The sequence below is a fragment of the Microcaecilia unicolor genome, chromosome 4 (assembly GCF_901765095.1).
Source record: "Microcaecilia unicolor chromosome 4, aMicUni1.1, whole genome shotgun sequence".
In the NCBI taxonomy this organism is placed as follows: Eukaryota; Metazoa; Chordata; class Amphibia; order Gymnophiona; family Siphonopidae; genus Microcaecilia; species Microcaecilia unicolor.
In genome coordinates, this window is record NC_044034.1 from 36,745,868 (window position 1) to 36,870,331 (window position 124,464).

At 44.2% G+C, this 124,464-nt stretch overlaps 1 protein-coding gene across 1 annotated transcript; it reads left to right on the plus strand.

Annotated features, from left to right (window-relative positions):
• The first annotated feature begins 20,050 nt into the window (after positions 1–20,050).
• EED (embryonic ectoderm development) lies at positions 20,051–120,379 on the plus strand. The gene is made up of 12 exons (XM_030200145.1): positions 20,051–20,275; positions 24,766–24,918; positions 32,664–32,756; positions 40,919–40,984; positions 46,213–46,338; positions 51,364–51,445; positions 57,253–57,344; positions 72,669–72,802; positions 76,273–76,378; positions 92,466–92,624; positions 105,388–105,461; positions 119,414–120,379. Exons 1-12 carry the CDS (start codon positions 20,174–20,176, stop codon positions 119,538–119,540), a joined length of 1,314 nt encoding a protein of 437 aa, XP_030056005.1. The 5' UTR covers positions 20,051–20,173; the 3' UTR covers positions 119,541–120,379.
• The last annotated feature ends 4,085 nt before the right edge of the window (positions 120,380–124,464 follow it).

Below are 124,464 nucleotides of genomic sequence, written 5' to 3' on the forward strand. Positions count from 1 at the left end.
TCGTGTCTGCTGCCTGCCTACTGACTTTGCCTGTACCTGGATTCAGGGTCGTAGCCAGACACACAATTTTGAGTGGGCCTGGGCCCAAGATGGGTAGACAGAAGAACCCTTACCCCATCCCACAGGTGATTTTCACCTGCATGCCATATGGTCTCTCAAACATCCCCCCTCTCCTGCATACCTTTTAAATAATATTTTTCCACTTGCAGCGAGCAGCAACTAATATGCACTGCTCATGTTGGCCACACAGCCTTCCAACTGATGCAACTTCCTGTTTCCGCATAGGTGGGAACACGTCAGAGAGAAGGCTGCGGGGCCTGTTCGAGCAGTATGTATCAGCTGCTGCTTGCTGCAGGCGAAGATCTGCTATTTACAAGGTATGCAGTAGGGACAGTTGTTGGGAGTTTCCAGCTGTTGAGACTTGGGAATCCCTGCCAGCCACATCATAGGTGTGCTGCTACTGGGTGGGCCTGAACTCAAAGTGGGTGGGCCTGGGCCCACCCTTGGATACGCCACTGACCTGGATTACTCTTGTGTCTGCTGCCTGCCTCCTGACCTTGCCTGTACCTGGATTACTCTCGTGTCTGCTGCCTGCCTACTGACTCTGCCTGTACCTGGATTACTCTCTTGACCTGCTGCCTGCCTCTTGACCTTGCCTGTACCTGGATTACTCTCGTGTCTGCTGCCTGCCTACTGACTCTGCCTGTACCTGGATCACTCTCTTGTCTGCTGCCTGTCTGGCGTCACGTTCATCACCCCGCTTCCTGCTGCATCTCGTAAGCCCTGCAGGCCGCCCGCACCTAGGGGCTCAATCTCTGGGGAACGGTGGTCAGCGCAGGTGAAACCTGGGGTTGTTCGGCCGCCAAGCAGAACCTGGTCCGAGTACCAGGTTCAGCAGCGCTCTACTTGATACAAGAACTCACAGGTCTGACAGGTGCACAATACAGTGACTTGCATTGTTGGGGGCACTGAAAGCTTTGATCATGTATCCCTGATGGTAAAGGCTTTACACTGGTTATCTGTAGACAATAGGGTACAATTTAAGTTAATTGGTCATGACCTTTAAGAAAGAACACTTAGCTCAGCCAACCAAGGATCATAGGCGCCCGGTATAAGAGGCTTGGGGAGGCCACGCCTGCTGCTTTCTTCCTTATATTGCCCCTCTTTCCCCCCCGCCCCACCTCCTGCCTTATGCTGTAGATGTTTTCCTTCCGTCTCCTGTTTCAACCTCTGCCGTTCGTACAGTACTAATTATAAAGCAATGCTGCGCGGGACCCTGATTCTGCACGCTGCTGCCTCATCTTCCGGCTGTCCTCCTCTGAAACAGGAAGTTATAGCAGAGGAGCGGGGTCAGCTAGAAGTGGTAGCTGCAGCGTGCAGAGACCCGCAGTCCCACAGAGCTTTGCTCTATAATTAGCGAGGCAGAAATGGCAACAGGAGGGAGGGAGCCTCTGCTTTCATAGGCACGGCTGCCGGCTCTGCTGGTCACACTCCCTCTGACATAAACTTCCTGTTCCAGAGGGGGGAAGGACTGGCAGAGAGCTGGCAGCCACACCTATGAAAGCAGAGGTTCCGCAGTTTTTTTTGTTTTCTAAATTGCTGCTGCAGTGCCGCTCTTTTGAGGAGAAGCAGAAGGGTCAGCAGGAAGGGGAAGGGAGTTCAGAGAGAGTAGAGGTGCTGGTTGAAAGAGGGCAAAGAGAAAGGAGAGAGATTCTGTGTGTGTGTAGGGGGGGAGTTGGAGAAAGAAGAGGCTAGCTACAAGGGGATACAGAGAAGAGGGACATTGTGGCTGAAAAGGTAGGTGGGGGGGGGGGGGGAGAAAGGTGGGAGAAACACTGGATATAAAAGGTGGAGAAAAAAAGGGATATGCTGCATGAAAAGGAGGAAATAGAGGGGAGTTGCTGGATGAAAGATGGAAGAGAGGAGACATTTTGTCAGGAAAGGGGTAGAGAGAGAGGAAGGCACTGGCTGGAAAGGGTGGGGGAAATGCTGAATGGGTGGAGAAAGAGGGGAAGATGCTGCATTGAAATGAGGAGAATGGAGGGATGCTGGAGGGAAGAGAGGAGAAATACTGGCTGAAAGGAATGGAGAAGATGGGGAGATGCCAGATGGAAAATGGTAGAGAGGAGAGATATTGAATGGGAGGGGGAGAGGACAGAATTAGTGAGACTGGAGAATACGAGGAATGGGAATAGAAGAACTTGGCTGAGGGAGTTAGAAAGCTGTAGGTAGATGCAGTAAAAGAGAGAAATTGAATAGTAAGAATAAAAGAAATTTGGACAGAGAGGTGGAAAATTAAATAGAATAAAGCTGATAGGAAAAAAAAAATCAATGTTGGAGACAGATCTAGTAGAGGAAATGAAGATGACAGGAGGAGAGAGAGAAATGACAAACAGAGAGAAAACCCTGTGAAGAGAGCTGAGAAGACAAAGGAAAGTAGAAACTAAGAACTGGGACTGATACAATGAGAAAAATTGGCCGGACAACAAAAGGTAAATAAAAAGAAATTTATTTTTATTTTAGAATACATCACTGTTCACATGGCCAATAGGAGTAAGCTAGACTGAGGAGCTAGGCCTGACCAAGAGCCAAGTGTTAGACTACCTCCACACAATACTGCACATACTATTCTCTTTAGTATATTGTATTATTTTAAATTTTTTGGTACATAAGTCCCTAGAGTGTACTCAGTGTGCATGATACCATCAGTTACAGAGGTACTTGGGGGGAGCAGCTGGTAGGGGTTCTTCTGTACTGTGCTTAAAAATGCATTTGCTGTCCCTTTCCTGTTGATATAGGTGTTGACCCTAAGGTTTTTAACTTGACCCCGCCTACCTTAGCCCCACCCACCTTAGCCTCCTCAAACAGTTGAGTCACCGACCGCCTATGCCAAGGATTGTTTATTCTTCCAGGGTTAAAGCAGGTTTGACATAGTTATTTCAGAGAGAGCCTTTTCATTAGTATTTATGTTTACCACAATACTGAACATACCACCATATGAAAGCAGTTTACAAAAGCTCCTCCCCCAATATTGCAAAAGAAAACAGAGAAAGGCAGGATTGCTATTATCCATCAATGTCACTCACCCAGTGCTAACTTGGAGACATTTTAGTGCACAAATATTTTGGGACTGAATTCCATAACAATGGACTGTAGCCTTCTCTCTCCCTCTCTCAGGGCTGCTCCCTTGAGGTTTTTGGTCTCAGGCCTCTCTCGCTACTCCCTTGGAAATCTCCTGCCTTGGAGCTTCCCTGATTTGTTCTACCCCAAGACATTTAACCCAGCCAGGTACTACCCATTCCCTCACAGAAGGGTAAAAGCAGCCTGGGACAAGAGAGAAAGAGAGGCTGTGCTGTGGGCTTGCAAAAGTATCAGGGACCTAATAGTTGGCACAGTCAAACTTGATAGCAAATTAAACAGTTTCTTTCAAGGGCTACCACACGATTTGATTTATTTATTTATTGCATTTGTATCCCACCTTTTCCCATCTATTTACAGGCTCAAAGTGGCTTACATAATTTTGTTCATACAATTAGTCCTGGATGTCAGGTACAGTTATTGTTATAGCGAGATTAGTTAAGGGAAGAAGTAGAGAGTAGAAGGAAGGCATTTACTAGGTATAATAGACGGTAGGTTTTCAGCAGTGGATTAGTAAGGTTCTGGGTTTACACTGTATGCTTTGTTGAAAAGATATGTCTTGAGGGATTTGCGAAAGATAGTAGTTTCGCTGATTGTTTTTAGGTTTCTGGGTAATGCGTTCCATAACTTCGTGCTCAGAGGTGATGAGGTGTCTATTGAACTAGTTACCTTACATCACCCTGTCCAGTAATACCTCATATTTCATGAAAAGAAACAATTTTACCATACATGTCCAATGAATTTTCATGCCTTCTTTCACTAGATAATAGACTTTGTAAAGTGAAACAGTTTGTTCTTAAAGTTAAAATGTGTTCTTGTATTCTGTTTACTGCCAACATAATTCCAAATACAAATCCACTATCCAAGTAACTTGTCAGAAAAAGTAACCAGCAGATTTCAAAAGTCTTATAATAGCTATAGTGAAAATATATGCACATGTATAGTTTTTCCATCAAAATTCTTCTGGACACTTACATACTTCTTTAGAAATATATGAACCCAAACTTCAAAGTCAATCAGGCTCAGTTATAATAATAAGCACATTAGTGTGTGGAATTCTCTGTAGACCAAGGCAGTTCACATTTACAGGAAGGATCCAGATGTAAAAATATTCTGTGGTTTGGCTAGACTTCACTCTGAATCTTTGGATGAGGCATAATATGACAGGGACCTGGAATTTAGGTTCTTTCTACAAGTGAATCTGAATTCCCAGTAAGCATATTTCAATAGTTTAGTTTTCTGGTATGTATCTTCTCTTTCAAACAGTACAGTTGGCCATAAATCTGTTTTTAAACGTTAACTATTGTCACACCCAGGGTGGTGTGGAATAAGAAGAAAGAGAGAGGGTTAAGAAGAGCAGTGTCCACCAGTGCAAAAAAATTAAAAAAAAATTATAAAACACAGCAAGGATGTCAGCAGGTGGATTTACACTGCAGGATTCCCAGCAAGGATTCAGCAGAGTTGCAGTAGCTCAGGGCCCCACCCCATAAGACAAGCTCCACAATCTCAGTTCACAGTGTTCACATTTATTGCAGGGAAGGCATCCAAGGCAAAATAGAAAAAGAAAAACTATATACAGATATGTAAGTTCAGGGTCAAGCTACCTGTGCTGGGCAGCAACCAACTCAGTCCACACAAACAAAAAATGTCCCTTTTAATTACAGTTTCCAGGGCATGGATTCTTTCAGCTCCAGGACAAAACCATCCCTTTCCCCAGCAAGCTATAGAGGTCTCATACTTGTAAGTGCTCAGTTAGGCCTGGGTAGAACAATCATCACATTTTAGTGCAGAATAATTAAAAAAAAAAAAAAAAAGAAAGAAAAAAAATCAAGTTCAATTCACTTTTCAATGATTGAAGCATAAAGTGTTTACAGTTCCAATATGGCATAAGAGCATAAGAACATAAGTGCTGCCATACTGGGACAGACCGTAGGTCCATCAAGCCTAGTCTTTTAGAAAGGTATCCAAACATTTTTTAAACCCCACTAAGCTAACTGCTTTTACTACATTATCTGGCAAAGAATTCCAGAGTTTAATTACACATTATAAAGAAATATTTTCTCTGATTTGTTTTAAATTTACTACTTAGTAGCTTAATTGAGTGCCCCTTAGTCCTTGTATTTTTGGAAAAAGTAAACAAGCAATTTACATCTACTCATTCCATTCCACTCAGTATTTTATAGACCTCTATCATATCTCCCCTCAGCTGTCTTTTCTCCAAGCTGAACAGCCCTAGCCGCTTTAGCCTTTCCTCATAGGGAAGTGATCCCATCCCCTTTATCATTTTTGTCGCCCTTTTCTGTACCTTTTCTAGTTTCACTATATCTTTTTTGAGATGCGGTGACCAGCATTGCACACAGTATTCGAGGTGCAGTCACACTATGGAGCGATACAAAGGCATTACAACGTCCTCATTTTTGTTTTCCATTCCTTTCCTAATACCTAACATTCTATTTGCTTTCTTAGCCGCCACTGTACACTGAGCAGAGGGTTTCAAGGTATCTTCAACGTTGACACCTAGATCCCTTTCCCGGTTGCTGACTCCTAACGTGGAGCCTTGCATCACGTAACTGTAGCTTAGGTTCCTCTTTCCCACATGCATCACTTTGCACTTGCTCACATTAAACATTATCTCCATTTGGATGCCCAGTCTCCCAGTCTTGTAAGGTCCTCTTGTAATTTTTCACAATCCTCTTGCAATTTAACAACTTTGAATAACTTTGTGTCTTCAGCATATTTAATTACCTTACTAGTTACTCCCATCTCTAGATCATTTATAAATATGTTAAAAAGCAGCGGTCCCAGCATAGACCCCTGGGGACCCCACTATCTACCCTCTTCCATTGAGATTACTATTTAACCGTACTCTCTGTTTTCTATTTTTTAACCAGGTTTTAATCCACAATAGAACACTACCTCCTATCCCATGATTCTCCAATTTCCTCTGGAGTCTTTCATGAGGTACTCTGTCAAATGGTTTTTGAAAATTCAGATACACAATATCAACCAGCTCAACATTACCCACATGTTTGTTCTCCCCTTCAAAGAAATGTGGTAGATTGGTGAGGCAATTCATGTTGGCTTTGTCTGATTAATCCATGCTTATGAATATGTAGCTTTGTTCTTTATAATAGTCTCTACAATTTTGCCTGGCACCAACGGTCTATAATTTCCCGGATCTCCTCTGGAACCTTTTAAAAAAAGATTGCCATTACATTGGTCACCTTCCAGTCTTCTAGTTCCATGCTTGATTTTAAAGATCAATTACATATTATTAACAATAGTTCTGCAAGTACATTTTTTTATTCTATCAGTACTCTGGGATAAATACCATCCGGTCCAGGCGATTTACTACTCTTCAATTTGTCAAATTGCACCATTACATCTTCCAGGTTTATAGAGATTTCATTCAGTTTCTCTGACTCTTCAGCTTTGAATACCATTTCTGGCACTGGTACCTCTCCCAAATCTTCCTCGGTGAAGACTGAAGCAAAGAATTAAATTTTTTTTTAAAGTGTAAAGAAGTCTTTATTAAACAAATAGAGAAATGACAAAATCAAAAAAGAGATCAAGTACAACAACAAATGCAAATATCCCACAAATCTCTAAAGTCTTTGATAGAACACAGTTCAAGAACTTCTATAATTTATCTTTCCTGATTGCCCTTTTTACCTTTCGGTCATCTAGCGGTCCAATTGATTCTTTTGCCAGCTTCTTGCTTCTAATATACCTAAAAATATTTACTATGTGTTTTTGCCTCCAACACAATTGTTTTTTCAAAGTCCCTCTTTGCCTTCCTTATCAGCGCTTTGCATTTGACTTGCCATTCCTTATGCTGTTTCTTATTACTTTCAGTTGGATCCTTCTTCCATTTTCTGAAGGATTTTCTTTTAGCTCTAATAGCTTCCTTCACCTCACTTTTTAACCGTGTCGGCTGTCATTTGGCCTGCCTTCCTCATTTTTCAATACATGAAATATAACTAGCCTGTGCTTCCAGGATGGTATTTTTGAACAGCATCCATGCCTGATGTACATTTTTGATCTTTGCAGCTGCTCCAAGTTTTTTTTTCACCGTTCTTTTCATTTTATCATAGCCTCCTTTTTGAAAGTTAAATGCTAACATATTAGATTTCCTGCGTGTACTTACTCCAGAGCCGATATGAAATCTGATCATATTATGATCACTGTTATCAAACGCCCCAGCACCATTACATCCTGCACCAGATCATGTGATCCACTAAAGACTCCTTCCCAATGAGCTTAAATCTCTTTCCCCATGGTGCAACCCACCTCACCCACCTACAGATTTATCTCTCTTAGCTGTAAACGCCAGCCAAGAAATTTGCCCCAGTGGGGTGCACAGAGTCTCGTAGCTCCTTATACATCCCAAAAGGCCAACAAAAGAAAAAAGGTACCTTCCTCAGGAAGTGTCCGTTTCTTCTTCAGGCCCTGTTCTGAACTCAGTTATGCAGAGCGAACCATGCCCTGTTCTAAACTTGGCTGTGAAGAAGGAACCCACTCCATTTCCTCCTCTGCAGGGGGACCTGACCTTTTGGAGAACTCTAGGTCACTGTTGAGTGTACCTTGGAATCTGTCAGAATTCCAGGAGCAGAGCGTATATTGATTGTGTTCCCAGGGAAACTGGCTGCAACTTTCTTCCCCACCCCCCGGATCCTGGAAATCCAGCCCATACCTTTGGCTTAGCCTGCACTGGTGTCTGAACTTTCCCCTTCCCCACCCAAGGGCAAGCAAGGTTCCTTTCCTGACCTCTGGGACGGGAATACGCTGCCTTGGGAATCTGCTTTCCAGAGTGGGTATGGCGGCCACAGGACAAATTCAACAGATTCCCAGTATCTCTGTCATACAATGATATCTGTTCTGAGGGTTTTACTAATCAAACATATAAAAGGCGAGTGTCGTACTCACTCGCAAATGCGCAGTAGAGACTTCCCTCTCTGCCCCGCCCCTGCATCAATACATGATGAGGGAGGCCGCAGACGTACTCGCAACCGCTCCGCCCTCCCCCTCACCCCCCTGAGGTCACTGCTACCGCTCCCCCCACCCGGAGTCGCCGCCACCGCTGCCCTCCACCCGGCCCCAGCACTGTCTTTCTTATTGAACTTACATCGCACCACGCAGACGTAGCAGGCACATCAGCAAAGCTGCCGTCGGGACGGGCTTCCTTCTCTGCCTGTGTCCCGCCCTCGCCACGTTACGTCACACAAGGGCCTGACACAGGCAGAGAAGGAAGGCCGTCCCGATGGCAGCTTTGCTGATGTGCCTGCTGCGTCTGCGTGGTGCGATGTAAGTTCAATAACAGACAGTGCTCGGGCCGGGGGGGGGGGCCGGAGCAGCGGCGACCTCGGGGGGGCCTCGGAACCCCCCCCCCCCCATTCCAAAACTAGCCCATTTACACGGGCTCAACGGCTAGTGAGTATATAAAAACTAACACAGGATTTACAAACACTGGCAGATTCCATGTGAGAAACAATTGTGCTAATAAATTAGACCAAGAACGTCTAGATTAAATGTGTCAAATTCATTAGCACAAGCATACATCCAGTTCTTTTTCTCGCAATTGTGTGACATTAACAGATAAACTGCAGCTGTTTTAAGTGACTCATATTAGCAAATACAAGGCCAGATGTGCTAAAGGATTTTTCCTGTTGTGTCCATGGGAAAAATTCTTAGGGCATCTGACTCACAGTTTGGAATTCACATGTGGATTAAAAATGAAGAATGAAATATTGCAATCTTATGTAAGCGACATCAAAATGTACAGCACTATCTTCTCATATGAGTTGGGCATAAGTACTGATACAAATGCAATAGAATATAGTAAACAAAGAGGGGCGTTTTTGATATGACGTCTAAGTTATACTTTGGACATTTTATGCTAAACTTTCCAAATCCAAATAGCAAATGTAACCATTTTCGAAAAAAAGAAAAATGTCTTATCTTTTTTTAAAATAACATTTCGAACACGGTTTTGTGCTTTGTGCATTTATCTTTTTAGGCCATTATTGAACAAAATGCAGAAGTTAAAAATAAACAAAATCAAGCCATTGGAATGTAGGAGGGGCTAGCATTTTTAGAAGACTGGTCCCACAGACCAGGAGAGCAATAGGGCACCCTAGGGGGCACTGCTGTGGACTTCATATAAATGCTCCCAGGTTGTCATGCCGCTACGGGTGATCCGGAGTAGTGAGCCCTTGGGCTGCTGCCAGAGACCAGCAATAGCGGGAGAACCACCCAAACTACTGGAATGGACTTGGCTTGGCCGGACTGGAACCAAATGCTGGAACAGACGTGGCTTGGCAGGACTGGAACCAAATGCTGGAACAGACTTGGCTTGGCAGGGCTGGAACCAAATGCTGGAACAGACTTGGCTTGGGAGGACTAGAACCAAATGCTGGAACAGACTTGGCTTGGCAGGACTGGAACCAAATGGCTTGGCCAGACTGGAACCAAATGCTGGAATGGACTTGGCTTGACCGGACTAGAACCAAATGCTGGAACAGACTTGGCTTGGCCGGACTGAAACCAAATGCTGGAACAGACTTGGCTTGGCAGGACTGGAACCAAATGCTGCAACAGACTTGGCTTGGCTGGAGTGGAACAGACTTGGCTTGGCTGAACAGGATTCAGGATTTTCAGACAAGGCAGACACAAGCAGGGTAGGGCAGAAGTTAAGGACAAACAGGGTGGTACAAGCAGGCGGGGAACTAAAGCTGAAGACAGACAGACAGGGCAGAGACTCACAGTAAGGAACTGAAGCTAAAGACACGCAGGGCAGATACAACAGTAAGGAAGCTAGGACTGAAGACAAACAAGGCAGACACAAACAGTAAGGAACTAAAAAGCTAAAGACACACAGGGCAGATACAACAGTAAGGAAGCTAGGACTGAAGACAAACAAGGCAGGTACAAACAGTAAGGAACTAAAAAACTAAAGACACACAGGGCAGATACAACAGTAAGGAAGCTAGGACTGAAGACGAACAAGGCAGACACAAACAGTAAGGAACTAAAGCTAAAGACACACAAGACAAGAACTAGCAGAGCTAGAACAGCAACAAGCACTCACAGACGAAAGCACATCTGAAGATCTTTGTTGCAAAGGCAAGTCTGACAATTCTCAGGAGCTTAATAAAGGCAATTACAGATGAGGTCGCAGGTGAGGCTTGGCAGCAGAAACACTGGGGCGAGTCTGGAGTGCTGGAACATCAGGACCGGAATGGAACCTGGAAGGTATCTGGGAAACAGGAAAAGACAGTCCACAGCAACCCGGTCACCCGGAGGCAAGGTGAGTGTAGGCATGGAATACGGTCACAATCGTGACACAGGTACACATCTCATCGTTGCTCCCTTGTCTGCTGAGCCCTCCAAAACCCATGACCCCCAACTGTACACCACTACAATAGCCCTTATGAGTGAAGGGGGTATCTATATGTGCGTACAGTGGGTTTCTGGTGAGTTTTGGAGGGCTCACACTTTCCACTACAAGTGTAGCAGGAAGAGGGAGGTATAGGTCTGGGTCCACCTGTCTACACTGCTCTGCACCCACCACTACACTACTCCGGGGACCTGCATGCTGCTCTAATGGACCTGGTTATAACATCTGAGGCTGTCATAGAGGTTGGTGAGTATTATTTTTATTCACATTTTTGGGGGGTGGGGGGGGGGTCACTGACCACTGGAGAAGTAAGGGGGTCATTCCTGATTCCCTTCAGTGGTCATCTGGTCATCTAGGGCATCTTTTCGTGTCTTATTCATTAGAAAAATGTCTACACCACAGATCTTGGGAAGTCTCTTACCCCACAGATAAATATATTAAATCAGGAAATGAGAAAACAAGGGGAAAAAATAAAGACTATAGAGGCAAGAATAGGTAAACTTGAACAGGCAGAAGAAAAGAAAGATCTTGATATGAAGAGAATCCAATCCCAACAGGAGGTTATGATTAAAGACCTGACCTCATTAAGAAGAAAGACTGAGTCTCTTGAAAATACTGTTAGAAGTAACAATTTACGACTGTTGAATTTTCCCAGACAGACTATTAAACCTCCCCGGGAAATGTTGAAAAAATATATAATGGAGATCTTGGGAGTAAAAGAGGAATTAATTCCTCCTTTTACCCAAGTGTACTATCTTCCGGTTAAGGAGAGAAGTGAACAAAAAATTGAAGCACAAGAACAACCACTCAATGTTACTGAATTGCTTGAATTAACAGATTCTGATTATGTGATTCCTACAACTTTGATCGTAACATTGGCATTGGCACCAGATAAACAATGGTTAATGTCTATGTACTTCAAGAATAAACATAAAACATTTCTCGGTCAGAAAATTCAAAATTTTCCAGATATCTCCAGAGACACTCAAAAGCGTCGGAAATCATTCCTTTTAATGAAACCAGCTGTAATTCAACTGGGTGCAACATTTTACTTGCGATATCCATGCAAGTGTGTGGTGAGATACCAATCAAATAAATATGTATTTTTTGATCCGGCTCAATTAACAGCATTCCTTACCTCAAGGCAAAATCGGGGATCTTAGAACATCTTTACCCTTGAAATATAGTTAACACTGCATAATGCTGGCTGTTACCATTTGTTGCTCTATCATTGATAATTTTTGTTATAATATATATTCCATTTCTTAACATCTTGCCCCAAAAATGTGGACTTGAGCAAGAAATTTCAGTATCTTTCTGTTTTTTTTTCTTTCTTCAAATATGTTGAAATGTATTGCTTTACAACTAAGTGTATTGCTTGATTTAAATGTTAAAAACTTAATAAAATAAAATAAAAAGAAAAATGTCTACACCAAAATGTTGAAGTTTTCACCCTAGACATTTTGGGTTTGTTCCATTATGGCTGTAAAACATCCAGGTGTTAGGAATGCCCTATTCCCGCCTTCAAAACATCTGCAAAATAACTTTAAAAAATACCGATTTGGACGTTTTGAGAAGAAATTCATCCAAATGCTGCTTTGACGCTTTTTGGACATTTTTCTCTTTCGAAAATGAGCTCCAGAGTGGCAGATGGTAAGTTTAATTGCTGCTGTAATTTTAATGAGTAATTGACATAAACAGCACTGCAGTTTCTTTTGTAGTTGACATTATGAGGAGTCCTAGTTCTTGAAGAAGGGCATCTTTTCCATCTCAGAGACCAAGAGAAGAATATACTCCCATAATGCAAACTCTGAAAAGATCAGTCATATGGTTAATTCTGTTCAATATTTCTGTAAGTGATATTGCAGGGGGGTTATCAAGAAAAGTATGTCATTTTCCAGATGAGCATCAGATATGAAAAGCATGTTGTGGAAGTCTACCTCCTGAGTGGAGCAGATGGCTAAAGTGGACAGCCGGGAACAGGGATGTATCTATTGACGTTAAAGAGAATTCTGAAGTATCTCTAAACCAGTTGTTTATATGCCTCATCGTACACGCAACCGTAAGAGATCTAATACTCAACAGGCCCATCCCCCCCACTCTCCCTTGGTGTATAAAGCAAAGTTAGAGGAAGTCTAGGATGCTTACCTCGCCATAAGTAAGACTGTATTAACCTACCTAACATCTTCTCATCTCTCCTTGATAAGAATAAGGGCAGTTGCTGAAATATCTATAGCCACTTGGGGACCAAGATCATATTAAACAACGCAATCTGGCCCCACAGTGACAAAGGTAAAGCCTGCCACAATGCTAGCTTCCGCTTAGTCATCTCAAGTAGGGGATTCACGTTAGTCATGTATAGCGAAGTTAAATCACTAATAATAGATACTCCCAAATACTTCAAAACTGTATCCTCCCACCGAAGCGGAAACTTGCCCCTCCAGGAGTGCCGCAAATCTAGGTCAAGAGCTAGTGCACAAGATTTTTGCAAATTTAAAGAGAATCCCCACAAAGCACCATACTGACATGTAAGTTCCAGAGCTTTCTGAAGAGAACGCTTCGGATCAGAGATAATGCCATCCGCATATGCCAAAGCCACAACCTCCTCTGCCCCTACCGGGATCCCCCGAATTCCAGACGTGCTATTCAACAAGCAAATCAGAGGTTCCAAGGAGATATTAAAGAGAAAGGGGGCAAAGGGCACCCCTGCCGTGTTCTCCACCACACCCCGAAACAATCTTACTCCCATTAACCACTATTTGCGCTTCCATCCCCGAGTAAAGTGCCCTCAAAGCACAAAGAAACCACTCTGGTAAGCCCACCCAGTCAAGAACTTGAAATAGGTAGCCCCAGTCCACCTGTTAAAATGTTTTAGCCGCATCTAAGCTCACTAACATTGCAGAGCTATCCATATACCTACTCTGCGCCATAGATAAAAGAATTCTTTGAACATGCCGAACGGGGTGTGGCTTAGGAATGAACCCCACCTGAGCAGGACTAATCAAATCGGCAATATGAGGTAGCAGCCTATTGACCAGAATCTTCGCAAGTAATTTAATGTCCACATTAATCAAGGCGATAGGGCGATATGACTCAGGGTCTTGCGACGGTTTGCCCGGCTTAAGCAAAAGAGATAGCAATGCAGTGTTCTCATACTCGGGAAACTTACCCCCTTGAATAAGTGATTGGTGGTAATCAAACAAAGCCCCCCCCCACCGCCAAAGAGAATTGTAAGATTTTATAAAACTCATCCGCGCAACCATCCACCCATGGTGCAGAAAAAGACTTCAGCCCTTTAATCACATGCTACAACTCCTTAATCTGTAAAGGGGACTCAAGTTCCACTATCACCGCCTCCAACAGCCTGGGCATCCCTGCCCTGGTCAGAAAATCTTCCACAGCTTTCCGAGGCGGTGACTCCCCTTTCTTATATAAATTGTGATAATGGTCCCACAGTATCTGAGACATCACCAAGTCTGGGCGGTTTGTTATGTTACCCTGTCTATCCCGCAGTGCCGAGATAGTACAGCTCCCCTCATTTGGTTTCACCAATCACGCCAAAAGACCCCCAGGTCAATTCCCAAACCTATGCAATCGAAATTTTTGATACACCATGTGATGCTGCGTCTGCTCATGCAGCAGAGAATTGACAGACACTTGCAACGACACACATACATCCCTATTGGCCTTTGTCAGAGCATTTAAATATGCATGCTTTGCCCCCCCGTAAACTCCGCTGTAAATTTAAAATGCTGGCCGCAATCCACTTACGCCTTGCCACAACATAAGAAATGATCTCCCCGTGTAACACCACCTTCGCAGTGCACCAAAAAAGCTGGGGGTTGGAACGATGTTGTTCATTATGAGACACATAACTCTCCCATTTTTCTTTTAGAAAACCTTGAAAGTCTTTATCCTTAGCCAGATAACTCAGCAACCTCCAGCACACTATCGGACAAAACCCACTCGGGGCCTCCAACTCTATCCAAACTGGGGTGTGATCAGATACCACCACCTGATCCAACTGCGCATCCTTGACCCAGGGGAAAAGGGAAGTAGACACAAAAATATAATCCGACCGTGCCCAAGTCTCATGAGCATGCGATCTATGAGAAAACTCCCGCTCCCCCGGGTGTAAATGCTTCCAAAAGTCAACTACCGAGAGGGAAGTGGAAAAAAAAGCAACATACCCCTATCGGGCCCTCCCGGGAGCCTACTGCTTCTATTACCCGTACAATCGACCTCTGGGTCCAGTAGAGTATTCATGTCCCCTGCTATAATAAGGTTAGTTCCCTGGTAAGGCATAAGTGTCGTCAGCAACTCAGGAAAAAATTTCCAGTCATAAGGCGTGGGAGCATATACTGTTAATAGATAGATTTCCCGCCCCTGCATCCACAGTTTAAGTAACACATACTGTAACAACACTTTGGGTCTTGCAAAAGTACTTTCAAGGTATATACTAACTTTTTATGAAACAGAATTGCCACTCCTCCCCTTCGGGCCCCCGAGGAAACAGAATGAACCTGACCCACCCAAGCCCGCTTCAACTTACTGTGCTCAAGGGCGGATAGTCTAGTAGTTTCCTGAAGACACACAATGTCAGCCTTTAGAAGCCCCAAGTGAGACAATATCTTTTTCCGCTTAATCGGGGAGGAAATCCCTCCCACATTCCATGAAATTAGTCTACAAGCGGACAATTCTCATAGCAAGTTGAGAACGCCAAATATACCTTAGTGACTCGTCCCAGACCTTCCCCCAGAACTCAAATTCTCGCCAACCAGAAGCATATACCTCAGGCTCACTTCCCTCTACACACTGAGAAACAAAATCACAACCCCCCACAGAAACATCGCACCACACATGCTTGCTGGCCCAAACCCCCTCCCCTGTCCCTCCCAACCCTCCTCCTCCCCAGCCCCACAAGCCAAACTAACTCCCCCCTCCCTTCCCCTACCCTACTTACCCCCCCCCCGAACTCATCCAGCTCCCCTACCCTCCCCCATTGCCCTCCCCACAGAAACCCACCAAGCCTCGAGGAGACAACCCCCATCAAGGTAAAATCACAACATGCTGAGATCCCCGCTCCCCCATCACCCACCCAGCACCCCTCATGAACACACCCTAACACAGATTCAAATGTCCTCCACAGCTCAGTGCCCCTTGAAAAAGCAAGACCCTAGACACACCGCAATTGCAATACCACTGTCCCCACCAAGAGGAAAGCGCTTAAATTGTATTTCAGGTCGGAGAGTGGGACCACTTCATCTCCCGATTAAGAAACTGCATAGCTGCTTGATCTGACTCAAAGGAGGACCACTTCCCCTCGTGTTGCACCTTCAGAATAGCAGGATATAACAACATGAAGCGCACTTGCTTTCCCACCAGTGAAGTGCAAATCAGGTGGAATCTTCTCCGCTTCTCCTGTACACTGACGGAATAATCCTGAAATATATGGATCTGAGCCCCTGCATAAGTCAGAGTCTCTCTTTTTAACCGGTATCCCTGCAGAATCTCCTCTTTATGAATGTAATTGTGTACTTTAATGATACCCACTCTTGGACGCTGGCTGTTCAGTTGTGGCCTTCCAATCCTGTGTGCCCTCTCGATACAAAAGGGCCCCCTGCTATCAGAGAGCGCGAATTCCTTAGAGAGCCATTGCTATAATAACGAGCCCAAGTTCTTAACTGGGAGCGTTTCAGGGAGCCCCACCAACCTTAAATTGCTCCGCCGGGCCCTATTGTCCAAATCTTCTATTTTCTCTTGCTGAGCGTTTAACTTCTTTAAATTTGACAACTCCGGTTCACATCGTTGCCATGTGTCCTCCATATCCGACACTCTCTTCTCCACCTCCGCGGTCAGTGTCATAATATCTGTCAACAAACCGTCCAGCTTCCCAAATTGCCCCTCAAGCGAAACAAATCGGGGTTCAAGCGCGGCTCCCACTGCCGTCGCAAGCTGCTTACATACATAGTAACATAGTAGATGACGGCAGAAAAAGACCTGCATGGTCCATCCAGTCTGCCCAAGACAAACTCATATGTGTATACCTTACCTTGAATTTGTACCTGTCCTTTTCAGGGCACAGACCATATAAGTCTGCCCAGCAGTATTTCCCGCCTCCCAACCACCAGTCCCACCTCCCATCACCGGCTCTGGTACAGACCGTATAAGTCTGCCCTCCCCTATCCTCGCCTCCCAACCACCACCCCCTCTTCCCCCCAACTGCTCCGCCACCCAATTTCAGCTAAGCTTCTGAGGATCCATTCCTTCTGCACAGGATTCCTCTATGCATATCTTCTCTGTGAACTCTGCATCGACGCCCGGAAAGCCAGCCGCCATCTTGGAGTCTCCCTTGGCCGAGATCGCTTTCTCTTTTTCGGCTTTTGTTCCCTTCTTTGCAGTCCCGGACGGCATTGGGACAAGAAACTGTTCCATGCACACCATATCAGCTCGCTAGGAGGTCAAATTCGTTGCTATGGAGGATTAACTGAGCGCTCGATGGCAAAAAGACGAGTGGGGACCTCGGAGCAGCACTAAGACACAGCTACTGCTCCCACCGCATCATGTGACAATCAAATGTAGACTTTATAAAGTTACTTAATTTAATTCTAGAAAGATGGGATTAACAAGTACTGAACGCATGATCTTAAATATTGATGTGTGTTCACTGATAGAGCTGATTTTCTGCATATTGAGCTAGATTCTATAAAAGGAGCCTAAAAAATTGGCACTGAAAAAATAGCGCTTAAAGTTAGGACCAGTTTATAGAATTGTGCCGGGAACCGTGACATTTAGGCATGACCATTTATACCAACGAAAATCTGATGTAAATCTCTGCATGTAAATCAGGCACGGACCCCCCCCCCAAACTCTCTAATAATGTGCATAAATTGCAAGAATAACCCGACCCACCCATGTTTCTCCCATGGCCACGCCCCCATTTCAGGTCTGCACACTAGAATTTACGTGCACCTCTTTCTAGAATATGCCTAAAATGATGTGTGTGTAAATTCTTATTGCCCAATAATTGCTTGTTATTGTCCAGTTTTATCAGAGCACATTAGCTTGTTATTCAGTTAAATTGGGTGCACGCTCAAATTTACAAGTGCAATTCAAAGCGCCATATATGGAATCCGAGGGATTATAGGATAACATGAAAGAGGCACCTGAAAATCACATAGAAAATCTAATCAATATATTTCTAAGGTGAAATTCATCCTTATTAAAAAGCGCTAATATATATTTGCTTCTCAATAAACCCTCTATAGACTAGGCAAGCTGTAAAGATCACTTTCCTGATGAGACACAACTACTCTTGGAAGACTTAACTAAGGGGGTCTTCGTTTTTTTTTACTAAAGCTTAGCTCGAGTTATCTGCAGCAGGGCCCATTTTATTCCTATGAGTCCTGCTGCACAGTGGCGTACCAAGGGGGGGCGGTGGGGGCGGTCCGTCCCGGGTGCCAGTGGGTGGGGGGTGCTCCGCTCCCGCCATCTCCCGTGGCCGTTCCCGTGGCGCCGCACATTTAAAAAACCGGCGAAGCAGCGTCGCAGGCAGCGCCTCGTGCCCTGCTTGTAAAAAAAAATAAATAAAATTTCCTTCCTCCTTCTCCTCCTCGTCTTGACGTCTTGACGTCGACTTGGGCCTTCCGATTGGAAGGCCCGAGTCGACGTCAAGACGTCAAGATGAGGAGAAGGAAGGAGATTTGATTTTTTTTTTTTTTACAAGCAGGGCACGAGGCGCTGCCTGCAACGCTGCTTCGCCGGTTTTAACGGGACTGAGGTGGGGAAGGAGAGGGGCGAAAGGGACTCGGGTGGGGGTGTTCAGAGGGGAGAAGGGGACTGGGGTGGGGGTGTTCAGAGGGGAGAAGGGGACTGGGGTGGGGGTCTCAGAGGGGAAAAGGGGAGGGGAGAAGGGGACTGGGGTGGGGATCTCAGACGGGAGGGGGAGGGGAGAAGGGGACTGGGGTGGGGATCTCAGAGGGGAGAAGGGGACTGGGATGGGGGTGTTCAGAGGAGAGAAGGGGACTGGGATGGGGGTCTCAGAGGGGAAAAGGGGAGGGGAGAAGGGGACTGGGGTGGGGATCTCAGACAGGGGAGGGGAGAAGGGGACTGGGGTGGGGATCTCAGAGGGGAGAAGGGAAGGGGAGGGGAGAAGGGGACTGGGATGGGGGTGTTCAGAGGAGAGAAGGGGACTGGGGTGGGGGTCTCAGACAGGGGAGGGGAGAAGGGGACTGTGGTGGGGGTCTCAGACAGGAGAAGGGGAGGGGAAAAGGGGACTGGGGTGGGGGTGTTCAGAGGAGAGAAGGGGGCTGGAACTGGGGGCTGAAAAAAGGGGCAGAGAGAGAGAGAGGGGATAGATCCTAGATGGAAGGGGGAGCGAGAGGGAGGGCAGACCCTGGATGGATGGGAGAGGGAGGGCAAATGGTGGATTGAAGGGGCAGAGAGAAAGGGCAGGCAGTGGATGGAAGGGATGGCAGAGAGGGCAGACACTGGATGGCAGAGAGAGAGAGTGAAGATAGATGCTGGATGGAAGGAAGACGGTGAAAAGAAGATGAGGAAAGCAGAAACCAGAGACAACAAACTGTAAATAAAATTTATTTTTTTATTTTTTTTTGCTTTAGGATAAAGTATTGTAGATGTGTTAAATGTTTATAATAGAACATGTAAATAAGGTAATCTTTTTATTGGACTAATTTTAATACATTTTGACTAACTTTCGGAGAACAAAACCCCCTTCCTCAGGTCAGGATAGGATACTGTAACAGCACTATACTGTACTGACCCGAGGACGGAGGTTTTGGCCTCTGAAAGCTAAATGTATTAGTCCAATAAAATGGTATTATTTTACTTTCTATATTTGTTTTATTTCTATTTGTTAATTTGTAAAGTGGTGATTGGTACTTGTTAGGTTTTTTTTTTCAAATTTACATCTGCTGTCTTTATATTTAGCACAGTACTAGGGGACATTTTCTGTTTCTGTGGTGTTGCATTGTATGCAGAGTCTGGCATTGGGGGTTCAGTTTAATTTTTGTCTAAATAGAAAGTTTATGATTACTTATTCTATAGTGGATTAGGGTGTATCTGTGTTTGTGAAAAAGACATGGCTTTCAGATGGCATTGACTGTGCAGGATCTACGATCTGTACTATTCTGTCTGGTTTCGTTTTACAATAGGTGAATTGATGTTCTAGTGCTCACTGTGCTTTCCTTTTCCTTGTGTGACTGGTAGAAATGACTGCTTATGGTATGGTAGAATTGCTCTATAGGTCCTGAGTGTTTTGTATTCTCGGCATGCCTAGTACTGGATTTTGGGGGGGGGGGGGGTGTTAAAAAATGACCGGCCCCGGGTGTCAACTACCCTAGGTACGCCACTGCTGCTGCAGATAACTCGAGCTAAGCTTTTAGTAAAAGTCCCCCAAAGTTCAAAGCTGCCGCAATTCTCCATTTCCAGACTTTCCTTAGAAGTACAAAAAACCCCACGCCTGCCTTAGTCACAACTCAGTCTCACATCCTAAACTGGACCTGCCACCCACATTGCGGCCGGCTAACCGGGGACTCGTCCTCCTCAGCATCTTTTTTTTTTGCCGCAGTTTTACGTCGGCCGTTTGTGGGTCTTGCTTTACGGTGGCTTTTAGGGAAGATGTCTGAGAGTGGAGCCGGGGCGGGAAACGAGATGCCGGCGAAAAAGCAGAAGCTGAGTAGCGACGAGAACAGTAACCCGGACCTTTCTGGGGATGAGAATGTAAGTGGCGGGCTACGGGGGAGTCCGGTTTCTCGCTAGTGAGGCTGAAGAGGGTTAGTGTAGTGAAGGATACACGCTTTTTTTTCGGGGGAAGAGTGTGGGGGTGCTGTTACAGAGGAAAGTGGATGAGGCCCTCGTTACTAGCGCTCATGTGAGATCCTGGGACCCGGCTCTATCCCCTAGCTCGTTTCTTGCACGATATCAAACTTTGCCTTTTATGTATGCATGCATGTCTTTTTCTTTTTTTTTTTTTTTTTGTAATTCTGATCTTATTGATGGTAGGACATGGTAATCAGGAGCCAAGGTTTAAAAACGAGTGGGAGTGCTCAACTCAGCACGCATTTACCATGTCTGTAAAAAGGAAAACAAAGTAGGCAGAACTGCCTAGGCCATATTTAGATTATGGTCTGAATTTCCACCTCTCACAATTACCAATGCCAAATTTTTGTAAAAATAAAAAATTGGCCATATTTAATTCCCTATTGGACAGTTGTCCAGCTTATCTTATAGCTGATCCTCCAGATTTGATAATAGAATGGCTTATTTCTTTTCAGAAGGGTTTCTTCCAAGCAGGTCTTTTCCATCTACTTTAGATGGTATTATTTGTAAGCCAGTCAGCTAGTTGTAAACCTGTAGCAAGCATTCTTTTAGTTGCTAACTTTCTTGACGCTTATGTTGCAGAGTTATTATCAGATTATTTGACTACATTTGTTTACATCCTTTATAGTCTAGATTTAGGTTTTTTTCATTCTACTGAATCAGTGTTGCTGGCAGTCACTGCAGAAGTCAAGACATTTGTGTGTGGTAAGGCAGTGATTCTTTTGCAGTTTGGTCTTACAGATGCATTCAGTACAGTTGATCATAATGTATTTGCTATAATTTTATAAGGTTAAAATGGCAAATAAGCTTTCTACAGATTTGGAACCACCCTGTGGAGTTCCCCAGGGTTCGCTACTTTCTCCTGTACTGTTTAGTATTTATATGACTTCATTCTGTTATTTATTTATTACATTTGTATCCCACATTTTCCCACTTATTTGCAGGCTCAATGGTTTTTCCTCTGTTGGGGCTATTTTTTTTTCATATGCAGATGACATATTTGTATTAATATTGATTGAGGAAGATTTATCTTTTATTCTACTTTGTATTACTTTATGCATAAAAAGAATTGAAGAGCACAGTGTTGCAAATGGATTTAAATTGAACAAAGATAAATCAAAATTTATTTGGCTAAATCGCATTGATAATTCCATCTCTACAGAATTAGTGTTATCAGATGGTCTAACTTTGAAGGTGGAAAAAGTCTCTAAGATAAGTGGAGGTGCATTTTCAAAGCACTTAGATTTACAAAGTTGCAGAGTAACCTATGGAACTTTGTAAGTCTAAGTGATTTGAAAATGAGCCCCATAGAAACCTGTGGAGCTTTTAAAGTCTAAGTGCTTTGACCAGTCTTATTGAGCAGTTAAAGGAACGTTGTTGACATAGCCCAGGCTACAGGAAAGCAAAAATAATTTCAGTAATCACCTTGTTCACAGAAACTGGGTGATGTGAGCCCCTAGGCATCCGCCTACACTGTGAGCTCTTCGTGCAACTAACCCACAGCGTCTATGGCCTGCCAGCTAGACAGCCTCTACTACAAGCTCTCAGCTACAGCCTAACCTGCCTTCCCAATATGGGTCATGAGGCATCCCACTGTATGCTCTTCACTGTTTGCAGTCTATACTGTCTCTCCACAGCTATTACAGTTCTTTAAGTTTCCTAGAGATATGTGCAGATAACACTCAGACATTTAATATAGGTAAAATAACTTTTATTTGCATACTGTAGATCGATGTATCTCACAGGATTAAGATGAGCACAGTTGTGAGGAATCAGGAACACAGCATACAAGTCAGAAGCCAGGAACATATAGAAACAGCAAACTCCAAAAATCCTGCCTATCTCTATTTGGAGCTCTGCCTAGCTGTAGAGCTTCCTTTGCATGAAAAAAGGCCAACAATCCTATCAAAAGAGATGAAAAGGCAGAGAGTCAAGGAAAAAGGTGGAGAGGAAAAACATGTGCCCTAGGTAAAGACACTCAAGGATATACCTCAGCCCTGACCCACCCCAGGCTGGCTATCAGCCAATAGGGAAATCCTTGAACATGTAGAAAAAAAACTGTTTTCTGGTTGAGGTCTCTTTCCTTATCAGATGGGAAGGAATGTGAGGAATGTGGCTTTTACTCTGATTTAGCTCAGAATGCAGTTTACTAATATTAGCTAAAATAATGTAACACATAGGAATGTAGTGCCATGCCTAGGTTATTGCCTGGGCATCAGCTAAACTAGGTTACTGGACTAATAACATTACAAACTAAGATACATGTGTATATCTATATATGCAGGTCAGAAACAGGTAATTTGGTATTACTTAGGCAATTACCTAACTTCCACATAGTTTTTTTTTTTTTTTTTTGTGGTTCCCATCACTGAGTCTTCATGTTCAGGCCCAATTTACCCTTGGCACCTGTTAGGTCCCTCAAACCACAATAGCAGTCTCATTTTATTATTCTAGACAGCATGACTCTGTAAAACCCAAGGAAAGGGTATAAGAAACCCTTCCTTAAGCGTAACGTCACCTGGGTGTTACCTTGAGCAGTTCATGCTGGAGCTGCTGTCTGTGGCACAGATGACAATCCTGGTCTGAGCTAGCCACATGAAGGAAAACGTGTCAGGTTCATGAGATATGTCTACTGCCTGCCTCAGTGAGAGAGCCCACCTGCTGACTGACAGTCCCAGAGGAAGAGACCACCTGCCAACTACCAGCTGCGGTTCCTATGTTTCCCAAGAAATTCTACAGCCTGACTGCCTCCATATACAACATTCTTGAATGAGAGAGCTGTCTGCCTTCAAGTCAGGTTGCATCTGTTTCTTCTCTTAGTTCCTTGCGGAGTTAGAAGTCTAATCAGTTCAGGACTAGTGCATATGTGTGTGGTCTGTACCTTGCCTTGACAGGTACATAAACACTGAGTACTTTAACATCATTTAGGGTATATTAGCATAAGTTCATTGTCTCTGATTTATACTGTTTTATTGCTACCAAATATTAAATTAGCTTTTATTTTTCTATGACATAGTAACATAGTAAATGATGGCAGATAAAGATCTGCACGGTCCATCCAGTCTGCCCAACAAGATAAACTCATTTTATCTTGTTGGGCAGACAGGGCAACAATGCTCATGACATCTGAGTATTGTGTCCTTTTCTTTCGGTGGGTTCCTGGGTATAAAGAACTCTGCTCTGTAAGTGAGGGAAGTCTGTGACCAATCTAATTCTAGACTGCTAAATTACTAATTCTGTCACCTTTTATATGTTCCCTCACTACCTGCCCTCTACACTAAGCCAATTGAGTGTGTATACGCCCCACAACATGTATGATTATCTTCCAGTTGGTGAGAGGCTATATGTGTGTACTCAGTGCAGAGAGCTCCTAGCTCTCGGAGAACGAGTCTGTTCTCTTGATACTAGAGTAGCGGACTTGGAGGAGCTGAGGGAGACGGAAAGGTTGTAGAGAAGATACAAGTCCAGGATTTTTCTACCTCTGCATTATTAACATTTCTAAATCTTTTGGAGGAAGTATCTTGAGTCTAGATCCCCACTAACCCTCTTTCATTCTTCTTGTGGGACATCTGTTGATGACTGTATATAGATCAAGTTGGGTCTGAGTCTGCCTCTGTCATAATGGCACAAGTCCCATCTACTGTGAATCGACATAGGTAATCTCTGTTTAACTTATGGACCTTAAGACAGTTTTTGAAAACAGAGCCAATTAGGGTTTGATATGACAAAGGATACAAATATATATATGCAATCAAAGCATTTTAGTTTTCATACATTTCTTTTGATGGTGAAGATGCAGAGTATCTTGGTTCACTGATTTGTTCAAACATCTGCATTATTGCATTTTCAATTCTCTTTTTTTTATGTAGTAGAAATGGTGCAAAGATTCTACACTGTGTACAGAAAATAAGCCTTTACAGTTTAATAATGCTGCCTCATGGAACTATAAGTTAAAAGTCTGGTAAAGGGTTTCAAGTGTTTGCTCCTGTGCAGTTGAAAAGGAGTAGTTTTATTTTTTTACACCACTTAAAGGCTATATATTTTTTTAAACTTTACAGCTTCTATTCTGAAACCCTGACCCTGCCTTTCTTTGGGAATTACAGTTTCTTAGGCTTTTTCTCCCTCCCCTCCTCTTTGTGTAAATTAGCTTAGGAAAGACTGGACAAGGGGAGAGACAGCTCATTAAATCTCTCTACTCATGTGCCAGTGGACCTCATTTTTGTGCATGATTGGCATCTTTCTTTCTGAGGTTAAAGAACACACTTATGCAGCAGATTCTATGTGATTTGAATCCCATGTTTCTAAGGGTACAAGACCATACTGTAACAGAGCTGCAGTTATAAGTTTAGTGTCCATCCCCAGCTTAATGGCTGTGATTTGTTTGTTTGCAGGATGATGCTGTTAGCATTGAAAGTGGTACTAACACTGAACGCCCAGATACTCCTACAAATGCCACTAATGCTCCTGGGCGCAAAGGCTGGGGCAAGGGAAAATGGAAATCAAAGAAATGCAAATATTCCTTCAAATGTGTGAACAGCCTCAAGGTATGTGCAAAATACCTTGTGTGATGAAGAATGTTTCCCTTCTGAGTTGTGGAGCTGATTATTGCACGCATATATCTTTCAACTTCCTATGTTATCATTGTGAACATAACACTCAGTTGATAGCAGAGTAGTGACTTACACTTCCCTTGACTCTGTATTCTCCTAGAGATGGGGGTAACTAGTGAGGTAATCAAATTTGCTGATGACACAAAGTTATTCAAAGTTGTCAAAGGAAGATTTTGAAAAATTACAAGAGGACCTTACGAGACTGGGAGACTGGGCATCTAAATGGCAGATGACGTTTAATGTGAACAAGTGCAAAGTGATGCATGTGGGAAAGAGGAACCCAAACTATAACTACGTCATGCAGGGTTCAGCGTTAGGAGTCACGGTCCAAGAAAGGGATCTAGGTGTCATCGTTGATACGTTGAAACCTTCTGCTCAATGTTCTACTGCTGCTAGGAAAGCAAATAGAATGTTGGGTATTATTAGGAAAGGGATGGAAAAAAAATAAGGATATTATTCTGCCGTTGTATCGCTCCATGGTGCGACCGCACCTCGAGTATTGTGTTCAATTCTGGTCACCGCACCTCAAAAAAGATATAGTGGAATTAGAAAAGGTGCAGAGAAGGGCGACAAAGATGATACAGGGGATGGGACAACTTCCCTATGAGGAAAAGCTAAAGAGGCTGGGGCTCTTCAGCTTGGAGAAAAGGCGGCTGAGGGGAGATTTGATAGAGGTCTATAAGATAATGAGTGGAATGGAACAGGTCGATGTGGAGCGTCTGTTTACGCTTTCCAAAAATACTAGGACAAGGGGGCATGCGATGAAGCTGCAGTGTAGTAAATTTAAAACGAATCGGAGGAAATCTTTCTTCACTCAATGCGTAGTTAGAATCTGGAATTTGTTGCTGGAAAAAGTGGTTAAGGCGGTTGACTTAGCGAACTTTAAAAAAGGTTTGGACGGCTTCCTGGAGGAAAAGGCCATAGAATGTTATTGAATGGACGTAGGAATAATCCACTGTTTCTGGGATGAGCGGGACAAATTGTTTGTTCTTTTGGCCGCTGTCGGAGAGAGAGGGTGCTGGGCTTGATGGACCCTTGGTCTGTCCCAGCATGGCGATGCTTATTATGTACTTAACGCAATATGTACTAGAACATACTGAGTCTACATGTCGAGTGAATATAAGAAAAATATTTGCAAAAGCTACAGATTTAACCACTGGTTCACCAAGCAGTGCCCCAGAGATATGTGGGTTCTGTTGGATGCTTTGCAGTGTTGCAGGAATTACCACTATTGTTAGCAGAATCTGTGGTACTTCAGGAGTCAAACACCACACACCAGAATGAGAGAGAAGTCTTCTTTATTTGCCAGCAAACAAAGTAGGACATCAGCACTAGGTCTCTTCTTCTCTTTCTCAGCTCTCTGGGTCCTGCGTCTCCTGTCTGTCCTCTCTCAGCTCCTTCTCTTCTTCTTACGTAAGCTGTTTCTGCTCTCAGTTATATAGGGTCCTAAGCCCTTCTGGCCCCCCTTTCTCACCAGATGGTAAAGAATAGATTAATTACCCTGTCTTGAACTAATTATCTCTATACATTTACTCCAAAATATCAGTTACATAGGTTTGAGATATTTCCTAAACTGACCTATGACCTGGGGCCTCTCACACTAGACAATGTGGCACCTATCTCTTGCATTTTATTATTATTAAATTCTTAGGTTCCCAGCTAACTTCATACTAACTGCTAACTGGACTCTGGCATTCATTAAGGGGTCAAGGGGCCAATCTTGCTTAATGGCACACATACATTTATTACTTTCAGAATACCAGTCCTATACTTAGCTATAATTAATCAAGACTTTCCCTGACCTCTTTCACCTATTAGCTTCCTACACAGAACTCGCTAGGACTGTGGATAATTCAAACCAGATGATGACCTCTTAAACTGCAGACAAAGCTTCACTTGAAAAGTCAGCCACTGATGTAACACTGAATTGAAAAGATATTCTACATAGAAATAGAAGTTATTAATTAAACAGAATAAAACATATTCTAAAATAAGCAGAAATCAGAATTCCTTATAAGACAAAATCTAAATTATCAAGAATATCTATATCTAAACTATCTTCTTCTAACCAGCATTAGCCTAATCCTTTAAACTGCCTGCAATATGCCTTGCTTAAATGGTATCCAGATGTGGTAAATAATACCTATCCTTAACAGTCCGTCACTCAAAAAAGGGACAAAGAAAGTTTCATTTCTCTCTGACCTTTCTAACCTCTAGTCTAGCAAAAGCTAGACTTATGAGCAATTAAACCCAGATGGCATTCCTCCACTTTACAGGACTGAAAAGTTAAACACCAAATTAATATGATTTCTTTGCCCAGGCTGCCTCAACAGTAAGGGCTGTAAAAAAAAAGAGTGAATAAAAGGAGAGAAAGGGGACATCCCTGTTGGGTGCACCTACCTATAGGAAAGGGTGCTGACATCACTCAGTTGACCAATACTACTGCCCCTGGGTCTCCATACAAAGTATGCACTGCATGTAGATGATAATCAGTGAAACCAAATTGCTCTAGAAAACAAAGCAAAAAAGGCCATGATACTAAATCAAAAGCCTTTTCTGTATCTCAATTAAGAGCCAAGGCCTAAATGTGATGCAAGTTACAATATATCCATGCAGTCAAAATTTTACATGTGCATTAAATACAGTACACCTACCTTTCACAAAGCTTTAAAATCCACATTAAATAGAGAGGTCAGCCAGTGAGAGGTAACATAATGATAATCTTTGCCTGGTTTATAGATGAAGGTTATCAAAGCCCTATTCGCCCCATCCGGGAAAGTACCCACAGTTAAAACCTGAGTGAAATATCATTCAAGCAAAAGTGCCAATTGAGACAACAATCGATAAAATTCACCAGATTATCCATCGGGACCTTTGTCTTAGGAAAAATTATGCTAAAAATAGGAAAAAAAGAAAAAAAATTGTATATAATCCTAAATTAGTCCACTATTGCAAAGCAGGAGCAAGTCACAATACTCAAGGAAAATAAAGATTATCAATCAATAATACACAATTAAAGACAAGAAAGGAGAATCGCAGGAACATATTAAGTCAGATTATGGTGTAGATGTCAATAACACTTCTGAATTTGGGGGTGGTGTTATTATCTTCTTAGATTCTAAAAGAGCTTAAATGTACAGGATCAAAGAAAATATATTTCACTGAAGAAATGTTCACTACGCATTTACATGGAAAATTCATGTAAACAAACCGCCTAGCTGTAAAACAGACTGGCGTAATCTAAGAAAACTTTTGCTCCTCTTTTGGGTTATTCTAGATACATGAGGAAATATTCTGATTTTGTAACTCAAAAAAGTCTCTTCCCTATGTCGAAAGAATTGTTTGAGTATCCAGACCCTAGCCAGCTGCAATACAAAAGTCACAATAAGCGTTGCTGGTTTTAAGCTCATATTATCATCCTCAAGTATTTGCATTAGATTTAGAGGAGCATAATCGAACGGAAACGCCTATCTCCATGGGCGTTTATCTCCGAGAGCGGGTCAGTGAAGGGGCGGGCTGAACCGTATTTTCGAAAAAATGGACGTTTTTGAGCTGGGTGTTTGGTTTTTTTTTTTAGCGATAATGGAAACTAAAAACGCCCTGCTCAAAAACGTCCTAATCCGAGCCATTTGGTCGTGGGAGGGGCCACGATTCGTAGTACACTCGCCCCCCTGATATGCCAGGACACCAACTGGGCACCCTAAGTCAGTGCGGTGGACTTCAGAAAAAGCTCCCACATGCATAGCTCCCTTACCAAGGGTGCTGAACACCCAACCCCCCTCCCCCAAAACCCACAAATGTACAACACTACCATAGCTCTTAGGGGTGAAGGGGGCACCTACATGTGGGTACAGTGGGTTTTGGAGGCCTCCCATTTACCAGCACAAGTGTTACAGGTGGGGGGGGGGGATGGGCCTTGGGCCACCTGGCTGAAGTGCACTGCGGTACCCACTAAAAGTGCTCCAGGGACCTGCATACATGCAGGCCTCTAGGACTGGTTGCTGCTATATAACCTTGGCACACCAGTTGACACCTGAAGACTAATCTCTACGAAAACGTCCTTTATTGGAATAACCACCTTTACTCACAGTTAACTGCAGATCAGAGGTTGTGCCCCACTGGCAACGAGTCTCCCTGGTACTGAGATGAGCAGTAGGTCAGAACTGGCAGAATGCTGTACAATGCCCTCATTCAGCCACATTCAAGGGAAGAACTAAGTTGTCTAACATTGCTAACACAGGAAAGGGAACTAAAACTGGCCACTACCGCATGGACTACAACAGGAAACATAACAGGGCACACTCTGACCTAGTAGGCAGGGGGAAAAGCACCATGGGAGAAGAGCCTACCAACTACCAACATTGTGAGACTGTAACACAAGCTAATGAAATCATGGAGCCCAATACCCTTGACCCACCACAACTCAATGCTGATGTGACCCTGTACTGCACCCGAGAGCTACATCTGACCCAGGGAAAGGCTGTGACAGGATCGAACACATTCTGCTGTCATGGAGGTGGGTACGGCATTTGAGGCTAGCATACAGGCTGGAAAAAAAGTTTTCAAAGTGGGTTTTTTTTTGGTGGGAGGGGGTTAGTGACCACTGGGGGAGTCCGGGGAGGTCATCCCCGATTCCCTCCAGTGGTCATCTGGGCAGTTGGGGCACTTTTTTGGGACTTGTTCGTGAAAAAAAAGGGTCCAAAAAAAGTGACCTAAAATCACGGTAAAAACGCCTTTTTTTTTTTTTCGATTGTCAGCTAAAGACGCCCATCTCTCCTCTGCTGATAACCACGCCCCAGTTCCGCCTCCGACACGCCTCCGTCAACTTTATTCGTTTCTGCGATGGAGTGCAGTTGGAAACGCCCAAAATCGGCTTTCGATTATACCGATTTGGGTGCCTTTGCGAGACAAACGTCTATCTCCCGATTTAGGTCGCACTATAGGCGTTTTTCTCTTTCGAAAATAAGCTGGTTAGTGTCTCAAAAACAGCTTCAGTTCCCTCAATCGCAGGTTGATCAGTCAATTCCTTTTTATAAGGCTGTAAATAGTACATTTTTTAAATTGGAGGATAAGCGTGTTCTGGTATTTTTAATATTTCAGACAAATATTTTCTAAAAGTTATTAAAGGTGCTACAGACACCTGTCTTGGAAAATTTATTAGTCATAATGTTTTTGATCTTTGGGTTCTCTAAAATATTTCAATTTTACTCTGCAGCCACTTGTTTTCCTTAATAATATTTGTTTGAATTTGTTGAGAGGATTTTAAATCTTTACTATTAGTTTCAATTTTTTCCTTCAATCACAGTGATTTTCTTTTCCAAAATAGAGACGCTCTCATGAGGAGTTTGAAGTTGTTGTATAACCGAGACCAACTTTTGTGAGAGAGATGTTTCTAACCCCTGTAGGGCTTCCCATATAGCTTCCAATGTTATGACTGAGGATTTAGATGGTAAAAAAGACTTACTTAATGACAGTAATTCAGTCGAGGAAACTCCAAGAGGTTCTAACTCCTTCCCCAGCGTTGTTACAACAGAAGCGCTGCTGCCAGGCTGTGTCACACCCAAATCCGTGGGAGTGATCGGCATGGCCTCTTCGGACCGTGGGGAACCCTGTTCCAGACAATCCTTGTTGGTTGCAGACATTGACGGTGGCTTCCTAATCTCTTTGCTGAAAGAGATGCCCCTTCAAGCTGTGGGAGCGGTTCACCTCCTGCCGCTCCCACCCGCAGCGATGAATCGCAGCGTCCAAAAGTTCCCGGTGTAGCGAAGTGGTCCATGGGCCCCCACTATCGGCAAGGCAGGTGCTGCGGGGCTAGAACATAGTAACATAGTAGATGACGGCAGAAAAAGACCTGCAGGGTCCATCTAGTCTGCCCACGATAAACTCATATGTGTATACCTTACCTTGATTTGTACCTGTCTTTTTCATGGCACAGACTGTATAAGTCTGTCCAGCAGTATTTCCCGCCTCCCAACCACCAGTCCCGCCTCCCATCACCGGCTCTGGCACAGACCCCGTATAAGTCTGCCCTCCCCTATCCTAGCCTCTCAACCACCAACCCCTCTTCCCCCCCGCCACCTAATTTCAGCTAAGCTTCTGTGGATCCATTCCTTCTGCACAGGATTCCTGTCCGCCTCTCCGTTTAGGCATAGAGTAAGCTGGAAAGTATTTCAAATTTGATATGGAGTTAGCGCGAGTCCAGGAGCAGCTTCATAGTTCTCTGTTCATGCTGCCATCTTGCCAAATGGTTTCAATATTATCATCATCTAAAAAAAATCCTGGGGTGCAGATTACAGCTGATGGTTTTAAGCTATACCAACTACTGCAAATTTTAAACCCCTATTGCATAGACTGCATTTAACAGGTTTGGAGAGATATAATTTTCCTTAGACAGAATGGGACACTCTTTTTTTTTTTTTTTTTAGTTCAGATAAATTTTCAGTGCATTTGATTAAAAAACAAAAACATTTCAGCTATTGAGACAATCATATTTGTCTTGCTATTGACTGATTATTTAAACATAACATATTTTTTTTCAAAAATCTTGTAAATTAATTCATTATAAAATTGTTTAATCATTTAAGTTCTTGCCTAAAGTTTAAGAAAGAACAAATTATATTGTTCTTAACTTATGTCCATTTTGCATTGGTATTATAAGTGTTACAAGGATATTCCATGACTGTGGTACTTTGAGGTCTTTTTCACTGATGTATATTGCAAATTGCCCCATAACATGTTGCTTCTTGCCTGGTTGCATTTTGTTAGGAAATTGGTGTGCCCTTGTGTTAATAATCAACTTAAGGTGATTTAGTGAGTGTTAAGGAGAAAACTGCAATAAGTATCCAGATTTAGCAGCAACGTTTGCCAAAATTATTGGATTATATGAGGGTTTAATGAAGAGTAATGCCTCCACCTTCATAATTTGTCAACAGATGACAACTCTGATGAGCTACAAGTGCTCTCTTGTTTTTTTTTTTTTATCTCTTCCTGTTGGAGAAATTTCTCCAATTGAAATTCACCACCGCATGCATTGTCCTTTCTGTTTGTCAACCTTTCTTGTGTAAAAATTGTCCATTGCTGTCACGTGTTGTCCAGTTTGTTTTTGAACTCACAAAGCAGCCCTTCCCGGTCCACAATCTTTTTACATGGCTACACCCCTGCACTGCATGCTTCCATTTTACAAGCAATAGCAAAGTGGCCTTTTCATACAGACAGTTCTTGTCAACTGAGGTGAAGGAAGGGATTTCAAAGAACAAGTGAACATGTGTAGCATGTTAGTGCTGCCATCTGTTGATAAATTACAGAGGTGGAGGCATTACTTTTCATTCAACCCTTGCACAAGTTTTGTGAGGAGTTCTACAGAGGCAAAGAAAATCTCAGCCATTGTGCAACAGTGACACTACTTGACACAGGTATGTTCTTCCCTGTTCCGTAGTGAACCGCTAGCTGTGCTTCTCAACTGAGATTTCAGTGGGAGATGTGGGAGCATAAAATATGGGAAAATCTCATGGAGCTGGCTCATGATACCTAAACCCAGTTGAAGCAGCTTCCAGTTGATTTGAAAGTTAAAAAATGCATGAAAACAGATGAAGGGGTTGTAAAATAAAGAACATATTCCACTGTAGAATTGACAATCAAACTGAGTAGTATTTTTCTTTTGTTTTGTTTTTCTTCTGCAGGAAGACCATGGTCAACCACTTTTTGGTGTCCAGTTTAACTGGCACAGTAAGGAAGGAGATCCATTAGTTTTTGCCACAGTTGGCAGCAATAGAGTGAGTACTGCTCTAGAATTTCCTACTTTGATAGCATTCTGCATGTAACAGAATGAAGTAAGCATGACCACTTTTGATTCCAGCTGAAAAAAGTTTCTTTAAAAGAAGACATTTGGAAGTTCCCATATTCTTAAAATGACCTGGGTTTTTTTTTTTTGTGTGTTTTGCTAAAATGATATTGCACCCAAAAGCACCATTTTGTTCTTCGTGGAACTGTAAGGTTTCTATTAAAATACCAGGTGGTAACATAATCCTTTAATGTATTATGTTTATGCAAGAATTAATAGCTGTTTAGTGTATGATGTGATATGACTTTAGATGTAGGGGTAATTTACCTTCTGGTATGTTTAGTCATTTGAATTGACAAAGCTATAACCCTTTTATGTATAAGCTGACAATAGTTTAATGATTAGGTAGACTTTTTAAAGCAGACATGCCTCCCATGTAAGCAGAGCATGTAAACTTACTATGAGTGCGAGACTAATACTAATATAAGAAGAGAGTGTTGCAACTCCTATTTAATGCAGTCTGAAAGGCTTCCTCATTAATGGGACTTATATGCATCCATCCTTCTCCTTCACTGAGACACAGCTATTAGGACCAATAATGTATATACATTCTTTACTTTGCTTATTTCACATTTATTTACATGTTTTATATCTGTATTTATGATTTAGGAAAAATTGAAAACATTTTTATTTGGCCAGGCTTTCTCCTGCCAAATAAGTACCTGAATATATGTAAACCGCTTTGAATGTAGTTGCAAAAACCTCAGAAAGGCGGTATATCAAGCCCCATTTCCCTTCCCTCTGTGTATTGATCCCTTTAGCCAGTGATTCACTGTATTTTTGAAGTGGAAACCAAATTAGTAAAAAGGTGAACTTGAGAGCCAGGACCTGTACTGGATAAAGTGAATGGTACCCAGGGCCCTGAGTGATAAAAAAGGGGGTCCCTAATTAATGATATAGTCAGTCCAACTGCTCATAGTACTCAGAACAATATGTATAAATAAAAAATACTTTCCTTCAACCCTATTCCAATTCAAGCTAGGTCTCCCCACCCCTCTTTTTTTGTTTTTTTTTGTTAATACCCCCAGATCTTTCCCAGAGTCTCGTTGTTGGAGCCAACTGGCAGTGAGGAACAGCCTCTATCTAATCGTGCTCAGAGCACAGCCACCATTTTACAGCCTCAGGGCCCAACAGAGCATTCATCTGCATCAGGATCGTTTTCTCCAGAGTTTATGTTGCTCTTACACCAGACCTATTTACTGAAGCATACCTCTATTCAGGAATTCTAGACTGCCCAAACCTGACATTTCGTCCTTTAGATTGTAAGCTCCTTTGAGCAGGGACTGGCCTTCTTTGTTAAACTGTACAACGCTACGTAACCCTAGTAGCGCTCTAGAAATGTTAAGTAGTAGTAGTAGTAAGCAGGAATAGTCAGAGTCGCTTCAGTTTCTCGCCCTGTTGCTCCTCGGACTCCTAAGAGATCTCGTTTAGACCTCCAGATGAGGCTATCTCTGCTCCTTATCTGTTGTGGCTTTGGTCTATTCAGAGAAGCCATCGTTGAAGGAACTGTTAGAGGAGTGAGAGTTCCCTCCTGAGGAGGGGGGTGATCCAAAATTACTGAGTTTGTAGGAGCTCAGTACTCTTATTTTTGAGGCATTGGTAATGCTTTCCTTTGAGGAGCCTTCTGCTTCGGCATCAGGAGTTCCATCTTCATTGATCATGAGTGCTTAGAGGTCATTCTAAGGACTTCCCAATGCATCCAGACATTCAGGACCTGATTATAGCAGAATGGGTCTCACTGGACGTGGGGCTGAGAGAGGGAAGAACCATGACTTACTACTACTACTACTACTACTTAACATTTCTAGAGCGCTACTAGGGTTACGCAGCGCTGTACAATTTAACAAAGAGAGACAGTCCCTGCTCAAAGAGCTTACAATCTAATAGACAAGTGAACGGTCGGTCCGATCGGGGCAGTCAAATTGGGGCAGTCTGGATTCACTGAACGGTAAGGGTTAGGTGCCGAACGCAGCATTGAAGAGGTGGGCTTTAAGCAAAGACTTGAAGATGGGCAGGGAGGGGGCTTGGCGTAAGGGTTCAGGAAGGTTGTTCCAAGCATAGGGTGAGGCGAGGCAGAATGAGCGGAGCCTGGAGTTGGCGGTGGTGGAGAAGGGTACTGAGAGGAGGGATTTATCCTGTGAACGGAGGTTACGGGCGGGAACGTAAGGGGAGATGAGGGTAGAGAGGTAGTGAGGGGCAGCAGACTGAGTGCATTTGTAGGTAAGAAGGAGAAGCTTGAATTGAATGCGGTATCTGATCGGAAGCCAGTGAAGTGACCTGAGGAGAGGGGTGATATGAGTATATCGGTTCTGGCGGAATATGAGACGTGCAGCAGAGTTCTGAACAGACCGAAGGGGGGATAGATGGCTAAGTGGGAGGCCGGTGAGGAGTAAGTTGCAGTAGTCCAGGCGAGAGGTAATGAGAGCGTGGACGAGAGTTCGGGTGGTGTGTTCAGAGAGGAAAGGGCGAATTTTGCTGATGTTAAAGAGGAAGAAGCGACAGGTCTTGGCTATCTGCTGGATATGCGCAGAGAAGGAAAGAGAGGAGTCAAAGATGACTCCGAGGTTGCGGGCAGATGAGACGGGGAGGATGAGGGTGTTATCAACTGAGATAGAAAGTGGAGGAAGAGGAGAAGTGGGTTTTGGTGGAAAGACGATAAGCTCGGTCTTGGACATGTTCAGTTTCAGGTGGCGGTTGGACATCCAGGCAGCAATGTCGGATAAGCAGGCCGATACCTTTGCCTGGGTCTCCGCGGTGATGTCTGGTGTGGAGAGATACAGTTGGGTGTCATCAGCATAGAGATGATACTGGAAACCATGAGATGAGATCAGGGAGCCCAGGGAAGAGGTGTAGATTGAGAAGAGAAGGGGTCCAAGGACCGATCCCTGGGGAACACCAACAGATAAGGGGATGGGGGTGGAGGAAGATCCATGAGAGTGAACTTTGAAGGTGCGGTGGGAGAGATAGGAGGAGAACCAGGAGAGGACAGAGCCCTGGAACCCAAATGAGGACAGTGTGGCAAGAAGTAAGTCATGATTGACAGTGTCAAAAGCAGCGGATAGATCCAGGAGGATGAGGATGGAGTAGTGGCCTCTGGATTTGGCAAGGAACAGGTCATTACAGACTTTAGAAAGTGCTGTTTCTGTCGAGTGAAGAGGGCGAAAACCGGATTGAAGCGGATCAAGGATGGCATGAGAGGAGAGAAAATCAAGGCAGCGGCTGTGGACTGCGCGCTCAAGTGTCTTGGAGAGGAAGGGTAGGAGGGAGATGGGGCGGTAGTTGGAGGGACAGGTAGGGTCTAGTGATGGTTTTTTGAGGAGTGGCGTGACTACAGCATGCTTGAAGGTGTCGGGGACAGTTGCAGTGGAGAGAGAGAGGTTGAGGATATGACAGATGGAGGAGGTGATAGTAGGAGAGATGGTGTTAAGTAAGTTGGTGGGGATGGGATCAGAGGAACAAGTGGTGCATCTTGAGGAGGAAAGAAGGCGGGCGGTTTCCTCCTCGGAGATATCAGGAAAGGAGGAGAAAGAGGTCTGGGTTGGTTGGTTGAGGGAGAGGGTTGAAGGGTGAAGAGGAGGAGGTGGCTTGGTAGTGAACTCAAGGTTGATCTTTTGCACCTTGTCGCGGAAGTAGTCAGCCAGTGATTGAGGAGAGAGTGACGGGGGGGTGGGAGCGGAGGGCACTTTGAGGAGGGAGTTAAGGGTGGCGAAGAGACGACGAGGGTTAGAGCTGAGAGAATTAGTCAATTGGGTGTAATAGTCCTGTTTGGCAAGGAATAGTGAGGACTGGAAGGAGGATAGCATGAATTTGTAGTGAAGGAAATCTGAATGGGTGCGAGATTTCCTCCAGAGGCGTTCAGCAGATCGGGCGCAGGAGCGAAGGTAACGGATGCAAGGGGTCAGCCAGGGCTGGGGATTAGTACGCCTTGTGGGACGGGAGGTGGATGGTGCAAGGGTGTCCAGAGCAGAGGAGAGAGTGGCATTGTAAGCGGAGACAGCCTCGTCAACAGACTCGGAGGACATGATGGAGGGGAGGAGATTAGAAATACTAGATGATAAGGTGGGAGGGTCAATAATCTGGAGATTCCTGGAAGTAGTGGTTAATGTTGGGCGGGGCTGAGGGGGAGGGTGAAGAAGTGTGAAGGTGATCAGGTGATGATCAGAGACAGGAAGAGCTGAGGTGTGGAAATTGGAGGGTGAGCCGGAAGAGGAGAGGACGAGGTCAAGGCAATGGCCATCACGGTGAGTAGGGGTGGTGGAACAAAGCTGGAGGTTGAAGGATGATGTTAGAGTGAGGAACTGAGAAGCGTGAGAGTTGGACAGGTCATCAACGTGTATGTTGAAGTCTCCGAGAATGAGGGATGGAGATGAGGGTTCAAGAAAAACAGAAAGCCAGGCATCGAAGTCGGTGAGGAAGGAAGGGAGGGATTTATCAGGGGGGGCGGTAAATGACTGCCACTCTGAGTGGCAACGGGTAGAATAGACGGATGGAGTGGACTTCAAAGGATGAGAAGCAGTGAGACTGTGGTAGGAGGAGGGGTTGGAAGCTACAGGAGGGCGAGAGTAGTAACCCGACGCCTCCTCCACGGCCAACTAGGCGGGGAGTATGGGAGAAGAGATAGCCTCCATGGCATAGAGCCGCAACTGAGGCAGAGTCGTCAGGGGAGAGCCAGGTTTCAGTTAGGGCAAGCAGGTGAAGGGAATGAGAGATGAAGAGATCGTGGGTGAAGGGAAGTTTGTTGCAGACCGAGTGGGCATTCCACAGTGCACATGAGAAGGGGAGGGAAGAGGGGGGGAGGAGGGGAATAGATATGAGATTGGAGACATCCCGGAAACGTTTGCATGGATAGGACGAAGACAGGTGTGGGGGACCTGGATTGGGATTGATGTCTCCTGCGGATAGCAGGAGGAGGAGCAAGAGAGTGCGGAGGAGGGTGGGGGAGGTAGGGCGACGAAGGCGACGAAGACGGGATGCGCTTAGGAGGAATGGGGATGGGTTAATGGCAGGAAGGAAGTGTTGAAGGTTGAGAGCTAGGAAGGAGGAGGGGGACAGGAGAGATGGTGAGGTGGTGAGGGACGGGGGTGAGTAGGGTATTGCAGTAGTGAGCAAGATGGGAGAGGACATGGGTGGGCAGTGAGTTCCAGTGGTAGACAGCGGTAGGGGGAGGGGAAAAAGATTAGGAAGGGACAGGGCAAGGAAGAGAATGTGTAAAGGGGCCATAAGTAGTAACTGAGGTGTTATGGGTATATATGTAGTGACTGAGGTGTTAAGCGATAGATAGAACGGCAGAGCTGGATTAGAGGCTTAAAACTGGAATGGTAGGCATCTACCCGTTGGTTCCAGAGAAGAAAGATAAATTGCAGCTTCTCAGGATGGACTCCCTTGTTATGGCAGTGACTAAGAAGACAGCCTTGCTGGTAGAATGGGGCATTGCCCTAAAATATTTACAGGATAGGAAGCTAGAGGACTCGCTGAAACAAGCCTTTGGAGTGGCCTCTTTGGGCCTTCCAGTGACAGTGTGTAGCTCGTTTGTGGTAAGAGCACACCTAAAGTGCCATCAGCAGTCTGCAACACAAAATGGATGCCATAACGCCCTGCTGGAAGCAGGGTTGGCCTACTTAGCCTACTTGGCAGATGCTATTGATGATATGTTACAGCCTACAGTTTGTCTTTGTCTGTAATGGCACATCGGTAATTCTGGTTGCAGCATTGGGTAGTGAATGCAGCATCTGTCACTACCCTTTCGGGACAAGTGGCTATTTGGAGAAGATCTCAGTAACTTGGTGAAAGAACTGGGAGAAACTAAGCCATAGTGGTTGCTGTAGGATAAGCCGAAAGCCTCTGGTCGTCTGTCTTCGGGGCGATCTTGATTTCAAGACAGCAGACAATACTGGCCTGGTTGTCGGCAATATGGTCAGAAGTCCTGCTTTTAGGCATGCCAGTCTTCCTTTTGTACAGGCAGGAAATCCTTCTCTGTCAGCTAGCGTTCCCAATGGCTCCCACTTCACAATAATTTATTTATTATTACATTTGTACTCCCCGCTTTCCCGCTCATAGCAGATTCAATGCGGCTCACATAGTAATAGGGATTGCAGAGTATTGATAGAGAAAATATAAGTATAGCAGAATAATAAAAGAGGAGATGAGTAGGTGGAGATGGGCAAGGGAGTAGGAGAAGGTGTGAGCAAGGGGCAGGTGAGCATAGGAGAAGGGTAGTGGAGGTGGGAGGGGGGATGGTACATGGGATACGTATAAGGGAATTTAGTGGGAAATGTAGTTTGGGTTATAAGCAAACTCTAGGGACGTTCCTAGGCCCAGACGTTTAGTGTGTGTGTGGGGGGGGGGGGGGGGGGGGCGGGCTATGTCACATGTGTTCAGGAGGCTAGGATTGCCAATTGCTTGGATTGCTTTTAGGTTTCTAAAAGTTTGTAAACTACCTGTCTCAAAGACAGAAGGATGGCTAAATGTGTGAATGGGTGGTGGTGGGTTTTTTTTTTGTTTTTGAGTTTGGCCCACTACAACTCTCCAGTGCTCCCCCCACTTCCAGTGCAGAGGCTGTGGTAGGATCCAGCCTATGCGAACTGTGGGGGAAGCCCAACACTGCACAGGGACTTTGGAGAGAATCAGTGGAACTAGTGAGTGTTCGGTGGGGGGGGGGGGGGGGGGGGGGAAGATCTTGTTGAAACGGAATAGGACTGAAGAATGGGGAAAATTGTGCAGGGTGTGCTGTCAGCTGAGGAAAGGTACTGGCAACAAATACCAGAATTTTACATGATGGTGGGGGGGGGGGGGGGGGGGGGCTGTGTCTGAATGAGCACATGAGCAGCAGGGTAGGACTAGAAAAGAGAGCTAATGAAAGAGTTAATGCATTGTACTTGTGAATGTTACTCTGTCCCTGGTGAGGATAGTGTCATATAGCTAAAGCTTCCCTTTGAAAATCTGGGTTGGAGTGGAGAAGTTAACTTGTACAAATGTACCTGTGCACATATTAAGTGAAGGGAAGCTTCACATAAGTATTGCCATACTGGGACAGATCAAAGGTCCATCAAGCCCAGCATCCTGTTTCCAACAGTGGCCAATCCAAGTCACAAGTACCTGGCAAGATCCCAAAACAGTACAATACATTTTTTGCTGCTTATCCTAGAAATACTATTTACTAGCAATGGCACTCTTCTACTGTAACTTGGTATGTATACCTCACAAAACTCAGTAGAAGTCATAAACATATACAGTCAGCATAGTATCGCTTTAAGTAGGGAAGTCCCATAGGTTGCAGGGGTTCAGTAGCAATTTCTTATATGCCCCTGTTTCGCGACTATTATAATCATCGACTTCCCCTACCACCCTCCTTATTTACTACTTTGTCTATTTTATTTTTTGTTTTTTATGTTTATTTTTTCTACGAATACCACAGGTATGTCTATGCTTGATGTTGCATACCCAACGGGAGCTTCGTAATCAAACAGTTTAACAATCTGAGAAGGCTGTAATTAGGCTTATGAAAAAAAGCTCAACTGGGGGAGGTGGAGAGGCTGGGTTCTTATGCTCATGCACTTTGGGCTTAGGGCAGGCCTATAAAAAATTGGGTGTCTGGCATTGGGTGTCTGGCTATGCCCCTGCCCCTTATACTGGTAATGTCACTGTAAACTTCAGCTTTCCTGCATCCATCTGCTTATAAGATGGCATTACCTATTATTTTCGGTTAGTCTAGCAAGATTCAAGAATAGGAAATTATCAGATAAGAAAAGATTTCATCATCCCTTCCCTTCCCTTCCCTCCTCCTTTATATTGCATGTAGCAATATGATATCTTCAGGGAGTTCTGGTAAGTGAAGAGAGAAGTCTCTCTTCACTCAGGTCACCGAGTCTTCCCTGATCCTCCTGTACAGTCTGCCTAACTTGAAAGTTCTGCTGCTACAACCCTGTAAGAGAAAACATGAGGATCATCTCTCCTTTTTATCTTTTTAAACATCTATCAACTAGAGCAAAACTACTGTCTTGAAATATGTTAGGAAAATGCAGCATAGTCAATTTTCAGTGAACCAAGGGTATAACATTTGAGTTTAACAAGATTGTTAATTTTCCTCATTTACAGGTGACATTATATGAATGCCATTCACAAGGAGAGGTTCGCTTATTGCAGTCCTATGTGGATGCTGATGTATCCTTCTAAGATTACTTATGCAAAGAAAAAAAAAGTCTGTCCTGTGCTTACAATGGTGAGGAGCTAAGAATGTGATTCCTCCTTTGTTTGAGAGCAAGAGATCAAACACACATTATTTGTGGGATACATCTGACAATGGTATTTATTTGTTGGTATTTATTAACCGCCTTTATGAAGAGGTTCACCCAAGGCAGTGTACAGCAGGCATGCCATTTTACCCTTGAGGATTTGTGTAACTTAGAAGTATTAAACTAAAAGGATGTGCTTCAGTAAATCTCTTGCTTAGACTAAACAAACGAGCACAGAATACATGTCTGATACATATTTTATATATGTTAGTGTGAACAGAACTAGTGTAGAAACAGTCAATGGCTACAGGTAAGAGAGCTTTAAAATTTAGTTCTGAAGTAAAAAAGGAGAGGTACCCTCTAGATTTGTTTAAAGCTTATTATAGAAGGGAGTTTGAAAACTGGATGTAGTTTGCTGTGTGGAGTGACAAAGAGCAGTAAGGTAGAACAAGACTGTGAATGCATTTAAAAATAGAATTAATAGCTTAATCTATTACTGAGGGAGAATATGAAACAAAGGTGTGACATAGGAGGGAATAGAGGAGACACATGGGCAGGCCAGTGAGAAGGCTATTCCAGATGTTCAGCCTGGGGGAATAAAGAAGCATGAAGGCAGGTATGGAAAGCACTGAAGGAAAGAAGGTCTAATTTTTACATATTGATTAAATACATGAAATTCACACCTAGTGTTTTGATGTCAGCTTATTTTTTATCCTAAACAAAGTCTTAATAAACACAAATGTTGTAAGCAACAATTCCTAAACTCTTTACTGAAAATAGGGTGCCAGGTACAGTTTGCTTATATCTTGCCACTGTGTTTCCAGGATGTAGAGGAGCAGATCTGAAAATGGTTTTCTGGAGGCAGTTTCTCCAAAAAGATATATAAATAGAAACAAAACATAGAAAAGAAAATAAGATGATACCTTTTTTATTTGACTAACTTAATACATTTTTTAATTAGCTTTCGAAGGTAATTCTTCAGAATATTTATTGTGAAAGCACCACATACGTTCTTGGAAGACCTGAGAATGAATTTGTTGCTTTCGCAATGCATATTTTTAATGGACTATACTTTTGGCATCCAGATTCAGTTGTGAAGGATCATTGTCCATCCTTACTTCTTCTTGCATTATGTTACTATGTAAGTACATCTGCTATAACTCTTCCAAAACAGTGTTAAAATCAGCTGAAGAAACCTTTTTAAGATTGAATTGGATTTATTAATTTGATACAACGCTTAGCACATTCAAGTTTTTAAGCGAATTACAATGCTAGCACATTTTTTGAAGCTAGGGGAAAACGTTTGTTTAAATCTGTCATCACTTGTTTATGTCAGCCGCATAACTGGGCTGCAGAAGTGATTCATCTACCTGTTACCCCCCCCCCCCCCCCCCCCCTCAGTTTCAGTCATGGGCTGCATCTTTACAGGTTGGATAAAGTAGTTTTGTCATGTTAGTCTACTTAAATACATAAATATTGCTATACTAGGACAGACCAAATGTCCATCAAGCCCAGCATTCTGTTTTCAACAGTGGCCAATCCAGGTCACAAATACCTGGCAAGATCCCCAGAAAATTACAAAACATTTTATGTTGCTTATCCCAGAAATATTTTCCCAAAGTCCAATTTAATAATGGTCTATGGACTTTTCCTTTAGGAAGCCGTCCAAACCTTTTTAAAACTCTGCTAAGCTAACAGCCTTTACCACATTTTCTGGCAACGAATTCCAGAGTTGAATTACACGTTGCGTGAAGAAACATTTTCTCCGACTCATTTTAAATTTACTACTTTGTAGCTTCATCGCATGCCCCCCACCCCCTAGTCCTAGTATTTTTGGAAAGCATAAACAGATGCTTCATGTCTACCCGTTCCACTCCACTCATTATTTTATAGATCTCTATCATATCTCCCCTCAGCCATCTTTTCTCCAAGCTGAAGAGCCCCAGCCACTTTAGCCTTTCCTCATAGGGAAGTCGTCCCATCCCCTTTATCATTTTTGTCGCCCTTCTCTGCACCTTTTCTAATTCCACTATATCCTTTTTGAAATGCGGCAACCAGAATTGAACACGATATTTGAGGTGCGGTTGTATCATGAAGCGATACAAAGGCATTATAACAACCTCATTTTTGTTTTCCATTCCTTTCCTAATAATACCTAACATTCTGTTTGCTTTCTTAGCCACTGCAGCACACTGAGTAGAAGGTTTCAACGTATCATCATTGACGACACCTAGATCTTTCTTGGTCGGTGACTCCTAACGTTGAACCTTGCATAATGTAGCTATAATTCGGGTTCCTCTTTCCAACATGCATCACTTTGCACTTGCTCACATTAAACATCATTTGCCATTTAGACTCTGTCTCATAAGGACCTCTTGTAATTTTTCACAATCCTCCCGCGATTTAACTACTTTGAATAACTTTGTGTCATCAGCAAATTTAATTACCTCGCTAGTTACCCCCATCTCTAGGTCATTTATAAATATGTTAAAAAGCAGCGATCCCAGCACAGACCCCTGGGGCACCCCACTAACTACCCTTCTCCATTGAGAATAATGACCATTTAACCCTACTGTCTGTGTTCTATCTTTTAATCAGTTTTTAATCCACCATAGGACACTACCTCCTATCCCATGACTCTCCAATTTCCTCTGAAGTGAAAAAAACAAACAAACAAAAAAAACTTAGAGGAGTGGCTTTGAAAGATACCTTATCCCGAACCATGTGCTTTTGAAAGGGGGAAATACTACTACTACTTATCATTTCTGAAGCGCTGTACACTTGAACATGAAGAGACGGTCCCTGCTCGACAGAGCTTACAATCTAATTAGGTCAGACAAACAGGTACAGTCTGTGCCAGAGCCGGTGGTTGGGAGGCGGGGATAGTGCTGGGCAGACTTATACAGTCTGTGCCCTGAAGAGCATAGGTACAAATCAAAGTAGGGTATACACAAAAAGTAGCACACATGAGTTGTCTTGTTGGGCAGACTGGATGGACCGTGTGTCAGCTATCGCCAGGTCTTTTTCTGCCGTCATCTACTATGTTACTATGTAAACAAGAGATAAGGGAATATTAAAGTGAGGATGATAAAATAAGGGTTCTGAACAAGTGAATAAGGGTTAGGAGTTAAAAGCAGCATCAAAAAGGTGGGCTTTTAGCTTAGATTTGAAGACGGCCAGAGATGGAGCTTGACATACCGGCTCAGGAAGTCTATTCCAGGCATATGGTGCAGCAAGATAAAAGGAATGGAGTCTGGAGTTAGCGGTGGAGGAGAAGGGTGCAGATAAGAGAGATTTACCCAGTGAACGGAGTTCCCGGGGAGGAATGTAGGGAGAGATGAGAGTGGAGAGGTACTGAGGAGCTGCAGAGTGAATGCACTTATAGGTCAATAAGAGGAGTTTCAACTGCATGCAGAAACGGGTAGGAAGCCAGTGAAGTGACATGAGGAGAGGGCTAATATGAGCATAACGACACTGGCGGAATATTAGTCGTGCAGCAGAATTTTGAACAGATTGAAAAGGAGAGAGATGGCTAAGTGGGAGACCTGTGAGAAGCAAGTTGCAATAGTCTAAGTGAGAGGTGATAAGAGTGTGGATGAGGGTTCTGGTAGTGTGCTCAGAAAGGAAAGGGCGAATTTTGGTGATATTATAGAGAAAGAAACGACAGGTTTTAGCAGTCTGCTGAATATGTGTAGAGAAGGAGAGCAAGGAGTCGAAGATGACCCCAAGGTTACGAGCTGATGAGAAAGGAAGGATGAGAGTGTTATCCACAGAAATAGAGAATGGGGGAGGAGGAAAAGTTGGTTGAGGGGGAAAGATGAGAAGTTTAGTTTTAGATGGCGCTGAGACATCCAGGCAGCAATGTCAGACAGGCAGGCTGATACTTTGGCCTGGATTTCGGCTAAGATTTCTGGTGTGGAGAGATAGATCTGGCGGGAGTCAGCGTAAAGATGATACTGAAAACCATGGGATGAGATCAGAGTATCAAGGGAAGAAGTATAGATGGAGAAAAGAAGAAGTCCCAGGACAGATCCCTGAGGTACACCAAAGGACAGTGGGATAGAAGTAGAGGAGGATTCACTAGAGTATACACTAAAGGTACGCTGAGAGAGATAAGAAGAAAACCAGGAAAGAACAGAGCCCTGAAATCCAAGTGAGGACAGCGTATCAAGTAGGCTGTGATCAACCATGTCAAAAGCAGCAGATAGATCGAGAAGGATGAGGATAGAATAGAGACCTTTGGATCTGGCCAGGAACAGATCATTGGAGACTTTAGCAAGCGCTGTTGGCCTAACAATACATTTTTTGGCAAGTTTTCAAAGGCAGAACCTTTTTCCTCAAGTCGGAGATAAGCAAAGGAAGACAATACCAAAATATATAAGTACAACATGAATGCACTCCATTGACAGTACAATGACATACCATATCTTTTTCGTAACTTTTATTGTGAAACGGTAACCCAGATCAGTAACATTAAGTTATGACAGCCAGGAGTTGCCTACAAAACCTCCCACACTGGAGAAACGCTGCAACTGAGTATGATGCATCATTCCTTGAGTCCCAGTGCTGAAGGGTTTTTTTTGTTTTTTTTGTTACATTTGTACCCCGCGCTTTCCCACTCATGGCAGGCTCAATGCGGCTTACATGGGGCAATGGAGGGTTAAGTAACTTGCCCAGAGTCACGAGCTGCCTGTGCCTGAAGTGGGAATCGAACTCAGTTCCCCAGGACCAAAGTCCACCACCCTAACCACTAGGCCACTCCTCGGCATGTTTTTTTGATATTGCCATCTTTTGCTCATCCATGACCTGAGGAAGAAAGTTCTGTTTTTTGAAAACTTGTCAAAAAATGTATTGTTAGTCCTATAAATAGGTATTGCTTATATTCCTCTTTTCTTATTGTTTTTGTTCCTTCTTATTAGCTGTACAGATTAATAGCAGGTATGACATTTTAGGCACCTGGATTTTTCTAGTTCTAACTACAACATAATCAGTTTGAAAAACTGTTGAAAAGTTAAATAAGATCATTGTGCACAAGCCTGAATAGTGCAGCACTGGCATTATATTTCACGTTCAAGTTTCTTGCAGTTCTTGTGTCGACTTGAGCTGTGTAATGCATATTTTAAAGGTAATTGTATTTATCCTTAATAGTGAATGTAGGCAGATGAAAATTTCTACACCTGTGCATGGACATATGATAGCAACACAAGTCACCCTCTCCTGGCAGTAGCAGGATCAAGGGGAATCATTAGAATAATCAATCCAATTACAATGCAGTGCATAAAGGTGAGTGTCTATACCATACAAAGGTTGATTGTGATTATACCTAGTTAATCCGTAGCAGTGTGTTGTGGCTCCTGGTGATGGTACAGGACCGAGATCTTGCAGGCTGGTCCAGTGGTGAGGAAGAAGTGGTGTGGAGAAGTTGGAGGTGGATTCCTGTAAGGACTCTGGGATGAAAAGACAGCTGCCTGGGGACTCTGGAAATGCTGCTGGCCTCTCAGTCTTAAAGCGGTAGTATCCTGAGATGTGCCATATCCTTGGCAAGTTTGATTGCAAAATAGATCAGTAACTTTAGATTATGACGGCAAGAGAGTGCCTACAAAACCTATCCAAACTGGAGAAAAGCTGCTTTCAATAGTCTGGTGGTTATGTCACTGGTGGAACATAGAGCACAGTATACCATTTCTTGGGTTCCAGTGCTGGCTGTTGTCTTCAAATGCAGTTCAAATATAAATGCTTGAAGAGCACTAAATATAAATACAGAAGTGCACTAAAAAAGCAAGCAAAGATAAATACTTGCTTGCTTTATTAGTGCTCTTCTGTCTTAGGAACAGAGGGATCTGGCAAATCCTGTAAGTTGCCCCCCTCCTTCTGTTTAGAGCACCAGCAAAAAGGGGAAGGGGGGGGGGGGGGGACACTGCAGGCCTTTTCTCCAGTGTTACTTGACTGCTTACACAGCTGGGTTAATTAATGCAGAGCAGCCCTCTCAATCAGCCTTGGATTGCTCACTATGGCATAACAACTCTCTGCCCTTCTTTTTCTTACATTCCATTCTTTAGTTCAAACCTAACTATACTTTCGTTTATTTGTTCAATGATCACCGCTTTGGTTCTCTTTTAAGAAAGGCGGTATATCAAGCCTTATGAAACATTAATGGAGAATATCTTCAGCCCAACAAACACAAAACACAGTAGAAGAAAAGTGTGTGAATCAGGCTCACCCATACTGCTCTCTGAGATTTCTGGGCTGTCTCTTACTTTTTGCCCTTTGGCTTTTATAACTTCAGAGTCTGCTGCCCTGGAGATTTCAACCTGTTGTTTTTGATGGCTTGGCAGGTTATGCAGGGACCTCCTAATCCTGGATCATGCACTGCCTTTCTTTAGGGTTCTCAGGGTTTTCAGCCCATTCAATCCTGCCTGTCGTGAACCCAACTGGGAAGTATAACGCATGTCAAAGTTCCTTGCCTCCCACCCTTTTGCCCTAGTTCTGGAATCAGGTCGGAGGTACTCAGCTTCCTCATTGGTGGCCAGACCAGGAGCTACCTTTCCCATGATTCAAGGTTCCTCCTCCCTTTGGGCTGTGCTTGTCTGCATTATCAGACAAATCAGTGTCTGTGACTTCCCTGAGCCTTCCAGTATCCAGCTCCTGTTACCTGTCTCACCAAAAGGCTTCTCCTAGTGCAGATGGGTTGTTAACGCAATCCTCTTGACACACCTAGCCAGTCAGGTGTGTCAATTTGCACACCATGGAGATACATTTGCATGCCCATCTCTATGGTGTGCATATTTATCTCATGCACATTCATTGTGGGTTTCCTGAGAACCTTACTGGCTAGATGTGTCCCAAGGACTGGGTTGAGAACCCCTGTCCTAGTGAGATGTTTCATGTAGGGCAAGGGTGGGCAACCGCGGTCCTCGAAGGTCAAAACCCAGTTGAGTTTTGAAATGAATATATATAAGATTGATTTGCATGTACTGCTTCCATTGTAGTCAAATAGATCTCGCACATATTCATTGTGGAAATCTTGAAAACCTGAGTTGTGGCCTTCAGGACCGTGATTGCTCACCCCTGCTGTAGAGATAGAGGTATGTACATCTCTGCCCTACTTGGCTCCTGGCTTTCCTAAGCCCTGCCCCTGGGCTGGCTTTCTTTGCTTGGTACAGTTCTTTTAGCTTACCTAAAGGAGAATGGTACTAAGGACAACGTTTTCCACTATTCCCTGGGGTTTGTTCCCCTCAGAGTTGGATCTGTCTGCTTCCTAGAGTCCTTGCAACTACTCTTTCCATGGGTCACAACAATGCTTTTCCTCAGACTCTTCCCTGTGACTTGGCTGCTGCTTCTGCAGATAAGTAGGCCTATCCCAGTTTTTTTACAATCTTCCTTACTTACAAAATCAGGATTTCTCCCTGCACTGGGCTTGTGACCAAGGCATTCGGTCATAGTATGTATAGATACGTTATTTATATATATATTTATATATACAGGGCTTAATTTGTGCCAGAACGGGGTGGAACGCCATTCAGCACTTCTAGCAACTCCTGCAACGACATCACCACCACCCTGTATTCTCCCCACCGGTGGACTCTCCCTGTGGAATGGCTTCTCTCTTCTTCCTTTCCTCTCTCCATCCCTCATTCTGGCATCTCTCTTGGCCTCTAACCACCCCCCCCCCCCCATGCATGTACCTTTTAAATGTTGTCTTCCTTGTAGAGGCTGACGGCAGTGAGCAACAATGGATAGGCGCTGCTCACGCTTTTCCACCTCCTTCACTGATGCAACTTACTGTTCCTGCATAGGCAGGAAATGTCGGAGTGAAGCTGTAGAGAAGGTGTGAACAATGCTTATGCATTGCTGCTTATTGCTGTCAGCCTCTACAAGGAAAATATCACTTGAAAAGGTACACGGGGGGTGGGGGGGTGGGGGAGAAGGAATCACTGGCTGGCTAAGAGACAGCAAGGAGAAATGCTGGACCTTGGGATAGGATGGAGGCATGCTGGACCATTTGGGGGGGGGAGAAACAAGGTGAAATGCTAGAACATTGGAGCGGGTAGGAGAAGGAGAAATGCTGTATAGGGAAGATGGGAGGAAATTGGAGACAAGGGGAAGGAAGAGATGGGTGGCCTTCTGGATGTGAAGTGGGGAACAGTGGGGGGATGCTGACTAAGGAGGGAGAAGAAGGAAGGGATAGAAAGTGGATGCTGACTGGGAAGGAAAGAGAGTAAGGGATATAGGTGATGCTGACTGGGAGGGAAAGAAAAAGGGATAGTGTTGGGATTCTAACTATGGGTGCAAGGAGAGAAAAGAGGGGAAAGCTGCACTGTAGGTGGGAAGAGACAGATGCTAGCCTACAAATTTGGGGGGGGGGGGGGGAGAGGGAAGGGACATAAATGTTAGGGGTTGGAAAGGATATGCTGGGAGAGAGAGAGGAGATGCTGAGCTACAGAGTGTAGGGAGGTGAGATACTAAACATTATGGAACTATATGGGAGAAGCCACGTAGGGTTGTCAGGAAGATGAGTAAGAGGAGGATGGTGAGTGTAGAGGGTAAAAATGGATTGGATAGTGGGTGATAGAAGGAAATAGGACACTGGGGAAGGAGTGAGAGCAGAAATGGGAGAGCTAAGGATTGAGAGAAGGAGATGGAAAGTTGATAGTTGAAAAATAAAAAGGAGGTGGGGAACTGGAGGGTGAGAGAGAGAGGGTGAAATTTGAGTGGACAGAGACAGAAAAGAAAGGGAGGAAAGAGCTAAAAAGGAAAGGCCCACTATGTTGGAGACAGATGTGAGGGAATAGAAGAAGAGGAGAAGCACGGAGTAAGGACAAATGGACAGCAGCTACTGGAGAATGTTAGTAGAAGACAGACAGGAAAGCAGAAGAGAGAAACTCACTGGCACCAACGTGATTGGAAAAATAAAATGCCCAGACTGCAAAGGTTTTCAAAAAAAATGTTTTTATTCTGAATTTATATTAGTTTTCGGAAATGTATTGTGCTCAGTACAAGAGGAAATACATTTTTTTCTTCCCAGTGCTGTGGTAAACCAGTTAAATTGTTCTTATATTTTTATTCTAATTTGTGATTTGTATTTGGTGAGGGGTCTATCTGTGCATAGATGCCAACAATTCAAAATGATTGGGGGTATCGGACACAGGTATTGGACACAATACAAATAACACCTCCCTGGCCACAATGAAGTTGCTTGCTCAATATTTGGGGTGCTCAGCATCCACTGGATTTACAGAGCTGGCTCCTATGTGGATGTTTGCGAGTGACCAAGTTGTGGCATTCTTTTTGCATGTACTTTATAAAAAAAACTATGGCAGTCCCACTCATTCTGTTTTACCAGTAGTAGGTGTATTGGTATTCTATGGCCTATTGTAATATTTGTAGTAGTTCTTATTCATAGGTAATATTCTTGCTGTTTGAATCATAGGAATTAATGCTACTTTGAGGCATATTTTCAAAGCACTTAGCCTTCCAAAGTTCCATAGAAACCTATGGAACTTTGGAAGGCTAAGTGCTTTGAAAATATGCTTCTTTGTGTGTCAGGTTTGCTATATGTATGTATGTTAGAATTTTTTTTCAGGTTTTGTATTTCACATTGTGCCTGGTAGTGGAGAAATTTATATTGCTCTTGCTCAGATGACACAAGAATCAGAATGTGTGGTTTTGTTTTTTTTTGTATGGTGACTTCCAAGGGGAAATAGCCTACCTGATTACATTTAACTCATAAGAACTGCTATACTGTGTCAGACCAAAGGTCCTTGAAACATTTAAGTTATGTTTATAGTATAAAACATATTTCTTGTTGTTTTCATTTTTCATGTATGTTGATATCATCATTAAATCAGTTCATCATAAATCACACAATTTTTGCCTGGATTATGCATTTACTTTAAATGTCTGTTTACAGAGCTAGAGTGATTGTAAATTGTAAAAAGTTTTCTAATACTGTGCAGTATTCCTCCGTTCCCACCAAGCTACTCCTTTATGCCAGGCTGCCAAAACTTTCTGAGGAGAACACTGTGATATAAAATGTGTAAATGTTGAGAAAAACATTGATTAATCAAAGGATTTGTTCATAATGTTGCACAATTGTACTGCTGTTGGTGATATTTTTGAATTAAATATGAGTTTTCCCAGTTTATGTACATAACAGCTTCCTTTTATCCACAAATGAAGTATTTTTTGTGTGTGTTCAGGAGTACATTCACTCCCAGTCCTGGCCCCACCCCCAGTTCCACTTTCTCTTTGTCTACAAATTAAGTCCTGTAAAGTAAAAAGTATTAATGGCATCTATATTTATTTTAGCACTATGTTGGCCATGGAAATGCTATTAATGAACTTAAGTTCCACCCAAGAGATCCAAACCTTCTCCTCTCTGTGAGCAAAGGTAAGAATTAGATTGGGCGGTTGTTGTGGGGGAAAATATTGACTCATATTTTCTGTCTTTTTTTTTTTTTTTTAATGTTTATTACAGCAAGATTCACTCTTACTATGGAAGTTACTGTAAAAACCTGGGCAAAACTGATGTGCTCAATACTATAGTAGTGGCACCTGAAACCCGATTGCAAGCTATAACAAAATTACAAATGCCATGAAAAAAAAGTTATTTCAGAATACATATACTTGGTATTTGAAAAAAAAAAACAAAAAACTTGTCCTTAAAGCAGTAGTACTATCAAAACTATTTCAACACTTTGGGCCCTGTTTACTAAACCGCGCTAGAGGCGCGTTAGTGCTTTTAACGCAAGCTAACTGTGTAGGTGCCCACAATATTCCTAATTTTGTGCACGTGCTAAAAATGCTAGCCGCACCTTAGTAAACAGGACCCTTAGTGTGCTGTTAGAACAAAATTCAGATTCTCCTTTGTTGTCATGTTCATTATGGGCTTCTTTTACAAAGCCGAACTGCCGATTCCCACATGGCAAATGAAAGGAAGCCCATAGAAATTGAATGGGAATCAGTAGTTTGGCTTTGTAAAAGAGGCCCTATATTAAGGAGAGGTTAATAGTTCTAAAAGGCTCCTTCCTTTTAGCTACCCGTACGGTTGTAAAAGTATGCAGATTGAGGAGGGTGGGGAAAGCATATTTTCAGCTATAGAGTATACATATTCCAGAAAATATTTTACAAAGAAGAAAATAGACCTAGGTAAAAGGTATAAATAGGAAGCAGAGCAAAGAAATAGTTACGAAAATTATGATAAATTAAGTCTGCTTAATATAGTTGGGTAAGGGTCAGGCATTTGATATACCACCTTTCTGTGGTACAGCCAAATCGGTGTACAAATTATATATAGGTACTTTTTGTCCCTAGTGGGCTCACAATCTAAGGGCCCTGTTTACAAAGGCGTGCTAGCGTTCTTTAGTGCACGCTAAAAATTAGCATGTGCTGTGTAGGTACCCAGGAGAATATTGTGGGCGCCTACACAGTTATTACGCACTTTAGAATGCTAGTGTACCTTTGTAAACAGTTTTTTTTTGTGTCTGGGGCAATGGAGGGTTAAGTGAGTTGCCCAGAGTCACATGGATCTGCAGTAGGAATTGAACCTGGTTCCCTGGTTCTCAGCCCACTGCACTAACCATTAGGCTATTCTGTTTGTGTAATGTTTTTCAACCTATATTTCTCTATGGGTTTATAATTAAAAAATAAAAATAATACAAAGTCACCCTTCTGGGCTACTCCTTCGTAGATTGCTTCTAATAACATTTTATTTCTTTTTCTTCATGCTAGACCAATTTAGAGTCATGGGTTTTATCACCCTACCAGGAGATGGAGGCAAAGAACCTGATCTTTCCAATGACACCACCAATATAAGGAGTGGAACTTGACAGTATTTCTCAGCCTCTAGTTGATGATACAGATTGGACTAATGCAGTCTGTAGCTTGTGGCCTCTTGATTGAATTCCTTGGCTAGTTGAGGCTCTCCAAGGATTGGTCTGCAGACCTTTGCCCAGATTGAGCAGGAGTCCTCCTCAATCCTTGTTTTTAATCATTTTCAGAATAAATGTAACTCCCTAATTTCTTATTTGCTCTGTTTGTCTTGAATAGATTATAAGCTTTGTCCTTCCCAAATATAACTGTTTCCAAGAGCTGTGGAACATTACAAGAGAGCAGCTTACAAAATTTCACCTACTCGTGACCTAGCAATAAAATCTTAAGGGGGTAAATTTTAAGAACTTATATGAGTGAGTAAACCTTGTGTTTTACTGGTGGAAAAAGGCTTTTTTGAACATTTCCTATAAAGTAAGCCCAGAAAATATATGCACCTGCTTTCACGTGACCCGAATATATACCTGTTTGGGGAAGAAGTTGGGTGGAATTGTGACATACATATGTAATTTATAAAATATATTTACAGCAATTTGTCAGCAGCTGTAAGTGTTTATGGATACATTTACCTAATATTATTGCAGGTTTTGTGAGGCCATTTTATAAAAAGGCACTTGTGCTCATTTTGTCTTTATGTGGCTTTTTTTTATTTGATGAGTGACTAAATAATACAGGAGTTGACATTCAAAACATTGTGGTTAAAATATACTTTTATGTTCAATGAATTGAATTTGCATAATATATATAAAAAATTACATATAAAAATAGTAAAAGCTATATGTGGAAGGGGCCTATTTTTGAAATAAATTTGCAAATGGACACTAGCATATACATAAAAAAATGAGGGTTTTTTGACCTATTGAAGAAACTAGGTTCAGTAGGCAGTAATGAAGTTACCAGCCTTGAACCTCTGAGATCTCCCTTCTCCTTTTTAGACATAATTTCAGCCTTTTGCATGGTATATGTTTGTTGTGCATGAAATATACTTTCAACTTAAAAGGCATGAGAGAGAGAATCCAAAGCACACCCGAAGGAGCAACAAACCAACAAAAGCACAAGGAACTTTCAAGAACGGCAGTGTCAACTCAGTATTTTATTAAATCAGACCAGACATGGTCTGTATTTCAGTGAAACCACCTGTGTCAGGGGTCTAAATGTAGAATATTAAAAATTAAACATGAATATGCATAAACCGATGTTCATAAATACAGAAATAATAGACATGTAAAAGTAAAGGTACAACCAGACTTGTCATTTTGCATAATGCTAATATAAGCATAAAAAGTATGTTGAGTTGATGCCCTCACTCTTGAAGGCTCCTTGTGCTTTTGTAACTATATAAATCTAACAGTAACTAGTAAATGACGACACATAAAGACCTGAACAGTCCATCCAGTCTTCCCAACAAGATAAAACTCATTTTACATGGTATGTAATACTTTATATGTATACCCGAGTTTGATTTGTCCCTGCCTTTCTCAGGGCACAGACCGTAAAAGTCTGCCCAGCACTGTTCCTGTACTAAACGTTCTGAAGCTAACGTCGAAGCCCCTTAAAATTTACACTCCAGCCCATCCATATCTATTCAGCCACGATCAGGGCACAGACTGTAGAAGTCCGACCTGCACCAGTTTTACTCTCCAAATACCGGTGTCGCCACCCAATCTCCACTAAGATTCCATAGATCCATTTCTTTTAAACAGGATTCCTTTGTGTTTATCCCACGCATGTTTGAATTCTATTACCGTTTTCATCTCCACCTCCTCCCGCGGGAGGGCGTTCCACGTATCTGCCACCCTCTCCATGAAAAAATACTTCCTGACATTATTCCTGAGTCTGCCCCTCTTCAACCTCAGTTCATGTCCTCTAGTTCTACCAGCTACCCGTCTCCAGAAAAGGTTTGTTTGCGGATTAATACCTTTCAAATATTTGAACGTCTGTATCATGTCACCCCTGTTTCTCCTTTCCTCCAGGGTATACATGTTCAGATTGGCAAGTCTCTCCTCGTACAGTTTGCAACGCAAATCCCATACCACTTTTGTAGCTTTTCTTTGGACCGCTTCCAGTCTTTTTACATCTTTAGCAAGATACGGCCTCCAAAACTGAACACAATACTCCAAGTGGGGCCTCACCAATGACTTGTAGAGGGGCATCAACATCTTCTTTCTAACCAGTTAAATCCTTTCCATCGGGCTGAATCTGTATGTACACAGATTTAGGTAGACAAAAAGCCAGATCAGAGGCGGGGTTTTCAAATTTAGCCAGTTAGCAGGTTAGTGCTGAATATCATGCTAATGCTCTCCTAAGTATAGTCACACAAATTGAGCAGTAAATTTTGTGTGGTTCAATTTAACTGTATATTCAGCTGCAACTGTCACTGATTAGTGACTGGGCAAATTTAATCAGATAGAGAAGTAAACCAGCTAAACTTTATCTAATAATTTTAAAATAAAGTAGCAGAAGTAAAGGTGCCAATCTGCTTTTGTATTGAGAAGTTGCTTTTGATCTCTCATGGTAGGAGGGTGTTGTGGAACTGGAGTCCTTTTAAGGAGTCATGTTCTTTATTAATATACTAGTAAAACATGCCCGTTTCTGGCGCAAATGAAACGGGCGCTAGCAAGGTTTTCCTCCCGAACCCCCCTCCCTGCTCACCCCTTCGGCATTGTGAAGGCACTGACCGCCATTGTTGCGGACCTCGTCAACACACGCCAACGCCACCTTCAATGTGCTGAGTCGTTGGTTGTGAAGCCACTGACGCCATAGCTCCGCCCTCGACGTCATAACGTTTGACGCGAGGGCGGGGCCCCAACACAGTGATTTCGGTGGCTTCACCACCACGAACCCTTCGAACCGGAAGGAAGTGCCCGGAGGAACTGACAGTGACGTCAGTGTCCTCAGAACGTTGAGGGTGAGTTTTATTATATAGGATATGACTGAGATATCCTTTAACACAAATACTTTGTTTCCCTTTTACTGGGATTGCAGCTTGTCTTCCTGTGTCGAGAGCAACCAATTTCACCGCAGGTTGAGTGAGTCCTCCTGCTTTTGGAGGCTAGTGATGAGAATGTGCCACCAAATTAACTATTCAGTAGCAACAGAACTGATGACTTTTTACCATTACAGAATCACATGTCTCAAGCTTCTTTCTGTGCCTTGAACTTTATGATGAGCGCTCAAAAGAGCTGAAGTTGTGTGATTGCATATGTTTTCATATAGTGTAATTGGTGTCTAGTGCACTCTTTTGTGAAAAAGATTATGCTTTTTCTACTGATTCAGAATTTTTTACATATGGAAGTCTGAGGTTCCTGAATATGTTGATGGTGGTGAGATGTTGAAAAATTTCATAAATTAGAAAATCAAACATATAACACTTTTACAGGAAGGAGCGGGGAAACAAAGAAACTGTATTCTTCCTGTGCTAAAATCAACAATGAAACATATTTACCAACTTGTATGAGGATCCAGTTTGCATCTCACATCCATTAGGATCAGTCAGGCTCAAAGAGAGGGTACAGACTGCTGCCAGTCAACAAGCAGCACTGGGATTGTACATCGGAGATGATCCTATATAGAGGCTGACTGAAACCGAATCCGTAGCTTGATTTAAACCAAAAGTGTGGCCCTGCCCCCACCTCTGCTGCACACCAGCCTCCCCCACCCTCCTTCACAGAAAACACATCTCTTCCCACCCCCCCCCCCCCCCCACCCCCGGCTGTCCACCACTCTGCCTTCCTCATGCCCCGATTCCCCTACCTGGGCCTACCTTGTAAAGGCCCTAGTGGTCTAGCGGTGTCTTTGGGGCAGGAGCATCCTGAATTGCTACTGCCCCTATTCGCTGCACTAAAAAAAATAGCAGCTGCGATTTCTTGCGTCCGCCATTTTGGAATTGGGAATGGTCTGAGGAGGATTACTGCTCATGCCATTCCCAATTCCAAAATGGTGGCTGCGACCTCCCACAGCAATCTTGGTTGCCATTTTGTCAGTGCAGAGGAAGGGGGTAGGAGCAATTCAGGATGCTCCTGCCCTGAAGACACCACTACTCCAACAGGGCATTTACAAGATAGGCCCCAGGGGACGTGTTTTCTGTCAGGATGGGTGGGTTGAGTCATGCCTGCAGCAGTGGTGGAGGTGGGGGCAGGGCTACAGTTGAGTTTCTGCTGAAATGCACAGGCATTTTCGGCAGAAACCCGAACCCAGCTTTTGTCTGTTTTGGTACCGAAACTGAAATTCAGTCAGCCTCTAATCCTATAGCTGATAAAGGTTCCTGAGGCCAATTGGCATTCTATCTGGAATGGTTAAGAGGATTGGGGGGGGGGGGGGGGGGGGGCAAAAAATGTTTAACTTTTTTGTTCCTTTCTTTTAAATCAGATCATGCACTGAGACTGTGGAACATCCAAACAGACACTTTGGTTGCAATATTTGGAGGCGTGGAAGGGCACAGAGATGAAGTTTTAAGTGCAGTAAGTGAGATGCATCAAGACTGTTAGCTTTAGGATCCTGTAGCTGTCACCAATGCCCTTGTAATATTTTTTAAGGAGATATTTAGTCCTGTTGTATATGTTCTTTCCCACAGGGTGTGAATATTTCTTTGCTTTTTCCTCATCTGATACTGGTTTCTGTTGAAGTTACATCTTATTGAACTAACATAGATATTTTCTAAAGGTAGCAATAGTGTTTTATGGTTTCAAATCAAAATCAGTTTATTCTTTATACATATAAAACAGAGCTATGTGATCTTGAGAGTCCAAGGAGATTAGCTTTTGCATTAGTTCATGATAAGGTCTTATAACCTAGAAATTCTACTATTACTTAGCCAGCGGTGGTCAGCAATTGTTTTTAAGCTTTGACTGCTGCTGGCTAAGTTAGACCTGTATGTTCAATACTGAGCCATGTGCAGGAAGGACATGTCTTGGCCGCTGGTATTTGTGGGTCCCGGCTGATATTAAGCCAGGACCCACATAAATGGATCTGTCAGGTCTCCCACGTGATCGTCATCACAATGCCCCCCTTCATACTCCAATCCACATTTTGATTCCCTCTCCGTGGCTGCAATTTCAACCGCCTCCGGCAAACTGTTAAACACCTCCGGGACTTACCCAGAGGTGATCCCTTGTAGTCTTGTGGGACAGGGCAGAAGCAGTCCCTTTCTGCTCCCTCCCTGTCTGATTCCAGCTTCAGAATAGTAGTGCTGACCCCTAGAGTACGATTGCTAAGGGTCAGCCTTCCATATGAGGGCAATTGTAGATTGGAGCAGAGAGTGAGGCATGGGGATGTGGATTGGAGCATGGGGTGGGGGAATTAGCAGGGATTGGAGCAAGAGGACATTCCATGTATCCTCCACCATCTCCATGAAAAAATACTTCCTGGAATTACTCATTAGTCTGCCCCCCTTCAACCTCCATTCATGTCCTCTAGTTCTGCTGCCTTCCCGTCTCTGGAAAAGGTTTGTTTGCCAGTTAATACCTTTGAAATATTTGAATGTCTGTATCATGTCACCCCTGTTTCTTCTTTCCTCCAAGGTATACATGTTCTGGTCGGCAAGTCTCTCCTCGTTCAGTTTGGAATGCAAATCTCATACCATTTTTGTAGCTTTTCTTTGTCCCGCTTCCAGTCTTTTTACATCTTTGGCAAGATACAGCCTCCGAAACTGAACACAGTTGTATATAAAACTGAAAGCAGTTATATATAGCGCAACATAGAAACAATATATTAACATTAACTTGCCAATTTCAGCATTAAGATGTCTTCCCCTTCACCCTTGAGATGCACAGCACCTGAACTTAGAGCATATAATATTAATATGATATGTTTATTATGTAATATAATATGCAGACTTGATTATTATCTGTCTCTTGCCATTTATGGGACACAGACTGTGGAAGTTTGCCTGACACTGGCCTTAGTTCCCAGTTGTTTTCAAAGCCCACTTTAACCCATCCTGATCTGTCTTTGCCATTTATGCGACTTTGATCATAGAAGTCTGTCCTGAACTGGCCTTAATTCCTAGCCATTCAAATTGCCAAATAAGTATCACACTTTTTTATCATAACACATCAACAGCCATGTTTTGTTTCCATCCTCTTTCTATTTAGGGATCCTCTGTGTTTATCCCACACATTTTTGAATTCCATCATCATTTCTGTCTCTACCACTTCCACTGGGTGGGCATTCCAGGCATCCACCACCCTCTCCGTAAAAAAATATTTCTTAATGTTACTCATAAGTCAGCCACCCTGCAACCTCAATTCATGTCCTCTACTTCTACTGCTTCCCTGTTTTTGAAGAGATTTGTTTGTATATTAATGCCTTTCAAGTTTTTAAGCACCTGTATCTTATTTCCCCAAGTGTTCCTTTCTTCAAGGGCAGTGGTTCCCAAACCTGATTCTGGAGGCACTTCAACCAGTCAGGTTTTCAGGATATCCGCAATGAATATTCATGAGAGATTTGAATGCAGTGAAGGCTGTGCATGCAGATATCTCTCATCAGAATTCATTGTGAATATCCTGAAAACCTGACTGGCTGGGGTGCCTCCAGGACCAGGTTTGGAAAGCACTGCTGTAGGGTATACATATTTAGGCCTTCAAGTTTTTTTTTCCTCATATGTCTTTTGGTGCAAATCTGTACCATTTTTGTTGCTTTTCTCTGAACTGCTTCAAGACTTTCTGTATCCTTGGAGATACAGCCTCCAAAACTGAGCACAATGCTCTAAGTAGGGCCTCACCAACTTGCACAGAGCATTAAACCTCCTTTCTTCTAGTGGTTATGCTTCTCTATGTAGCCTAGCATCCTTATAGCTATGGCCACCATCTCATCCCATTGTTTCATCACCTTAGTTTTTTAAGGATCTCCTCATCCCAAGGTCTCTCTCTTGATCCATGCATGTTGGTCTCTCACCTCCCTGGCACTTACTGCTCCTTTGAATTTCTGTGCCTCAAATGTATTCCTTTACACACCTCATTGGAGAAAGAGATACTGTCTTTTGCAACCATGTGAAGCTGTAGCAATCCATGGTGGAAGAAGGGCTGGAGGGGCATCTCTTCTGAAAGAGGCAGTCAGTGCTGTTTTTTTTGGCAGACCCCTTCCATTATGCTCCAGGATTAAATGCTTTGCCTCTGCGATATGACCAGATGCAACAGACAAAAGATTTGAATTCAGATCCCCACCCCCCACCCCATGCAGCAGTGCTGTGTTATGAGCCATGGGGTAGGCCCATTTGTGGGGAAAGGAAAATCCATTGTATTTTTTGTTCTTGATTTCTTTTATTGCATTATTTTTGATATGTAGAATTTTCTTTCAGATTGTCCATAAGAAGATACACCATGGCCATCTTATGATTAATGTTAATAATAAGTGTCAGGGAAACTTTTAGTCAGGTGGCAGAAAGACCTTTGGCAGTAAAATGTTTGGGAACTAGTATACATTTTCAGAAATCCATCGGCATTATATTTGAAATATCCTATGCTACTTCAGGAAGCACAAAAAGGTATGGGATTTGAATATTTTTTAAGTGTCCTAACTTCTAGAATTTCATATTGGTCTTGGTGCTCATCGTCAGTATGTGTTCATTCTGTACTATAATATTGTACAGCTGTGTTTTTCACTCTCAGTCCTTGAGGAATGCCAAAAGCTCTGTACAATAGAGGTAGTGGACATGCAAGTTTCTCTTATGTATATTCATCAGGAGTATCCTGAATAGCTGACCTGTTGATGGCGCTTGAAGACCAAAGTTTTATGGGATACCCGTGGACATTATCTTAGCTAAGCAAATGCCATTTGCCAATCCCAAGTTACAGCCAACAACTAAATCACTTTTCATAATGTTGAATGTGGGACTAGAAAAGATTAAAGTTTTGTAAATTAAATTTTTAGATTTTTTTTTTTTTAATTTCACAAAGGCTATTGGTCTGATAAAGCTGTGTTAAGTCAACACTTTTTTCTTCTACATAGAAGAGAGAGAGAGAAGAAAAAAACCTAACCAGTCTCATCAGTCGGTTTGGCTTTTTTCTCAGTATTTTTTTCCTTCTCTGTAAGAGGTCATGGTTTTGTACTTTGATTGTAGTTAGTAGGTAAGGATAGGGATTACATTATTTATTTATTTATTTATTTATTGTATTTGTACCCCACATTATCCCACCTTTTTGCAGGCTCAATGTGGCTTACAGAGTGTAGAAATGAGAACGTCATTACATGATCTAAGAAAACAGTTGTTCGATCATAAGCTGAGGTGAAAGAGGAATTTAGGTAGAAGTTGTTAGGTAAGGTTGTGAGAGAGGTGAATTGGTGTACTTGGGTGGTTTAAGGAATGATTTGTTTCATTGAGGGTGACTTATGTAGGCTTTGTTGAAGAGCTACATGTGTTAGTACAATTTGCAGTATCAGACTAAAATTGCTATTTATTTTTCTTATGTTGCTTGTATTTATATGTTGCTGTGTATATTTAGCGCAGGGGTTCTCAACTCAGTCCTCAAGACACACCTAACCAGTCAGGATTTCAGGATACCCACAATAAATATGCCTGAGAGTTTAGACTTGCACAGAATGGAGGTAGTGCACACAATCTCATGTATATTCATTGTGGGTATCCTGAAAACCTGACTGGTTAGATGTATCCTGAGGGACTGGGTTGAGAACCTCTGATAAAATTAAGAGGGAGCATTATCATTTATCTGTGTGATGTGTACATCTCTTCCTAGTGGGGGGGGGGGGGGGGGGTTAGGTCTGTGTTAAACTACGCTGTATTGCTGTATATGGTCATATGATGTAAAGGACTCCTTGTGAGAAATATGGTGATACAGAAGTAAAAAAATAGAAGTTATTTGTTTAATCACAAAGCATAGGGCACTATACATAGTGCTTCGAAAGGTGAATCCGCAGCTAAAATTGAATACAAAGAAAGTGTAGAATTGTGCATTTGGGATACAGAAATCCAAGGGAGCAGAATAAGATGGAGGCACTATATAAACAGGGAAAAAGAATTTGGAGAGACAAGATAGTAGGCCAGTGAGAAGAAAGCTTTGGTGCATAGGGAAAGGGATAACCAGGGAAGTAATGTCTCTCTACAGATCATTTGTGAGGTCTAATCTGAAATAGTCTGTTCAATTCCCGAGGCTGTACCTCTTAAGAATATAGACAGGGTAGGCATGAACTACTTGCTGTACACTGCCTTGAATGAATTTCTTCAAAACGGCAGTAAATAAATCCTAATAAATAGAGAAGGGCTAACAAAATTGTATGTGGTCATTGTATGTGAAATGATACTTGATGATCTCATTTGTATGCCTTAGAGGAAGAAGGGGTTAATAATAGAAACACTCTGCTTGCTTAAGACCTCCAGACAAATGAGCCACCTTGCACAATGAGATAATTGGATCAACATATATAACGCTCACTGCTATGCTTTAACTGCAAATACAGGCGTGCTTGCTCTGATTAACCAAGCATGATTAGCATGAAATGTTGCCAAGCTTAAATGCAATTACAGGCCTGCTTTGCTTTGAATGTAAACTTGTAGATTGCTTGCCACAGCGCCTTAAACACTGATATGAATACCAGTAAAACACTCCTAACCATCTTCTGCATCACCCTACTTTCTCATGCAAACATTACCTACGACCCAGACAACAATAACACCATAACCCACAAATTGCACAGCACTCACACACACACAATGCCCACCCTGAAGAGCATCGATAACAAGCCAACCACAACACACCAACTCCATGCACAGCCTATGAACAACTCAACAAACCAAAACAACACAGACAACAACAACCCCATTACTTACAAATCATACAACACTCACACAGACACAATGTACGCCCCAAACAGCACCCATAATAACTCACCACCAACCCACCAATCATACGCACAACCTTTTGACAACCCACCAAACCAAAGACACAACAACCAATTAAGAGGAATAGCCTCCAGAAACGAGCACAATCGACGAAATGAGGAAAACAATAACAACAACAAATTCAACCACCGAAGGAACAGACAACTAATAAAAATAAACATGTCAAACCCTCCCTTGGAACCATATCGCTCAATTCATCTAGGATACATCAATGCAAGATCAGCAGTAAGGAACTCAGTAGACATACTAGACTGGATCATCGCAGATAAACTAGACCTCCTATTTATCACAGAAACCTGGCTCCATAGTCCTACAGATCCAGCCATCTTAGAAATATGCCCACCAGAATACAAAATCACCCACTGGACAAGGAATGGAATAAAAAGAGGAGGTGGAATAGCTATAATTTACAAACCCGAATTCTCCATCACAATCACGGGTGAATCTACCTCCCCACAACTCGAAATTGCATCGACAAGAATAAACCATCCAAATCTAACAGGCCACCTCAACACAATCCTATTCTACAGACCCCCAGGGAAATGGCAAGACTCCCAAACACAACTCATGGATTTCATCTCGAATTCCTGCGTATCTTCCTCAAACATCCTCATACTAGGAGACATCAACTTACACCTAGAAGATGACACCTCATTAAGCACACGAGAGTTCAAAGAATTCCTAAAACTTTGGGATCTACAAGCACCTTACATGCAACCGACTCACGAAAAAGGACACACACTAGATATCATAACGAACAAATTCGAATCGGATTCAACCATCATGATCACAGACACAAGTTGGACACCTACACTATGGTCAGACCACCATAAAGCAAATGTCACTCTCTGCTGGCGAAAAACACACTTAAACACGACCAATAAACCCGAGCCAACAACATACACAACGAGAGGAAAATTAGACTCCGCGACATTCTGGCAACAAATCTACCAGTACGAATGGACAACAAACGCTGACACCATCCAATTCCTCCAAGAATGGGATGAGCTATGTACAACAACATTAGACAAAATCGCCCCAACCCAAACCAGAACATCACACAGGAAAAAAAACAAACCCATGGTTCACTGAAGAGCTGAAAAAACTTAAAACACAAGTCAGGAAACTAGAACGAGCTTGGAACAAAAAGAAAGACGAACAAACACTAAACGACTGGAAACTACTTCGGAGAAAATACAAATCTAATATAATAAAACGCACCGTGAACGTTCTAATGAGGACAACGTTCTCTGAAGCCCTGAAGCCCTGAAGCCATCTGACGTCACTGAAGCTGTAGGGTTCGTGGATTCGTGGTGTGAAGCCTTCAAGCCAGCCAGCCGTCTCTGCCCCGCCCTCGCGAAAAAAACAAACAAATCGGGAAGCGAAACGTCAGGGAAGGAGGCGGCGCTCCCGACGTCTAGCCTTCCCTTCGCTGTGTTCCGCCTTCAAAATAAGGCGGAACACAGCGAAGGGAAAGCTAGACGTCGGGAGCGCCGCCTCCTTCCCTGACGCTTCGCTGCACGAACCGCCACGGAGGTAAAGTTAAAAAGAATAATAAAAAAAAAAAAGGGATGCATGGATGCGAGGCATGGATGCGAAGGGGGGGGGGAGAAGAGGGCGGGCCAGGCTGGGACATGGGAGAGAGAGTAGCATGGATGCGAGGGGGGGGGGGTCATGGAAGGGCGAGAGGGGACTTGCTGGAAAAGGATGAATGGAGGCGGCAGGGGACAGAGGAGCATGGATGGGCATGGATTGGGAGGGCAGGACTCAGGGAGAGAGGGAAATTGCTGGATAGGGAAAAATGGAGGGGCCAGGTGACAGATGAGCATGGATTGGAAGGGCAGGACTCAGGGAGAGGGGAATTGCTGGATAGGGATGAATGGAGGGGACAGATGGGCATGGATGGATATGGATTGCAGAGCAGGCCTCAGGCAGAGAGGGGAAATGCTGGATAGGGAAAAATGGAGGGGCCAGGTGACAGAGGAGCATGGATGGGCATGGATTGGAAGGGCAGGACTCAGGGAGAGGGGAATTGCTGGATAGGGATGAATGGAGGGGACAGATGGGCATGGATGGATATGGATTGCAGAGCAGGCCTCAGGCAGAGAGGGGAAATGCTGGATAGGGAAAAATGGAGGGGCCAGGTGACAGAGGAGCATGGATTGGAAGGGCAGGACTCAGGGAGAGGGGAATTGCTGCATAGGGATGAATGGAGGGGACAGATGGGCATGGATGGATATGGATTGCAGGGCAGGCCTCAGGCAGAGAGGGGAAATGCTGGATAGGGATGAATGGAGGGGGCAGGTGACAGACAAACATGGATGGCCATGGATTGGGAGGGCAGGGCTCAGGGACAGAGGGGAATTGCTGGAAAAGGATGAATGGAGGCGGCAGGGGACAGAGGAGCATGGATGGGCATGGATTGGGAGGGCAGGACTCAGGGAGAGAGGGAAATTGCTGGATAGGGAAAAATGGAGGGGCCAGGTGACAGATGAGCATGGATTGGAAGGGCAGGACTCAGGGAGAGGGGAATTGCTGGATAGGGATGAATGGAGGGGACAGATGGGCATGGATGGATATGGATTGCAGAGCAGGCCTCAGGCAGAGAGGGGAAATGCTGGATAGGGAAAAATGGAGGGGCCAGGTGACAGAGGAGCATGGATGGGCATGGATTGGAAGGGCAGGACTCAGGGAGAGGGGAATTGCTGGATAGGGATGAATGGAGGGGACAGATGGGCATGGATGGATATGGATTGCAGAGCAGGCCTCAGGCAGAGAGGGGAAATGCTAGATAGGGAAAAATGGAGGGCCCAGGTGACAGATGAGCATGGATGGGCATGGATTGGAAGGGCAGGAGTCAGGGAGAGGGGAATTGCTGGATAGGGATGAATGGAGGGGACAGATGGGCATGGATGGATATGGATTGCAGAGCAGGCCTCAGGCAGAGAGGGGAAATGCTGGATAGGGAAAAATGGAGGGGCCAGGTGACAGAGGAGCATGGATTGGAAGGGCAGGACTCAGGGAGAGGGGAATTGCTGCATAGGGATGAATGGAGGGGAAAGATGGGCATGGATGGATATGGATTGCAGGGCAGGCCTCAGGCAGAGAGGGGAAATGCTAGATAGGGAAAAATGGAGGGCCCAGGTGACAGATGAGCATGGATGGGCATGGATTGGAAGGGCAGGAGTCAGGGAGAGGGGAATTGCTGGATAGGGATGAATGGAGGGGACAGATGGGCATGGATGGATATGGATTGCAGAGCAGGCCTCAGGCAGAGAGGGGAAATGCTGGATAGGGAAAAATGGAGGGGCCAGGTGACAGAGGAGCATGGATTGGAAGGGCAGGACTCAGGGAGAGGGGAATTGCTGCATAGGGATGAATGGAGGGGAAAGATGGGCATGGATGGATATGGATTGCAGGGCAGGCCTCAGGCAGAGAGGGGAAATGCTGGATAGGGATGAATGGAGGGGGCAGGTGACAGACAAACATGGATGGCCATGGATTGGGAGGGCAGGGCTCAGGGACAGAGGGGAATTGCTGGAAAAGGATGAATGGAGGGGGCAGGAGACAGATGGCCATGGATTGGGAGGGCACGGCTCACACTCTCTCTCTCATATACAATGTCTTTCTGACTCTCACTCTCACACACTCTGTCTCACACTGTATCACATTCACTCTCTATGTGCCACACAGTCACTCACACACTCGCTTGGTCTCATACACTCACTCTCACAGAGAATCTGTGTCTCACACACACTCTCTCTCTCGCCCCCACACACACACACTCTCTCTCACACTGTGTCTCACATACACACTTGCACACACTCTCATTCTCACACACACACTCTCTCACAAACACACTCACACCCAGAGTCACTCTCTCTCTCACACACTCACACTTTCACTCTGACTCTCAAACAGTCACTCTCACATACACTCTCCCAAACATACACACTCCAAGGAAAACCTTGCTAGCGCCCGTTTCATTTGTGTCAGAAACGGGCCTTTTTTACTAGTACACCATAAAACAAACAAAAAGACAACACTACAAAACAATAATAGGACCAAATTACAAAGACACACATAAACTCTTCAGCCTTGTGAACAAACTGCTAGATACCACACCAGTTACAAATAACGGTGAAAATATACCAGACGTCGACAACCTTGCGAAGTACTTCAAGGAGAAAATCATACTATTACGACACAAAATACCCGCCAGTCCCATAGAATACGCCACTCTTCTAGACTGTCTGGACCCAGAAGAAGGAGCACACCCAGCAGACAGAACCTGGACCGAGTTCGAACCACTACCAGAAGACCTCATCTCTAAAACTCTCAAAAAATATGCCAAATCCAACTGCAAACTAGACGCATGCCCAAACAGCCTCATGAAATCAGCCCCTCAACAATTCACAACTGACCTAACGAATCATGTAAATTACATGTTACAAAATGGACTCTTCCCAAAAGAAAAAGGAAAAATCTTACTCACCCCAATTCCAAAAGATACAAAGAAAAACTTGAGCGAAATTACCAACTACAGACCAGTAGCATCCATACCACTAATAACCAAATTAACCGAAGGGATGGTAACCAAACAACTCACAAACTATCTAAACAAACACGCAATACTGCATGATGCCCAATCCGGATTCCGGTCGAACCATAGCACAGAAACAGTACTAGTCACCCTTATGACCAAATTTAAGCAAATAATAGCAACCGGGAACAATATACTCCTCCTACAATTTGACATGTCAAGCGCCTTTGACATGGTCGACCACGAAATCCTACTACACATACTTGAATACTTCGGCATTGGAGGAAATGTCCTAAGCTGGTTCAAGGGGTTCCTAACCCTGCGCTCGTATCAAGTTACATCACACTCAACCACGTCCAAGGCATGGATACCTGAATGTGGAGTTCCACAAGGATCACCCCTCTCACCAACTATTTTCAACCTAATGATGATCCCCCTAGCAAAACTCCTATCAAACCATAACCTCAATCCACATATATACGCTGATGATGTGACAATATACTGTATATCCCCTTCAAACATGACATCAAAGAAATCTCCAACGAAATCAATCAAAGCCTACACATCATGAACACATGGGCAGACACATTCCGTCTGAAATTAAATGCAGAAAAAACTCAATGCCTGGTACTCACCTCCCTACACAACACCAACGAATTCAACGCGATAAACACACCAAACCTAAACCTTCCAATCTCAGAAACGCTAAAAATCCTTGGAGTCACTATCGACCGCCACATAACACTGGAAACCCACGCAAACAACACAACTAAGAAGATGTTCTACTGCATGTGGAAACTGAAAAGGATAAGACCACTCGTCCCAAGATTCGCCTTTCGTAACCTAGTGCAATCCCTCGTCCTCAGCCATCTGGATTACTGCAACTCATTATACGCAGGCGGCAAAGAGCAAACACTGAGGAAACTTCAAACAGCCCAGAACACAGCAGCCAGACTCATCTTCGGAAAACCAAAATATGAAAGGGCAACACCACTACGAGAGAAACTACACTGGCTTCCACTGAAGGAACGCATCACCTTCAAGGTATGCACACTAGTCCACAAGATCATCTACGGCGAAGCCCCAGCATACATGTCCGAGTTGATTGACCTACCACCCAGAAATGCTAGGAGATCTTCCCGAACATACCTCAACCTCCATTTCCCTACTTTCAAGGGCGTGAAATACAAGACGCTACACGCGTCAACCTTTTCTCACACGAGCACGCAGCTTTGGAACTCACTGCCATGCAACTTAAGAGCGATCCACGAACAAGCATCCTTCCGCAGATTACTGAAGACCCACCTGTTTGAGACAATCTACGGAAAAAACCTAAACACATAAGAGTCTACACTCACTTACATCAACACATCACACATCCACTCAAGATCTCTCATTCCCCCCAATTCCACATAACTCATACATATACTTACAGGAATAGGTAAACCATGTGCCTATATGTCTTAACACTGCCCTTAAACTTCCTATTATCTCCTCCCAAAGTCTCCCTGTTGATGTCCCATTGTGATATTCCTAATGATAATTTGATTATCTCGCATAACTTGTACAATGTAACCCATAACCAATTTGTATCAACTGTATTCTCTTTATTCATATCTTATTGTAAGCCACACTGAGCCCGCAAAGAGGTGGGAAAATGTGGGATACAAATGCAAACAATAAATAAATAAATAAAACAGCGATATACCTCAGAAGTATAGATAATGTACAGGAAGCAAACCCCTTTCAATGGAAAAGAAGTTACAGAAAAAGAGATCTTGATGTGAGGCTCAAAGGGGATAGATTTAGGAGTAATATAAAACCTAATTTTCCACAGATATGGGTGAATGCATGGAACAGCCTCCCTGGGGAGACGGTGGAAGCAATAGCATTAATTTTAGAATATGAAGGTGGTGTTGGTGAAGTACTCAAAATATTCAATAAATATATCACAACCTACTACTACTACATATCATTTCTATAGCGCTACTAGACGTACGCAGCGCTGTACACTTGAACATGAAGAGACAGTCCCTGCTCGACAGAACTTACAATCTAATTAGGACAGACAAACAGGACAAATGAGATAAGGGAATATTAAAGTGAGGATGATAAAATAAGGGTTCTGAACAAGTGAATAAGGGTTAGGAGTTAAAAGCAGCATCAAAAAGGTGGGCTTTTAGCTTAGATTTGAAGACAGTCAGAGATGGAGCTTGACATACCGGCTCAGGAAGTCTATTCCAGGCATATGGTGCAGCAAGATAAAAGGAACGGAGTCTGGAGTTAGCAGTGGAGAAGAAGGGTACAGATAAGAGAGATTTACCCAGTGAACGGAGTTCCTGGGGAGGCATGTAGGGAAAGATGAGAGTGGAGAGGTACTGAGGAGCTGCAGAGTGAATGCACTTATAGGTCAATAAGAGGAGTTTGAACTGTATGCAGGAACGGATAGGAAGCCAGTGAAGTGACTTGAGGAGAGGGCTAATATGAACATAACGACACTGGCGGAATATTAGTCATGCAGCAGAATTTTGAACAGATTGAAGAGGAGAGAGATGGCTAAGTGGGAGACCTGTAAGAAGCAAGTTGCAATAGTCTAAGCGAGAGGTGATAAGAATGTGGATGAGGGTTCTGGTAGTGTGCTCAAAAAGGAAAGGGTGAATTTTGCTGATATTATAGAGAAAGAAACGACAGGTTTTAGCAGTCTGCTGAATATGTGCGGAGAAGGAGAGGGAGGAGTCGAAGATAACCACAAGGTTACGAGTTGATGAGACAGGAAGGATGAGAGTGTTATCCACAGAAATAGAGAATGGGGGAGGAGGAGAGGTTACTTTAGGGGGAAAGATAAGAAGCTGAGTCTTGGTCATGTTTAGTTTCAGATGGCCTGGATTTCGGCTGAGATTTCTGGTGTGGGGAGATAGATGTGGGAGTCATCAGCGTAAAGATGATACTGAAAACCATGGGATGAGATCAGAGTACCAAGGGAAGAAGTATAGATGGAGAAAAGAAGAGGTCCCAGGATAGATCCCTGAGGTACACCAACTGACAGTGGGATAGAAGTAGAGGAGGATCCACTAGAGTATACACTAAAGGTATGCTGAGAGAGATAAGAAGAAAACCTGGAAAGAACAGAGCCCTGAAATCCAAGTGAGGACAGCGTATCAAGTAGGCTGTGATCAACCATGTCAAAAGCAGCAGATAGATCGAGAAGGATGAGGATAGAATAGAGACCTTTGGATCTGGCCAGGAACAGATCATTGGAGACTTTAGCAAGCACTGTTTCAGTTGAATGAAGGGGGCAAAAGCCAGATTGAAGTGGATCAAGAATAGCTTGAGATGAAAGAATGTCAAGGCAACGGCGGTGAACGCACGTTCAAGTATATTGGATAGGAAAGGGAGGAGAGAGATGGGGCGATAGTTGGAAGGACAGGTAGGGTCCAATGAAGGTTTTTTAAGGAGTGGTGTGACTAAGGCATGTTTGAAGGCATCAGGAACAGTCGCAGTGGAAAGTGAAAGATTGAGGATATGACAGATAAAAGGGATGACAGTAGGAGAGATAGTGTTAAGTAGATGGGTAGGAATAGGATCAGAGGAACAGGTAGTTAGTTTCGAGGAGGAAATAAGATGTGTAGTTTCCTCTTCAGTGGTTTCAGAAAATATAATGAAAAATGGAGGAAAAGCCTCAGAGCACCCAGGGAAACACCCTGTTTTTCCGCTAATCAATCATAGCCTTAAAAACTCCAATCTTGTACTAGTGCAAAAACTGAAAAGCCCCAATTTATAACCAATACCCAAAACGTTTCAGAGAACACTTATCTATAAATTGGGACTTTGTTTCCCTGGATGTTCTGAGGCTTTTCCTCCCTTTCATGAAATTTATTGAAGTAGGTGGAGGTTGTGATATATAGTAGATAAGACCCACATGATCCACCCAGTCTGCCTAACAAGGCAACCTGCACCCATTACTGAGTGCAGGTTACAGTGGAGCTGCTGTCAAAGCCCAATCCAACTCATCCAAATCTCTTCCCATAATTGGGACACAGAAGGTAGAGGTCTGCTGTATTTGGGACAGAGACCATAGTCGTCAGCCCTGCAATGACATTGCTTCACAACTATTGGAGTTGCCATCTAAGCACACTTAAGTTTTGTTTTGATTCTGTTCCCTTTCTATATAGGGATCCTCTGTGTTTATCCCACAGATTTTTGAATTCCATCAGTGTTTGTGTCCATCACCTCCCTCAGGGGGGCATTCCAGGCATCTGCCACCCTCTCTGTGAAAAAGTGCTTGCTATATTACTCTTAAGTCAACCTCCTTGCAGCCTCAATTCATGTCCTGTAGTTCTCTACTGCTTCCCTGTCTGTGGAAGAGATTTGTTTGTATATTAATACCTTTCATGTTTTTAAACATATGTTTCATATTTCCCATAGCCCTCCTTTCCTCTAGGGTATACATATTCAAGCCTTCAAGTCTTTTCTCATATGTCTTTTAGTGCAAACTCCATACCATTTTTTGTCACTTCTCTGAACCGTTTCTAGTCTTTTTATGTCTTTGGAGAGATATGCCTTCAAAACATAACACAGTGGGGTCTTACCAACAATTTGTATAAGGGTATTAACACTTCCTTTCTTCTGCTGATTAGACATCTTTCTGGACCCTAGCATCCTTCTGACTATGGCACCACCTTGTCACATTGTTTTGCTGCCTTGAGATCCTTAGGCACCATCACTCCAAGGGCCCTCTCCTGAACTGTGCTTATTTATCTCTCATCTTCTATCTCATGCACCTCCTTTGAGATCAACAGGGGGTTGATATCACACAAGGTTAGATGGGTCTTATGGTCTTTATTTGCTGTCTAATACTACATTCATTATAGTAAAACTGCCACTGTTGAATCCTGCCTTAAATTATTTGCAGTCTAAGGTTAGCAGTTAATTACTGCCTGATAGGATGAGGTTTGTCCTTCCAATATAGAAAGCTGATCCTGCCACACATCCATGGCTTGACACTTTAAGATCTTCGGTTTCATGGTAGCAGTCCAGACCTCCCATTCTTCTTTGCTAATGCTTGTTGAAACCCCAGTCCTAAAGAATTAAATACTATTAAGTAAAGGACACAGAGTAGAAGACATTTTATTAAGGTTGTCTGTGTAAAAGTTTGGGACACAGAAGTGTTCAAACCCAGATGGAACACCATAATTTCATTCATGTATTTTGCTTTTGTAGACTTCCACTTGAAATAGCTATAATTATTTAGATGGACGTCTAACAAACTATGCTGTATGCTCTATGAAAGTAAAAAGAAAGAGCGTTTGTTTAAAAAAAAAAAAAGGTATGTACAGTTTTGTGCATTAATGCAATGGCAAAATTAAGAAAGTTTTGTGCTTTTAGGATTATGATCTCCTTGGTGAGAAAATAATGTCTTGTGGCATGGATCACTCTCTCAAACTGTGGAGAATCAATTCCAAGAGAATGAAGATAGCCATCAAGGATTCCTATGATTATAACCCCAATAAAACCAACAGGTAAATGCTGCCTTATTTTTCAGTGGGAGAATTTAGATTCCAAAACTGCCCAGTAAAGTATACATAGACAGTTTATCACCTTCCCTCCAAATATTGCTTAGGTTAGGGCTTTATTAAACAGTACAGTCTCAATTATCCGACTATCAAGCAAATCTAGTAGACCCCTGGTGAAATCACGTGGCTTCTCTTTCCGTTTTCTGAACCCGGGACCCTACTTTTACCACCATTGTGAGCTGGGACCCTGCTTTTGTTTCTGCATTGTTTGAAGGGTTACCGTTGCTTGCCATATTATCTGACTTTTCATTTATCCGGCAATGGGTTGGTCCCATTTATGTCGGATAATCAAGACTTTACTGTATTTTAATTCCTGTTTAGTTAACTGTCTAATGCACTATACTTATACTGTGGGAACTGCAGTTGGAAAGCATAGATGGGAAGAACGGATAGGCCAACTGGTCTTTACCTGCCATGATCTATCTTCCTTTTTGGTTCTGTAGTACTTTGGGTAACTGTACATATAAATCTGCATAATTAAACCAGCACCTGCTTAGTTCCACAGCCTATGTGTTTTACCTAGTCTCTCAACACAGTTTCTTCCAAAGCCCTCTTTATCTTTCCCAAGCATGTTTAAATTATTTTACAGTACTGGCTTCTACCACCTCCCCTGATTGGCTATTCCTGGCCTTGTCATCTTTGATTCTTTCAAGTCACATAGGTGACCCAAAAGCCAAGCAAACTCCAGTGTTTTACCACTCAGCTTTGTAGTAGCCTCACCAATTCTGGTGGCTGTTTGGATAATTTTAAACATCTGGTTGCCTCTTTCTTGTTGAATGTATAACCATGGCCACTTTGTGTAAGTTACCTCAACAAGTTCTGAACGTTTGCGTTTGCCAAAAGTATCTTTTCTGTCTTTTTATTATAAGTTTCTGTATACATATCCTATTATGTTGAGGTTGTGTTTCAGCCAGAAACCTATGGATATTGCAAGCAGAGTTCATAAATTGTAATATCTTCAGTCACAGGTCCTAAAATTGTAGGTTAATTAGTATTGAAAACAAGGGCTTTGTAAACCAGCAAATAAGTGTTCCTGATGTCTGCTATTATATCTGTTTTGAGGAAGTAAAAGATGGGAATTTATTCAACTTTCTCTCCAGCATTAGTTTAGATGCTGCTAAAAACATACTCCAGGATACATCTGGGTCACTCTGCCTTCTGTTGCTGCTACTGAAGCTCTCAGCAGGCACCAGAAGAACTTGTTTGGCTCATTCCCACACTGTCTGATGCTAAATTGTGTTATTTTGTAGTTTAGGTTTATATGTCAGCAAGAAAAGTAAATAGTGGCTAACTCCAGAACAAGTGGTAACCTGTAATTCAAATAAAAATATTCCCATTTCTTGCTGGTATTGAATCATTTTACTTTCACTGACTGCTGGTAGTTATTTTGACTATTCTGTGAAGTCTTCCAGTTGCATACTGAATTGTCAGCACATATTAAAATCATCATATTTAAATTTTATTGTATAAGGGAAATCAAACTGGCTTAAAATTCATGTTTGTTTTATCCAGTGTGGAAGTCTTCATTTACCCATGCTGGTCTTTAGGTTACCTGGGGCTAGTACACAGAACTCTGGAACTATAGGAAACAGCGCTGGAAAACACTGGCTGAAACACTGACTTGGAATTACCGACCAATGCTCAACACTAACGGCATACAAATTATATGCACACTGGTAGTTTTGAGCATTGGTCGGTAAAAGGGTCTGAACGTTTTTGGCGTGAGCCCACAAAAGCTGTGCGGTATGTTCAATGAGTGGACCCCCCCCCCCCCAACTTAACAAAAAAAAATCCCTGGAGGTCCAGTGAACTCCCTCATGACCTTGCCCCCCCCCCCCCCAAAAAAAAGCCTGGTGTTCCTGATCCAGTGAGCCCACTGACCTGACCCCACCACCCTCCAAAAAGATACCATGGTGGTTAAGTGATCCCTCGGCTGGGTTGAGCCAGCCCCCTAGTGAACACTGGCATTGGTCGTCTAATGAAATTGCACCCCCTCTCTCCAGACCCCTCCAAATACCTTTGTCGGAGGCAGGAGGAATGCTTACTCCCTCCTGCCTCTGAGCCCGCCCTTGTCAAAATGACAGTGTCCAGCCCCTGCCCAGTGCATCTGATGCACCGGGCAGGAGCTGGACACTGTCATTTTGACAAGGGCGGGCCCAGAGACAAGAGGGAGTAGACATTCCTCCTGCCTCTGACAAAAGTTTGTGGAGGAGTTTTGGGGGGGGGGGATTTCACTAGACCACCAGTGCCAGAGTTCACTAGGGGGTTGAGGTTAGGTCTGGCCCAGCTCAGCCTGGAACCCATCTGGTCGGTGGGCCCGCTGGACCACCAGGGTATTTTTTTTTTTTTGGGGGGGGGGGTCAGGCGATCGAATCTGTGGACCTGCTGGCCCACCATGCTATTTTGGGGGGGGGGGGGGTTTGGATGGGGTCCACCAGACCACCGGAGATTTTTTTGGGTGGGGGAGTCTCTTGCTTAGGAAAGGGTTTGGGGGTAAGGGGCTGTGACAGGAAAGATAGCACTGAACACTATTGACATCTCAAGAGCTGTCTGTAGTTTCTGGTCCTTAGGGCAGAGGTATTCGATGTGTCATTTCTCTGTGCAGTGCATAGAATTACTAATAAGCTTATTTTAATACTAACAAACTCATTAGCATGAGACTTTTGATCACTGCTTCCGTGCACGGTAAAACAGTGGCCAAAAGCTTCTGTGCATTATATGCAAAATGTTTCATTTAGACTGGCTAAAACCAGTCTAAATGAAACGTTGCAAGCCCGGTTTGCTTTGAACCTTGGGGCCCCTGGTGATTTTTCTGTCATTGCTAAGATAGCAAGTACTGATTCAAGGATTAGACAGCAGAGCCTTTGGAGTTTTATCTTCAGTCCATATTCATCGCTTCCTTCTTCCTCCTTTGGACTGTTGCTCCTAACCAATCATCTCCTGTTGCTGAAATCTCAAAGGCTGAGCAGTTGTTCATATTGTAGATACGTGCCTTCTCCTGGAACTTTAGAACTCGGCCCAAATTCAGTCCTTGACAAGCAAAATTGAGTTAGAGTAGTCATTGGGATATTTTTTGTATGCTTTCCTTCATTAGAGGTTTATAAGTACTTGTATCACAACTATTTTTTCAAAGCTTTCCACTTATTGCTAGAGATTAACAAACTTGCTGATTGTGCATCCTTGGCCCTGTTTTTGGTGTCTGCACATCCTAGTATGAGTGAGACTCAAGTAGTATTGAAGGTGAAAGAATCTTTGTTGGTGGACCTCCAAACCATTTTTTTTGTTTGGCAATGACATTTGAAAAGGAAATGGTACCTACTGACAACTATTAAACTTATTTCAATGACATTGGTGGTTATGTATTTAACACAGTAAATTATCCTTTGCTGACTTTGATAATTTTGTGTTTACCACAGACCATTCATTTCTCAGAAGATTCACTTTCCTGACTTTTCTACTAGAGACATTCATCGTAACTATGTTGATTGTGTGCGGTGGTTAGGAGACCTTATACTTTCTAAGGTATAGTAACCAATGTTTTGGAAAAGTTATTGTTTTTACTTCAAATAGCAGGGTGCAGTTAATACAGTATTTCTTGATGCAAAACAAAGCGTCCTGCATTTTTAGTGCTGAAGTACCTGCTCAGTGTAGCATTATTTTCTCAGAGGACAAGCAGGCTGCTTGTTCTCACTGATGGGTGACGTCCACGGCAGCCCCTCCAATCGGAACACTTTTCTAGCAAAGTCCTTTGCTAGTCCTTTGCTAGTAGCAGCGGCACTTCGCAGGCTGGGGGTACACGTGTTCCCATATCTCGACGATTGGCTGGTGAAGAACACATCCGAGGCAGGAGCTCTATAGTCCATGCAGATGACTATTCGCCTCCTGGAGCTACTGGGGTTTGTGATAAATTATCCAAAGTCCCACCTTCTCCCAGTGCAGCAACTCGAATTCATAGGAGCTCTGCTGGATTCTCGGACGGCTCGTGCCTATCTCCCAGAGGCGAGAGCCAACAACTTGATGTCCCTCGTCTCGCGGGTGCGAGCGTCCCAGCAGGTCACAGCTCGGCAGATGTTGAGATTGCTGGGCCACATGTTCTCCACAGTTCATGTGACTCCCATGGCTCGTCTTCACATGCGATCTGCTCAATGGACCTAGCTTCCCAGTGGTTTCAGGCTGCTGGGGATCTAGAAGACGTGATCCACCTGTCCACGAGTTTTCTCAAATCCCTGTATTGGTGGACGATTTGGTCCAATTTGACTCTGGGACGTCCTTTCCAAATTCCTCAGCCGCAAAAAGTACTGACAACGGATGCGTCCCTCCTGGGGTGGGGAGCTCATGTCGATGGGCTTCACACCCAAGGAAGCTGGTCCCTCCAGGAACGCGATCTGCAGATCAATCTCCTGGAGTTGCGAGCGGTCTGGAACGCTCTGAAGGCTTTCAGAGATCGGCTGTCCCACCAAATTATCCAAATTCAGACAGACAACCAGGTTGCCATGTATTACATCAACAAGCAGGGGGGCACCGGATCTCGCCCCCTGTGTCAGGAAGCTGTCAGCATGTGGCTCTGGGCTCGCCGTCACGGCATGGTGCTCCAAGCCACATATCTGGCAGGCGTAAACAACAGTCTGGCCGACAGGTTGAGCAGGATTATGCAACCTCACGAGTGGTCGCTCAATTCCAGGGTAGTGCGACAGATCTTCCAGGTGTGGGGCACCCCCTTGGTGGATCTCTTCGCATCTCGAGCCAACCACAAAGTCCCTCAGTTCTGTTCCAGGCTTCAGGCCCATGGCAGACTGGCATCGGATGCCTTCCTCCTGGACTGGGGGGAAGGTCTGCTGTATGCTTATCCTCCCAGACCTCTGGTGGGGAAGACTTTGTTGAAACTCAAGCAAGACCGAGGCACCATGATTCTGATTGCTCCTTTTTGGCCGCGTCAGATCTGGTTCCCTCTTCTTCTGGAGTTATCCTCCGAAGAACCGTGGAGATTGGAGTGTTTTCCGACCCTCATCACACAGGACGAAGGGGCGCTTCTGCATCCCAACCTCCAGTCTCTGGCTCTCACGGCCTGGATGTTGAGAGCGTAGACTTTGCCTCTTTGGGTCTGTCAGAGGGTGTCTCCCACATCTTGCTTGCTTCCAGGAAAGATTCCACTAAGAGGAGTTACTTCTTTCTATGGAGGAGGTTTGCCGTCTGGTGTGACAGCAAGGCCCTAGATCCTCGCTCTTGTCCTACAAAGACCCTGCTTGAATACCTTCTGCACTTGTCTGAGTCTGGTCTCAAGACCAACTCTGTAAGGGTTCACCTTAGCGCGATTAGTGCATACCATTACCGTGTGGAAGGTAAGCCGATCTCGGGACAGCCTTTAGTTGTTCGCTTCATGAGAGGTTTGCTTTTGTCAAAGCCCCCCGTCAAGCCTCCTACAGTGTCATGGGATCTCAATGTCATTCTCACCCAGCTGATGAAACCTCCTTTTGAGCCACTGAATTCCTGCCATCTGAAGTACTTGACCTGGAAGGTCATTTTCTTGGTGGCAGTTACTTCAGCTCGTAGAGTCAGTGAGCTTCAGGCCCTGGTAGCCCAGGCCCCTTACACCAAATTTCATCATAACAGAGTAGTCCTCCGCACTCACCCTAAGTTCTTGCCAAAGGTTGTGTCGGAGTTCCATCTGAACCAGTCAATTGTCTTGCCAACATTCTTTCCCCGTCCTCATTCCTGCCCTGCTGAACGTCAGCTGCACACATTGGACTGCAAGAGAGCATTGGCCTTCTATCTGGAGCGGACACAGCCCAACAGACAAGTCCGCCCAATTGTTTGTTTCTTTTGATCCCAACAGGAGGGGAGTGGCTGTAGGGAAACGCACCATATCCAATTGGCTAGCAGATTGCATTTCCTTCACTTACGCCCAGGCTGGGCTGGCTCTTGAGGGTCATGTCACGGCTCATAATGTTAGAGCCATGGCAGCGTCCGTAGCCCACTTGAAGTCAGCCACTATTGAAGAGATTTGCAAAGCTGCGACATGGTCATCTGTCCACACATTCACATCTCATTACTGCCTGCAGCAGGATACCCGACGTGACAGTCGGTTCGGGCAGTCAGTGCTTCAGAATCTCTTCGGGGTTTAGAATCCAACTCCACCCCCCTAGGCCCATGTTTATTCTGTTCCAGGCTGCACTCTCAGTTAGTTGGATAAGTTGTTAGGTCAATCTCAGTTATGCCCTCGTCGTTGCGAGGCCCAATTGACCATGGTTGTTGTTTTGAGTGAGCCTGGGGGCTAGGGATACCCCATCAGTGAGAACAAGCAGCCTGCTCGTCCTCGGAGAAAGCGAATGCTACATACCTTTAGAAGGTATTCTCCGAGGACAGCAGGCTGATTGTTCTCACAAACCCGCCCGCTTCCCCTTTGGAGTTGTGTCTTCCGTTGCTTTGTTTGCTACATATGGGACTGACGAACACGAGCCGATTCGGGTGGGAAGACGGCCGCGCATGCGCATCGACGCGCGAGGACTAGCAAAGGACTTTGCTAGAAAAGTGTTCCGATTGGAGGGGCTGCCGTGGACGTCACCCATCAGTGAGAACAATCAGCCTGCTGTCCTCGGAGAATACCTTCTAAAGGTATGTAGCATTCGCTTTCTCCGAGGACGAGCAGGCTGCTTGTTCTCACTGATGGGTGACGTCCACGGCAGCCCCTCCGATTGGAGATCTTCACTAGCAACAATGTTTGCTAGCCCTCGCGTGCGCATGTACAATGCGCATGCGCGACCGTCTTCCCGCCCGAACGTGAGCGTGCTTGCCAGTCTTCTTTTTTCCGCGGCTCAGGACAGCTGTTTACGGTTGTTCTGTGCCTGAGGGAGACCCCTCGCGCATTTTTCGCCGCTTTCTTCCGTTCGGAAGTGGTTGGAAAGTCTTCCGTTCGTGTTTTATTCGTCTTGTAAAAAACAAAACAAAAACCATTTTTCCACTATTTCTAGTGTTTTTCCCGTTAAGTTTCCTTTCGTCGTCAGAAGCGGCCTTTTCAGCCACCTGTACGGGTTTTTTCCCTGTTTTTGGTGCTATTTTTTGCCACCATCGCGAATTTTGATTTCGCCGGCGTGATCTTTCCGCCCATGTCATCGAAGCCTGCCATCGGCTTCAAAAATGCACGCGGTGCAGCTGGACGATTTCGCTCACTGATAGGCACGTTTCGTGTCTTCAGTGTCTGGGGGCCGGTCATCGTCCCCAAGCCTGCACTCTCTGTCTTCTGCTGAAGAAGAGGACTCAGGCAGCGAGATTGGCTCAGTGGAACCCGACGCCTGCGGTACCGAGGTTATCGGAGGTATCGATGTCATCGGAGGGTGCATCGGCATCAGGAGCGCAGGTGAGGGCTGTCCATTCCCCTGCTGGTAGCGGTGAGCCCTCAAGTAGATCTCCGCCTGTCTCGAGGGCTCCTGCGGTACAGGTCCCCCGGGATCGACCTGTTTCGGACCCGGCCCCAAGGAGGCATTTGGATTCAACGTCCTCCTATTCGGTACCGGGAGGTGCCGGTGACCTACTTCGTGCGAAGGCAAAGAAGCATCATCACCGGCCGCCTTCCCGTCGCGGTACCGAGAGCTCCGGGTCGCCGGTGGATTCAGCACCCGCTAAGCGTCGGCGCCGGGAGGACCGCTCGTCCTCCATACAAGAGGTGTCAATGTGCTCTTCTGTGGACAGCCCGGTACCGCCTCCGCAACCTGGACAGATTCTGAGCTCGTCGCCGGTACTGGACCCCTTGCCTTCCTCGACAGCCACTCTGAACGAGAGCCTCCGGGCCATCCTTCCAGGGATCCTGGAAGAGCTGTTACGCCCTTCCGCTCCGGTACCGGGGGTGCTTGTGCCGCCGGTGCCGTTGAGAGAGGCGATAGCTGGCTCATCGCCCGTGGTGAGGTCTCCGGTCCCAGTACTGCTTGCGTGCCTGCATCGGCAGCCTCCCAGGCTGACTCCCCGACGACTTCGATGGAGGGAGCGTCATCGCCGCCGGTGCGGGAGTCTTCCTGTCGGCATACCCACCATGGCCATGTTTCCACGGAGTCTAGATGGGCCCGGCTTCAGACTGCAGTTCACGAACTGGTGTCCGATACCGATGGTGAGGCCTTGTGGGAAGCAGAGGAGGACACGAGATATTTCTCTGACGAGGCGTCTTGCGGTCTTCCCTCTGATCCTACTCCCTCTCCTGAAAGGCAGCTTTCTCCTCCTGAGAGTCTGTCTTTCGCGGCCTTTGTCCGGGAAATGTCTACGGCCATTCCCTTCCCTGTGGTTACAGAGGATGAGCCAAGGGCCGAGATATTTGAGCTTTTGGACTATCCTTCACCACCTAAGGAATTGTCTACTGTACCCATACATCATGTCCTCAAACAGACATTGCTGGCGAACTGGGCGAAGCCGCTAACTAATCCCCACATTCCCAAGAAGATAGAATCCCAGTATCGGATCCATGGGGACCCAGTGTTAATGCGGACTCAGTTGCCTCATGACTCTGGTGTGGTGGATCTGGCCCTTAAGAAAGTCAAGAGTTCTAGGGAGTATGCTTCGGCGCCCCCAGGCCATGACTCTAGAACCTTGGACTCTTTTGGGCGGAAGGCCTACCATTCTGCAGTGCTCCTTTCCAAAATCCAGTCCTACCAGCTCTACGTGAGCATTCATATGTGGAACAATGTGCGGCAGTTGGTGGACTTGGTGGACAAGCTCCCTTCTGAGCAGGCCAAGCCTTTTCAGCAGGTGGTCAGGCAGCTGAAGGCGTGTCGTAAATTCCTGGCCAGGGGTGTGTACGATACTTTTGATGTCGCGTCCAGCGCTGCTGCTCAAGGTGTGGTGATGCGCAGACTCTCGTGGCTGCGTGCCTTCGACCTGGAGAATAGGATCCAGCAGCGAATTCTCCTTGCCGGGGGGATAATATTTTTGGGGAAAAGGTCGAACAGGTGGTAGAACAACTCCACCAGCGGGACACCGCTGTCGACAAATTCTCCCACCGGACGCCTTCAGCATCTACCTCATCAGGTAGGCATTTTTATGGGGGAAGGAGGACTGTTCCCTATTCTAATAAGCGTAGGTACAATCTTCCCTCTCGCCAGCCTGCTGCCCAGGCTAAACCCCAGCGCGCTCGTTCCCATCAATAGCGTGCGCCTCAACAGGCCCCAGCAGCTCCCCAGCAAAAGCAAGGGATGGGCTTTTGACTGGCTCCAGCAGAGCATAGCTGAAATCAAAGTGTCCGTGCCGGACGATCTGCTGGTCGGGGGGAGGTTAAAATTTTTTCACCAAAGGTGACCTCTCGTAACCTCCAAATAGTCCCCCTAGGATACTCCCTCAATTTGATCTCCAGACCTCCAAATTGCCCACCGGGAGCTCAGTCCTTCAGCTTCCGCCACAGGCAGGTACATGCAGAGGAACTCTCCTCCCTTCTCAGCGCCAATACGGTCGAGCCCGTGCCACCGGGGCAGGAAGGGTTGGGATTCTATTCCAGGTACTTCCTTGTGGAAAAGAAAACAGGGGGATGCATCCCATCCTAGCCTAAGGGCCCTGAACAAATATCTGGTCCGAGAAAAGTTCAGGATGCTTTCCCTGGGCACCCTCCTTCCCATGATTCAGGCAAAAGATTGGCTATGCTCTCTGGACTTAAAGGACGCTTGCACTCACCTCCCAATACTGCCAGCTCACAGGCGGTATCTTCGATTCCATCTGGGAACACGGCATTTTCAGTATTGTGTGCTACCCTTTGGTCTCGCCTCTGCGCCCAGGGTGTTTACAAAATGCCTGGCTGTCTCTATGCAGACTGGGAGTGCAAGTGTTCCCTTATCTCGACGATTGACTGGTGAAGAACACCTCCGAGGCAGGAGCTCTACAGTCCATGCAGATGACTATTTGACTCCTGGAGCTACTAGGGTTTGTGATAAATTATCCAAAGTCCCACCTTCTTCCAGTCCAGAAACTAGAATTCATAGGAACTCTGCTGGAGTCTCAGATGGCTCGTGCCTACCTTCCGGAAGCGAGGGCCGACACTCTTCTGTCTTTCGTCTCCTGGGTGCAGGCGTCTCAGCAGATCACAGCTCGGCAGATGTTGAGATTGCTCAGCCACATGGCCTCCACAGTGCATGTGACTCCCATGGCCCACTTTCACATGAGATCAGCTCAATGGACCCTAGCTTCTCAGTGGTACCAAGCTGCTGGGGACCTAGAGGACGTAGTCCTGCTGTCCACGAGTTTTTTCCAATCCCTGTATTGGTGGACAATTTGGTCCAATTTGACTCTGGGACGTCCTTTCCAAATTCCTCAGCCACAAAAGGTGCTGACGACGGATGCGTCTCTCCTGGGGTGGGGAGCTCATGTCAATGGGCTTCACACCCAGGGGAGTTGGTCCCTTCAGGAAAAAGGTTTGCAGATCAACCTCCTGGAGTTGCGAGTGGTCTGGAACGCTCTAAAGGCTTTCAGGGATCGACTGTCCCAACAAATTATCCAAATTCAGACAGACAATCAGGTTGCCATGTATTACATCAACAAGCAGGGGGGCACCAGATCTCGCCCCCTGTGTCAGGAGGCCGTCAGAATGTGGCTTTGGGCTCGCCGGAACGGCATGTTTCTTCAAGCCACGTATCTGGCAGGCGTAAACAACAGTCTGACCGACAGGTGGAGCAGGGTAATGCAGCCTCACGAGTGGTCGCTCAATTCCAGAGTGGTACGCGAGATCTTCCATGTGTGGGGCACCCCCTTGGTGGATCTCTTTGCTACTCGAGTCAACCACAAGGTCCCTCAGTTCTGTTCCAGACTTCAGGCCCACGGCAGGCTAGCATCGGATGCCTTTCTCCTGGATTGGGGGGAAGGCCTCCTGTATGCTTATCCTCCCATACCTTTGGTGGGGAAGACTTTGCTGAAACTCAAGCAAGATCGAGACACCAATATTCTGATTGTTCCCTTTTGGCCGCATCAGATATGGTTCTCTCTTCTTCTGGAGTTGTCCTCCGAAGAACCGTGGAGATTGAAGTGTTTTCCAACCCTCATTACTCAGAACGAGGGGGCACTTCTGCATCCCAACCTCCGGTCCCTGGCTCTCACGGCCTGGATGTTGAGGGCGTAGATTTTGCCTCCTTGGGTCTCTCCGAGGGTGTCTCCCGTGTCTTGCTTGCTTCCAGGAAAGATTCCACTAAAAAGAGTTACTTTTTTCTCTGGCGGAGGTTTGCCGTCTGGTGTAGAGGAGTGTGGCAACCGTCTGGTGTGAAAGCAAGGCCCTAGATCCTCGCTCGTGTCCTACACAGACCCTGCTTGAATACCTTCTCCACTTGTCCGAGTCTGGTCTTAAGACCAACTCTGTAAGGGTTCATCTTAGTGCGATTAGTGCATACCATTACCGTGTGGAAGGTAAGCCGATCTCGGGACAGCCTTTAGTTGTTTGCTTCATGAGAGGTTTGCTTTTGTCAAAGCCCCCTATCAAGCCTCCTACAGTGTCATGGGATCTCAATGTCGTTCTCACCCAGCTGATGAAACCTCCTTTTGAGCCACTGAACTCCTGCCATCTGAAGTACTTGACCTGGAAGGTCATTTTCTTGGTGGCAGTCACTTCAGCTCATAGAGTCAGTGAGCTTCAAGCCTTGGTAGCTCATGCTCCTTATACTAAATTTCATCATAACAGAGTAGTCCTCCGCACTCACCCTAAGTTCTTGCCGAAGGTGGTGTCGGAGTTCCATCTGAACCAGTCAATTGTCTTGCAAACATTCTTTCCCCGTCCTCATACCCGCCCTGCTGAACGTCAGCTGCACACATTGGACTGCAAGTGAGCATTGGCCTTCTATCTGGAGCGGACAAAGCCCCACAGACAGTCCGCCCAATTGTTTATTTCTTTTGATCCCAACAGAAGGGGAGTGGCTGTCGGGAAACGCACCATATCCAATTGGCTAGCAGATTGCATTTCCTTCACTTACGCCCAGGCTGGGCTGACTCTTGAGGGTCATGTCACGGCTCATAGTGTTAGAACCATGGCAGCATCAGTGGCTCACTTGAAGTCAGCCACTATAGAAGAGATTTGCAAGGCTGCGATGTGGTCATCAATCCACACCTTCACATCTCACTACTGCCTTCAGCAGGATACCCAACACGACAGTCTGTTTGGGCAGTCAGTGCTGCAGAATCTGTTCGGGGTTTAGAATCCAACTCCACCCCCCCTAGGCCCATTTTTATTCTGTTCCAGGCTGCACTCTCAGATGTTCTAGCTCGTAGGTCAATCCTTGTTATGTCCTCGCCGTTGCGAGGCCCAATTGACCTTTCTTTGTTGTTTTGAGTGAGCCTGGGTGCTAGGGATACCCTAGTCGTGAGAACAAGCAGCCTGCTTGTCCTCGGAGAAAGCGAAGATACATACCTGTAGCAGGTATTCTCCGAGGACAGCAGGCTGATTGTTCTCACAAACCCGCCCACCTCCCCTTTGGAGTTATTGTTCTTGTTTGTCATTTGCTTTTTGATATAACTGAGCGGGACTCTCGCGCGACGGGCGGGAAGATGGCCACGCATGTACGGTGCACGCGCCCTGCGCTCTGGAAGGCTCTGCAAAAATTCTGTCTAATTTTTGCTTTGGAAAATTACTGTTCCTGGGCTGCCGTGGACGTCAACCCAGTTGTGAGAACAATCAGCCTGCTGTCCTCGGAGAATACCTGCTACAGGTATGTATCTTCGCTGTACCTGTATATACTATGTAAACCGCTTTGAATGTAGTTGCAAAAACCACAGAAAGGCGCTATATCAAGTCCCATTTCTCTTTCTTTCTTTCTTTCTCTTTCTCTCTCTCTCTTTCACTCATATCATTCACCCCCACAGACAACCAGCAGCTTTGGTGCACATCCCAGACTCTACTTTGCCTCTTTTTCATATGTAGCTGCTTCTGTCATCATTGAAGAAACAGCTGTTTTCCTAGCTCCCCACCATGTGATTCATCTCTCTGTAACCTTGAGTCATGCAGTACAGGAACTTTTGGGCTGATTTCACAGCTTGCAACAGATACGGAATGTTCTCACAAGACTTGAGATTAGGACGTATGCAAAGTTTCTGCACCACGTGGTCCAAGCTTAAAGAGAGCAGAATCACGTCGTGGTGAGCAGGATCATAGCTTTTTCTTTATTAGTCGCACTAAAAACATTTGAGACATGAAATCCTGGATGCCAAAGTGCAGGATTTGTTGAGCCTTGTTCAATGTGAAAGAAAAATTATAGAAAAAATGAGGACACCAAAACATGTTTTTGTCATAGCAAACCCAAATAGACTCCTTTTTCATAAACAGTTTTAAGGCCCATAGTAAACTACTTCAGATATGCCACATTCTATAGGAAAATGTAAATACGGTGAGAGTATAGTTCATCACTCACTAAAATGTTGTGGTAATATCTTCTTCCCTTCTAGATTGTTTCCATATTAAAATGTTTTTGACCACTTAGCTTGAGATGTGGCACCTCTTTCTCTATAATGAAATCTTACTTTATTCAACAGTAATTGAGTTCAAATCTATTCCTCTTGATATAAGGACTTAGAATATCCAGGGACAAGGTTCCTTATTTCACAGAAATGGTATGCCTGAAAGTTTGAGTGTAATTATGTGTCATCACTTTATACACGTAGAGGCCAATTTTCAACCTCCTCCTGGTACTTGCAGGCCCACAGGTGCAAAGTTCATGTGATAAAGCAGATATGGAGATTTCAAAATAGAATCCTATGCTTACCTTTTAATTTTTTTCAGCCTGTCCTAAACTTTCCCCAAGTACTGCCCTTTTAACCCCACAGGTGAGAGGAGAAGAAATAAGGAATCCCCCTTATTGCCACTGGTGAACATTTTATTTCCTCTGTAGAAATCCCTTTGAAATTTGCCCCCAAAATGGGACCTCCGATAATTGTCTCAGTTCAGCGAACTGGTTAGTCACCATTCCTTATCCTGCTAGACCAGTCCAGATGAGTGAGTTATCTCTCCTCACCAGCAGGTGTAGACAGAGAATCCTGAGAACAGAGTGATTTAATCACCAGTATATAGTGTCGTGCAGCCCTGGATCAGTCCAATATTTCTCTGCCCACAGATGATGCAGGTGGATTGGTGCAACAGAATGATTGAAGAATGCTTGACTCCCTGGTTCATACCCTATGGGCCACATCCATGTGGCAGCCTCCTGTACTGGGTGAGCTCACAGAAATCGAGCCATGGTCCTTATCCTTACTGAAACTTGGACGACTGATCCCTCTCCTGAGCCCCAAACTACAACCCATTGTTGGTGGTTCAGAATTCCAGGTCTAGCTGGGGTTCCTCAGGTCCAGGCTAGATTGGGTGGGAAGATGGTCTCCACCCTCCCTGGGCAACCCTCATCTTTTCAGGGGTTCATGGCCAGAGCTCTAACTTATGGGCTCCAGTGTCTAGGACTGGATGACAGTGGGTCAGGAGTTTGGAAGGGGTGAGTAGTTCCGTAGTTCTGCTATGCTTGTTGCCCCCCCCCCCACCAATCTGTCTGTCTTGCTCTTCCCCTTTGCGCCTCCTTATTTTTTTTTTTCTCCTGGGATCTGTACTTAGATTGTGAGCCCTTTGGAGACAGTAAACATACTTGCATATAATGTATATAGAGCTGTTTACATCTAGCAGCGCCATAGAAATAATTAGTAGTAGTAGTAGACTTCAGAAAAAGCCTCTTCTAAAAGAAAAGTCAGGAGCAATGTTCTCTATCCTGCTGGGGTTCCTTGTTTCCTGGTGCAGTGGAAGAGGAGTCTAGGAAGAGTAGTGTTCTGATCCTTAGGCTTCCAGTGGTGCCAGTGCTGCAGCTGGTTGGCCTTGGTCAGACCCTCTAGACGGTCTTGCAAGAGAGCAGGCATCAGAGGGCTTGACAGCAGCCAATCACATAGGGGACTAGTTTGCTGACGGTGTTGCAAGGCTGGGCTCTCTCACAGACAACACCTTGCTCCTTCAGTAGTGGCAGGAAGAACAACTGCAGGGAGTTCAGTAGTGCAAAGGCTGGTGAGGTGGTGAAACAATCCTCAAGATTGGATTGTCTTGCTGCAGAGTTACCTCACTCTGAAGTGATCCTCCTGCTTCAGCTTGGGTTGATGAAGCTGTTTTGTTCCTGGACTGTAAGTCCTGCCACCGATTGGAGCTGCGACTACTACTACTTATCATTTCTATAACGCTACTAGACGTACGCAGCGCTGTACACTTGAACATGAAGAGACAAGTCCCTCCTCGACAGAGCTTACAATCTAATTAGGACAGACAAACAGGTCAAACGAGATAAGGGAATATTAAAGTGAGGATGATAAAATAAGGGTTCTGAACAAGTGAATAAGGGTTAGGAGTTAAAAGCAGCATCAAAAAGGTGGGCTTTTAGCTTAGATTTGAAGACGGCCAGAGATGGAGCTTGACGTACCGGCTCAGGAAGTCTATTCCAGGCATATGGTGCAGCAAGATAAAAGGAACGGAGTCTGGAGTTAGCAGTGGAGGAGAAGGGTGCAGATAAGAGAGATTTACCCAGTGAACGGAGTTCCCGGGGAGGAATGTAGGGAGAGATGAAAGTGGAGAGGTACTGAGGAGCTGCAGAGTGAATGCATTTATAGGTCAATAAGAGGAGTTTGAACTGTATGCGGAAACGGATAGGAAGCCAGTGAAGTGACTTGAGGAGAGGGCTAATATGAGCATAACGACACTGGTGGAATATTAGTTGAGCTGGTGTGGGCTCAGCCCAGAGTTTCTTAGCACTGTAACCCTGACCCAAGGGAGACTCCCTTAGTATATCTGTGCATGGATGTTAAAAAAAAAAGAAAAGAAATGCTGCCATAACACCATAGACTAACATCCTATAAATATGAAGGGAAATGGACCTAGCCACAGTGCCTACAGCCTCTTATTTCCTTGCCTCTGGGTCAGGAAACTCACCATATCTCAAAAAAGATCTAGCAGAATTAGAAAAAGTTCAAAGAAGAGCGACCAAAATGATAGGATGGAACTGCTCCCAGAGCAAAGGCTAAAGAGGTTAGGTCTCTTCAGCTTGGAAAAGAGACTGCTGAGGGGGGGGGGGGGGGGGGGGGGGTAGGATTGAGGTCTTAAAAAATCCTGAGAGGTGTGGAGCGGGTGGAGGTGAATCAATTTTTCACTCATTCAAAATGTACAAAGACCAGGGGACACTCAATGAAATTGCATGGAAGTATTTTTAAAACAAATAGGAGGAAATATTTTTTCACTCAAAGAATGGTTAAGCTCTGGAACTTGCTGCTGGAGGATGTGGTAACAGCAGTTAGTATATCTGTACACGTACAGTACTGCGTACTTCTAGTACTGCTATAGAAATGATTAGTAGTAAGTAGTAAAAAAGGTTTTAACAAGTTCTCGGAGGAAAAGTCCATAGTCTGCTATTGAGATGGACATGAGGGAAGCAACTGTTGCCCTGGGATTGGTAGCATGGAATGGTGCTACTAATTGGGTTTCTGCCACATACTTTTGACCTGGATTGGCCATTGCTGGAAGCAAGATACTGGGCTAGATGGACCATTGGTCTGACCTAGTATGGCTATTCTTATATTCTTATGAAATCCGGCTGCACTAATAGGAAGCCCTGTGTTGGCTGCTTCTGAGGTTCTGGGGTTCACAGGACCCCAAGGTAGCCCTTGGGGGGCTTATTCTGCCAAGGTCAGTAGAGCTCCTGCACCCCCCCCCCCCCCTAAAAAAAAAGACATTTCTTATTGGAGCAGCAGTGCCTATATGTTAGTGAAGGGAGCCTTTTTCTGGTATTCCAAGGGGTTCCTGGCTTGATGCTTGCAAGGGAGTCTCTCTAGGGGTGGATGAGGCTCAGATGGCCCTATTGATTGTACTCCTGCTTACCGAGGGGGTTCTTGCTTCATCCTGTGGTAACCCTTTGGGGCTGTAGCCCCTGGCTCTTCCCCATTCTGCAGTCAGTTGATTGTAGAGGATGAGGGATGAGATCCTTCCACCTGGTCGGTCTGGGGGTGCTCATTGGCAGGGGCACATGTGAGGTCCCAGCCATGGGTGCTAGTGCTGGGGCCTGCCTTGGTCTTGCTTGTCAGGAGGGTTCAGGCTTGGTCAGGTTACTAAATGCCTACTTGCTATGCTTAGTAAGTTAAGCAGGATCTGTTGGGGTCACGGCTCAGAGCGTCGGTTGCCCACTTGAGGTTGGCCTCCATGGAAGAAATTTGCAAGGCTTCGACGTTGTCTTCAGTCCACACGTTCACATCACACTAGTGCCTTATGCAGGATACCCAACGTGACAGTTAGAGCAGACAGTGTTGCAGAATCTGATTGGGGTCTAGAATCCAACTCCACCCTTCTAGGCCCATTTTATTCTGTTCCAGGCTACACTCTCATTCAGATTGTATATAGTTTCAGGTTAATCTACATGATATCCTCACTGTTGCGAGGCTCAGTTGACCAGTGTTTGTTGTTTTTAGTGAGCCTGAATGCTAGGGATTCCCCACTTGTGAGAATATAGAAGTCTGCTTGTACTCGGAGAAAGCAAAGATACTTACCTGTAGGAGGTATTCTCCAAGGACAGCAGGCTTCATATTCTCACAATCCCTCCCACCTCCCTTTGGAATTGTCTCCTTTGTTACTTTTACTTTAATTGTTGCTGTAGTATTAAACTGAGGAGACCGCGTTCGTGCAACAGGTGGGAAGGCACCCGCGCTTGCGTGGTGAGGCGTGGCTCGCACTCCCTGAAAGCTCTCCTTATTTAGCTTTGGCAAAATGCAGGCCTGGTTGACGTGGATCGGCGTCTCCCACTTGTGAGAATATGAAGCCTGCTGTCCTCGAAGAATGCCTGCTACAGGTAAGTATCTTTGCTTTTTAAAAAAAGTTTCCAGAGGTGATTTGGGAAATTATAGACCGGTAAACCTGCCGTCAGTGCCAGGCAAAGTGGTAGAGTCTATTATAAAAAAGAAAATTGCAGAACATATTGAAAAGCATGGATTAATGAGACAAAGCCAACATGGATTTAGTGAAGGGAAATCTTGCCTCAACAATCTATTACATTTCTTTGAAGGGGCGAACAAACATGCAGATAAAGGTGAGCTGTGGCTCCCACGATGGATGATACTTCCCTTTCCTCCTGGCTGGGTTCCTTTGGCATCTTCATGAGTCATTTCCCTCCTGGCAGGGTTACATAGTACATAGTAACATAGTAGATGACGGCAGAAAAAGACCTGCACGGTCCATCCAGTCTGCCCAACAAGATAAACTCATATGTGCTACTTTTTGTGTATACCCTGCCTTGATTTGTACCTGTCCTCTTCAGGGCACAGACCGTATAAGTCTGCCCAGCACTATCCCCGCCTCCCAACCACCAGCCGCGCCTCCCACCACCGGCTCTGGCACAGACCTTATAAGTCTGCCCAGCATTATCCCCGCCTCCCAACCACCAGCCCCGGCACAGACCGTATAAGTCTGCCCAGCACTATCCCCGCCTCCCAACCATCAGCCCCGCCTCCCATCACTGGCTCTGCCACCCAATCTCGGCTAAGCTCCTTTGGTATCTTTATGAAACATTTAGTTGCTGGTGGCTCCATAGTGGCACACTTATTTCCTTGCAGTTTATTTATTTATTTTATTTATTTGTTACATTTGTACCCCACATTTTCCCACCAATTTTATTGGGGCAATTTCTTCTTGATATCAGCTGGCCTTCCCTGGCACAAACCATAGGGTTTCTGGTCCTGTGGAATCAGAGGCATATCTTTTGGCTTCTGATCCAGGTCCTCTTTAGTTTTAGATGCCTTTTGGCAAGAGGATAATGCTTCATCAAATTGGTCCAGTAGAAGTGACAACCTTTTAGAACTTGGGTACATTCTACTCATCTGGACTGGTCTAGCAGGATGATTAAAAAAAAGATGACATTTGTTCTTACCTGCTAATTTCCTTTCCTTGAATCCTGCTAGACCAGTCCAAGATCTGCCCAAAAAGGCTGCTCCATTTAGTTTTTCCACTTTGGATTGCAGAATGATAGGCAAGCCGGATATGACAGGACATTTATCAGGCCTCAGGGCTTCATGGTGTCCCATGCCATGTCTGGTATGTACGGTAATGTGGAGTTGCCACGCTTTGGACTGACTACAACTCTCCTTGACATAGATATCAATGTCTCTGTAACTGTATAGGATGCTTCCCTTCTTGCATTCTAACCTTTGGATTCCTGTTTCCTGTTACTGTTGCAAGGTTCTTGTCTCTCAAGGCTGACTGCTGCCCTGTACTGTTGTCTATATACTGCCCATAGGTCTAACAGTGCTGTTCCAGTGTTTCAGATCTGCTTTGTCAATAGAATACTGCTTATATCCAGATTTGTACCATACTATATATATATATATTGGTGATGTGGGGCAATCTGAGTTCTCACTATTCTCTGCCTCCAACTTCTGATTGGGGAAGATATCCTGCTGTCTGGACTGGTCTAGCAGGACCAGAGCAAAGGAAAATAACAGTTAAGAACAAATTTCACCTTACTGTGTAGTAATCTAGCATAATAACTCATTTTAATGTAGCACTCTCAATAGATGTAGATTTGTTTTTGGATTGAGCAGTTGGAGCAGAGAAGTACAGTGCAACCATTTTGGAAGAGAAAACAAAACCTTTGAGTGACTCTTATTCTTTCTGCAGTCTTGTGAAAATGCCATTGTGTGCTGGAAACCTGGTAAAATGGAAGATGACATTGATAAAATTAAACCCAATGAGTCAAATGTGACTATCCTGGGCCGTTTTGATTACAGCCAGTGTGATATTTGGTACATGCGGTTTTCAATGGATTTCTGGCAAAAGGTAAGAGAAATCACTTTATAAATCCTTGCCAGTATAGGGAATAGAGCATACCTCTATTGAAACCAATAAGATATCCACATTGATCTTTTATTTCTTTGTGTCCAAGTAGTCTAATGGGCAGCCACACTATTCTATCCTTATAAAATCTACCAATGATGGATTTTAGAAAATGATTTGAGAAAACAGATATTAGAGTCCACTTTTAGTTCCTTAAATAGGTTTTATGTGTTCCTTGCTATGAAGGAAATTCTGATTAAAGGAATAGTCATTTCCGTAGTATGTTCCTATAAAATGTATCCAGCAAGGTAGCATCTGTGGAATAAATTAATTTAAAATCTTTTCAATGTGGGAGTTAATTCAGATACTAAAATACTTGAAGTTTTCATGCCTGAACTGGAAAAGGAGTCAAAATTAAAGGCTATATTAAGCAAGCATAAACCTTGGGTTCAACAGCAGCCTTATAATTATGCTGCTGCTTATATGGATAGCATTAAAAACAATCCCCTAATTATATGTATACAGTAAATTAAAACCATCTGTATACCTTTGTGAAACTGCTCAGAAACCTGTTGATTCATATCTGCTTAGTTTGCTGATTTGAATTCCTTTTTATATAACCCTGTTACTGTTGGTTAAAAATAAACATGAAATGGATGTATGTTTGATGATTGAAACAGAAACGGAGTGTATTATATAAAAAATGTACATAGGCAGAATTACATCCCTAAGGGCTCATAGACCATTTAATTTGTTTTGGCCTCTCCTTTTATACACTCTTCCTCTAGGGAGCAGGTTCTGCGTGGGGAGGGGGGAAGGATTTCCCTTCAAGTCCCAGGCATTCAGGCATAGTTTCCCCTCTTCACTGCAAATACTCTAACTTTGCAAGTACAAAACAATTATTTTTATACATTGTTAAGTCAGCATTGTTAAGTCACACAGCTTGCATTTCATTCAGTTGTGTCTGTGATCCCTTTCACCCTTCTTTGTAAGTTATTTAGGTCAGTTGTTTTCTTCTTACTTGAAACATAAATCTCTTTCCTAGGATCCTCTTTCACACAGACTCTCTCAAAATGGTGAACCTCGTCTCATAACATCTTCTGAAGTTAAGCTTCTGGTTGGGGCTTCTCTTCTGTTAGCTTGTGTCTCAGGTTCCCAAGTTCACGCTTTGCTTCAATTGTCAGGCAAAGAGGTGGTCAAAACCTTTGCTTTTTACATACATTTCATCCAAGCAGGGCTGGATTAAAGCATTGGCAAATTAAGCATGTACCTAGGGCCAAAACATTTAGGGAGGCCTTGTCAGATGTGCTCAGGAGACTAGGATTACCAACTGTGTAGACTTTTTTTCTGTATCAATAATAATTTTATTAAATAGAATATACATCATAACGACACACACCATCAAAGAGAATAACATGTTTTGTTGTAGCAAAGTAGAACAACTCTCCCCTTCCACCAACACACACCTCTCTGTAATGTATCCCCCCTCCATTTTTCAAATGCATAAGAGGGCATACCTTTTGGTTCTTCGGTAAACTTTCAAAAACCTATAAACCCACCCCCATAACCCCTTACTTCTTGAACAATCTATGTTAATTGGGACCATTTCTCACAGTTTTTCAAGACTGTTCAGATTTGTAAATTAACTTCCTTGAAGCCTAAAGGGTGGCAAAAGTGTATGATTTTTTTCAGTGTTTAGCCCTCTATAGTTCTGTAGTCCTCCCACCTTTCAGTGGAGAGATTGTGGTAGGATACAGTTGAGAAGACTGCAAGTTTAATAGGAGACACTGAGCTTTGCAATGATATTAGAGATAACTTACATATAAGCAAAATAGTTCTCAAAAGTAAAAGAGGAAGTTAAATCATAATGATGTATTGTATTATATTAGCTAACAGGGAAGGAAAAAGCCTCAAAGAATTCTGGGGTTAGTACTCCTATGAAGCTAAATGCCAAGAAATGGCTTTCAACATTCATCATTGGCCTAAAAAAGTCCATCGTTAGTTATATCAAACAAATATCACTCAAAAAATACAATGTCTTAAGGACAATATCACAGTCCACTCACAAAATATCAGAAATCTGGACTTCCAGTGTAGCCTTCATGCTAGGCGGATGCAGGTATCAGAGCTCCACAATTCCTTCTCCCTGCTTCCTTTAAAAGTGTCGCTGACGGTCTGAGCTTGGGTGCGGTTTGGAGTGTATGCTAGCCTGCTCCATTATATGCTAGTAAAAGGCCATGGGTCCTTAAGGGGAAGAATACTCCATCGATCAAAAATCTCTATGCTCACAAGGCCGCAAAACCGGGTGATGTCGGTGGTGCATCTCCAGCCAGAAGTGTATTGCAAACGGAGTAAACCCCGCAGTTGAAACCCACTTAGCACCCTCTGGATGACACCCTTGCGCTGGTGTTGGAAGAGTTCAGAGCTGCTAGAGATTGCTAAAATGGTAGTCCACGGGCTGGAAAAATGCTTAGGAGAGATTACCGAGTGGGTAGACCAGATAGAAGGGCGAATTCATTAAGTGGATGTTGTACAACATACAAGTGCAGACCTCATGGCAACAACAAGCAAGCAAGTGCAGCTTTTGAATACCAAAGTTGAAGACCTTGAAAATTTGCACAGACAGTCAAATCTACAAATTTATGGCATATTAGAGCGAGCGGAGGGGAATTCTGCTTTATCTTTCATCCAGAAGATGTTGTTTAAGTGCTTCCCTAATTGTCCTGCTCTGCAAGCCTATGAGCTGGAGAGAGTACACTGAGAACTGTGACCCAAGCATTCATTGTTAAGCTGTTTCGTTACCCTGAAGCAGACCACAATTTGCGACTGATTTGGCAGCAGAAACTTTGTACTTACAAGAATTGGGAACTCTGAATTTATCCGGATGTAAATACTAAAATGATGCAGAAGAGAAAGGCGCTTTGGAATTATAAGCAAGCTATTATTGCCATGGGAATTCAAGTGGGAATTTGGCATCCAGCCCAAGTGGTTATTTTTCAGAATGGGAAGCACCTCTCTTTTTGAGTCTCCTGCAGATATTGAGACCGTTTTAAAATCATTGAATTATGCGTTGCAACAGAAGGGAGACCCAGGCGTCCAGAAAACAGGATCTGTACATACTCCACAGAAAAAGTCATTTAGAGTGAAACCATCCCCAAAACTGACTGCCAAGTCCACTTAATTACTTCAAAAGTCCAGATTTGTAGCCTTGACAAAAAAGCTGTCCCAGAGGATAAATTCCCCTCCCGTTCTTACAGCGAGTTTTGGATGGGCCGGTGATGCCCTCTGATAACAGCAGTACAGGCGTTTCAGCTGATGAAGAACAGAACTTTACCGCAGTAGAGTCCTCGGAAGCTGCCCCGGTGGGAGCGGGGAAGGAGGACAACATATGATTTGGATGGTGAGTGGAGGAGTGGCCTAATGGTTAGAGCACCGGTCTTGACATCCAGAGGTTGCTGGTTCAAATCCCACTGCTGCTCCTTGTGATCTTGGGCAAGTCACTTAACCCTCCATTGCTTCAGGTATAAACTTAGATTGTGAGCCCTCCAGGAACAGGGGACTACCCATGATACCTGAATGAAACTCACCTTGAGCTACTACTGAAAAGATGTGATTAAATTCCAAATAAAAATACTATTTATGGTCACTGTGTAGATGAGTGCCTGTGGGGATAAGGCATTCTTGACAATTTTTTGAGCGTTTAGTCCTTCTTTTGAATATGATCTTATTACAGCAACACTTAGATATTTTTCTTCTAGTACTGACAATTTTCAACAACTGGGGGGGGGGGGAAAGAAGGGAGACAGGAGACTAGGAAAGTACTATAGCTGATGGGGATTTGCACTGTTTGGTGTGGGGAGGGAGGAGGGGATGGGTGGAAATCAAAAGGTCATGGGGTTTGGTGTTGGATTGAGGGGGGATCTGTGATACTCAGTTATTTGAAGAGCTATGGAGGGAGTTAACTTAGCCACTTGGAATGTGGGAGAGGTTAATCATCCTACCAGACGTAAGCGGATCTTATGTCAGCTGAGAGATCTCAAAATGGATATAGCATTACTGCAAGAGCTAAAAATTAGACCTACAGGAAATGTTGAAACTCGGGGGGAGGGTAATTGGTCTAGATTTCATTTTTCTTTTGGGGGCTCTAAGTCGAAAGGGGTGGCGATACTGCTGAACAAAAATGTGCCCTTTGTGGAATATAGCATGGGAGGACACTCAAGGATGATAAGTGTGGGTGTCCGGGAGAATTAAAACATGGGAGTTTATGATATTGAACATACATCTCATGTGTGATCAAATGGGCCATTTTTCACAGGTTTGTTAAACCATATTGGCCTACAAGCGAGGGGTGACCTCGTTGTGGGGGGGTGACATGAATATTGCGCTGGGGAACTTGGATAGAACACATAAAAGAAATCAGGAGGAAATCCGGGAGGGGCTATTTTGAAGAGAGGGCTTATGAAGCATGTCCTAGCGGATTTATGAAGACTTTATAACCCCAACGCAAGGCAGTATATTTGCTATTCAGGGAGACACAGGTCTTACTCTTGGTTGGATTATTTGTGGGTGGTTAAAACCCTGGAGTTAGTAGATGGAAAGATATTTGCATTCATTCCATAAGCATGTCTGACCATGCCCTGGTCATTGGGAAGCTAGTGTTCAATAATAGACTGTCTAGAGGATCCAAGTGGAGGGCAAATATGGAGGCAGCTAACAGGATGGACAAACGATTGGCCTGGCAATTGAGGAAACAACAGTGTGAGTGGTGGGTCTCTAAGATAGTAACTAGGTTGGGAGAAATGCGGTTTGCACATACGGACATAGCCAAAGAGTTTCAGAAGTTCTACCAGGCTCCCTACGGAACTTAAATGCGGTGGGTAACTGGGTTGGGTGAAGTGCAGTTTGCTCATACCAGGCTCCCTATTCTTTGGAACTTAAATGCCCTAGGAGTGTCATTACTGATTATTTAAAGGACTTAATCTCCCGAAAGTGGATCAGCAAGACACTGCCTTTTTGAACTTCCCCATCACTGAGGCAGAAGTTAGTAAGGTGATAGCGAATTTGCCCAAAAGGAAATCACCGAGGGATGACAGGTTCTCAACAGAATATTGTAACATTTTAAATTCTAGAGTATCCCCTATTCTGGCTAAGCTGTTTGGGGATTTCGTGAACGGAGCTCAACTACCTTTGTTGATGTACAAGGCTAATGTAGTTATTTTGCCTAAACCAGGTAAAGACCCCACTTGTAATGCCAGTTATTGGCCAGTAGCTCTGTTGAATAATGACATGAAAATCTTTGCTAAAATTTTAGCAAATAGGTTAGACAGCATTCTCCCTAACCTAATTCATTATGACCAAACAGGGTTTGTGCAGGGCAGCCAACTAGGGAATAATGTTTGAGGGCTTTTAATTTGATAGATATTATTAATAAGAGGAAGGAAAAGGCATTCAATAGGGTCAAATGGGAATTTTATTTACAATGATCGATAGTATGGGTTTGGGGGGGTACCTATAGGGCTTGGGTCCGTTCACTGTATTCATTACCCCGGAGTGTAGCCTCTATTATGGTTAGTGGAGAACCTCACAAAATTTTACTGTATGCTGATGATACCCTTATATTTATAGCAGATCCCCAATATTCAATGCCCTATTTGTTGACTCAATTAGACAATTTGGGGAAGGTTTGGGTTTTAAAACTAACATTGAGAAAACAGAGATTTTACTATTTAATGTGACCCCTCTAATTTTTCTGCCTTTCCATTCATAAAAGCCTCCAAAGGGTTCTGGTACTTGGGGATTTTCATTTTGGATTCTGTGGAGGATTTATTCTGCTTAAACTATTACAGACTCAATTGCAGGTCAAACAATGTATGGAAAATTTATGGTTCTGGTGAGGAAGGGTGGCTGCCATACAGATGAGAGTGTCAAAATTCGTATTTTTATTTGCGCAACTGCCTATTAAAATCCCCACCATACAGTTCCGCAAATGGGAAAGTATGTGGTGGGCTTTCATATGGGGTAAGGGGAGACTGATGGTATCATGGGGGACTGAAACTATCTAAAGAAAGGGGGGGACATGGGGCTGCCAAACTTGCAACTATATTATCGAGCTGCAGTTGTTAAGGCCTTGCGTGACCATTATTTTGAACCCCCGTCAGTGAGTTGGGTCTCACTGGAGAAATTTTATGTCTCCACGTTCGATATTTGAGTTGACAGAGGAGGGTTGCAACCACATCATAGGTGAAACTCTATCTCCCTTCACTCGTGTCTTTCTTGCACCCCTTATAGAGATCTGGGATTGGGTGAAATGTCGACAATTTGAGGGGGGTTACTTTTCCTTTCAACCAACTAAAGGATTATAGGCCATGGTCATTGGGATATTTTGCAAAGCTACACTGACAGTTGGGGGATGCGGGATTCATTTATTGTAAAGATTTGTTTTGTGAGGGAGTCCTGCTTTCACATGGCCAACTATAGGAGGTGATAGAATTCCCTTTTATTGGTATTTTGATGGGGAGATTTCCTACTAGGATCTGACGTCAGGGCCAATGTGCTACATGATACAGGTTAGATAGAAGTTGTTCTATTTAAACTGGGCGGAAGATGAAAACTCCTGTCCCGGATCTACATCTTGTTGAACCGAAGTTCCCATTCATGTCTAGCCCGAGTGAAGCAACATTCGGAGGCACCTCTGGGAGAGGAGGGTTGGGAGTTGGCATATACATATGCTTATAAATGTATTAGGGTTACACAATATATTCAGCTTCAATATAGTAACATAGTAGATGACGGCAGAAAAAGACCTGCATGGTCCATCCAGTCTGCCCAACAAGATAAACTTATATGTGCTTCTTTTTGTGTATACCTTTCCTTGATTTGTATCTGCCATTTTCAGGGCACAGACCGTAGAAGTCTTGCCCAGCACTAGCCCCGCCTCCCACCACCGGCTCTGCCACCCAGTCTCCAATAAGCTTCCGAGGATCCATTCCTTCTAAACAGGATTCCTTTATGTTTATCCCACACATATTTGAATTCCGCTACCGTTTTCATCTCCACCACTTCCCGCGGGAAGGCATTCCAAGTATCCACCTCTCTCTCAGTGAAAAAATTCTTCCTGTCATTTTTCTTGAGTCTACCCCCCTTCAAACTCATTTCATGTCCTCTCGTTCTATCGCCTTCCCATCTCCGGAAAAGGTTCCTTTGCGGATTAATACCTTTTAAATATCAACTATTCCAGAGAGCCTACTGGACCCCAGTGCAAGGGAGCAAAATGGAAAAGGGCTTCTCCAGTCTTTGTGGGAGAAAGTGTGGTAAACATGGGACGTTGGAGCATTTATGGTGGAAATGCCTAGCCACCCAGGGTTACCCCGTGGCCACTTAAAGGGTCTATACCCAGCACAGCTTGGGTGCACCTGCTACTCGTGCTCTACACTAGCACCCTCATCTCACCGACAGGGCCACAACCGCCTCTGGGCAAGTCGTCTGCTCTCAAATTATCCCCAGTGATTTCTAGGTTACTGGAGCCACATTCCCAGTGGTCCCACAGTTCCTAGAAAGCACTCACAGACTCAACACACAAACCACCAGGATTCTTTATCGGTCCAGACAGGCAGAATGAACAAACAAATGTGTTTATTCTTACACTAGAACAATGAAGAAAAAAATGTGCAATCAGCAAACAATAACTGGGCACAGAGGGGCAATGCCTGACATGGGGGCGGGGAGGAAGATATGGGAATAGAGATATAATGGACATGGGGGGGGGGGGGGGGGGGGGGGAGATATGGGAATACAGATACAATGGACACAGAGGGGAGATACCAGACATGGGGGAGAATAGGAACACAGAAGGGAGATGCTGGGCATGGGGTACATGGGTGCACAAAGGAATGATGATGGATGTGGGGATATGAACACAGGGGAGATGCTGGACAAGGAAATACAGGGACACAGATGGGAGATGGCTGGTGGACATAGAGATAGAAGAAATGTCAAATGGACAGGAAAAACAGAGGGAAGCAGAAACCAGAACTGGGACCAATGTGATTTGAAAAATAAAATGACCAGACAACAGAAAGGTACAAAAAAATTATTTTTATTTTCTATTTTGTGATTAGAATATGTTAAATTTGGCGTGCACATCTTGCCAGAGCTGGTGTTAGACATGGCTGGGGCCCTGGGAAGAAATCTGGGAGAGGATCCCAAAGCCCATTACCAGGCTACACCTTCTTCAGCTTCTGGCTGGCTTGGGGCTCTCTCTGGCCAGAGAGCCAAGCACAATTGCCCTAGTTGCACCCCCAAACACCATTCCTGGCATGTGCTATCTTTATATTTTGCATGGGAGGAAATGCCTTTCTTTCTTGTTTCTCTAGTGTTGTACTACGTGCAAAGTCTGGCTTCTTTGGGTTTCAGTTTAGTTTATATTTATAGAGTTTGTGGTCACTTCTGTATTTGGCATTTGTGTTCTGTGTGTGTGACCCCGATGTATTCTGTCACCATGAAGTTTCTATGTAGCATTCTTTAGTAATTTGGCTTGTTCAGTTTTCTCAATAGATGTATTGATATTTTAGTGCCCCACTGTAATATTTAAGGCACTACCTTTTCATAGATAGGATCCTTGTTTTGGAAGTTAGTGTTGGCATGGTAGATTTGCTGTAAATTCTGAGTGACATTTTATTTATAGATATTTAAAAATTACTTTATAATATGTCTATTGAGATTAACAAAATTTCTTTGTGTGGTGAGTTTTATGAGGAAACTAGGAAAAAATGCCCGTTTCTGAGCGCAATGAAACGGGCGCTAGCAAGGGGCCCCCTCCCTCCGTCCCTCCGAGCTACTTGCCTTGTTAGTTGTTCGCTGTGGCGTTTCCATTTCGGCCCTCGAGTGTCATAGCTCCGCCCTCGACGTCATGACGTTTTGACGTGAGGGCGGTGCAGACACTCCAGGGCACACCGGATATCTCGGGCGCCTCAACTTCCGTGGAGGCTTCAGAACGTTGGGGTTGCCTTTTATATAGAGAGATGTCCTTGCTCTACTCTGCATTCATTGTTGATGGAAGGTCAGGAGTTTCTCTGGATGCGGAATGTATTTGGCTTCAATACCATATGTGTGTTGAGGACTGTGGCTCAATGAGGGCTGAAGAAGAGTGCAGTCTCTTGTATTTCCCTTAGTTCTCAATTGGCCACTGAAGCCTGCACTGCTACCCTCATTGAAGTAATGGGAGTGAGATAGAGGTGGAGCATGGGGTGGAGTAGGGACAAAGCATGGGTGCATTAGGTGACTGTTTTTTATTGCCTTTCAAAAAGTTGACAACTCTAGTGCCCACCCATCCAACCTGTTGGCTCACCCAAAAATTGCCTTCTGGCTATGCCACTGGAAACAAGGCCACATTGGGTGTGTGTTTTATTAAACTGCACTGTTCTTCAGATTGCTGCTCTGCTCTTCGTTTTGCTTTTCGTTATGGTAATCCTGAAAACCTAATTGGCTAGGTGTGCCTCCAGGACAGGATTGGTAAACACTGACCTAGAGTCTCACATACCCTTGGGCTGGCTAATTGCATCTTGTTCACCTACACCAGTGATCGGCAAACTCATTAGTCAACAGAGCCAAATATCAACAGTACAACGATTGAAATTTCTTTTGAGAGCCAAATTTTTTAAACTTAAACTATATAGGTAGGTACATTGTTATTAACTTAATTAGGGTACTCTTAAGCTGGCCTTTGCTAAAAACTCGGTCCTGGCCAGCATTGTGCAGTAGGACTGAACTCACTCAGTTGTCTTGGCTATTTCAAAGTGCAAGGAACTTGTGCAAACAGTATCTACCATTCACTACTTTTAATAGAATTACAGCATTAAAACCAACCATTCAAGGAAACTGTATAACTCCACCCCCCACCCCACACAGCATGAGTTTGAGGTGCACTGCTACCCAGCCCCGCCCCCACCTGCCCACCACCCTCAGCTCCTCAACAGCCCTCCTCTCTCCATTCCTGCCAGCCGTGGCCACCCAGGGTTTAAACCTTACCTTTTTATTTTAAGTCGCAGCGACTGATGGCTCACTTCCAGGCTCCAGCTTTTCCTTTCCCGGTCAGTGACTCCCGCCCACCCTTGCGGAAACAGGAAATACCTCATCAGGAAGGCGGGGCATTGAGCAGGAAGTGAAAGGATGTTGGAGGTGAGCCGTTGGCCCATCGCTGCAACTTAAAATAAAGAAGTTTAAACGCTGGGCGGCCACCGGCAGGAACGGAAAAAGGACGGAGGGCTGTCGGGGAGCTGAGGGCGGGCGCCTATGGGACTGACTGTGAGCGCCGGGCAGTGGCTGGGAGCGGACTCGGTAGGAGAGCCACACTCAAGGGGCCAAAGAGCCGCATGTGGCTTGCGAGCCGTGGTTTGCCGACCACTGACCTGCACCCAAGCAGATCTGAATCGAGAGTCATGTTGCAGGCTCATAATGTCAGCTTGACAGCATCAGTAGCCCACTGGAAGTCAGCCTCTAAGAGATTCAGACTTCTGTCCATATATACATACAGTGGGGGAAATAAGTATTTGATCCCTTGCTGATTTTGTAAGTTTGCCCACTGACAAAGACATGAGCAGCCCATAATTGAAGGGTAGGTTATTGGTAACAGTGAGAGATAGCACATCACAAATTAAATCCGGAAAATCACATTGTGGAAAGTATATGAATTTATTTGCATTCTGCAGAGGGAAATAAGTATTTAATCCCTCTGGCAAACAAGACCTAATACTTGGTGGCAAAACCCTTGTTGGCAAGCACAGCGGTCAGACGTCTTCTGTAGTTGATGATGAGGTTTGCACACATGTCAGGAGGAATTTTGGTCCACTCCTCTTTGCAGATCATCTCTAAATCATTAAGAGTTCTGGGCTGTCGCTTGGCAACTCGCAGCTTCAGCTCCCTCCATAAGTTTTCAATGGGATTAAGGTCTGGTGACTGGCTAGGCCACTCCATGACCCTAATGTGCTTCTTCCTGAGCCACTCCTTTGTTGCCTTGGCTGTATGTTTTGGGTCATTGTCGTGCTGGAAGACCCAGCCACGACCCATTTTTAAGGCCCTGGCGGAGGGAAGGAGGTTGTCACTCAGAATTGTACGGTACATGGCCCCATCCATTCTCCCATTGATGCGGTGAAGTAGTCCTGTGCCCTTAGCAGAGAAACACCCCCAAAACATAACATTTCCACCTCCATGCTTGACAGTGGGGACGGTGTTCTTTGGGTCATAGGCAGCATTTCTCTTCCTCCAAACACGGCGAGTTGAGTTCATGCCAAAGAGCTCAATTTTTGTCTCATCTGACCACAGCACCTTCTCCCAATCACTCTCGGCATCATCCAGGTGTTCACTGGCAAACTTCAGACGGGCCGTCACATGTGCCTTCCGGAGCAGGGGGACCTTGCGGGCACTGCAGGATTGCAATCCGTTATGTCGTAATGTGTTACCAATGGTTTTCGTGGTGACAGTGGTCCCAGCTGCCTTGAGATCATTGACAAGTTCCCCCCTTGTAGTTGTAGGCTGATTTCTAACCTTCCTCATTATCAAGGATACCCCACGAGGTGAGATTTTGCATGGAGCCCCAGATCTTTGTCGATTGACAGTCATTTTGTACTTCTTCCATTTTCTTACTATGGCACCAACAGTTGTCTCCTTCTCGCCCAGCGTCTTACTGATGGTTTTGTAGCCCATTCCAGCCTTGTGCAGGTGTATGATCTTGTCCCTGACATCCTTAGACAGCTCCTTGCTCTTGGCCATTTTGTAGAGGTTAGAGTCTGACTGATTCACTGAGTCTGTGGACAGGTGTCTTTCATACAGGTGACCATTGCCGACAGCTGTCTGTCATGCAGGTAACGAGTTGATTTGGAGCATCTACCTGGTCTGTAGGGGCCAGATCTCTTACTGGTTGGTGGGGGATCAAATACTTATTTCCCTCTGCAGAATGCAAATAAATTCATATACTTTCCACAATGTGATTTTCCGGATTTAATTTGTGATGTGCTATCTCTCACTGTTACCAATAACCTACCCTTCAATTATGGGCTGCTCATGTCTTTGTCAGTGGGCAAACTTACAAAATCAGCAAGGGATCAAATACTTATTTCCCCCACTGTATCAAACTAGTGCTTAGATAGGGACTCCCGATTCGACAGTAGGTTTGACTAGACAGTCCTCCAGAGTATTAGGGGATTAGAATCCAACTCACACCTGAAGCCCATTTCTATTTCAGTTCCAGCCTGCCTTTAAAAACAAGAAGAGCTAAACAGCTTGTTTTTAATGCAGGCATATGTTTTGGCCATATGTTTGCCATTCATTAGATGTGCACAAGTGCCACCAAAAGTAACATCATCATCCCTCTGGCTATCATTTTCAATAGGAGGTCATTGGGACATCAAATATAGCTAATTTCTGATTCCTGCTTTTGTCCTACAATAACCAAACACTAAGGGAAAAAAATCTTACTTGCTAGCAACTCGCATATATTCCTCCTGCTTTATGTAAATCTTGCTGTAGTTGCCTTGTAAATTGATTTGATTACTTTTGACTTCATTAAAATGGAATGCTTAAATTGGGATATCTTTTATAAGGCTATTGAATAGTTTGATATTAACCTTCAGAACTTCCTCACGCACAATCTTGCATTTTAAAATATTTTTTAGCCTTATAAAATTATCATCTCTGTCTACTTTAATACTTTCATTTCAATGTTATTTAATTTTTATGGGCTAATGCAATGCTGTCTACTTTTATTTCAAAGATGCTTGCTTTGGGCAATCAAGTTGGCAAACTGTATGTTTGGGATTTGGAAGTTGAAGATCCTCATAAAGCCAAGTGAGTCTACATTTTTATGCTCTTTTTCTGGAGGTAAATCAAAAGTGACAGACTGAAAAGTTGCCAGACAACCTTTGTAGTGCACCAGAGATGTATTACATCAGCTAATCAAGGTAGAGTATACACAAAAAGTAATACATATGAGTTTATCTTGTTGGGCAGATTGGATGGACCGTGCAGGTCTTTTTCTGCCGTCATCTACTATGTTACTGTGTTACTCTGTAATGCCAAATGTGATTTCTATGGTTTGTGAACCTTGTATGTTGAAATTCAGTGAATATTTAAACTTCTGTTACAGTTTTAGTGGTATTGGATCAGGTAATATAGTGATGATTGAATACATTTTTGCTCCCTGTTTTGAATTAAATAAGGGTAGGTGCATTTGATGAATTAGTCCATCTTGTTTTGAAAATACGGGTTTCCCCGCCCCTGGATGGGGACGTTTTGTGAGGACATCCTCATCAAAACTTGGCCTGCCCTTTCAAAAATGCCCCCCCCCCCCCCCACGTGGATCATAGAGCCTCATAGTAACTACCTTAACCACCATTGTCCACAGCTGTTCCCCTTGCTTAGTCCCGGCCTGACTCCCTTGAATATAATATTCGTTCTATAGCTGTTTGGAAGTTGCTGTCAATACTTCTCTTTCAGTCTCTCTCTTTCCTGATAGCCACCTTAGAGCTCACCACCCTTGTACCAGCTTCTCTCTCAATCAAAACCCTCTTACAGAGTTGGTCACCGAGGAGCTAGGGTGGCCTCTTGCAATTCTACCTCAGAGCAACAATTTGTGGCACAAGTTTCTTGTGCTGGAGATATCATCCTGCTACTCATTGATGTGATCTTGGCTTTACCTCTGTGGCCTCCCTTCCATTCTTCAGCCTCTTTCCTAGTGGTAACAAAAGCTCTGACAGATTTTAAACATTTTTGAGATAGGTGCATAGAGTTAATGGTAGGTGTGGCAAGAGAAATGAAGGAGGGAACTTGGGTGTTCGCTCAATAATCTCTCTATATAAAAGGCAACACCAACGTTCTATGAAGCCTCCAGCCGGAAGTGTGAAGGGGGCGAGATATCCGGTTTCCCTATGAGTGTCTGCCACGCCCTCTCTGCAACACAGTCAGTGAAGGAAAACAGCAGAGCACGAAATCAAATCGCTGGCTCTGTAACAGTGAAGGACTCAGAGGGGGGAGGGGAGAGAGGCCAGAGGGCAGGGACACACACACTCCCACATGCACACAGAAGAAAACATTGCTAGCCCCCGTTAAACAGCAGAGCACGAAATCAAATCGCTGGCTCTGTAACAGTGAAGGACTCAGAGGGGGGAGGGGAGAGAGGCCAGAGGGCAGGGACACACACACTCCCACATGCACACAGAAGAAAACATTGCTAGCCCCCGTTTCATTTGCATCAGAAACGGGGCTTTTTTACTAGTATAATATAAAACTTCAAAAGGCTAATGAATGGAAAATAGAAACTAGTGGGAGTAGAACGGTGCTACAATTGCATTAGGCTTCCAAGAAGACTGGAGTAACCTACACAAGATAACTGTGGATTTATCCATAATAACACTGGAGTCTAACACATGGTGTGGTGGTTAGAATGTTAAACAGCATCGGTGTAGCTTCATTAGGCCCGAAGAAGAATGAGGCATCCTGCATAGACAACAATGGATAAAACTTAAACATAAATGAACCTGGAAAGGCTGGATGTAAGACCACAGCCACACAGGTTTTTGTGGCTCTTTAGATTGTTCTACAGCATGAAGGCAGAGTATTAGGTCCCCTTGTGAACTTATCATTCTAAGACCCCTATGTACTTTCCCTGAGATTCTGCTAATTAAACTCAGCTGTCATGATCACCCCAGAACCACCCCTCCTAAAATGATTCTGTAAAAATGCTATGTGGATTTTACATTTAAATACTTCAATTTGTTGCACATAAGTAAAGCATTTTGTAAACTGCCAAAAATGAACCCTTACAGAAGGCAATAGAGCAAGTTTAGCAGGCTTTAGTTATTTGTTATTGAGCAAGTTGTAACTCTGCTATCAGCTAACTCTACTGTTAAGATCAGTAAGTAGCTTATTCATGGTCTAACCTGAACGCACGAATCTTAAAAATGGGAAAAAGTAATGGAAAATATAATGCTATAAAGATTATATCCTCCAAAGACAAGCAGGCCATAATTCTCACAATTGGGTACCGCGATCCCGCGTTGCTAGGTCCGGAGCTTTTACAAGCTCAAAAGAGCTTTATGGAATGAGAGGCATGAGTGCCTTCCCTCCCGCAGCAAGAGCAAGGTTACTGCAGTTGGTTTTTGTTTTTTAATCATTTATTTATAATTTTTCATTTTACAAGGGTCACTTGCAAACAGTAATACAGAGGTGACTGCACATTAATACAAGATAAGAAGAAAACAATCCCAACTAGATGGATTATATACAATCTTTCTCTTTCTTTGACCATAAAGTGAAGAAAAATAAGGAGAGTGAGATAAGATGAGATCAATTAAACAGTAAACAGAAAAAAGAAAACATGGTATTAACCTGATTATCCCCAGATATTACTCATCTAATTCATTATTCCACATTGATCATCTGGTTGGCTTCTTCAAGACCAAATACGGTGTATAGTCAATTCATTTCATTGAGAACATACTTATTGTCCAGATTTTAGTTAGAAGACTGCAGTTGTTTTTTTAACCACGGTGAAAGGTTGTCAACTTTTTGTCCCGCTCTTCACACCGCTTGGTCTGAAGAGCTTCTGAGTTCCTTTTAGTATGTTTTTCAGCAAGATTTTTCGTGTTCCCTTTTCCCTTATTGTTTTTAGGGAAAGGGAAATGGGACTTGATATACCGCCTTTCTGAGGTTTTTGCAACTACATTCAAAGCGGTTTACATATATTCAGGTACTTATTTTGTACCAGGGGCAATGGAGGATTAAGTGACTTGCCCAGAGTCACAAGGAGCTGCAGTGGGGAATCAAACTCAGTTCCCCAGGATCAAAGTCCACTGCACTAACCACTAGGCTACTCCTCCACTCCACTTTTAGTATTTGTTTCCCCCGCTTACAGGTTGTCTTTATGTTTCCTGCGTCATTGGGCTGTTTTTAGGTCTTGACTTCAGCCATGTTCTCGTGTGGTTTTTTTCTTGGAGCCTTGGTTTGGCACCGTAGCGTCGTTTGATTTGGTTGCAAAAGTTTTCTCTTTCATGACTACAAAAGTTCTCAGTAGCTTTAAGCACTGTACCCGATGCAATCGGACGATCTCTGGTAAGGACACCCATTCTTGGTGCCTTCAGTGTTAGGGGCCCAACCATAGCCCTTCTAACTGTGTCCTTTGTCTTCGTATGAGGAAACGGACTCAGTTAGCCAGAGAGGCTCAACGAGAGAGGATTTTTGCATCCAGATCCAATTCCTCAACATCTACTAGTACTACTACTACTATTAAACATTTCTATAGCGCTACTAGACTTACGCAGCGCTGTACAAATTAACATGAAAAAGACAGTCCCTGCTCAACAGAGCTTACAATCTAAATTGGACAGACGAACAGACAGCTAGGGGTGGGGAAATTGCAGTGGTAGGGGTGATAAGTGAGGGTGTTGAGTAAGAGAGTCATCAGCATCGACATCGGGTACTATATCGGGAGCAGTGGCGTAGCTACGTGGGGCCTGAGGGGGCCTGGGCCCCTGTAGATTTCGTCCTGGACCCCCTCCCGATGACCCTCTCGACCCACCCCTCCCGCGAACCCTCCCCCGACGCCGCCTACCTTCGCTTTTGCTGGCGGGGGACCCCAATCCCCGCCAGCCGACGTCCTCTTCGTCCTGCAGTCAAAAAAGTCTTCGTTCTGTTGCATGCTGATGTGCAGGACGTCAGCATGCAACAGAACGAACACTTTTTTGACTGCAGGATGAAGAGTCGGCTGGCGGAGATTGGGGTCCCCCGCCAGCAAAACCGAAGGTAGGCGACGGCAGGGGAGGGTTCGCAGTGGGAGGGGGGTGAGAGGGCGGGAGGTCGTGAAAAGTGTCGGCGGGTCGGCAAGGGGGGGGGGTCGGCAATGGCGGGGAGGGGGTCAGCGGTGCCGTGGGGGAGCTAAAATGTGCCCCCTCCCCTCGGGCTGTGGACCCCCCTCCCACCGAAGTCTGGCTACGCCCCTGATCGGGAGCGTCAGTTCATATGGTTGCTAGGCCTGTAGACATTGGGAGAAGTGCTGTATTGAATGAGTCTCCAGCTGCCTCGATGCTGACTGCTGTGCAGGGGCCCCCATGACCAGCCAGCGTCGAACTCGAACCAAAGGCGGCGTGAAGATTTGACGTCATCCTCATCTGCACTGAGGAGCCTCAATGATCGACTTCAGGCGAAGGCCAAAAGCATCGACATTGATTGCCCTCGACACACAGTGCTGGGAGCTCCGGGATGTTGAGAAGTGTCGGCCTCGAGAGGACCGCTCCCCCTCTATTCAGGAGGTGCTGATGGCATCAGTCTCCCAGCAGCCAGGACCAAGCTTCTGTCTCAACCCCAGCAGTTCTCTATCCTGTCTAGGAGCTGGTGCCCCAGCCTTCCTAGTGTCGGTCCTCAATGAGTATATCCGGGCCTTGCTCCCCGAGCTGCTGGATGGTTTATTGCAATAGGGATGCTCGTGCCTATCCTGTCTCCCGTTGCAGCCCCACTTGGACAACAGCCTGTGATGTGGCCTCCGACGCCAGTGTTGCGTGCAGCCCCAGTGTCAACTGCTACCCAAGCTGGCACTCCCTCAAAATCAGTAGAGGAAGCTTCGCCGGAGTCGAGGCAGGAACCAACTCCTTGATGCCGTTCTGGAGGATATGGCTTCTCTAAGTCGAAGCAGGTTTGGTCTGACACTGATGAGGAGCACTCACGGGAGTCAGAGGAGGATCCATGGTACTTTTTAGAGGATGAGGAGTCCTATGGCATCCCTTCTGAACCCTTCCCTCCACTAGAAAGAGAAAATTCCCCCCGAGAGCCTTTCTTTTCCCTCTTTTGTGAAGGAAATGGCTTCTGCCATTCCTTTTCCTTTGGAGGTAGAGGTCGTGCCCAGGGCCAAGGTGCTCGAGGTCCTGGACTACAAGTCTCCTCCTAGAGATGCTGTGACTGTCCCTCTCCACGAGGTACTCCAGGAAGTTCTCGTCCAGAATTGGAAGACCCCTCTGTCTGTCCCGGTACTGCTCAAGAATATCAATACTATGTACCGGATCCACAGTACACCTGGTTTTGATAAGCCCCAGTTGCCTCATCATTCCATGGTGGTGGAATCCGCCCTCACGAGAGCCAGCAGTTCTATATGCTTCGGCACCCCCAGGTAGTGAAGCTAGGACCTTGGACTCTTGGGAGGAAGATGATCCAGGTCTCTATGCTCGTGTCACACATTCAATAATATCAGTTCTTCACGAGCATCTACTTGCGGGACTCGATGCGCAAGATGCTGGACTTGGTTGACTCTCCCACCGGAGCAGGCCGAGTTGCTGCGCAAGTTGGCCAAGCAACAGAAGGCATGTCGTAAATTCTTGACAGGAGCGCAAACAATACTTTTGACGTGGTATCCAGGATCTCTGCCCAAACTATTGCAATGCACAGACTGTCATAGCTGCGTGTTTCTGACTTTGAGCCAGTGGTTCAGCAGAGGTTGACAGATGCCCCGTGCCGGGGGATAACCTTTTTGGAGAGAAGGTTGAGGAGGTCGCTGGCCAAATCAAAAAGCAACGTGGAAGCAAACAAAAGAGCAGATCACTAGGTGGTATTAATAGGACTTTATTGGAGAAATAATCTCCCGACACAGACTGTGTTTCGCCCACAAGGGCTGCGTCAGGGGCTCTAAAATAACAAACAGTAATAAAATAAATGAATCAACAACATATATAACACCACTCATAATATATATATATATATATATATATATATATATATATATATATATATATATATATATATAAATAAATAAAGAACTTAAGAAAGAAAGTTAAGAAAAAAAGAAAGAAGTACATAGGATACCATGAGGCATATTTTCAAAGCACTTAGCCTTCCAAAGTTCCATAGAAACCTATGGAACTTAGCCTCCCAAAGTGCTTTGAAAATATGCCTCCATGACATGTGCAATAACAAAATCTCAAATAAATACATCTAAATATTCACTACAAAAATACATAATCATAATTAAAAAATAATAAATACAAATTATATAACCAAAGAAAGACTACTCAATATTAAAACAATAATCCTCCTAGTAAAATGATCACATATTCAAATTGTATATCCATAAATATAAAAGACAGCATAATGACCATATACAAGTGATCATATACTACAGCATAGCACAATAAAAATATCAAAATTACAACATATAATAAAAGATATTGGACATTCTTCTAAACTAGTATAGAAGACAGTAATGTTATCCATAAATATTAAAAACAGCCTAATAAACATATACCAGCCATCATATACTACAGCATAACGCAATAAAAGTATCACAATTTAAACAAATTTTAACAAATAATAAAAGATGTTGGACATTCTTCTAATCTAATATAGAAGACAGTGGACACGAGAAGAAAAATAATTAATCTAAAAGTATGAAAAAGTATATAATGTATAATGACTCACTTCAGTTGCTGTAATATCAAACAAAGCAAAAGCATTTAAACAGTAGGTCAGCTTCTTCCCAAGCAATATCTAAAAAATAAAATCAAACAAACTGCTTGAATAAAAATAAATAAATAAACCAGAAAAAATATGACTAAAAATAAAAACCAAAATGAAAATACAAATGATGATTAAAGTAATTTTATTCTTTATAATAGCTTCCACTGTTTTCCGGCACTGCAGTCAAGTTTTCCTGTCAGTAATTTCCCAGATCACCCTTGGAACTCTTTTTAAAAATCTGCATTACATTGGCCACCCTCCACTTGACACAGTGCCCTAGAAGGTTTCCCAGATTTGGATTGAGTTTTCCTATAGGTATCCTTTCAGACCCATTTCCTCCTGCACAAAGTGAAATAACCGATGAGCAGGGTATCTCAACAGGGATTTGTTTAGCACATGTCAAGAGTTCCTTTTCCCTTAGAGCAGGAAGCAGAACCCCATTCAGAAATGTTAATTTCATTACGTCCCAATGATCAGTCCAGATAAATGGGTTGTGACTATCTACCAGCAGGCGGAGATAGAGAACGTTAATAAGTTGTGCCTTATAAAGTCCTGTTCATAGAAACCAACTCAGTATTTTCTATCTCCAGCAGGCGGAATAGCTGTTCCTGTGCAGTGTGGTGACTTCTGTATTGCCTCCTGTTCTGCTTGCAGGTTCAATAGAGTTTGGGGTTGAGAATATCCTGTGCCTCAGGTATAAACTTAGTTGTCTAGGTCCCTCCCTTCTCCCTCATTGCCACTTCCTACCTTTCTCTGTCTTCCCTCCTCTCTTTCTCCTGCCTTTATCTAAAGAAAAAAAAGTTGGCCACTACGGTTTCTTGGGGAAGTGCTTGTGCTGTGGTAAGATTGTGGGGCTTCAGTGCCTTGGAGGTCACGAGAGAGGCTGGCTGTTTCTGTGAGTATATTTTTATTCACTATGTCTGAGCCCATTAAGTCTTGTGCTCTCTGCGGGGGTAAACTCTCGGCTCCCGGGTCCTGCACACTGTGCTTTACATCTGTGGACATACCGCTGTTTCTTATTTGGCCGTCAGTACTCTCTCTTGCACTCCGCAATGCTTTGGTAGTCATTTTGTCAGCGGGTTCCTCTCACGCTACTGTGTCCTGGGATGTTGGTTTTCTGGGGGGGGTAAAAGTCTCTGTCTTTCCATTTTCATCTGAATGTTACATCAGGTATTTTAATAGTCGGCTCAAACTGCCTCTCCTTCTCCCTCTCATATTGTTTCGGAGAAGCAGCTTCCTAAGGAAAGAAAACTTTCTCTTTCACAGGATTTGGAGGATGTTGCTGCTTGGGAATCATAGGAGGTTATTTTCTGTGAATTCTGACCTCTCTGATTCTGCTGATGTCCCTGACTTGGAAATATTAGGGGCAGACGGGAGTGGTGATCCTAATGTAGCTAGGTTGTTTTTGAGGGCGGAATTGCCTCTGTTAATCACAAAGTCTATAGAGGCTTTACACATTTCTCCTGCTGCTCAGTCCTCTGCTCCTGCTCCCTCTATTATGTCAGGTACTAAGAGGCCTCCTGTATCTTTACATATTCATGAGGCTACGCGGGAGCTTATCGCAGCTCAGTGGGGATACCCCTGCTTCTAACCTCTGGGTGGCACGAGCAGTTACTAAACATACCATTATCCCTATTGAAGGCGGTACTGCATTTATGAATATGCATGACTGCAAGCTTGAGGCTTCATTGAAATGGCTGTTTTAGATTCTCAGGCAGCAGTATCTTCTTCTTTTGTGGCCAGGGCTTCTTTATCGTGGATTCAGCAATTGACCACATTGGATTCGCCTCCAGACTTTCTTCCTTCCCTTGAGGCGGGATTGTCCTATTTATCAGACGCTCTTTGTGTTATTCTTTGAGCATTTTCTAAAAGTATGACCTTGGCTCTTTCAGCTTGGCGCTAGCTCTGGTTGAGACATGGACTGCTGGTGTGGTATCCAAGTCTATCTTGTGAACCTACCTTTTTGGTGGGAAACTTCTCTTTGGTGTAGATTTGGAGAATATTGGTAAAGACCTGAGAGATTCCATGGTCCAGTGACTGCCTGAGAAGAAGCCTAAGGCTCATCTCCAGGCATCTAGGTCTCGCTTTCGAGAAGCGCAGAAGTATGGACTGGGAGGAGGCTATTGCTTCCTCTGAACCCCCCCCCCCCCCCCCCCCCCCCCCCTCCAAAAAAAAAAAAAAAAAAAACAAACAAACCTCACTTTCCTCAAACGTGGTCTTCTCCGCTACCTCTGGAATCTCTCCATAGCCCTCACAATGATAGGGGTCAAGGTTCACTCTTTGTACATATGCAATGTAGGCGTCTTTCTCGCTTTTACAAGAAGTGGACCACCATCACTACAGACCAATGGGTCCTAGACATCATTCTGCATGGTTCCAAGCTAGAATTTTCCAAGCCACTCGCAGATCTTTTCTTGCTGTCCCCTTCAACAGCTCTTCCAAGAGTTGGGCAGTGCTAACTACCTGGGCAGCTTTCATGCGCCTGGGGAGCCATTCAACCCATTCCTCTGGTAGAGACGGGCACAGGTCGATATTCCATCTTTTTGTTGTCCCATCGAAAGAAGACTCTCTTCGTCCAGTTCTGGATCTCGGAGGAATAAACAAGCTTCTCAGGGCTACACTTCTGCATGGAGATTCTTTGACCTGTAATTGCCTCTGTCCAGCCATGCGATTTTCTCACTTCATTGGACCTCAGGGAGGCCTATTTTCATATCCTGATTTGGCCTTCTTACAGGAGGTGGGTTGCAATGCTGGGAGATCATTAACAATTCACTGCCATGGCTTTTGGCCTTGCCACTGCACCTTGCACTTTTTCCAAAGTTATGGTGGTGGTAATTGCCTTCCTTCGCAAGCAAGGGATCCAGGTCTATCCTTACCTGGATCATTGGCTGATTCGGGTGCCTTGTTATCACAAGAGCCTTCAGAGGGCACAGAGGGTACTCTCTGTTCTTTCTGCACTGGGTTGGGTGGTGAATTATCTCACTGCCACTCAGACCGTTGAATTTCTGCGAGTATGCTTTGACACGCAGCAGGGAAGGTTTTTCTCCCCAGCATTGTCAGTTCAAGCTCAAACAGCAAATTCTCAGGCTTCTGTCTCTTCCTTGCCCGCGGGCATGGGATTATGCTCTTGGTTCTATGGTGGTGACTTTGGATGTTCTGCCTTCGGCGAAATTCCATATGCGGCCCCTTCAGTCTTCCTTGTTGAGCCTGTGCTCTTCGGTCTTGGAGGATTACGACCAGTTGGTGCCATGGATGCCTCAAGCCAGACAGAGTCTGACCTTGTGGCTTCTACCTGCGCACACTCAGGCGGGGTTGCCCTTTCAGACTCTCACTTGGTGTCAGTTTCTTCATATGGGAAGCCCTTTATCTCCACCTCTCTGCGCAGGGCCGCTGGTCGAGAGTGGAGGCTTCCTGGTCCATCAACAGATTAGAACTGCAATCTGTCCAGAAAGTTCTACTCGTCTTTGTGCCTCTTTTTCTCTTGGACAGTGTGTCAGTGGTGTCTTACATCTACAGACAGGGGTAAGCAAAGAGTTTGTCCCTAGCTCGGGAGGCTCCTCTTCTTTTTCTGTGGGTGGGGTTGAACATTCCGATAATTTCAGCATCCCACATTGCGATTTCCTGATCTCACAAGCGGATTTCCTTAGCTGGGTCTCTGGACCCGGGAGAATGGCAACTGTCAAAGGCTGCATTTCACCTTATTTCTATGCAGTGTGGCCTTCTGGTTCTGGACCTCGTGGCATCCAGACTCAATGTGCAGGTCCACAGTTTCTACAGCCGCTTGAGGGAGAAGGACTCCCTGGGCATGGATGTCCTGGTACAGCCTCGGCCGTTAAACAGCCTCCTTTACGTGTTTCCTCTGTGGCCTCTTGTGGGAAGGACGTTGCACAGGATTGCTCATCATCCCGGGAAGATCATTCTCGTAGCTCTGGATTGGCCCAGATGTCCTTGGTATGCAGACCTCAACCATCTTCAAAACACTCCTCGGTTGACTCTGCCTCCACAGACGGGCTTGTTGCACCAAGGCCCAGTACTAATGGAGGATCCTTCTCGCTTTGGTCTTACGGCCTGAATATGGAAAGGGCATGATTGAGGAAGAAGGGTTATACAGATGATGTTCTTCCTACATTGCGGCTACCATGGAAGCGATCCAGGTCTTCTACTTATGCTAGAATGTAGAAAACTTTTGAGAGCTGGGCTACACAGAGTGGTGTTTCTCCATTTCATGCTTCCTTGTGTCAAATTTTATCCTTCCTTGAGGAGAGGTTCAAAAAAGGGTTGGCTCTCAATTCACTCAGGGTTCATGTGGCAACATTGGCATGCTATAGAGGCAAACTACAGAATGTTTCATTCGCTGCTTACCTTGATATAGTGTGGTTCCTTTAAGGAGTCGCTCATCTGTGTCCCCCTCTCTGCAATATTTGTCCTCAATGGAGTCTTCAAGTGGTTCTTAAGGCTCTTCAGTTGGCCCCCTTTGAGCCTCTTCATTCAGCAACTGTCAAACATCTCACTTTTAAAGGCAGTTTTTTCTAGTCGCCATGTCAGTACAGAGAGTTTCAGAGCTGCAAGTTCTTTCTTGCATGGATCCCTTTCTCAGTTTTTCTGACTCGGGGGTTTTGATTTGGACAGTTCTGTCCTTTTTACCAAAGATTGTATCTCTGTTTCATGCCAACTAGACTGTTTCTTCCTTCTTTTTCCACAGAGGTCTGTTCCGTAGAATATGCTTCTCTGAAGCTGTTGGATGCTAAGCACATCCTTATGCGCTATCTTTCTGCTACCAACTATTTCAGGCATTCTGATCATCTTTTTGTCCTCTGCGGGACCTTGGGAAGGGTCTGTTGGCCTCCAAAGCAGCAGTGTCCCGATGGCTTAAGGAGGCTATTTCTTCTGCTCCCACCATGCAAGTTTAGGCTCATTCGACCAGGTCTTTGGCGACTTCTTTGATGGAGTCCAGAGTGATTTCTTTGGCAGAGATCTGTAGGTCAGTTACGTCGTTTTCTCATTCATTTGTTAAGCATTTCCATCTGGATGTGTCTGCTCCAACGGATGCTTATTTCGGAACCCTGATTCTCACTGCAGGGATATCACAGTCCCTCCCCTTTTAAGGATTGCTTTTGTACATCCCATTTATCTGGCTTGGTCCTTGGGATGTAATGGAAGGAAAAATTAGTTAATTACCTGACAATTTTCTTTCCGTTAGTTTCAAAAGATCAGTCCAGAGCCCACCCCTCTGTGTTGGTTTTGGTTATTCCGCATTCTATGAAATGTTGTGTGTTTGTATTGTTCTGGTTCTGTTATTTCTAAGGCACAAGTTTTGCCCTATATTTCATGGTTATTTTTCTATCTAGAGGCTGGAGGTTTTTTTTTCTCCATAAGTCACTGTATTTCACTGCTTTATCTAATACTGAGTTGATTGCTATGCACAGGAACTTAAGGCACAACTCATTAGTGTTTTCTATTTGCACCTGCTAATGGATGGTCACAACCCATTTGGCTAATCCTTTGGGGCTAAAGGAAAGAAAATGATCAGCTAAATAACTAATTTTTCCATAAGCCTCTTAAAATTCATTAAGGCCTCAAAAGCCACTATGGCCATCCTGATTCATGGCTGCCTGCCAAAGCAGCGACTTCATATGTGACAATCCTGCTAATCATTTAGTCTGTATCTCCAAAAAAAAAAAAAGAGGACGCAAAGTTTAAAGTTCAGGTAGCACCTTGTTTCAATAAAATTCAGCTTTCATATTCATTGGTAGTAAGTGAACTGGTGATAAAGCAGGGAAATACAGAGAATTTACCCCATCTAGGTAACATAGGAAATAAATAAATAAATTGGTAATTATCTAAGGCAAGAAAATTTCAGGGAGCAATGTTATCTACAGAAATTACAACCCATCCACTTTACATAATTCAATATAAGTATTCCATTTTCCAAAGGTTGTAGAGTTTGTCATCAAGCCTTTCTCCCCACTTGCAGCCTTGTTTTCATCCTGGTCAAAGTAGATAAGTGTGGAAAACCATCTTACGTGTTCAACATGTGATGCTTTTGGTACATTTTCTAGAATCTTAAATCATGTTGAGTCAGACCAAGGTCCATTAAGTTCAGCATCTATCTCCAACAGTGGCCAGTCCTTACAGTTGCAAGTACCTGGCAGATCCCAAAAAGGAAATGAGCAATAGCTCTCCCACGTTTACCTGGCTGATCATTTTGTATGAATTTTTCTTCTATGATCTTGTCCAAACCTCTTTGGCAACAGATTTCATTCTTCTCAATGCGCATCACTTTGCACTTGTCCACATGAAATCTCATCTTGGTTACACCAGGTTTAGAGCCAAGTTTTGAAACTGGTTTTGCATTGTAGCCTCTCATCTCCTTTACCATGCTACAGTATTGACTAAGAGTTTAATTCTCTCCCCCAAAATTTGAAAGCCGTTGCACTTAAAAAGGTGTTATTTCTAGCCAGGTCATTTGTTACCAGATGGATAATAACTACAGTGGTCATCCCAACCCTTCCCTCATATTATCAATGCAAGAAGATTCTGCATCACCCAGGCAGCATGTTCTAGCTATACAGTCAAGGGCAATCGTTCATGAAAAATACAGTCCTGCGTTTCGGCACTAGAGCGCCTGCTTCAGGAGTCAAAACAATTCTGTGAATAACCTAAATAAAACAAATATGAGAATCATATATTTTTTAAAAAATCTACATGTAACATAGTAACATAGTAGATGATGGCAGAAAAAGACCTGCACGTACACAACATATACATCAAACATAATAGAAGTTGAGTGAGCGGCCGTTTATAATCCTTGGCCATGAACTAGTACTGTGATCACCGAGTTTAAGTAACGTAAGAGGTGATATAAAATAAAGGTAAAAACCTACACAGTTGTGCATGGAGGCCAGTGAATCAGGGGGAAAAACCTGTAAGGCCAATATAAATAGGGAAGGTCCCATTTTAATGGGCCTTTATGGGCTTTTGGAAAATAGCCAATTCTCTATATAGGTAAAATGAGTATAGATCTATTATGTGTACACTTTTACCTACAATGTGTGGAGGCATTTCTGGAAGAGGTGTTTGAAACTAGATATTGTATATGGTGCTGGAAAATTTTGCCACACAAATTAGTTGCAGCTGAGTGAGGAAATTTGATTATATAATTTTCCTTCTGAAAATATGTGCATGTCTGTGTTGCACTTACATTTTACCAGTGGACTTTGCAGCAGTGTGAGCAGTTAGAAAATTACTACCATGAAATATAGAAACATTTACCTGTGGAGTAATGTTGCTACTTTTGTTTTTAGGTGTACAACACTTACTCATCCTAAGTGTGCTGCTGCTGTTCGGCAGACCAGTTTCAGCAGAGACAGCAGTATTCTTATAGCTGTTTGTGATGATGCCAGTATATGGCGCTGGGACAGACTTCGATGATTACTTCCAAAAGCATGTAAAAAAAATTAAATTGTTTTTAAATAACCTTCTGAATACTCATAATCTATAGATGAATTTTTTTTAGTGTTCAATCATCTGAAGTCAAATTTAGTGATGTTTACATTTGTGCTCACATCTTGGTCAAATTCAAGTGCTTTTAATAAACATCTATTTTTGTAAAACTTTCTGTATGGTTTATTTTCTGGAAGGCCTTATTAGCTTTTATGTAACATGCAACTTAATTTTTTAATGGTGAATATTTTAACTGTTGGATGTGTGATGACATTGTGCAATGTGTTTAAGTATGCTCAAAGCTTCAGTCTTAAATATGTATCTCTGATTTTTGCTATGAAACAGCGGTGCTGTGTTTTCTTTAATAGTATCAGAACCAGGACTGTGATCTATTATGATCCATGCAGAGCATTCATGAATGTGAAATTGTAGTTTCTGTCTAGATAAAACTTTGAAGTAGTAAACTTTGGTTGTTAAAAAGTGGGTTAAATGTATTTATTATGGCATCATCTTGTGCTAGACTGACAAATGTATATATGGTACAGTATTTATTAATCTATTGTGTACAGCAAACTAATAAAATGGCAAAGAAGCTAGAACTCCAGCTTCACATTAATAGTGCATTTTCTACACAACTTTGTCCATAATTAAAAATGTATATATTTTGCTTAAAACATTTCAATCTAATCTATGGTTTGTTACAGTTCAGTCCTTAAAAATGCATGTGCCTTCTGCAGATTAAGATAAGTAGATAAACCAAGCAATTTTTGTAGATATAAAGGGGCATAATCGAATGAAAACGTCTATCTCCATGGGCGTTTATCTCCGAGAACGGGTCCGTGAAGGGGTGGACCGAACCGTATTTTCGCAAAAAATAGACGTCCATGTTTTATTCAACAATTTGTGAGCTGGGCGTTTTTGTTTTTCAGTGATAATGGAAAATGAAAGCGCCCAGCTCAAAAACGAATAAATCCAAGGCATTTGTTCATGGGAGGGGCCAGGATTCGTAGTGCACTGGTCCCCCTCACATGCCAGGACACCAACCGGGCACCCTAGGGGGCAGTTTTACAAAAACAAAAAAAAAAGGTAAAAGAGCTCCCAGGTGCATAGCACCCTTCCCTTGTGTGTTGAGCCCCCCAAATCCCCCTCAAAACCCACTGCCCACAAGTCTACACCATTACTATAGCCCTAAGGGGTGAAGGGGGGCACAACTACATGTGGGTACAGTGGGTTTGGGGGGTTGGACGACTAATAAGCATTAAGCAGCACAATTGTAACAGGTAGGGGGTGGATGGGCCTGGGTCCACCTGCCTGAAGTCCACTGCACCCCCTAACAACTGCTCCAGGGACCTGCATACTGCTGCCAGGGAGGTGGGTATGCCATTGAGGGTGAAAATAAAAAGTTGTGAAACATCATTTTTTGTGGTGGGAGGGGGTTAGTGACCACTGGGGGAGTCAGGGGAGGTCATCCCCGATTCCCTCTGGGGGTAATCTGGTCATTTAGGGCACTTTTTGGGGCCTTATTCGTGAAAAAACAGGGTCCAGGAAAAGTGCCCTAAATTCTAGCTACAAACGCATACTTTTTTTCCATTATCGGCGAAAGGCGCCCATCTCTGTTCGGGTGATAACCATGCCGCAGTCCCGCCTTCACCACGCCTCCGACACGCCCCCGTCAACTTTGTACGCTTCCGCGATGGAGTGCAGTTGAAAACGTCCAAGTTCGGCTTTCGATTATACCGTGTTATTTGTTTTTGTGAGATAAACGTCCATCTCCCGATTTAGGTCGGAACCTGGGTGTTTTTCTCGTTCGATTATAAGCAGGATAGTGGCGGTGAAGTCTGATGGTTAGAGCAGTGGGCTGAAACAGGGAAGGCAGGTTCCTTGGAGTGGAGGAGTGGCCTAGTGGTTAGGGTGGTGGACTTTGGTCCTGAGGAACTGAGTTTGATTCCCGGCACAGGCAGCTCCTTGTGACTCGGGGCAAGTCACTTAACCCTCCATTGCCTGCCGCATTGAGCCTGCCATGGTGGGAAAGCGCGGGGTACAAATGTAACAAAATAAAAAAAAAATAAATCCCATTGCCACACTTTGTGCTCTTGAGCAAATCACATAACCCTCCATTGCTCCAGATACAACCTTAGATTTTAAACCCTTCAGGGCCAGAAAAATACTGCATCTGCATGTAACTCATCATGAACTACTGAAGTGTGTAGCTAAATCCAAATCCAATAGGCAACATAAATCAGTTTCCTTAATTTGGTTGTAACAAATATTGGACATTTATGGCACCTTTTGTGTGTGCTGCCTTTTAGTTTTGTGCATGTATTTGATCATGTAATGGTTTTGGGGCTAATCACCAAAAAAAAAAAAAGGCAGCTGTTCTGTGGAGTTGAGAGAGATCTCAGAGGTCTCTGAGATCACTACCACCTCTCTCCCCACCCCCCACCCCAACTATACCGTTGGACCATCAACATCTCCTGTGAAAGTCAGCCTGCATTAGGTGAGCCTTTTCCGATTTATTTCAGTTTTCAGCTCTCTGGTGTTCGTGCCTCTGTTCCTTATCTGGCTTATCTTTTTTTTTTATAGTTGGGGTCACTGATAGGAACTTTTGTTCTTCTGGTTTATACAAGCAGTGAAATGTTCTATATGACTATCTATAAGCAGTGAATATTTCTTTGATTCTCTTATGTGGAAGATTAGCTACTCCTGTTTGTGTGTCATTCAACTGTGGTTCACCTCCACATACAACCCTTAATTCTATAAAAGTCACCAAACATTGTGTACACAAATTAATTGAATAATGAGCTTATTAGCACCAACAGTAGCAAGCAATTATTGACACTTAGATTTAATTGGAATTTATTTTACGTGCAAATTTAAAAAAAAAGAAACGGGAGGGTTGGGGTCAGCATGGGGGCGTTTCTAGCATTTGTATGCATTATAGAATAAGTTGGTACAAATGGACACACCTAAATAGTGCTTATGCCCAGGTGTGATTCCTGGGCATAAGCACTATTCTATAAACTGTGTTTAACTTTGTGTGGCTTATAGAATAGCGCTTGGCCCCATATATAGAATTCACCCCGTAGTTCACAGTTCTTTCTGTATTGTCCTGGGCTTCTCAACCCCTGTGTTTGTAGTTATCCACCTGGGTTGCACCCACTGGCATGGTTTTTCAGTGGCACTGGTTTTGTCACTAAGAGTACCCACTGGTATTGCACAGTGGTGACATCCAACTGTGTTTTGCTCTATGGCATTGGTGCTGCACACTAACTACATCCACTGGTATTACACAATGGTGATATCCAGCTGTGTTGCACAGTGGCCCAAACGTCTTGGTTGCAGTGGCGGTGGCCACCAGTAGTGCACAACGGCAGCACTCCTCTGGGTTGCTCCCCTGTAGCAGTGATTACCGGTATTGCTCTCCTAAAGTGGTTGCCAGTCTAGCTGTCCTGCAAACAGCTACCTGTGTCGCTCCTGCTACCATCACTTCTGTTGTGTAATTGCAGCAGTCACTGTTTGTTTAGCTGCAATAACTGGCTCATTCCATAGTTCTAACAACCGCCAGTACTGCTCAGATTAAGCAACCACTTATTTTCTCAACCTGCAACAGCCACATGGGTTGCACAGTACTGGTATTTTATATATGCAACAACCTTCTGTCTTATACGGTTGCACAATCAGTTGTGCTGTGCGGCTGAAATAACCAAATTTCTTCTTTTACCTTCAGCAGTCGCCTACATGTCTCCAAGACAGTTACATAGCACAGCTACTCTGTCACCATGTATGTGCAACTGCTGCAGCAGCAGGTATGGCTGCCTGTATAGCACAGTTCCAGCAACTGTGTGTGACACAGTTTCAAACCTGCCTATGTAGCATCAGATTTTCCGGCTGTATTTGGTACGTTGGATGGACATTTATGAGTCATCCCAGTCAGCAGTTAACTGCATGTCATTGTAACCATAAATAGGGCATCAGAGTCTGCATCCACACATAAGCCAGTTATGGCAAGTGCATGTTATATTGTATGCAAGTGTATGGCTTCAGAGGCAGCGGATACTTGTGTGTTGCCAGTTACCACAACTATATCACTCTGCTGCCTGTATGGCACTAGCCACCTCTGGCATCTGTATGGATACTACTGCACACCCACCTCTAGCGCCTGCTCTAGCGACAGCCTGGATGTCTCTCCAGTTTTGGCAGCCACGTCTGTAGCTACCGCGGCTACACGTATAACATTTCTTGCTGCATTAAGGTGCATGGCTGTTTCAGTAGACTATCTTTGGTGGATGACTAGGTGTCTTATCTACTCTGCACAACTATTTAGAACAATTTTGCCGGTCGTTCATATGGCTGTGGCTATACAAGCCACCTACTTTGTGTGACTCTACAGTCTAGTTGTTTTGCGCAGCTAACTTGACAGCACTAGTATTAGGCACTACTGTTATACAACTGCAGGAAGTCTCTAATATTGTGGGGTTTTTTCTCAAACTAATAGGCTACCATGGGTTGTCCTGTCAGAGTTTCTTGTGTCTCAGGGCCGTTATGCTCTCTTCTTGCTCTTAATTTGGGTTTTCATGTCTGAATAGAACACTCTTTGATACCAGATCAGTAAATAGCTATTTTCCTTGGTTGTCACAGATGTAGATAGGGAAACACAGTGGTTTTTCAGCCCCTGATAGCTTTCTTTCTATATTTCCTTCTCTGGATATTCAAGTCCTCCAGGACTTCCATTGTAGTTGCAATATTCCCTTTATAGATGTACCTTAGTCTTAGGCTGTTGCCTTCAAAGATTTCCAAGGAAAACAGTTGGGTTTGTTTCTTGGTCTGCGCATCTCTTCTATGGTCTATCAATGCTATTTTCTACTGTCCTTCTTATCCTGGGAATCACATCCATCTCCTCTTCCATACCTTT

What these genes read in the sequence shown, in the direction of transcription:
- EED (XM_030200145.1), top strand. Translation starts at nt 20,174, where the DNA reads ATGTCTGAGAGTGGAGCCGGGGCGGGAAACGAGATGCCGGCGAAAAAG. An exon ending in AGTCCTATGTGGATGCTGAT is followed by an intron (nt 40,985 to 46,212) that starts GTATCCTTCTAA and finishes TAGTGAATGTAG; the next exon opens with GCAGATGAAAATTTCTACAC. An exon ending in AACCCCAATAAAACCAACAG is followed by an intron (nt 72,803 to 76,272) that starts GTAAATGCTGCC and finishes TGTTTACCACAG; the next exon opens with ACCATTCATTTCTCAGAAGA.